This window comes from Triticum aestivum, chromosome 2B, assembly GCF_018294505.1.
Source record: "Triticum aestivum cultivar Chinese Spring chromosome 2B, IWGSC CS RefSeq v2.1, whole genome shotgun sequence".
Taxonomy (NCBI): Eukaryota; Viridiplantae; Streptophyta; class Magnoliopsida; order Poales; family Poaceae; genus Triticum; species Triticum aestivum.
The window spans coordinates 250,925,767-251,069,945 of NC_057798.1; the positions used below are offsets into that span (position 1 = coordinate 250,925,767).

At 44.0% G+C, this 144,179-nt stretch overlaps 1 protein-coding gene, 1 long non-coding RNA gene and 1 pseudogene across 12 annotated transcripts; 1 reads left to right on the forward strand and 2 right to left on the reverse strand.

Annotated features, from left to right (window-relative positions):
• Positions 1-11,492: 11,492 nt before the first annotated feature.
• LOC123044606 (L-type lectin-domain containing receptor kinase SIT2-like) lies at positions 11,493-92,860 on the reverse strand (annotated as a pseudogene).
• LOC123044607 (uncharacterized) lies at positions 12,284-17,878 on the forward strand. Of its 11 annotated transcripts, none has more exons than XR_006420194.1 (4): positions 12,284-12,416; positions 13,294-13,397; positions 13,642-13,762; positions 13,930-17,878. It is a non-coding gene; the product is annotated as an uncharacterized lncRNA (long non-coding RNA). The 11 variants fall into 11 exon arrangements; XR_006420192.1 differs by having other exon boundaries at positions 12,289-12,416; positions 13,503-13,762; XR_006420190.1 differs by having other exon boundaries at positions 12,292-12,975; positions 13,272-13,397.
• A 4,972-nt stretch (positions 92,861-97,832) lies between the features above and the next one.
• Positions 97,833-102,419, reverse strand: LOC123044608 (isopentenyl-diphosphate Delta-isomerase I). Its single transcript, XM_044467401.1, has 7 exons — positions 102,195-102,419; positions 100,372-100,427; positions 100,178-100,269; positions 99,094-99,196; positions 98,866-99,003; positions 98,449-98,698; positions 97,833-98,217 (listed from the first exon to the last, which is right to left on the reverse strand). Exons 1-7 carry the CDS (start codon positions 102,257-102,259, stop codon positions 98,055-98,057), a joined length of 867 nt encoding a protein of 288 aa, XP_044323336.1. The 5' UTR covers positions 102,260-102,419; the 3' UTR covers positions 97,833-98,054.
• Between the last annotated feature and the right edge of the window lie 41,760 nt (positions 102,420-144,179).

Below are 144,179 nucleotides of genomic sequence, written 5' to 3' on the forward strand. Positions count from 1 at the left end.
AGAATTCAGATGCGTACTTTCTTGTGCAACAGCAAGCGCTGGAGGATTTAAGCGCCAAACAAGAGAAAGTTAATAAGCTTGCTAAGCATCTTGCCAGCATTATGGGTACCCAGGATATTGTTTCTTGAACTCTTCTGAAGTGGTTTCAGTTCTGGACTTGTTTTGCTGCGGCGTTTATATGCTGTTGTGTTCCCTATATTTGCACTGGTGGTGAACTTTGATGCCCAGTGGATGTAATATGTGTAATAGCCGTGATAGCCTAGCATAAGTTGCTTGCTTATTTATTTCCTTGTTGTCTTGTTTATTTGTTTGCTTGTAGTCAGTGCAGTTCTTTTTCCGCGGTTTGCTAGTGGCTGCAATAACCTATTTTTTAAAACTAGGCCACAATAACCATGGGCTAATATTTACTGTAGTGACACTGGGCCTCCTACGGGCCGTAGAAACAGTGGGCCTTCTACGGGCCGTAGAAACAGTAGAAACATTGGGCCTTCTACGGGCCGTAGAAACAATGGGCCTTCTACGGGCCGTATCATCAATGGGCCTTATACGGGCCGTATGATCGATTGGCCAAACATGGGCCAATAACAGGCCGCATTATGGCCGTAAACGGGCTAGAGTTGGAATCGTCCGTTCATGGGCCGACCATAACGGGCCATCGTTAATAGGCTGTATTTGATGACGCTATGAAAACGGCCCAATGTATTAACGGACCACAAACGGGCCGACTGTAACCACGGGCTGAATTTGGCCCACAAGCAGAAAATGACAGTAACGGGCCGTAAGTAAACGAATGCTCGAAATGAGCCCAAGAATAAATGGGCTCTGAGAAGGCCGAAAGATAACATGGGCTGGAAACGGCCCAACTGAATAACGGGCCCTTAATGGGTATAAAGTGATACACTGTTCATTACGGGCCAGTTTCACCACGGGCCGTTAATGGGTCTAAAGTGATACACTGTTCATTGCGGGCCAGTTTCACCACGGGCCGTTAATAGGCCAAGTGTTACATAGGGCCTCATATGGGCCGAAAGACGTCATGGGCCATACATGGGCCAGAAGTGAAAACGGGCTGGAATCATATTGGATGGCCCAGATGACGCTACTGGCCCTAATTCGGATAGGGCGTAACGGGCCTTGGGTTAGCGGGCTGTAAATGGGCTATATGCGAACAGGCCGTTAACAGGCTTTCCATGGGCCGGCCCGTCACCTTTTGACCAAGTCAAACGGGCCGGCCTTTTCACAGGAATGGGCCTCTGTTGGGCCGTGCCACGTGTCGATGTATCATAGGCGCCTTTTGTCCAATGAGTGGATGACATCTGTCCCAACAATGAGCCGACACGTGTTTCTTCTAGCCAATGATGATTTTACACGTGGAAAATCCCCATTGGTCGGGGCTGTTAACGGGTTATCGGATCCAAAACCCGACCCAATAGCTTAACGGCATTCCGTTACGGTGGATGCCACGTGTCGGTCACCCTTGACGAAAGCACTTCTGTGACGCGCGATTTATCGTCATGGAAGTGGACACTTCCGTGATGATAATTTTGGTAATGTCATGGAACACTTCTACGACAGCACAGGTATGACTATCTTGATTCTGTCATAAATTTGTCATGGATGTACATGCATGACAAAAAACGCGACCTACTGTGACAAACATGTATCATCACGGAAGTGTATTTTTTTTGTAGTGCAAGTCTGCAACCATTACAATGTAAGGAGACATCTCCAGATACAGACCCTAAGAGGCCCTGACGAACTAAGGAAGATAAGTGAGAGCCACAGATGTGACCAAGTCGATGATGCCACTGCTGGAAGGACGTAGACGAAGAGGCAACAAGAGCATGAGAGCTGACAGAAGTGGTGGCAGCGGAAGGAACACAAAGCCAGTCAACCTCCCAAAGGCCCTCTGACTCACGGCGCCGGGGGCCAGCACCAACCAAAGCCTTGGTGCGACAATCCTGAATGGAGCAAGAGTCGGTATCAAGAATGACACAACAACCAGAATCAGTGAGTTGGGCAGCGGAAAAAAGATTCATGGTAAGGTGAGGAACATGTGAAACACTCGGAACAGAAAAAGATGGAGTGGAAAGAATACCACGACTAGCAACAGGAAGATATGTGCCCCATCGGCAGTAAGAACATTAACATGCGAATCAAGAGGTCGAAGAGAAGACAACGCGGAAGAATCAGAAGACATATGAAAGGAGGCTCCACAATCCAGAACCCACGAAGATGTACCTGACTGTGTAGATGCATGTGATGGTGAGGAGGAGGATGCAGTCGCAACAGCAGCAGAGCCAGTCGACAAGGAGCCTAAGGAAGCAAGAATACGCTTGAGGCAAACAATGTCCTGGTCAGTGAGTGACGGAGTCGAGGAAGACACAGGAGGCCCGCTGGAGGAGGAGCGCCTCTAGTCTCGCTTCTTCTGGCGACAATCAGACTCTGGGTGACCTGGCCGGGAGCAGTAACCATACACGGTGTCACGGCGCGACGTGCCCTTCTCAGCATAAGGATGACGGCTCACTCCCCCTGGAGGAGTAGGAAGGAGCGGCGGAATAGTAAGGCGAGCAGATGACAGAGGAGCCCGAGAAGCCAGCACAAATGGGACCACCAGCAAACCAGCAGAGCGAAGCCGAGTCTCCTCAACACAAAGCTCGGCAAGCACCTCCGAGATAGGAACACGACCACGAGCAAGCAAGTGAGCACGTCTGGGTTCAAACTCAGAGCGAAGACGAGATAAGAACTCATGAACCCTCTGAAACTCCAAGTCAGACCGCGTAGTCTAACAGCAACGGCAAGTTCCACAAACAACTATCCTCAGTGAGTCAAACTGACGCCAGATGGCAGAGCACTGTGAAAAGAACTCATCAACAGACGAGTCACCCTGCTGAAGAGCATGCTCCTGACGCACCACAGAGAGGCAGAGAGCATCGCCAGAGGGCTGATAGCGCTGACAAAGATAGGACCACATTGCTGCAATAGTGCTGAGACCCATGAACTCCGAAGCAAACTGAGGGAGAACACTCTCTGTGAGAACAGCAGCAGCTCGAGCATCATCACTGCACCACTGAGTGTAATCAGGCAGATCATCCCGGTAGATAGAGAGAGCATCAGAATATGCAGATACCTGCTGATCATAAGCATCAACAGCAGCATCATCAAGAGCCTTGGCTGCATCCCGATCAGCCCGAGAAGCATCATCAGCAAGCACCGGCGGTACCGGCGGCACAGGAGCAACCAGAGCAACAGGGCAGGGCGGGCAGGATACCTCACCAGAGAGAACGCCCCACGGTAGAAGGCCGCGCATATGGATACGCATGAAACCCACAAACTCAGCATAGTTGGTGCCATCAAAGATCACCGAGCAGCGAGGAACAGCCACATAGCCCGAAGATGACATACTGAGATATCCCTCTTCTTTTTCTTCCTTTTTTTCCTTTTTTTTCTTTTTCTTTTTCAAGTCAACGGGCATAGGACGACCCAATCTGGATCGAGAGGAAAACGAGCCTCCGCTCGCGCGCCCGTACACACGCTCGCTCAGATCCGGCCAGGAAAAGAGAGAGCCGGCCGGCCGGACAGCAGCTGGGGGCGCAGGAGGCGGACGGAGGCGGACGGGGGCGGCCGGACGGACCTGAGGAGGCCGGGGCGGCCGGACAGACCATAGGAGGCCGGGGCAGAACTGGGGCAGCAGTGAGGGCGACGGCCGGATCCGAGCCAGGCTGCGACGGCGACCGAGCGGGCCGAAGGAGGCGGCGGCCGGATGAGCCTGGCCGCGGCGACGGCGACCGAGCGGGCCGACGAGGAAGGAGAGCAGCGGGATGGGCTGCTGGTGGCTGCAGCCAGAGACGGAGATGGCCGGAGAGAGCGGCGACCGGAGACGGGCAGGCTAGGTTCGGAATGCATGGAGTTGCATCGTGCGGGAGAAAGGGACTAGCCTGGCATCTGATACCATGTTGTATGAATAGCAACTGCATTGACAGGAGGGCCAAAGGCCAATACATATACATGTGTAGGGTAAAGTGCAAGAGACCCCTTATACAATGGGGATAAACCGAAAAGGGCTATACACATCTAACAATGACGAGGCTCACGCGGCGTCTCGATCCTGAAGCCAAGTGTCTTTTGTTTCCCTCTCAGTCTGGATCAACCAATAGCTAGAGATCTAAATGAGAATATGTTCATTTATGTGAATAAGGTCTTAAAATCATATTTAGGAACGAAGGGAGTAGTTCAGTAGAGGAAAATACCACGTCACTTGTAATGGGATTTCACGTGTCAAACATATACGTGTGTTGACTACATGCCCCTGCAAGTGTGTTGATTCTAATGTCAGTTTAGTAATTGTAGTTATATCCCAGGTTCATTTACATCCGCAGACTACATGTAGTTGCTTGTTCATAAATTATGCTTAGGCGTTTGTTTGTTTTCCTCCAGTTGTGCACTAAATTAATACTATCCCTGAGTGAAGGTAACGTTTCCAGTAAGAGAATTGAAAATGCTGATAGTGACGTGATATTTCATAGCGTTGTCAATGTCAGGTATGTCGCAAATTGCTCTCTTTTTACTTAGCCAACTTATTTTACTACCTGGGGTGTTATGAAATTTTGTTTCTAAAACAAATTGTGTGGTGTTTTGTTCTGGAGTGTTTGTATTGAAATGGCATGGTATTATAGTATTTCGGCGGCGTGGCTACTTCGTCGTCAAAGAACTGTCCGACACAATTTTCCGCTGGCATGTTCCATTGAATGTCATTGCTTTTATCATGGCATCCAACACTTGCAGATGTGACTCAAAAGGGGGTTCTGAAGCTGATGAACTTGGATGGCCTGACAGTCTACCATACCAACAACCATCCCCAAGTACACGAAGTTTAAAACTTTCTAAGATTCGTACACACCTACAGGTACAGATACTTGTTTTTTTTCTCTAGAATTTCTATACATTTTAAGCAGATGAGCCGCCCATATGTTCATTAGAAAATGATGGAGGTGACCCTATTTAAAATGAGTTTTCAGATTTGTTTTCCAAGTAAAGATCAGAAAGCCGACAGCATTTCTATTATGTTTCAGGAGAAGTTTGGATCTTTTTAGACAATTATTGCAACCATCTGTCTGAATGAGCATAAAAACAACGCTATGAGGTAATGCAAGTATGAGGGTGCCTCTTTCCACAGTATGCGAACATATGGATACTCGAGGCTTTTTGTTGTTTTTCAATCTAAGGCACGTGAAACTTTACTGTCGTTATTTTACATACCAATATCATTGCTTCCTCTAATTTCAATTGATTTTCATTTCTTGATTCATGTGTGTATAGTACAAAGAGGAGATAAAAGGAGTATTGGAAAGCTTAAGACCATCCCCCCAAAACCACTCTGCCCGGAGAAAGAAGACAATATTTGGCATGATCTGTTTCATCTACTATAGGTCATGTGGTATTTTATTGTGCACACACTATATTTTCATGTAAGAATAATCTAGAGGCTTGTTCTCTGAGGCATATATCAAGCAAGCTTCTGATGGAGAAGAAAGAAGCAATTCTTCTCTTCAATTCAACCAATTGATTTGTGAAGTTGTTTTCAGTTTGAGGTGTCAAAATGAGAACTTGGAGGATCAAGACCTTTGAACTGAAACCAAAATTAAGATATACCACGACACCGGGACACATAGAGTAGCTAACTAGATGTATGGTATTTCCAGAAAAGAACAATAGAATAAAATAGGACACCAGAAAAATCCAGTAGGGAACCTGATGGGCTACCCTCTTCGGTAAAAACTTGCTTCATGCCATTGTATAACCTATTGGGAAGTCACAGAGTCAAAAATCGTTGTCCCGTTCTCTTCGGTAATGATTTTTTTTAGCTACGCCTCAACTTAACGTGTCGGTGACTCCGTTAGGACACCAGGAACATGATTGCAGTCCAAGATGCCATCTGCAACCTCAGTCCATTGAATGTAATTCAGTGAAATATATATGTTCTCATTTACCAGACTTAGTGTTCAATTCAATTAAATTTTCAGTTTACTGATTGCTGCATAGCTACCATTTCTCAAATTTACGATGTGGTTTCTGCCTTTGATTTCAAGTTGGCCAGATATAATTAAACTTAGGTTATTGTCATTTTAGCGGGGAAAATCTTGATTCCTAATGCAGTAGGCTAACTGTCAATAAATCTTTTTTGTATAATACATAGCCTGGAATGTTTCTCTAAATAATTATTCTGTAAAATCAGGATATTTGTTATTGGTTTTTCTCTTTTTAGATAAAACAGATATGATGCATGTACAACTGTAAATGCCAAGTTCTGAAGCTCATATGTTCCGTACTTAGTTTTAGTTATGAAGCAAATAGCTCAATGTATTTCACATTGGAAGAACTTAGTCTGCGACGTATGATGTTTTCTAATGGCACTGAACACTGTATAATTTAAGATATAAATCATTAAAATTTCTTTTACTCATACATCTGACAACCAGAATGTGTTATGATAATGTAAGCATGCAACATTGTACTGCCATATAATCTGTCGTTACATTTTTTTGGAACCATAACCATGCAACATTATACTGCCAAAATAATAATTTGACTATACATTTGATTATTGCTTGCATTCATATATTTTTTCACTTTCGCTTTTGTTTTATGTCCAGTAAACAGCATCAATCATAGGGTAGGAAATGTTGTCCGTCTATTTTTATTAGACTCTTCAGAATTACATTTTTCAAGTTATTTGTGACTGTTTACGATGAGTAGATTTCCATTCCATGTAGTCAGTCTAACGAGTAAGAGAGAAGACTATATTTTCACTTCAGTTAGTCACAGCTCATTTGATTTTTCCATGCCTCCCGATGCTGACCGACACAACTGCTTTCTCTGCCTATGCTGCATGGCTATAAGGCACTGTGTGATTGATGTCGAGGCCAAGGCTGTGTGCCTCGTGTGCGATCTTGATGAGATCTACTCAGCCACCTTCTTAAAAGTGAAAATACTAACTAACTATAGTTGCACGCGAGAATTGATTTTAAATTTGAAAGTTATTAGTATCTTTTAGTAGGGAGATGAACTTACTTCAGGTTACAGGATGTCGTGATCTTTTTTTGTTTTTCCCTGATTTCATTCCGAATAGCTTGCATCTGTGTTTTGGTGTTGTACAAGCTGCAGTGTGGTACTTGCAACTGTTGCCATTATCACTTGAAATTTTCTACGGATTGCTCATCGACAATTGAATTAAGATCAAGGTTCCACAATTGTTCATCTAACTTTCAACTTCATAATTTTGCAGCTCGTAGTGGATAGGAGATGATGCAACTGAAGGCACACTTCAATACTCTTTTATTTTAGTCTTCCCTTTTTCCTGTGTGTCCAAGAGATTGTTACCAGCATTTTTTCCAAACATGTATTACCAAGTAAATACTAGTTTTTATTTCAGTCCTTCCCTTACCCCTCCACCGGATTTGATTTTTTTACGTTAGTTACAAAGGCAGATGTTGACTTCCTTTGCAATGGTGCCGAGGAGATCAATGTTTGTTTTTGATCTGATTAACTTCAGATATTTAAACAATAATTATTGCTTCCAAATAAAATTGATCATGGCGTGATATACATCTATCAACTTGCATTTTTTCCTTTATGTTCCAGTATCCATGGAAAAGGTCACAGTACATCACTTTCATTTATATCGGACGTGCGCAATGAAACAGCTGGTTACAATTCTGTAGATTTTCCTGCTACCCTTTGGTTTGTAGTTAGTACCGAGTATTATAGTCCCTTTAGGCCTTGGAGTTGCATATGATATGGGAGCAATAGGTTCAGCGAAAAGGTCTTAAAGCCTAGGATGGATTTTTTTGTAGGCTTGTGTAGTGCACATTCTGATGTACGAGCTATGACTTCCTTTGTTTTTGTGATAAATAGTGTGTCCAGTATGTATAGTTTTGAATCATGGCACTCTATCAGTTATGCATCAGATGTTTTAGTAAGTTGGTTCACACTCCCTCCGCCCCGAATGACTTGTTGACTAAATGGATGTATCTAAATGTATTTTTAGTTTTATATACATCCATTCATGTCCATTTCCGCGACAAGTAATTTGGGATGGAGGGTGTACTTGATATAGTAGTGAGAGAGGCTCTTTTGATCCGATCAATCAGTGAAATACGATGGCCCTAGTGGCTTCTTGGGGAGCACTGTGCCTCCACACCACTCCAACGGAGACGTACTTCCCCTCAAATGGAAAGAACCTCGGTAACACATCCTCATCTCACCGGCTCCACTTGCGGTTGTGAGGCATCTTCTCCGGTGCCACCCGTTCGTTCCTCTCCCGCCCGCCATTGCTATATAAATCGCTGCCCCGTTCATAGCCGCAGTCATCCCGCCTCCGATCCATCTCCGCACCACTCCCGCCATGGATTCCTCCCCCACCAAAGCTCTCTGGGGCAGGCTGACACTAGACTAGAAGAAGGAAATGGTCGTCATTGTTCTCGGCTGGCAGCCGGAGGGTGGCGACGTCCCAATGGAGGGCGCTGTCGATGACGAGCCGGCACCAGCCTCCTCCTCCGCGCCACCCTCTCGAGTGCATTGCACCCTGACCACCGGCGAGGCCCGTGCCCATTACATGGACATGGTGCGGGAGGAGTGGGAGGAGCAGTTCCGGGAGGCGCAGGCCAACGCCACCAACAACCACTAACTCCTCTAGGAGCATCAGTAGGCGGAGGAGGAGCTCGCCGCCGGCAGGGTAGTCATGCCGGACGTGGACATGGAGGAGCAGGAGGCACTACTCGAGTACTACCGCTCCGCCTGCGAGAAAGCCACGCCCGTTGGCTGTACCGCCGGTGGGTGGCAGAGGTGGCGGCCGTTGGCAAGGAGTGCGACGATGAGGCGGTGTTCGGCGAGACCGATGAGGAGGAGGAGGACAACGCCGAGGCAATGCCCCGCCGCTACCACGAAGAAGCCGACACATCCGCGGGTGTCCCCGATAGCGAGGAAGAGTATGCACGGTAGGTTGCCGCCGCTCTGGTCCCAGGAAGCCCATCGCTCCTCCCCTCCCGTCGATGCCAAGCTTGGTGGGCTGAGATCGTCGGCCGATTATTCGCTTGGCGGCGATGTCGACCCGGACAGCTTCATTTCCCGGGGCTCTAGAGACGGAGTTGGAGAGCGTCGAGGCGGAACTGGAGATGGTGAAGCTGCAGTTCTCGGGGCTGATGGACGAACACGAGGACTGGACATCGGCGATCATTTAGATTATGTATTAATTATACCTCCAGAGCTATACTGGCACCTCTTTGATGTAATTGTAATGAAATTCGTTATGTTTATATGAAATCGTTTATGTTCATATGAAATCTATTTTGTTTATGTGAAATCTGGCCGTGTTTATATGAAATCCGGACTTGTTTGAACGAATTTGGTCCATTAGTTCGAGTGATGGTAAAAATGTATGCAACTGGCATTCGATGGCTGCCTCTCGCGTCCGTGTCCGCGGACGGATACGGGAGAAAATTTACGGGTCGCCGTTGGAGATGCCCTTAAGCAAGATTTGGTCGAGCCTCACTTTGTTTCCTCGCATGCCCTATTCGAGTGGTTGGCAATGGTCCAATCGACACAAGGGATGAAACTATTTTGTTGGAATCTAAGTCAAAGTCGTGTTTTCTCGGTTGACTATGTACTGGACACTCACACATTTGGACATTCCCGTGGATAGAAAAATGGTAATCAATGGTACCTCTAAAATCAAAATGTTTTGTGGTATCATCGCCGATGCGTGATTCTAAGAAAGGATAACCTTACAACGTGATTGTTCTGGGGAGATGATAAAAACCTTTTCTTACAGAGCAATTTTGGGTGCACAACACCACCAGTCATCCAAGTCACGTCCAACTTGTGTCCACCACACAATGTTGCCAACTTATTTGGTCACTAGCTTGAGCATATAAACTTTTAATGGTAAAACTTCCTCTCCACTGCAGGTTATTTTCTAGTGTACGCATTAGTTTCGTTTATGGTTTACTCTATAGCAACAGGAACACCGACAACTATTTATGAAGGTTTATACGCGTTTGGAGCATGTGATCGAGGATGTTTTCTACCCGACATGGGTGGTGGAAAATCTACAGATTATCTCTCCTCCCACTCCGCCTCAGGCATCGTTTATATCATATTTGCTTTACTATGGCTAGCTTGATACTATGTGTGGATGTGTTGGTATTGGTCGTGTGCATCCTAGCCATGCAAAGCCTAGATGTGTTCATGATCTTTGAAGTCGCTTGATGCGACATTGAGAGTTAATAAGAAGCGTCCTTTATAAACACAATCAGTTAATTTGTGGCAGTTGAATTCTTAGTCTTTCTTTTTTTCACCCAATAATGTTGTATGTTTGTTCATTATCACAATGATAGTGAAACCCGATATTTCTTTTGTCATATGAATGAAAAACACCGACCTACATAGATTTGAAGTGGGGCATGTGAGGGCGAATGCGACGGTGGTCAAAACAGCAAGCCAATTATTCACAAACATATCAACAAGCATCTTAGGTACATGTAAGGAAAAATATCTATATAATGAAATCCACGAGTACTGCAATGTTAAATCTCCACCACAAAATATACTTGCAAGAACTTACTACAACATCAATATCCTAATATAATCATCAACATATGAAAGAATATCATACCTCCAATATCAACACGACCAAACTATACCAAACTTGAACAACAAATACAAATAGCAATCATTAACTTGATCAACAATAAATATGAGAAGATGAACACCAAATCAAGGGGAGACACAAGTATTTACATCAAAACACAGTGCGGGGGAAAAAACCATGGGCCGACAAGCATGTCTTCCACTATAGAGATGAAAGGTACAAGGTGGAAGCAAACAAGTAAGGTAGGCTCAAAATCCCCATTTTATTATTCAAATTTGGCACATTTTTTTATGAAATGTCCCACTTCTCTCTCCCACACCAGAACTCTCTTAAGAATACAAAAGTTCAACTCTCTGTTATTCTTAAGTTTGGAGAGAAGTTTATTTGAGTTTTCTGTTGGTACACCCCCTAAGAACACTTTGCAGATTATATGGGAAGATTATAAGATACTCCTTCAATAAAAAATATTAGATCATTCTAATCTCATGTTTGATGCACTGGAAGAATAGGGATTAGAATTAGTTGACCATGAATGTCCAAAACTACTCGTTTTAAGTATCTTTAAGATTCATGCAAACTTTTAAGAGGGGTGGGGGGATCGAAGAAAATTCAGTCTATTTTAACAACTCTACATAAAGCCTTTCTCATCTTGCTAACTATCTCAAATAGCCAAGTTTATTTTGCGGTAACTTAATACACATGCTTCTGAACAGTGAAGTAAGTGATGCACTTTATCACATGACGTATTCACATACCTCAATAGCAGCCATATAATTTCGTGCATTTGCTCGAGCATAGAAAAACAGATTAGTACACATGGAAAATCACAAAATCACAACCGATGTCATGTTTCCTCTACAAGGTTGGACAAGGTGGTCACACTTTCCATCGATGAAGGGTAAGACATAACATACGAGTCAAACCCTCCGTTCTGCATCAGCGCAAGAATCTAGAAGCTCTCATTCGTCAACATAAGCTCCGGTAGTTGCACGTCTCCGTTAAGGTACATCACGAGTCCTGGCCTTGAATTGCAGAGAGGATGGGAGCATAACAATCCTAGCTTCAATGCTAGGAAATCTCACGGGCATCGTAGCTATGAAGCTTGGTATCTACGGTTTCAGCTAGTGATCCTGTGAATTTTGCCTAATGGGTTGTTGTCCACATGTAACCTTAAAAAGGAATATGCCGAAGGCGAACACGTCGGTCAAGGGGGTTGCCTTGCTAGTGCGACCAAGCTCTGGAGATAGGTATCCTATGGTCCCAACCATGTGTGTGGTTTGTGGGTTGGCACCACGATCGTACGTACAACCTTGCCATTCCAAAGTCACCAAGTCGACCATTCATCTCACTGTGGAGGAGTACATTAGGGCATGTACAATGGTTGATAAGATAGTCTTATCTTAAATCTTGCATGTAATTTAGAGACGATCGAAAAAATTCCTACAATGGGTCGTCTCTTAGCCTTATCTTCAATAACTAGTCATACATAAAAATATGGTGAGACATATCTCTACTCCTAATGGAGTAGTTGGCAGGATTGCGTTTAGGTTTTTTTTTCGTCCCACTACTCTCGTCTGGTTTTTTCGACTGGTTTTTTTCGTCTCCCCTTCCACCTCTTGCACGCAAGAAAAAAAACCGTATCACCACCCACGAAAGAAAACATACACAACGCCGCTGCCCTTGATCCCCTCGACCGCGCTCTCCTCGATCCCCTCGGACGTACAATCTCGTCGTCGCCGACCTATGGGATCGCCGCCGCCGAGCCGAGGTACGGGATCGTCTCCATCACGTTCCTTCCCTGACCGCCCCTCCCTGGATCCACCCCTCGTGATGCGGCTGCTCTCTCCCTCTTACCGCGATGTGGCGTCGCCCCCATCTGTCGCTCCGCCGCCGCCGCCTCCCTCCCCTTGCTTCCCTATCTCCCTCTTAGCCACCTCCACCCCCACCCTTCCTCTCCATTGTCGGATCCGGTTACAGATCGCCATGGTTAGGCGATGGAGCTCCATGTCCATGGCGCACGCGTGCTCATCAAGAAAGCGGCTCCCGGATCTTGATCGCGCGGCCGTGACAGAGGGGATCGAGGTGGCTGCCGCCTCTGCTGAAGACCAAGCCCCCACCTTGTCCAGAATCACTTCCTCCGCCGTGTTCCACCAAGGAAGGAGGGGGCGGCTCAAAGTCTCCCTCGCTGCCGGCTCCAGATGCAGCCGTCACCATGGGTGAGCGCCTCATACACGACCAGTTTTGATGGATTCGTGGCCACATGCACGTCTAGTGACAAAGCAGTCGGACATGACGAGGCTCACGCAGCGTCTCGATCCTGAAGCCAAGTATGTTTTGTTGCCCTCTCAGACTGGATCAACCAATAGCTAGAGATCTAAATGAGAATAGGTTCATTTATGTTAATAAGGTCTTAAAATCATATTTAGGAACGGAGGGAGTAGTTCAGTAGAAGAAAATACCACGTCACTTGTAATGGAATTTCATGTGTCAAACATATACGTGTGCTGACTACATGCCCCTGCAAGTGTGTTGATTCTAACGTCAGTTTAGTAACTGTAGTTATATCCCAGGTTCATTTACATCTGCAGACTACATGCAATTGCTTGTTCATAAACTATTTTAGGCGTTTGTTTGTTTTCCTCCAGGTGTGCACTAAATTAATACTATCCCCGAGTGAAGGTGACGTTTCCAGTAAGAGAATTGACAATGCTGATAGTGACGTGATATTTCATAGCGTTGTCGATGTCAGGTATGTCGCAAATTTCTCTCTTTTTACTTAGCCAACTTATTTTACTACCTGGGGTGTTATGAAATTTTGTTTCTAAAACATATTGTGTGGTGTTTTGTTCTGGAGTGTTTGTACGGAAATGGCATGGTATTATAGTATTTTGGCGGCGTGGCTACTTCGTCGTCAAAGAACACTCCGACACCATTTTCCGCTGGCATGTTCCATTGAATGTCATTGCTTTTATCATGGCATCCAACACTTGCAGATGTGACTCAAAAGGGGGTTCTGAAGCTGATGAACTTGGATGGCCTGACAGTCTACCATACCACCAACCATCTCCAAGTACACGAACTTGAAAACTTTCTAAGATTCGTACACACCTTCAGGTACAGACACTTGGTTTTTTTTCTCTAGAATTTCTATACATTTTAAGTGGATGAGCCGCCCATATATTCATTAGAAAATGATGGAGGTGACCCTATTTAATATGAGTTTTTAGATTTGTTTTCCAAGTAAAGATCAGAAAGCCGACAACGTTTCTATTATGTTTCAGGAGAAGTTTGGATCTTTTTAGATAATTATTGCAACCATCTGTCTGAATGAGCATAAAAACAACGCTATGAGGTAATGCAAGCATGAGGGTGCCTCTTTCCACAATATGCGAACATATGGGATACTCGAGGCTTTTTGTTGTTTTTCAATCTAAGGCACGTGAAACTTTACTGTCGTTATTTTACATACCAATATCATTGCTTCCTCCAATTTCAATTGATTTTCATTTCTTGATTCATGTGTGTATAGTACAAAGAGGAGATAAAAGGAGTATTGGAAAGCTTAAAACCATCCCCCCAAAACCACTCTGCCTGGAGAAAGAAGACAATATTTGGCATGATCTGTTTCATCTACTATAGGTCATTTGGTATTTTATTGTGCACACACTATATTTTCATGTAAGAATAATCTAGAGGGAAGGGGAGCCTTGGCGCAGTGGTAAAGCTGCTGCCTTGTGACCATGAGGTCACGGGTTCAAGTCCTGGACCCTGCGCAAGCGGGAGCTACATGCACCGGGCTGCCCTTTTTTAAGAATAATCTAGAGGCTTGTTCTCTTAGGCATATATCAAGCAAGCTTCTGATGGAGAAGAAAGAAGCAATTCTTCTCTTCAATTCAAACAATTGATTTGTTAAGTTGTTTTCAGTTTGAGGTGTCAAAATGAGAACTTCGAGGATCAAGACCTTTGAACTGAAACCAAAATTAAGATATAACACGACACCGGGACACATAGAGTAGCTAACTAGATGTATGGTATTTCCAGAAAAGAACAATAGAATAAAATAGGACACCAGAAAAATCCAGTAGGGAACCTGATGGGCTACCCTCTTCGGTAAAAACTTGCTTCATGCCATTGTATAATCTATTGGGAAGTCACAGAGTCAAAAATCGTTGTCCCGTTCTCTTCGGTAATGATTTTTTTTAGCTACGCCTCAACTTAACGTGTCGGTGACTCCGTTAGGACACCAGGAACATGATTGCAGTCCAAGATGCCATCTGCAACCTCAATCCATTGAATGTAATTCAGTGAAATATATATGTTCTCATTTACCAGACTTAGCGTTCAGTTCAATTAAATTTGTCAGTTTACTGATTGCTGCATAGCTACCATTTCTCAAATTTACGATGTGGTTTCTGCTGTTGATTTCAAGTTGGCCAGATATAATTAAACTTAGGTTATTGTCATTTTAGCAGGGGGAAATCTTGATTCCTAAATGCAGTAGGTTAACTGTCAATAAATCTTTTATGTATAATACACTGCCTGGAATGTTGCTCTAAATAATTATTATGTAAAATCAAGATATTTGTTATTGGTTTTTCTCTTTTTAGATAAAACAGATATGATGCATGTACAACTATACATGCCAAGTTCTGAAGCTCATATGTTCCGTACATAGTTTTAGTTATGAAGCAAATAGCTCAAGGTATTTCACATTGGAAGAACTTAGTCTGTGACGTACGATGTTTTCTAATGGCACTGAATACTGTATAATTTAAGATATAAATCATTAAAATTTCTTTTACTCATACATCTGACAACCAGAATGTGTCATGATAATGTAAGCATGCAATATTGTACTGCCATATAATCTGTCATTACATTTTTTTTGGAACCATAACCATGCAACATTATACTGCCAAAATAATAATCTGACTATACATTTGATTATTGCTTGCATTCATATATTTTTTCACTTCCGCTTTTGTTTTATGTCCAGTAAACAACATCAATCATAGGGTAGGAAACGTTGTTGTCCGTCTGCTTTTATTAGATTCTTCAGAATTACATTTTCCAAGTTATTTGTGACTGTTTACGATGAGTAGATTTCCATTACATGTAGTCAGTCTAACGAGTAAGATAGAAGACTATATTTTCACTTTAGTTAGTCACTGCTCATTTGATTTTCCATGCCTCCCAATGCTAACCGACACAACTGCTTTCTCTGCCTATGCTGCATGGCTATAAGGCACCGTGTCATTGACGTTGAGGCCAAGGCTATGTGCCTCGGGTGCGATCTTGATGAGATCTACTCAGCCACCTTCTTAAAAGTGAAAATACTAACGAACTATAGTTGCACGCGAGAATTGATTTTAAATTTGAAAGTTATTAGTATCTTTTAGTAGGGAGATGAACTTACTTCAGGTTACAGGATGTCGTGATCTTTTTTCGTTTTTCCCTGATTTCATTCCGAATAGCTTGCGTCTGTTTTGGTGTTGTACATGCTGCAGTGTGGTACTTGCAACTGTTGCCATTATCACTTGAAATTTTCTACGAATTGCTCATCGACAGTTGAATTCAGATCAAGGTTCCACAATTGTTCATCTAACTTTCAACTTCATAATTTTGCAGCTCGTAGTGGATAGGAGATGATGCAACCGAAGGCACACTTCAATACTCTTTTATTTAGTCTTCCCTTTTTCCTGTGTGTCCAAGAGATTGTTACCAGCATTTTTTCCAAGCATGTATTACCGAGTAAATACTAGTTTTTATTTCAGTCCTTCCCTTACCCCTCCACCGGATTTGATTTTTTTTTACATTTGTGACAATGGCAGATGTTGACTTCCTTTACAATGGTGCCGAGGAGATCAATGTTTGTTTTTGATCTGATTAACTTCAGATATTTAAACAATAATTATTGCTTCCAAATAAAATTGATCATGGCGTGATATACATCTATCAACTTGCATTTTTTTCCTTTATGTTCCAGTATCCATAGAAAAGGTCACAATACATCACTTTCATTTATATCGGACGTGCGCAACAAAACAGCTGGTTACAATTCTGTAGATTTTCCTGCTACCCTTTGGTTTGTAGTTAGTACCGAGTATTATAGTCCCTTTAGGCCTTGGAGTTGCATATGATATGGGAGCAATAGGTTCAGTGAAAAAGTCTTAAAGCCTGGGATGGGTTTTTTTGTAGGCTTGTGTAGTGCACATTCTGATGTACGAGCTATGACTTCCTTTGTTTTTGTGATGAAATAGTGTGTCCAATATGTATAGTTTTGAATCATGGCAATTAATCAGTTATGGATCAGATGTCTTAGTAAGCTGGTTCACACTCCCTCCGTCCCGAATGACGTGTTGAATAAATGGATGTATCTAGATGTATTTTTAGTTTTATATACATCTATTCATGTCCATTTCTGCGACAAGTAATTCGGGATGGAGGGAGTACTTGATAGGGTAGTGAGAGAGGCTCTTTTGATTAGATCAAATAGCTTATTTCGCATTGGCATACACAATGCGGTATAGTTAGGACAATCAGTGTTTACTTTATCCCTTTCTCAGTTATATTTATTTTAGAATTAATTTTGGCATTGCTTGATAGGACTATGATTTCTTATATTTTTGTTTATGATGCATATTTCTAATTGCAGCGCAGAGGCTCCGCAATGAGCACGCATGCCAGCTTTTCCTTTGAGCCCGAGTCCATTATCTTGCCCTGTGGCACAGAAATATATTTCAAGTTTCTTGGGTGCATCTGTTAGCTGCTAAGGTGGATTTAATCAGGCAGCTTATTGATCTCAAGAACTCTTCAATCTCATATGGCCGTCTCCCTTTCCAGCCAACATAAAAAGAAAAACTCCATGCTGGTCACAACATCTAGAGCCACTTCTAATCTATGGAGCTCAATTCTATTTTTATAACAAGCATGCGAGTTTGGATGCAATCTTCAGATGAATCAAGCCTGAGATCCATAGGTGTCGTGGGCTAATTAGTTGTTGAGTTGCAAAGATGCAAAGTATTTTGTACCTTCCATCTGGAAATACTTGTTGAGGAAATGGACAAAGATGGATGTATCTAGAACTAAAATATGTCTAGATACATCCATTTCTCCGACAATAATTCCGGACGGAGGGAGTATGTTTCATGAAAGAATATTGACGCAAACAACTAATTTATGATAATTATTGTATCATTTGGATCCTATAAATGGCATGTATATCATCTTCCTCTGGTCTCTATCAATAGGAAAGCTACGCTTTATAATGCGCTCCATATTGGCTTAACGAGTGAATGCTTCGTTGTTGTCTCGTGAGGACTATGTGATGCGTGATGAGGAAGAAGCAAAAGGAGCAATGGGATGGTGACAGGCACATCGCCCTTGGGTATAAGGCAGAGGTGCTTACTATAAAGACTGCAAAAGAGTGAGGGAGAGAGAGAGAGATGAGATCGAGGTAGGGAGGAAGGGGGAGAGAGATCTTGCATGTACACGTCGACAGGATAACTACGTTCTGAAATATTAATGAGATTTGGTGGTAAGTCACCATAAGTTTGTTTCCTATTTATCAGGCACTATAACTTTCATGTTGAATATGTTGCAGAAATATTCTTTGATAAATATGTTTTTATCTCTTGATATTTTTATTATGATTGTAATTTTTTTTCATTCACGTGTCGTTCCAAGAAACATTTTTATTTGGGGGAAGGATGAAGGGAAGAAAAGGAGAGAACTTAACGATAAAAAAGAAGTCATCAAGACAGGTCGTTGCAACGCACGGGCGTTCTACTAGTTGTGCTAAGAGATCATCTCTTGTCTTTTCTTAAATAAGAAAAGACAAGTCTTTTCTTAAGAGTTCTCTCTCCTCCACCTCATCACTTATCCAACGTGGCACTCCTAAGATAGCACCATTGTACACTAGTAGAAAAAGGGTCTAATGAGTAGCTCATTAGTCCCAGTTTGAAATTGAGCCGACACTAATGTGACCATTAGTGCCGGTTCCAACGGCTAGGCGGGCCGCTCCCATTAGTACCGGTTCATGAAGAACCTTTAGCACCGGTTCGTGCCACGAACCGGTACTAAAGGGCGTGGTGGCAGGATGTTGTCAGACTGGGGCACGTCCAGGACCTTTAGTACTGGTTCTTGTCACGAACTTGTACTATAGGTCGTCCTGCATATAAACCATTCGTCCAGCTCGCTCTGTTCTCCCCCCTTTCCCCTCTTCTCTCCTCTCTGTTCTTCCTCTTCTCCCCTTGAGCTCATCACACATTTTGCCCAAATTTTGTCAAGATTTGAAGGCCCCCATCCATTCAAGTGATCACAAAGGTTAACAACTTTGTCCTTTCATCTCTCATTGCTAGATTAACTCTTGCAATGCTTTATATAGTGATTAATTTGTGGGGTTTTAGTAATTTGGGAGGAATTATATGTGGTAGTATATTTGATTTATATGCAATTTGAGCTTAAAATAACTCTTAATTTGCATATGTAGGTGTGGTTTACTTGGTGCCGTCCCGTCTCCGTCGTAACCACCGTCGATCGTCCACACCGACCCGTCGTCGGCACCACCTTGTGGTGAGCCTCTTGTTCTTATCTTTTTTATATATAAAAAATCATGTTTGTGTGATTTAGATATATAGTTACTTGTATAATTATCTTACCCGTTCGTTGTTTGTTATACATAGTGCGATGGTTTTGATATTCGTCCCCATCGGCCCTCGTCTGTGTTATGATTCGGATGTGGTATATTCTCTTTTAAAACTATTTGTTGCATTTCGTGTTTATGACAAATTGTGCCCATGAAGTTGACATAGATAATTTTTATCTAGGAGGTATGTGAACCGGAAATTCCAACCGACCCTATTGTCGAGAGGTTAAATTTAGTTGAAAGAGAAAACAAGTATTTGAAAGAAAAATTGAAAAGAATTGAGGGGGAGAAGATGGAATTGGAGTTGCATGTTGCCGATGTCGTCGATGATCACAAGATCAAGATGGAGAAAATGCGGTTGAAGATTAGAAAGATTATAAAATATGCCATTGATAGTGTGGCTTGGTATCATTATGCATTTGTTGTTGCATTTAAATTCTTTAGCTAGAGAGTTATTTGTATGTTGCATTTAAGTGTTGTATATGAACTTTATTTATGAACTTGTATTAATTTGGTCTATTCGGTGGTGTGTAATGAAGATGCGCCGGCAATGGATGTACGATGACCGATGCTCTCCCTAGTTCATTGATGGCGTGCATAGTTTTCTGATTGCGGCTCAGGAAAACAAGCGGGCGGATGGTTTTATGCCTTGTCCATGTGCTGGCTGTAAGAATGGTCACAATTACTCTAACTCAAGAACCATTCACATCCACCTATTTGAGTCCAGTTTAATGCCCCACTATAATGTTTGGACCAAGCACGGAGAAAGAGGGGTTATGATGGAAGACAATGAAGAAGAAGAGGATGACGATAGCTATCCTGGCTATGAGCGCCAAATTAGGAAGGCACATCGAGCAAAACAACAGGGGTCGAGCTCGAGCTCGAGCCAAGCAGTTGGCCAAAAATGCGGGAAAACCGTTCCCCAGCTAGGAGAACAGGCGGCGCAATTGATCCCCCCGCTTGTTGTACCAACACATGAGAGTACCGGCGCCGGTCAGCTGGTAATAACCGAGGAGCATAGACGGAACGCTAAAATGCTCGGCATCAGTGTTGGACAATTCCTCGAGATTGAGCCCATGCCTAAGCTTAAAGAGGAGGAGATAAAATGGAAATATGCCCGCGGCCAACCTTTGGTAAGGCCTGAGGAGGTCAAGAACCTCCCAACGAGAATGTATCAATTGCATGATTGGTACATGAAAATTACCAAGAGTAGCAATCGAGAGGGCCTCATGGTGAAAGTCAAGGAAGAGTAGAGTATTACTTCCATAAGCTAGCTCTGTCCACTGAGTATTCAGAACTATTTCAGTTATTCCATCAAGACGCACTCGACAAATCCATCATCAGTTTGTATTGTCTGTAAGTGATTTCTTTCTGTAATTCAAGTCTCAAGCTAGCTGTAGTGCTCATTGATCGATCATTACATGTAATTATCCTCACTATATTCTTTTCTATGGTATATTATGCACGATGAAGATGTATGAAATGAAAAAAGCTGGACACTATGGCATTGGGTTCATTGACCCAAATACCATTAATGAAGAAACATGGAGATATGCATGGTATCAAACAGAGGTAGAGAAAAACATGCTGGAGTTCTTGAAGCGCTTCAATACCAATTAAAATATACTACTTCCTTACAACTACACGTGAGTCACACTCTCTTGTACTTCAAATTCCGTTTTTACTAACTAGATAGCTAGATATTAATAATTAAGTGTATAGGGTTTAGGATAGTTGATGAGTGTTATGCACATGCCCGCTTAATTAAGACATGCAAACGTGTGTGCATGCAGTTACCATTGGATCTTGTAAATCAGTAAAGTTGACGAAGGAACAGCTGAAGTACTGGACTCACTACTTAAAGAGAAGAGAGAGTACACAACCGTGAAGGGGATAGTCGACAGGTAATTTCAATCACTATTAACTATATGTCGGCCTCTTTAGTTCATCATTTCCTGATATCAACTATTTAATAACTCATTTATTCATTTTCTTTGTCGGCGGGCAGGGCTTGAGCAAAGTTCAGGAATTCGAAAGAGGTTCCAGGCGAATGGAGAGAAAGGCTACATTGGTTTCGGCCCAAGGTATAATTAATTAAGTACTACTACCTTACCATGCATCTCTTTAATTCTAGTTTCAATACCATTAATTATCATGCTTGATTAATTATTATATGATTAAATTCTATTCTCGTAAAGGCCCTGAAGCAGGCGCAGGGGAGAGATCATTGTGCATATTGTGTTTTCGAGAACATTCACATGATGACGTCTGAAAGGACCAAAACTGAGAAACAACTATGGGTATGCGCGTTTGACAGAACACTATTGACAATTTTTATGTCATTATCGATATCTAGTCACATAACTAATACACATGCATATTGATCTCCTTATTAACAGTTCGAATCGGTACGGGAGACACTCCTACCAGTGGAGCGCATACAAGCACTTCAAGAGGAAATAGCGGGATTTTTGCTCGATGAGGTCATAGATCCCAAAGGGGAATTCTACTACCCGCTACCGCCCCAATGAACTACTTCCAATTGTCATCGTGCTCCTAAGGCACCAAGTCAAATGCCACTGGCTCTGAAAGGCTACATGTAGAAAAAACTGTATATAATATATATATATATATGTATATATATATATGTATATATATATATATATAATCGGTTCTACGAGAAATTCTATTTATATATATGCATAACGTGTACAATATGTAGTATCGTAAAATACCAGCAAACGAAAAAGAATTAAATGATAAACACAAAATTAAAGGAAAAATAAATAATAAAACCTAAACCCCCCAAACTTTTAGTACCAGTTTGTAACACCAACCGGTACTAAAGCTCTCCCCACACCCGACTCTGGCTCGTGCCATGTGGTGGCCCTTTAGCTGCGGTTCGAGACGAACCGGTACTAAAGGGGGGACCTTTAGTCCCAACCCTTTAGTGCCGGTTACAGAACCGGCACTAAAGCCCCTTACGAACTGGGGCTATAGCCCGGTTCTGCACTAGTGGTACATGCCTTTACTAGCTTTGATGTCCTGGTGGATGATTACTTTCTCACACTCCTCGTGGAGGTAGAGCAACCCCGAAGCAAAAACCTTTTGTCCCAATCTAGAACCGGCTTCTCATCATCACCATACAAGTGCCTATCAAGGCTCCCATTTGGCATGTACTCGTATATCAAATTATCAAGAGCAATTCATCTTTACACCTGCAATAAACATGTAACTGAGCGAGATTGCGATGTTGTAGTCGCCCAATGCTCACAACCTCGGCGATGAACTCTTTCATGCCTTGTTTTGAGTCATGTGACACCTTCACTGCGATCTCCAGTTTGGGCAGTGGTAGCACCCCTTTGTATACCCTCCCGAAACCTCCCACACACAACAGATTCTTCTCCTTGAACCCGCCGGTGGCGATGAATAGATCCTTGTAGGAGAACTGGTGTGGCCCGAACTCGATCTCCCAATCTTCTCGGAGCTACTTGTACTTGAGCCGCCGTCGTATTAGGAGGACGACGAGGGTGCCCGCGGCAAAGGTGAACATTGTCGTCGCTACGGGTGGGATGATCTCTGCGAGCTTGGGATGGCGCTCTAGGCCTAAGCAAGGGAGCTTTGTTAGCTCGGCGATGTCGATGGCCGGAGCAGGTCCGTCCATCGCGTAACACCAGCCAAGAATGCAGTGTTGCGAGTTGAAAGAACCCGTGGCCGACGAGAAGCCCACGTACACCGTGTCCGTGAGCACCGTTGAGAGGTCGTAGGTCTTGGAGAGCAGCGGCTTGCACTACAAAAAAATACACTTCCGTGATGATACGTGTTTGTCACAGTAGGTCACGTTTTTTGTCATGCATGTACATCCATGACGATTTTATGACAGAATCAAGATAGTCATACATGTGCTGTCGTAGAAGTGTTCCATGACATTACCAAAATTATCATCACGAAAGTGTCCACTTCCATGACGATAAATCGCGCGTCACAGAAGTGCTTTCGTCAAGGGTGACCGACACGTGGCATCCACCGTAACAGGACGCCGTTAAGCTATCGGGTTGGGTTTTGGATCCGATAACCCGTTAACAGCCCCGACCAATGGGGATTTTCCATGTGTAAAATCATCATTGGCTGGAGGAAACATGTGTCGGCTCATCGTCGGGACATATGTCATCCACTCATTGGAAAGAAGGTGCCTATGATACGTCGGCACGTGGCACGGCCCAGCAGAGGCCCATTCCTGTGAAAAGGCCGGCCCATTTGACTTGGTCAAAAGGTGGCTGGCCGGCCCATGGAAAGCCTGTTAACGACCTGTTCGCATATAGCCCATTTACAGCCCGCTAACCCAAGGCCCGTTACGCCCTATCCGAATTAGGCCCAGTAGCGTCATCTGGGCCATCCAATATGATTCCAGCCCGTTTTTACTTCTGGCCCATGTATGGCCCATGACGTCTTTCGGCCCATATGAGGCTCTTTGTAACTCTTGGCCCATTAACGGCCCGCGGTGAAATTGGCCCATAATGAACAGTGTATCACTTTACACCCATTAACTGCCCCGTGGTGAAACTGGCCCGTAATGAACAGTGTATCACTTTATACCCATTAACAGCCCGTTATTCCATGGGTCGTTTCCAGCCCATGTTATCTTTCGGCCTTCTAAGAGCCCTTTATTCTTGTGCTCATTTCCAGCATCCGTTTACTTACGGGTCGTTACTGTCATTTTTTGCTTGTGGGCCAAATTTAGCCCGTGGTTACAGTCGGCCCGTTTGTGGTCCGTTAATACGTTGGGCCGTTTTCATAGCGTCATCAAATACGGCCTATTAACGATGGCCCGTTATGGTCGGCCCATGAACGGACGATTCCAACTCTAGCCCGTTTACGACCATAATGCAGCCTGTTATTGGCCCATGTTTGGCCAATCGATCATACGGCCCATATAAGGCCCATTGATGATACGGCCCATAGAAGGCCCATTGTTTCTACGACCCGTAGAAGGCCCATTGTTTCTACGGCCCTTAGAAGGCCCACTGTTTCTACGCCCGTAGAAGGCCCACTGTTTCTACGGCCCGTAGGAGGCCCAGTGTCACTACAGTAAATATTAGCCCATGGTTATTGTGGCCTAGTTTTAAAAAATAGGTTATTGCAGCCACTAGCAAACCGCGGAAAAAGAACTGCACTGACTACAAGCAAACAAATAAACAAGACAACAAGGAAATAAATAAGCAAGCAACTTACGCTAGGCTATCACGGCTATCACACATATTACATCCACTGGGCATCAAAGTTCGCCACCAGTGCAAATAAACACGCCGACAAAAGAATATACAAAACTGAGAGCACTTCAGAAGGCACTAGGCCTGGCCAGGTCGGGCCCCCCAAACAGCCGAAGAAGCTGAGTAGACCTCAGTTGTGTCAACGATAGATGCATCAACACTAGATTTATGGCATGATGGTGTGCACGGCAGTCCTCTGACATCTTCATTGCATCTTTGACTTCAAGTCGGAGCTGAGCTGAAGCAAGCCTTTCCGCTTTAAGTTGAGACTGAAGAAGTCGAACTGATTGAGGCAGCGACTGCACAGAGGTTGTCTCACACCTGCTGGTGAGTAGCTTCAACTCACTGTCTTCATCAAGACAGGACCTTGGGGTCATCTCGCTGTCCTCAACATGGTTTGGCTCACTATCTTCCCTAAAGTTCTGCCTGGCGTAAGAGATACGACTCTGAAAGAGAAACAAGGAGACACGTAACAGGTTTCACAATTATATAAGCAAATAAATGGATCTGTTCTGCATAAGGAACATGTTTTTACAACTACAATTTGAAACTGGTAGTTGTTGCAAACATCCAATCAGATGTAAACAGCAAAGCAAACAGCAGTGGAGGAAATGATGCCTATCCAAATCTATACTAGAACAAAGTTTGAAGGCTTGAGAAGGATGAACTTACATTACATGTTAACACGGGCTGGACAAAGCCCTTCTCCATGTTGATGGAAGGATAATTCAATAAATTCCCCAAAGAAAATTCTTTATAAGCGTTGCCATTATTCTACATTTTGCAAAGAGTAAATATAGATCAAATAATATTGGAAGAAACAGAGGATAATGAAGCTCAGGTGCAGACTGATGATACATAATCAAATAGCAATTAATTAAGTACAGCGTTACAAGGCAAAAGGGAGAGAGGTACTGACAAGAGCAATGCAGAGCCCAATATTGTTTTGAGATCGTATGATCCTTTGAGCAAGGAGATTCATCTGAAATTAGTTTTCATACAAGAGAGAAGGTAAGGCACAAGCAGAAATTTAGGAGTTCAAATTTTGAATTGATATCATAGACAGTACCTGACGCTGGGCTCCAGCAGTTCTAATAGGGGTTTGGCCACTGGAGTAGGGGTAAAGTGTGGTACAGTTGGGCCTGTGTTTTCTGTGGCTGCTGATCTATCTGATTTAACAGGTATCACTACCTTTTCCAAATACCTAGTTTGTACTCCTTGAGGATCTGCACTCACCCTCTTCCTTTTGGACATCTATTACGAAAGAACAACATTTGACTGGAAAAACATAGTGTGACGACACATGGAATAGGTACAGAAAATGGATAGGTATGGCATATACTCATATATGATGCTTAAACTAAGCAGATGGTGTAACAAAGTAGAAGTAATGCAAGAGGTCAGATGCAAAATATGTGCGACCAATACAACTTTGCAAAGTTAGAGCAAGCACCTTGATGGGTGAATAAGATAGGCCATCCTCCACCATGCCAAGTTTGTTAGCCAGTGGATTGTTCCGCAATATTCCTCTCGTGCGCCCATTCTCATATTCATTTTGATAATGTTCAATATCTGACATGCATGAAAACATAAAAACAAGTGAGATTTTCTTTGTAATGCAGAAGTGATTCTAATCCAATACTGCCTCCCTGTAAACCCCTTTGTGCTATCTCTGCAATTCTTTTAAGAGATGCCATGCATGCTGTAATTTGTTGTGTGCATTAATATAATGTGGCCTACTACTCAAAATATGAGAGCTCCAGAAGTGATGACACTTCGCAGATGACAGCTTCAACATATAGTAAAGAAGAACAAGTCGACCTGACCTGACAGATTCAAAATATACTAAGGGAGAACAACTCGACCTGACCAGTCGACCGCAAGAGAAGAGTATCATCTTAAAGAAGAGCAGAAGAGCAAGCAGATTGAAGATATTACAAGTCTTTCAATACAATGTCGGTTGGCCACCCATGATGAACCAGAGCGCACAGAGAAATACTATTCTTTCCGGTCTCTCCATATGTGGCTCACATGCATTTCGAAACTAAAGTAGGAACATTTAGCTAACCAATTAAACATCTCTCAGTTTTACTAATATCAGCAATAATATCAGATATGAATTTGTACAACTAAGCTTGTTTAGCTCGATGGGTGGAGCAGTGCTATTACGACACGAACCACGTAGGCTGATTGTGGTCATCATAAAATGGGGAAACCATAAGCATGATGAGTACAGTGTTGACCGTGGCAGTGGGATGGCAGATCTGAAGCTGCAAACCGCGCAAAGGGTAGTTAGCAACCGATGTTTGCTTTGAAATAACAACTAAGATTTGGTATGGACAAGAAAGTACGGTCAACAAGTGACAAAGAAATGCAATTATGCTGTCTCTCTATATGTCGCGACATGCATTTGGAAACTCAAGTGGGACCTTTAGCTAACCAATTAAATGTGTCGGTTAACTAATATCAGTATCATATCACAATCATATTTGAACAACTAAGCTTTCGAATTCTGAGTGTTGTGTTGTTTAGCTTGAAGGGTGGAGTAATGCTAGTACGACAGAAAGCACCTACGCAGATCATAGTAGAGTAGATAAAAGGGGAAAACCCTAAGCATCAAGAGAAAAATCAGGAAAGTGGAACTAGCTGGACCAGTGGGTGGCGCACATGCTTTTCGAAACGAATATAGGAACATTAGGTGACCAATTAAACGTTCTCTGTTTTAGTGATATGAGCATCATATCAGATTCGTATTTCAACACGTAAGCTTTGGGTTGAGGTCTTGAGGAGCAGTGCTAGCACGACACGAAGCACCTACGATGATGGTAGTGAATATAAAGGGGGGAAACCATAAGCTTTACGAGTATAGTGCCCGTGCCATGGCGGATCTGAAGGTGCAAACCGGACAAAGCTATTTCGCAACCAATGTTTGCTTTCAACTAGCCACTACGATTTGGTACGGACAAGAAAAGTACAGTAAACAAATTACGATCTATTTTCCGGGTGAGATCAATAACTTAAGCACATATGGAAGAGTACCACCTCTCTTGCGACGCCGTGTAGGCCTATGCTGATACGTTGAGGGTGCTGCGGGTGCGATGGCTGTCGGCGGCGGGGAAGAAGACTTTAGACGGCAGACGGCCGGGTCGGGGGATATATCCTGTTGCCGTGGACGAGGCGGTCGTAGGAGCGGCAACGGCAAGGTGGACGACGGCGCCGATGAAGCGAGAGGAGGCGATGAAAGGATCCTGGTCCAGCGCCGTGGATGAGAGACGTCCATCTCTTGCAGTGGACGACGGGGTAGGGGTAGCGGCTCTGGCAAGGTGGAGGATGGGGTGGCGGACGGAGGAGGCTGGCCGCAGTGCGGAGGTTGTCGTGCCGCCGACGGTGTATGAATGGGGAAATGGAGGGGAGGGGGGGATCTCAAACTTTGGGACGCGCTTCTCTGAAATGTGGAAAGTTACGAACTTATCCCCCGTTTAAAATTTCGACATCGCGTCGGTTGGGGATAGGACGGTAATCTCGCATCTCCCAAATATTTGCCGGTAACTATTTCGGGCGAGGAGAGGGTGTTTTGCCGCCCACGGTTGGCGCCCATGGTGTATGAACAGGGCTGACAGGTAGGGCGGTTGTGTCACGTCTGAGGGAAGTTACACATCTGCCCCTATTTAAAATATTAGCCTACATCGATTTCGGACGAGGAGAGTTTGTTTTGCCGCCCACCGTGTATGAATGGGGAAATGGAGGAAGAGACACATGTCTTTCGGACGAGCTTGAATCAAATGTGTTTTGCCGCCCATGTTTGGCGCCCACCGTGTCTGAATGGGCTCAGAGGCCGTCGTGTCACGTCTGATTGAAGTTACTAGTCTACCCCTATCGACAGCAGTGTAAATCCGGTCGATAAGGATGTCAAGTGTCAGGGGTAGACAGTAATTTCCATATCACAAACACTTTCTTCGGGCAGCCCACAAATTATAGTGGGTGTTTAGCCGCTTCGTTCAAAACTTGGGAGAATTAGCATTCACGTTTGCCCTGGGCCCTGGCAAACTAAATTCAAATCCAATTTGTATTCGATTACGAATATCCACAGATAATTCTACGTTTTGTTATTTATTTCTTCAAAACCACAACAAAGATTTATTCCACCTTTATATATGATTATGATTTAGAAATGTCGTGATCTTCGAATTCAGTAGGTTGGATACACTCTGAGTCAAACAGTTATTTCATCCAATACAATATGCTCACACGAAAAACAGTTCACCTTATGTCAATCATACAAGTACTGAGGATTACCTCGCCTAAAAAATTCGGATCATTACAACACATGGACAACATAGGGGGTCTTGCAACATAATCCATTCAGAGACATGACACAACATGCAAGTACAATAATCTAATGACAATTTCAACTGGTATCTAAAGAAGAACCGGGATTACCTTGGGCTTCAGATAGCAGAAACAGCAGGACCTCCTCCGTCTTCAAATGCAACATTCTTACTTCCTCCAATTCTTGGGTTGCTTGCATAATGCGTGCCGCTAATTCCGTAATTTCCAGCCTCAAGATAAAGATTACCTCATTCATGGCAGCCACACCATCTCTTTCTGCCTCTAGTAGAGCCTCAAGCACTATAATATCTGTGCTCAGACTGCTCTCCGGCGGTGTTGCCTCTGAACTGCTACCATCTGGTAACATGGATGGCGCACTGCTTCCACAAATAGATTCTGGGGTTGTACATTGTGTCCTAGTGTGAACGGCATCCTGAAAGGTTTCCGCTGGACATAAGTAAGAGATAGTTATCGTATGATCCAGGCAGTAAGCTTACATGGTAAACGACGGACGAATTATTGCCGAGCATGGCAAACTATATTTAAATGGTTCGAAGCAGCATCAGCCGAAAAGAAATTAAAATGGTAAGATGAAACTAGGGATGTAAGTGGCAAATAAACGACATCCGCCAGTCCCATCTAGTTAGTTTTTGCTACCTCCCTAGTTCATTTTCCTCAAAAAACAAAAACTCTTTTGAACTATCATACCACTAGTGGACTTTAATCGGGATTAAACGGGACCCAGTTGACATCCCTAGTTGAAAGGGAGTGTACCACCGCTATATTTAAGTTGCCAAGGCATCTAAGCAGTTGAAATAATCTGAGAAAGCACTTAACAGTGTGGCCTCATATAAACTACGAAGACAGTCTTGTGATGAAGTTGAGAGGAAAAGTTAAGGACTCAAATGAAATAGGCATGCATTTCTTTACGATAGTACAGCAGGCACTGCTGACATATTGGCCAACTCAGGTATAGCGTAACAACAAACAAGCATTCGAATCAAGCAATACAGCAAAGCAGACAACTGAACTATTTGTAATTCGGTAGGATTACAGGTTGAGGGCACAAGCCAAGAAAGCAGCCCACTCGCATTACATTTCACATGTACTAAAACACACTGGCTTACCATATGTTGCTGTGAAGCCTCGCTGCTGTTGCAATGTTCTTTGAAGATATCGTCAGCATCCCGTGGTTGCAAATCTAGTTGTTGTAGTTTATTCTGCACCCTCTATTTAGGTAAAATTAATTTTAATCGCATGCACTGGTCCGAATTGATCATCAATGGTTCATCTAAACTAATGAAAGAAGGGTGTGTGCATACACGACAATATATCTGCTTCCCTCTATTTTTATGCTTGTTCGAGGTGCCAGCCCCAAAAGAACAAATATTTTGCTTGATGGGGTTGGCAGCTCCATAATTAATAGAAGCATCAAATTAGTCATGCAACTTGGGAAGATCAAGAACACACAAACAAGTAATGAACAGAGGCTCGGAGCAGTGATGTAATAGCTAGCATCAGAAAATGTAGGGTAAAACGAACAAAAAGCAGCGGAACCACATGCTAGTTTGCTGATGTGTAATTAAGCATAGAGAACATTAAGCAGTCTGATGGAACCAACAGGTGGCATCAGAACAACACCATTATCATAAATATAGCATTCAAGAAGTAAAATAGTAGGCAGTGATATCTAGGAAGTACAGTAATACTCCCTCCGTTCCAAAATAGATGACTCAACTTTGTACTAACTTCAGTACAAAGTTAGTACAAAGTTGGGTCATCTATTTTGGAACGGAGGGAGTACTTAGGATAAAACTAAAGCATATTAACTATATGTGCACTGGTATGTAATTTAGCACATGTAACATGTTCACTGCCAGAAGTATGGCCCTACAGGTGCAAGCAGAATAACGCGTCTCATGAAAAACTGAATGATGCCCTGAAGAAATTCAAAGGTGCGGTGCTTATGCTAGGAAAGTGAACGTAGGCGCCGGCCGTTGGATAATAGTACCTGATTCTCGGCGGCGTATGGGTATCGTTGTCATACTTGATAGCTAAGGATCGTCGATGGTGCTCGTGTTGCGGTTGAGTTTGGGCCGGCTGTCGCCGTCGCTGAAGCGGCTCCGGTGCTACGGTTGCGGCGCCTGTCGACATACAAGAAAGCTCATCTGTGGTAAGTGAACAGTTGCACGATAAAGAGAAAAACCGAAGGAGTACAAATCGAAATAACCTGATGAGGCTGCGGCGTCGGTAAAGCAGGGCCGGTGGAGTTGAATATGGCGTCCGTGGAGCGGGTCCGGTGCAGTGGACGAAGGCTTCGGCGGGCGCGTTGTACAGTGCTTTCGGTGAGGCGGATCTGTTGCGGCGGACGAGGGCTTGTATGAAGGGCCAGCGAAGGGGCGGACGAGGGAGTCAGTGAAGGGCCTACACTGTGGTGGACGAGGGCGCCGGTTAAGCAGATCCGGTGCGGTGGACCATGATGGCGGTCAAGGAGATCTGGAGCGGTGGACAAGCCAGTCGCTGAAGCGGCTCCGGTGAAGTGGTGAGTTGGCAGTTGGGGGTTCCAAGGTGCGGAAGGTAGATCCGGCGGGGTGTGAGGTCCACCGCTGCGGCGGAGGACTAGATTCGGCGGCTTGCCGTGGTTGGGGGGGTCGGGGAGGGGAAGGGGAGGGGCTCTGGGGAAGAATGTTGGGGGCAAAGAGGGGAAAACAATGGAGTTACCAAAGCAGCCCTTTTCCGTTCATGTGGCAGGGGTAAAACAGGAATATCGCAGGGCTAAACTTTCGGGCGCGTGATATTTCGATGTGAGCGGGAAGTTTGAAAGCTTTTGGCGCCTAAAATTATAAGTATTCTGCTCTCGTACGGCCGACTATGATATCATGGCCGACAATTTGTTTGTTTTGCACGCAAAAAAATGTGCAAGTTTTGAAAATCAATGTCTCCAACTCGAAACTTAGATTGTCCATTCAATTCAAATATGGATCATTGAGCTACTACAAGCAAATACCATCATACGGTCCAATTCAAATGAAATTCCAAATGTGTTTATCCTAAATATGATGACAAAAGCAAAAATGTGTATGTGTATGAATAAAGTGGATGATTATAAAGTTTGAACATGCCCGTATGTGTATATCTCTAGGTTTGATATATGAATTTGAAATCACGAAATCCCGGCTTAAAAAATGTACCTCCGTTTAAATGAATTACAAAAGCTAATGATGGAGTCGAATTCCAAAATTCCAATCTTAGGTTTGTAATTCTGGTACATCAAGGTATATCACGCATGTTCAAAAGTATCGTTATCTCATAGTCCAAACTGTGAAACAAATTGATCAACCATGAGTGCACAATATCTCAATTACGCTAAAGTCCCTCAAATATAGACACCTCACTCTTTATCTGAAGCCAACCCCCCCCCTCGCCCCCACCACCACACACACACATAGAGAAGTCGTTCTCTCCCCCAAACACCAACACACGAGCACATTAACACCCCTCTCTCTTGTAAAGTCCGGACCCCAATATAGGTCTCTATCACTTTGTCTCTCGGGCATGCACACATCTCTTCCCTCACTCTCTAGGTCTCCCGCTATCTCTCTTACCCAAGCACACGCACTATGTAGAGTGTATATTTCCCATACACACAAAACATCACCCCAAACGTCTATCTCCCTAGTTATGTGGTTCTCGCGCACTCACCCCACACACCACCCCCACTGCAAACAAGCACACTTTGTCTCCTTGTGCACCACTCTCCTCTTTCTATCTCTCCCACATGCGGACCTGCCCCAGCTCCTTCCCTGTATACATATATGTCATGACTCTTTCCATAGCTCCCTAATGTATCATCATTCTCGATTTCGCACATTGTTCTCTACACCGTCTATTCTAGATCTCTCATGAAGTCCCTATCACACACACGATGACTCACTTCCCTTGTGTCTCCGTACATAGGCCAATTTCGGACAACATCAACATTGTCTCCCTATCTATATGCCATTTATGGACACAAACGACCCCTCTCGCCCCCTCTCTTCCTCTCTCTCTCTCTCTCTCTATCTATCTATCTATCTATGTCTCCATCACTATCTCTCTCTCTCTCACACACACCCCTCTCCCACACACACACTCGATGTCTCTTCCAAATAGTCTACTCCCCCTGCCCGCACCCGTGCTATCCCGCTACTACACATGTCACACCATTTCCGCTTCCCTTATACTATGTTTACATCATCAGTGGTCTCTCTACTCCACATACACACACTCCCTCTCACACACAAATGCGTGCACAAACACACACAGACACGCACAAACACCCATTTATATGGATCCTCATCTCTCCCCATGTCCGCATGTGTATCTCACTCACTCACTCTCTAATTATGTATATGTGTCTCCACGTTACACAACACAAAGCCCCATGTACATGTCTCTCTCTATCCTCAACACACATAGACACAAAGAATCTGTTATCATTGCCTCAGTCTCTAACATATCACACACACACACTGTCTCTCTCTCTCTCTCTCGAAAACACGCTCAACAAGGGTTTCCCCATGAATAACTAACCGTCTATTCATCAGCAGTCGTGGCAGTACGGCGAACACGAGACGTGAAAAAGAAAAAATCTCCACGTGCTTAGACCACATAGTATGACTACTAGGACTAGAGCAAGCCAAAAAGCGCGCCGCCGTCACCCCCTCCTTATCGGCGACGGGAAAATCTTTGTTTTACACAGTCGAGAAGTCATTGTGCTAAGGCCCCACATGCCGAGGCGTTGAATAGAATGTAGATGCTAGTTTACGGAAGCAAGTATCGATAATACGTTTGTATCTCCATACTTATATTTCTTCTCTTATAAAAAACCGAGTTGGTGATGATGGTACGTGTGCCATCTTGCAATATAGACCGTACGATCTATATCTGACAGATGGAAATTAAACTAAAATATACCTGCACCCCTCTCCACATTTGCAGACAAGGCCTTCCCTCGTTCATCCTTATCTCCAACAAACCTCATTGTTGAGCAATTAAGAAAGGAAGCCTCTGGAACAAACTGGCCTGGTGGCCGCTGCCGGCGTCGTCAATCCCCATGCCTCCGCTCAGTCCGACCACCAATCACCACCACACCCCACTCCTCTTCACCTTATCTCATATTTCTCGAGATATCATTAGTTTTTACACATGGGATTACTCCCGCAAGGGTCAATCACAACAAGTGTTTTATAAAAAAATGCATCTTGATGTTCCGTGCAATGCACGGATCTTGCTAGTACTCCTACACAAGACTAAGTTGGTGATGATGGTGTGTCTGCCATCCGTCGTTTCTGACCATTAGATCTACATCTAACGACTGTGAGGTAAGTTGTTGCCTTTTCTCACCAACATCCCACTTGTCTACCAATTTGCAGAAAAACCCATAATTAGTATCTTAAAACCAACCACATCCCTCCCTGACCTCACCAAAACAGCCCAAGGAATATATTCTAATTGAAACATAATATATCTCTAGTGACATATGTATATCAAAATTAGAGTGTTTTGTATCAAGTTTGTGAATAAGTATTATTCTAATTATGATTCGTTGCAACGCACATGAACATTGCTAGTATTTCCAACCATGCATTTTTTCCTAGTATTCCATAGTTTCGAGTTTTCCATCAAGATATTAGTCACTCATGGTTGATATTTACTTTCAATCATGTACACATATGCACTATGTAACTAGCCTTGCTTATTGGCTTCCAAAGCTTAACTTTCACTCCTACTTACAATATGTAGAGTATTTAACAAAAAACTACCACTTTCAACCAGCCCTAGGAAGAATCTATTGTACAAAAAATAGCAAAAACATACCCAAAATTTCTTAATCCACGCCAAAAACTACTACCTAGTACTCCTACCGATTAGGTTCGTTTAAACCCATTTATGACAGGGTTGGCCCACACGTCCGTGCTGACGAGGCAGCTTAAACCAACACATTTTGTTTGACCGTTGACACGAGGGACCCACATCTGACCTTCTATCCTGTTATTCCCCCTCAAATCATTATTTTTCCTGAACATTACTTCAAACAGTACTGATGCGTGTTCGTCGGTGGCGCCGGTGATGAGCGAGTTGGCCGCCGCTCTGCCGGACGGGCCAGACGCCGCGCTGGCCTCCGCACGGATTGGCAGGCTGGCTCGAGCGTGACTCACGAGCGAGCAAGCCGCCGCGCTGGCCTTCGCTCGAGCCAGATGGCTGGCCTTAGCGCGGCGCGCGCGAGCAAGCCGCCGCGCTGCCGTGCCAATCTAGCTAGAAAACCTTGCAGACAAGCAGCTGGACGGAGCTATCTTGGCTAGCTAGCGGCCGCGAGCGCCGGACGGAGCTGGCATCCGGGCTGCCGCAACATGGGCTCCGCACCGTCGGCGGTTTTGACCTTGCCTTCTACCGGCGGCGGTAGCTGCGTCCCATGGCCGAGGATGACTAGGTGGACGGGCCGGTGGTAGGAGGTCACTCGGGGATTTTTGTGCAGACTGACATGTAGGTTCCACAAGTCATAACGCCCGGTCGAATAGAAGGTGTTGACTTAACAGGCGACATGAGCCCTGTCAGAGGTTAGAGTTAGATTCTAACCCTGAACTAACTCTAACCAAAGTGGTGTTTGGATGCCAGGGTTAGATTGACAACAAATGTATCCAAACAGGGCCATGGGTTGAAACGTGCCTATAACGGCACTTTGTAGAGTAGTCGTTTCTTGGTAGGGCTGGTTGGTAAGAGCATGTACAATGGTTGATAAGGTAGTCTTATCTTAAGTCTGCCACGTATGCAAGTGGTAGTAGTTTCTTGGCATTTTAGTGATTTCTTGCATTATTAGGGGTCTCTTGCAATGTACGTACTATTAGCGACAAAAGGCAATTCTAGGTTGCGTTGTACTCCAACGAGTACTACTAGTGGTCGCGGGAGTGTATACCTCGTTTTGTGGGTTCGATCCCGGCTGAACGCACGGCGGCCTTTTTTTAAATAGTACTACTACACTTCACAGCGAGCCAATATTTTACACGGGTAGTTTGAGTTTTGAAGTCAAACAGACGTGCGGCCCCAGAATCTGGGTGCACTGGATAGCCTAGCCACGTGAACGGGTTTTCCTTCCCAGCATCCCGTGGCTCGCGTGCTCTCCCTAGCCGCACCTCGCTTGCAGCTTCCTCATCAGCTAGTAGCATATTTAAATTTAAACTAGCGCCTCCCATTTAAGCCCGTGGAGCCGGAAAAGCCTGGCGGGGCATTGGGAACTATGCAATATGGCTCTGTATGTAAAGTGCTCTACTACTACTCTGTAGTTTGTGGCGTTGCACGCATGGACTTCACTCCATTATCGGCTCTACTATAAAAGAAACTCCTCTTGACGTGTTTTTTTAAACGGAGGCAAAAGCTTTGCTTCATCTCATTCATAAAGAAGAAACTACTAACAAAGTTTGACGAGATCCATTATACCTCCACAAATGGAAGCGAAAAGCCTAGACTCGCTGTATCAAATAACTCAAATGTTCTGCCCCTGCAGTAACCTTCGCTGATAAACAGGCTGCTAGTGTGTGCGTGAGAGGAGCGGCTGAGTAGGCCAGCTACGTGAGAGGAGCGGCTGAATAGAGCACCGAGAGTACCCACTAGGCCATTACGCAGGTGTACTTTCCCTGCATTGATAGTACAACGATGTTTCTAGAGAACAGTAGTACCCTCCACTTCCAACTGTAGCTCCTTGGCCCTGAGATTCAAGAGTTCAAAACTGGTGCACTATACTAGACTAGACTAGAAGTACAGTACATCGCACTACTAGTTGAGAAAAAGTAGTACTAATACTGCTACGGTACGAGTACGTACTCCTCCGTCACATAATGTAAGATGTTTTTTGACACTAGTTGGCGTGTACAAAAAATGGCAAAAACATACCCAAAATTTCTTAATCCACGCCAAAAACTGCTACCTAGTGCCAAAAATTTCTTAGTAGTGCTATTATTTACAGTATAATGCAATCCCATAACATTCCATAATACTAGCACTAGTAGTAAATAATAGCCTCACCCCTTCGCTGAGGAACGATCTACAGTTGGAAGGGACGAGGCCCTGCGGTTACTACGCTCTTATCTCCTCCTCGCCAGTTCCCCTCCCCCCGAAGAGAAGGCAGTTTGTTGCTGCTCCCATGGATTCACCAGGCGGTTCTCCTCCTCGTCGGGGCTGGGAGACCTTGGACGATGATCCTCTGGGAGAAATCGCACGCCGCTCCGACGTCCTCACCGCCGCAAGACTCGGTGCTTCCTGCACCAACTTTTTCAAGACGCTGCTTAAACAGGCTTGGGAAAAGGCCATGCTTGTTGGTCTTCCACGCATCCTCGAGGATAAGGTTCTTCTATGGGACAATCCTTTGAACAGTCCACCGCTCCCTGGCCATGGTTGCACGTTGACTCCGCTAGAGTTGCCGACGCTGAGAGGTAGTCGGATTTTGTCCGATGAGCAGGTCGGTGATACGTCCATTTTGCATCATGCTTTTATGTCAATATTTATTGCATTATGGGCTGTTATTTCACGTTATGTCACAATACTTATGGCTATTCTCTCTTATTTTACAAGGTTTACATGAAGAGGGAGAATCCCGGCAGCTGGAATTCTGGGCTGGAAAAGGAGCAAATATTGAAGGACTATTCTGCGCAACTCCAAAAGTCCTGAAACTCCATGGAATACCTTAGAATAAATAAATAAAAATCCTTGCAAAAGATGAAGACCAGGGGGCCCACACCCTGCTCACGAGGGTGGGGGGCGCCCCCCTGGGCGTGCCCCCCTACCTCGTGGGCCCCTGGTGGCTCTCCATGTACATCTTCTCCCATATGAAGTCTTTCGATGAGAAAACAATAGCAGAGAACCTTTCGGGATGAGACTCCGCCGCCACGAGGCAGAACCTTGGCGGAACCAATCTAGGGCTCCGGCAGAGCTGTTCTGCCGGGGACACTTCCCTCCGAGAGGGGGAAATCATCACCATCGTCATCACCAACACTCCTCTCATCGGGAGAGGGCAATCTCCATCAACATCTACACCAGCACCATCTCATCTCCAAACCCTAGTTCATCTCTTGTATCCAATTCTTGTCTCCAAGTCCGGGATTGGTGCTAGTAGGTTGCTAGTAGTGTTGATTACTCCTTGTAGTTAATGCTAGTTGGTTTATTTGGTGGAAGATCATATGTTCAGATCCTTTATGCACAATATTACCCCTCTAATTATGAACATGAATATGCTTTGTGAGTAGTTACGTTTGTTCCTGAGGACAAGGGAGAAGTCTTGCTATTAGTAGTCATGTGAATTTGGTATTCGTTCGATATGTTGATAAGATGTATGTTGTCTAACCTCTAGTGGTGTTATGTGAACGTCGACTACATAACACTTCACCATTATTTGGGCCTAGAGGAAGGCATTGGGAAGTAATAAGTAGATGATGGGTTGCTAGAGTGACAGAAGCTTAAACCCTAGTTTATGCGTTGCTTCGTAAGGGGCTGATTTGGATCCATATGTTTCATGCTATGGTTAGGTTTACCTTAATACTTTTGTTGTAGTTGCTAATGCTTGCAATAGAGGTTAATCATAAGTGGGATGCTTGTCCAAGTAAGGGCAGTACCCAAGCACCAGTCCACCCACATATCAAATTATCAAAGTACCGAACGCGAATCATATGAGCGTGATGAAAACTAGCTTGACGATATTCCCATGTGTCCTCGGGAACGATTTTCCTATTATAAGAGTTTGTCCAGGCTTGTCCTTTGCTACAAAAAGGATTGGGCCACCTTGCTGCACTTTATTTACTTTTGTTACTTGTTGCTCGTTACCATTTATCTTATCACAAAACTATCTATTACCACTTATTTCAGTACTTGCAGAGAATACCTTGCTGAAAACCGCTTATCATTTCCTTCTGCTCCTCATTGGGTTCGACACTCTTACTTATCGAAAGGACTACGATAGATCCCCTATACTTGTGGGTCATCAAGACTCTTTTCTGGCGCCGTTGCCGGGGAGTGAAGCGCCTTTGGTAGGTGGAATTTGGTAAGGAAAAATTTATTTAGTGTGCTGAAATTTTCTGTCACTTGTTACCATGGAAAGTAATTGCTTGAGGGGCTTGTTCGGGGTATCTTCACCCCGTCCAGTTGAGCAAAGAGTTGCTCCTCAACCTACTGAACCTACTGAATCTATTGAAGATGAAACTGCTTTTCAGATTCCTTCGGGTAGGATGGAAAAACTGCTAGCTAACACTTTCGCAGGAGATGGAACAAAGCATCCTGACGAACATCTACGCTTTGTGGATGATATTTGTGGACTATTTAAGCTTGCAGGTATACCCGATGATGCCGTTAAGAGGAAGGCTTTCCCTTTATCTTTGGAGGGAGACGCATTGACATGGTATAGGCTATGTGATGATACGAGATCATGGAACTATAAAAGATAAAAATTGGAATTTCATCAAAAGTATTACCCTATGCATCGTGTTCATCGTGATCGCAATTATATATGTAATTTTTGGCCTCGCGAAGGAGAAAGCATCGCTCAAGCTTGGGGGAGGCTTAAATCAATGTTATATTCATGCCACAATCATGAGCTCTCAAAATTGATAATTCTCCAGAATTTTTATGCTCGGCTTTCTGATAATAATCACACCATGCTCGATACTTCTTGTGCTGGCTCTTTTATGATGAACTCTATTGAATTTGATGGAATTTATTGGATAGAATTAAACACAACTCTGAAGATTGGGACCTCGACGAAGGTAAGGAGTCAGGTATGACACCTAAGTTTGATTGTGTTAAATCTTTTATGGATACTGATATTTTCCGTAAGTTTAGCACTAAATATGGACTTGACTCTGAGATAGTAGCTTCTTTTTGTGAATATTTTGCTACTTATGTTGATCTCCCCGAGAAGTGGTTTAAATACCATCCTCCCATAGAAGTAAAAGTAGCCGCACCTATAAAAGTTGAGGAAAAGATTGTCACTTATAATGATCTTATTGTTCCTACTTCTTATGTTGAGAAACCTCCTTTCCCTGTTAGAATGAAGGATCATGCTAAAGCTTCAACTGTTGTTCGTAAAAGCAATACTAGGACTTATACACCTCCTGAGCAAGTCAAAGTAGAACCCAATATTGCTATTGTTAAAGATCTCTTGTCTGATAATATTGATGGGCATGTTATTCAATTCACTGGTGAAACTGCTAGAATTGCTAAACCCTGTGATAGAGATAAACATAGACCTGTGGTAGGCGTGCCTGTTATTTCTGTTAAAATAGGAGATCATTGTTATCATGGCTTGTGTGATATGGGTGCTAGTGCTAGTGTTATACCCATTGACTTATACAAACAAATTATGCATGATATTGCACCTGCTGAGTTAGAAGATATTGATGTTACAATTAAACTTGCCAATAGAGATACTATATCTCCAATGGGAATTGTTAGAGATGTTGAAGTCTTGTGTGGGAAAACCAAATATCCCACTGATTTTCTTGTTCTTGGTTCTCCACAAGATAGCTTTTGTCCCATTATTTTTGGTAGACCCTTCTTGCGTACCGTTAATGTTAAGATAGATTGCAAAAAGAATGTTGTTACTGTTGGCTTGGATGATATGGTTCATGAGTTTAATTTCTCTAAATTTAGTAAACAACATCGTGAGGAAGAATTGCCTAGTAAGGATGAAATTATTGGTCTTGCTTCTATAGTTGTACCTCCTAGTGATCCTTTAGAACACTATTTGCTAGACCATGAAAATGATATGTTCACAAATGAAATAAGGGAAATAGATGAATTATTCTTTAAACAGGAACCTATTCTGCAACACAATTTGCTTGTTGAAATCCTAGGGGATCCTCCTCCACCCAAGGGTGATCCCGTGTTTGAGCTTAAACCGTTGCCTGATAATCTTAAATATGCTTATCTTGATGAAAAGAAAATATATCCTGTTATTATTGGCGCTAACCTTTCAGAGCATGAAGAAGAAAGATTATTGAAAACTCTGAAGAAGCATCGTGCCGCTATTGGATATACTCTGGATGATCTTAAGGGCATCAGTCCCACTCTATGTCAACATAAAATAAATTTGGAAGCTGATGCCAAACCAGTTTGTGATCCTCAACGATGTTTGAATCCTAAAATGAAAGAAGTGGTAAGAAAAGAAATACTCAAGCTTCTGGAGGCAGGTATAATTTATCCTGTTGCTGATAGTCAGTGGGTAAGTCATGTCCATTGTGTCCCTAAGAAGGGAGGTATTACTGTTGTCCCTAATGATAAAGATGAATTGATTCCGCAAAGAATTATCACAGGTTATAGGATGGTAATTGATTTCCGCAAATTAAATAAGGCTACTAAGAAAGATCATTACCCCTTACCTTTTATTGATCAAATGCTAGAAAGACTATGCAAACATACACATTATTGCTTTTTAGATGGTTACTCTGGTTTTTCTCAAATACCTGTGTCGGCTAAAGATCAATCAAAGACTACTTTTACTTGCCCTTTTGGTACTTTTGCTTATAGACGTATGCCTTTTGGTTTATGTAATTCACCTGCTACCTTTCAAAGATGCATGATGGCTATATTCCCTGACTTTTGTGAGAAGATTTGTGAGGTCTTCATGGATGACTTTTCCGTCTATGGTTCCTCTTTTGATGATTGCTTGAGCAATCTCACTCGAGTTTTGCAGAGATGTGAAGAAACTAATCTTGTCTTGAATTGGGAAAAGTGTCACTTTATGGTTAATGAAGGTATTGTCTTGGGGCACAAAGTTTATGAAAGAGGTATTGAAGTTGATAAAGCCAAGGTTGATGCTATTGAAAAGATGCCATGTCCCAAGGACATCAAAGGTATAAGAAGTTTCCTTGGTCATGCCGGATTTTATAGGACGTTCATTAAGGACTTCTCAAAAATCTCTCGGCCTCTGACTAATTTATTACAAAAAGATGTGCCATTTGTCTTTGATGATGATTGTGTAGAAGCATTTAAAATACTTAAGAAAGCATTAGTCTCTACACCTGTAGTTCAGCCACCTGATTGGAATTTACCCTTCAAAATTATGTGTGATGCTAGTGATTATGTTGTAGTTGTTGTTCTGGGGCAAAGAGTTGATAAGAAATTCAATGTTATCCACTATGCTAGTAAGACTCTAGACAATGCTCAAAGAAATTATGCTACTACTGAAAAGGAAATTTTAGCGGTTGTATTTGCTTGTGATAAATTCATGCCCTATATTGTTGATTCTAGAGTAACTATTCATACAAATCATGCTGCTATTAAATATCTTATGGAAAAGAAAGATGCAAAACCTAGACTCATTAGATGGGTTCTCCTGCTTCAAGAATTTGATTTACATATTGTTGATAGAAAAGGAGCTAAGAACCCCGTTGCAGACAACTTGTCTAGGCTAGAGAATGTTCTTGATGACCCACTACCTATTGATGATAGCTTTCCTGATGAGCAATTGAATGTCATAAGTACTTCTCATAGCACTCCATGGTATGCTGATTATGCTAATTATATTGTTGCTAAATTTATACCGCCTAGCTTCACATACCAACAAAAGAAAAAGTTTTTCTATGACTTGCGACATTACTTTTGGGATGACCCACATCTTTATAAATAAGGAGTAGATTGTGTTATTAGACGTTGTGTACCTGAGCATGAACAGGAACAGATCCTACACAAGTGTCACTCCGAGGCTTATGGAGGACACCACGCTGGAGATAGAGCTGCACATAAGGTATGCAATCCGGGTTTTATTGGCCTACTCTCTTCAAGGATGCCCATAAGTTTGTTTTGTCTTGTGATGAATGTCAAAGAATTGGTAATATCAGTAGACATCAAGAAATGCCTATGAATTATTCACTTGTTATTGAGCCATTTGATGTTTGGGGCTTTGATTATATGGGAACTTTTCCTGCCTCTAATGGTTACACTCATATTCTAGTTGCTGTTGATTACGTTACTAAGTGGGTAGAAGCTATTCCAACTAGTAGTGCTGATCATAACAGTTCTATTAAAATGCTCAAGGAAGTTATTTTTCCAAGGTTTGGAGTCCCTAGATACTTAATGACTGATGGTGGTTCACACTTTATTCATGGTGCTTTCCGTAAGATGCTTGCTAAATACGACGTTAATCATAGAATTGCATATCCATATCACCCGCAGTCTAGTGGTCAGGTAGAATTGAGCAATAGAGAGCTCAAATTAATTTTGCAAAAGACTGTCAATAGGTCTAGAGAGAATTGGTCCAAAAAACTGGATGATGCATTATGGGCCTATAGAACTGCATTTAAAAATCCTATGGGTATGTCTCCGTATAAGATGGTTTATGGAAAAGCATGTCATTTACCTCTCGAACTAGAACACAAGGCATATTGGGCTATTAAGGAGCTCAACTATGATTTCAAACTTGCCGGTGAGAAGAGGTTATTTGATATTAGCTCACTTGATGAATGGAGAACCCAAGCTTATGAAAATGCCAAGCTGTTTAAAGAAAAAGTTAAAAGGTGGCATGACAAAAGGATACAAAAGCGTGAGTTTAATGTAGGTGATTATGTATTGCTATACAACTCTCGTTTAAGATTTTTTGCAGGAAAACTTCTCTCCAAATGGGAAGGTCCTTATGTTATCGAGGAGGTCTATCGTTCCGGTGCCATAAAAATCAACAACTTCGCAGGCACAAATCCGAAGGTGGTAAACAGTCAAAGGATCAAACACTATATCTCAAGTAATCCTATAAATGTTGAAACTGAGGAATACATAAGGGACACTTTCCAGAATGTTCCAGACTCCAAAAAGGAATAGGTATGTGGTACGGTAAGTAAACCGACTCCAAAACAATTTTTAAGGCAATATTTCTCCGTTTTGGAATATTTAGAAAAATAGAAAAATAAATAGCAGTCCGGGGAGGACACGAGGCCTCCACGAGGGTGGAGGGCGCGCCCTACCCCCCTGGGCGCGCCCCCCTACCTCGTGAGCACCTCGTGTGCCCTCCGGACACCGTTTCCTTACACGATACGTATTTTGGTCGGTAAAAATTCATTATATATACTCCCGAAGGTTTTGACTCTCGTATCACGCAAATCTCCCCTGTTCTTGTTTCGAGCTGTTTTTCTGACAGGTCTAGATCATCATGACGACCCCAAGTGCTTCCAAGGACAAGTTTTTCGAGAAGGTTATCAACCCTTACCTCGCGGAGGTCCTGCGACACCCTCAAACCATTGAGATGCGTGATGGGTTGCTGCACATCCGCGATGTTGAGGGACCAAAGGGAACCGGAAGCGTGGAGTTGAGGCTCGAAGCAATGGAGCAACAAGTTTTCAAGTGCCAGGGGATGGTGGAGCGTGGAATCAACGCTACCCACAAGATGCTCGCGGAGTTCACCAACAACTATGAGCCGGATGCCAAGAAGACCGAGGAAGCCATATATAAGCTACATGAGAAGATCCAGCACCTCCAAGCCCAAATTTATGATCTGCAAAACCAAAACTATGAGTATGAATATAGATTCAAAAGGATGAGTTTGGCTGCAGATTTGAGGATTCCGGAGACTCGATCATCCTTCTATGATGGTGATCCTATGCCGTGGAAGATGGACGACAAGCTTGCATCATCATCAACACCTCCACCGCCAACAAGGAAGGAGACATAATCACATGGGTATGGGCACTCGCCTTGGCAACTGCCAAGCTTGGGGGAGGTGCCCTGGTATCGTATCACCATCACAACTTTTATCTTTACCGTTTTCTTAGTTCGATCCTATTAGTAGTATCTTGATTTAGTAGAATAAAGTCATGGCATGATCTAGTTTTGAGTTTTGCTTTATGATCCTTCTTTGTAATCGAGTCCATGAGCTATATAATAAAGATTAGTGTTGAGTCAAGGGCTTGAGTATTTTGCCATGATCTTGGGTGATTAGAAGAAAAAGAATAAAAAGAATCAAGAGTTCATATTGATCTTATTGAAAGTAATGACTTCACATAGAAAGAGTATGATGATTTAAAGTTGTTGGGAGTTGGAAAATATAGCTTTGGTCATCGTTGCAATTAATAGGAAGTAATAAGGAAAGATAGGTTTCACATATAGATATATTATCATTGACATCTTTTATGATTGGGAGCACTCATTAAAATATGACATGCTAAAGAGTTGATGTTGGACAAGGAAGACAACATAATGAATTATGTTCTCTTACATCTGAGATAAAGTATGTTGTCATGGTTCCTCTACCGTGTTGAGTTTGCCTTTCCCCCTCATGCTAGCCAATCTTCAGCACTAAGTAGAAATACTACTTGTGCTTCCAAATACCCTTAATCCAGTTTTGCCATGAGAGTCCACCATATCTACCTATGGATTGAGTAAGATCCTTCAAGTAAGTTGTCATCGGTGCAAGCAATAAAAATTGCTCTCTAAATATGCATGACTTATTAGTGTAGAGAAATAAGATTTGTATGAACTTGTTGTGGACGCAATAAAAGCGACGGACTGCATAATAAAGGTTCACATGCAAGGGGCAATATAAAGTGATGTTCTTTTGCATTAAGATTTTGTGCATCAAACCTAAACGCGCATGACAACCTCTCCTTCCCTCTGCGAAGGGCCTATCTTTTATTATTATCCTCTACCCTATGCAAGAGTCACGGTGATATTCACCCTTCCTTTTTCATTTTATCCTTTGGCAAGCTCAGCATGCTGGAAAGAACATGATATATATATCTAATTGGATGTGGGGGAGCGTGAATTATTATTGTTGACATTACCCTTGAGGTAAAAGGTTGTGGGGCAAAAACTATAAGCCCCTATCGTTCTCTGTGTCCGATTAAAACTCTATAACCACAAGTATCGCGTGAGTGTTAGCAATTATGAAGGACTAAGTGATAGTTGAGTATGTGGACTTGCTTTTAAGCTCTGACATAGAATCTTTCCGATGTTATGATAAATTGCAATTGCTTCAATGACTGAGATTATAATTGTTGGTGCCCAATAAAGTTTCTGATTCATGCTTTGGCTTTGTGAAAAGATCATCACTTGAACATAAGTAATCATATGACAAAATTTATATATGTTGCTGTTATGAAGTAATCATGACGCCTTCATGTCTGTCTTTTATTTTTATCGACGCCTCTACCTCTAAACATGAGGACATATTTATTGTTATCGGCTTTTCGCTTGAGGAAAAGCGAGGTCTAAGCTTGGGGGAGTTGATACGTCCATTTTGCATCATGCTTTTATGTCAATATTTATTGCATTATGGGCTGTTATTTCACGTTATGTCACAATACTTATGGCTATTCTCTCTTATTTTACAAGGTTTACATGAAGAGGGAGAATGCCGGCAGGTGGAATTCTAGGCTGGAAAAGGAGCAAATATTGAAGGACTATTCTGCGCAACTCCAAAAGTCCTGAAACTCCACGGAATACCTTAGAATAAATAAAGAAAAATCCTTGCAAAAGATGAAGACCAGGGGCCCCACACCCTGCTCACGAGGGTGGGAGCGCCCCCCTGGGCGCCCCCCCCTACCTTGTGGGCCCCCTGGTGGCTCTCCGACGTCCATTTTCTCCCATATGAAGTCTTTCGATGAGAAAAAAATAGCAGAGAACCTTTTGGGACGAGACTCTACTGCCATGAGGCGGAACCTTGGCGGAACCAATCTAGGGCTCCGGCAGAGCTGTTCTGCCGGGGACACTTCCCTCCGGGAGGGGGAAATCATCACCATCGTCATCACCAACGCTCCGCTCATCGGGAGAGGGCAATCTCCATCAACATCTTCACCAGCACCATCTCATCTCCAAACCCTAGTTCATCTCTTGTATCCAATTCTTGTCTCCAAGTCCGGGATTGGTGCTAGTAGGTTGCTAGTAGTGTTGATTACTCCTTGTAGTTAATGCTAGTTGGTTTATTTGGTGGAAGATCATATGTTCAGATCCTTTATGCACAATATTACCCCTCTGATTATGAACATGAATATGCTTTGTGAGTAGTTACGTTTGTTCCTGAGGACAAGGGAGAAGTCTTGCTATTAGTAGTCATGTGAGTTTGGTATTTGTTCGATATTTTGATAAGATGTATGTTGTCTAACCTCTAGTGGTGTTATGTGAACATCGACTACATAACACTTCACCATTATTTGGGCCTAGAGGAAGGCATTGGGAAGTAATAAGTAGATGATGGGTTGCTAGAGTGACAGAAGCTTAAACCCTAGTTTATGCGTTGCTTCGTAAGGGGCTGATTTGGATCCATATGTTTCATGCTATGGTTAGGTTTACCTTAATACTTTTGTTGTAGTTGTGGATGCTTGCAATAGAGGTTAATCATAAGTGGGATGCTTGTCCAAGTAAGGGCAGTACCCAAGCACCGGTCCACCCACATATCAAATTATCAAAGTACCGAACGCGAATCATATGAGCGTGATGAAAACTAGCTTGACGATATTCCCATGTGTCCTCGGGAGCGCTTTTCCTATTATAAGAGTTTGTCCAGGCTTGTCCTTTGCTACAAAAAGGATTGGGCCACCTTGCTGCACTTTATTTACTTTTGTTACTTGTTGCTCGTTACCATTTATCTTATCACAAGACTATCTGTTACCACTTATTTCAGTACTTGCAGAGAATACCTTGTTGAAAACCGCTTATCATTTCCTTCTGCTCCTTGTTGGGTTCGACACTCTTACTTATCAAAAGGACTATGATAGATCCCCTATAATTGTGGGTCATCAGTCAGTAATGGAGTTTGATCATGTAGTACTTAGTTATTCCATTTCCATCCTGTATTTTCTCCGCTGCCCAGCGTCTTATATATAGGTCTGGGTCAGTGCCAACGAAGATTGGCTTGCATACCTCCGGCCGGATACCACCATCATTTTGCACAACATCCACAGCAGTGCGGCCGTTTCGGTAGACCCCTTCTCCACCATTGGGATCGGCCTTCCGACTGGCTGGGCTTGAATACGTATGATGATGCCTACATGAGATTGAAGAAGATAGCAATTGCGGACCCGCCGACAAAGCGACGCGGCTACAGCGATTACTATCTCATCGCGGTGTTCGACATAAGGATTGCCATCAATGCAAGAGGCAGTAACGGCAGAGGCTGGCGCATGTTGGCGGCGGTAGGTTTGTACCCCTACACGTTCGAAGATGCCGTGCGCCATCTAGGCCGCATCTTCGCGGTGACAAGCCAGGGGACTTGTTTCATCTGGTTGCCATCCTACGGTATGGGAGATTACAAACGGAATGCACAAACCATAATTTGCATCCCTAACAGTACTCCATTATTTTGCAGGGATTAGCCATCCCCCGATCAAAATAAGATCGCTGATCCTGGATGTGCATTTGCATCCGCAATTCGGTCTAACCTGGAACCTTGTAGCTGACTTTGGCATATTGGGATCAACTATCTTAGCAGTCGTTACCCATGGTACCATTGATGTGCAACATGGTCACACAATCTACCACGATCGGACCATCACCATCTACCAAGGTATTCCATGTTTTAACCCTCTCGCCTTCTCTTTCATTGTTGTACTAGTAGTATACTTAGTAGTACTAGTAGGAGTACTTTTTACCTTGGAGGACGCTTATAGCTAGCTAGGCCCTTGAAGACTTGAACCCACTAGTTGCCACCATTTTTGTTTTTCCATGTCTTACTATCTCATCCATGTAGCCAAGAGTGGCTATATATAATAAGCCGATTATTTTACTTCCTCTATATCGGAGTAGTACTATTTGCTGCACAGTATTACTCACCGCCATATTTGAGCACAACATTATTATGCATGGACCTTGACTATGCACGTCACCATGTGTCCAGATCTGGGATGCCGCGTGTACCAGATGAACGGCGCTGAGTTCGACCCCCCTAATGTTACGTGGGTGTCGAGGAACACTCTTGGAGAGTACTCGCTTTTCATCGGGGACAGCTACCCCATTGTGAAGCAGATGCCACCTTCCGTGCACGACACGGAAGGCCTGTCGTTCATGAAGCATGGTTGTGTCTTCAGTGCGCACCGCCGGATGAACGACATGCTGGGACACGCTATCCCTGATTTATGCCGCTTTAGCTTGGATGAGTCTCCATCATGTGGAACCGGACTAGAAAGCTATGACAATGATTCCTGTTGCCACCGCTATGGATCGTGCCATCCATGAAAAACACCTGGGACTGGAACCTGGAGGAGGACATGTAGCCCATCTATAATGTGTAAGTGGAGTACGGTAATTGTGAACGGTAGCACTGTTAATATATGTAGACTAGTCGTGCACAAATTTATCACATGAATTGGAGATGAACTTGTGTGGCATACTGGCATTTGTCCTTTAGAATTTATTACTAGTAAATGTGTTGTGTGTACGTGCAACTTGTGTGGTTGTTGCATGGGCTCCAACATGCTCTTTGAGAAAAAAAAGTGGCACAGCTTTGGATATACATGACGTGGCGACATCATACAGTAGCATTGTTCGCTATAGTTGTAGTACACTCCTACTAGGACGACAACTCCTATAAAACCTTGCGCTTGGATCTTTGCCTCTTCAGGAGGTTCAACAGTTCGTACTCGTGTGAACCTTGCACTTGGCTCTTCGCCTCTTCGGAAGGTCCAACAATGATGATACTACAGTACAATATGCTTCTGGCAATCTGACACCGATTGAACTGCTGCACGTCCACCGCGAGGGCGAGGGCGAGGGAGAGGGAGAGGGAGAGGGCGTTGTAGTCAAAACCCTCTCCTCGTCCTGCGAACCACCGCGCGCGTGGGCGAGGGAGAGGCGTAGTAAGCAAGCTTCTCCTCGTTCAGAGAGTTGACGGGACACATCAAAGTAGTACTAGTACTAGTAGTCCATACTGCGTTCTTTCCGATTAATATGGCTTAATTTGAAACGAGAAAAATACACTGGCGGTCAAGGTATGTAACAATACGCTCTTTACAGTCACTATATATAGTTTTGCGGTGATTATACGATCACTAGCTCATCGTAGAGCACCATATTGCACCCTACTGACCTGCCACATAGTCGACGTGGCACTTTGTTGACTGGTTAGATTGTCACCTGGTTTCTGGGTCCCACCTATCAGTTGGCAGAGCAAAGAAATCAGTTAAACAAAACTTTACGCAGGTGCGACACGAGTCCAACCCTTGCGCGCGAACCACCCTGGCTGTGTATGTGAGTGCATGCACGTGTACTCCCTCGGTCTTCCAACAAAGAGTGTACATCGGCTAAAAAACAAAGAGCGTAGTACATGATGTACATTTGCACTTCCAATGAATTTAGCCTTTAATCTAAATCGATATTGATTGACTAATGCACCAACTTGTGCTGTAGGTATAGGCTACATGTCTATCCTTAATTACAGCATGCAACGGCCTTCATTTAATCTTCTTCTCTCAATGGTCGCATGCACACATAAGTCTGCTACTTTTGGGCGTTAATTATGCCCTAGTCAATGTGTAAATCTCTAAATGTACAGTCTTTCACGGACGTAGGGAGTAGGTTGAGCACTTGAGCTTGAGCGTGTGTATTGTATCATGTGCTGTGTGCCGCATGGGTGCGTGAGTGTTGCGTGCGTCCATGTGTATGTGTGAGTGTTGCATGTTGCATGCATGCATGCATGCATGGGGCTTACTCCCTCCCATTGACATGTTCATATTTCAAGCTTCCTTTGTTCCCTCCATATGGTGATACTCCCTCTGTTCCCAAATATGGAGTAAAAGCCTCCCTCTGTTCCCAAATACGGAGTATTTGTCTTTCTACAGATTTCAACAAGTGACTTGGTACGGAGCAAAATGAGTGAAGTGAACGTAGAGGCATAGGGATACTATAGAAAGGAAGTCCTTGCGATCCATTATTCCCCATCTTGGTCAGAGAGAACTATTCAACCAGTCTTCGCAGTGAAGTGACAATACACGTTGTAGCAGATGGGACATGTAATTAATAAGCTGAACTAGTGTGTTGGTGTTACTAAATCAGCCTTACCCAGTACTGCCATCATGTTTGCCAGTAGAGCATGCTTCCGCAAATACGCCTAGGCACCTCTGTCCTCCATTAACTGACATATGGGCCCTCTTGTGGTAGACCCACATGTCATCGGTGTAACTATTTACACTCCAAAGGACGGTATATCCTGGTAGTAGTACTAGTAGAATTGAGATTTAATGCACTTTCTTCCCCGTCTTCCACTCTTGTTCCTCCTCTCTTCTTCTTCCTCCTCTCTTCCCCATCGTCGGGCGCACACCATTTACCCCCGCTCACTGCTTGCCTGCCCGCGCCATCTTCCTTGGTAGCTCGCTCGTACCATATCCCCCCGCTCACTGCTCGGCCACACGAGGAGAAGCTTCTTCGCTCGCCCGCCCGAATCCACTTCCCCGCAGGCTCGTAGGCACCGAAAACCCCAATGGCAGAACTGACTGGCACACAGAGCCGCGATTGGAATTCCCTCCCCGATGTTCTCTTGGAGCAGATCTGTAATCGTATGGACCTACTCAACACCGTCCATCTGGCCGCATGCTCGGTGTCTTTGTACCGTCTACTCATCTGCAACCGGCCGACTCTTTTCAAGACACCTTGCTTGCTGATGCCCGATCCTCGTAGGTGGCCCAGACACTAACTTGACGATCCTACGGAGGTTGCCGTGGTGCCCCTCGACATGCTACCACTACCCGTCCACATGTCCTTCATGCGCGGCCACTACTGGGCGGGCATGAAGGACAACTAGATCATCCTCATCCACCAATCCGGTAGTCCATGGCGTCTCGTGGATATCTACACCCAGCGAGAGATCACCCTTCCATCATTGGATACCGCCACCATTGAGCCTCGCAGCCCGCCGGACACTCCTGCCTACTATGCACGAGACGCGTCAAGCTTTTGGCTTGACCTCTGTTTGCTGAAAGTTGTAATCTGCGAAGTGCTGATATGTCTCCAACGTATCTACTTTTCCAAACACTTTTGCCCTTGTTTTGGACTCTAACTTTTATGATTTGAATGAAACTAACCCGGACAGACGCTGTTTTCAGCAGAACTGCCATGGTGTTGTTTATTGTACAGAAAACAAAATTCTCAGAATGACCTGAAAATCCACGGAGATAACTTTTGGAAAATATAAAAAATACTGGCGAAAGAATCAAGGCCAGGGGGCCACACGCTGTCCACGAGGGTGGGGGCGCGCCCTCCCCCCTGGGTGCGCCCCCCTGTCTCGTGGGCCCCCTGATGCTCCACCGACCTCAACTCCAACTCTATATATTCCGTTTGGCAGAGAAAAAAATCAGAGAGAAAGTTTCATTGCGTTTTACGATATGGAGCCACCGCCAAGCCCTAATCTCTCTCAGGAGGACTGATCTGGAGTCCATTCGGGGCTCCGGAGAGGGGGATTCGTCACCGTCGTCATCATCAACCATCCTCCATCACCAATTTCATGATGATCACCGCCGTGCGTGAGTAATTCCATCGTAGGCTTGCTGGACGGTGATGGGTTGGATGAGATTTACCATGTAATCAAGTTAGTTTTGTTAGGGTTTGATCCCTAGTATCCACTATGTTCTGAGATTGATGTTGCTATGACTTTGTTATGCTTAATGCTTGTCACTAGGGCCCAAGTGCCATGATTTCAGATCTGAACCTATTATGTTTTCATGAATATATGTGAGTTCTTGATCCTATCTTGCAAGTCTATAGTCACCTATTATGTGTTATGATCCGACAACCCCGAAGTGACAATAATCAGGATACTTCTCGGTGATGACCGTAGTTTGAGGAGTTCATGTATTCACTATGTGCTAATGCTTTGTTCCAGTTCTCTATTAAAAGGAGGCCTTAATATCCCTTAGTTTCCACTAGGACCCCGCTGCCATGGGAGGGTAGGACAAAAGATGTCATGCAAGTTCTTTTCCATAAGCACGTATGACTATATTTGGAATACATGCCTACATTACATTGATGAACTGGAGCTAGTTCTGTGTCACCCTATGTTATAGCTATTACGTGAGGAATCGCATCCGACATAATTATCCATCACCGATCCAATGCCTACGAGCTTTTCACATATTGTGCTTTACTTATTTACTTTTCCGTTGCTACTGTTACAACTACTACAAAACTGCTATCTTTACTTTTGCCACTGTTACCATTACTATCATACTACTTTGCTACTAAATACTTTGCTGCAGATACTAAGTTATCCAGGTGTGGTTGAATTGACAACTCAACTGCTAATACTTAAGAATATTCTTTGGCTCCCCTTGTGTCGAATCAATAAATTTGGGTTGAATACTCTACCCTCGAAAGCTGTTGCGATCCCCTACACTTGTGGGTTATCAAGACTAATTTCTGGTGCTGTTGTCGGGGAGCATAGCTCTATTCTTTGAGTCACTTGGGATTTATATCTGCTGATCACTATGAGGAACTTGAAAGACGAAAGAACTAAGACTTTTCCCTCAACTACGAGGGGAGGTAAGGAACTGCCATCTATCTCTGCCCTAGATTCTCCTTCTGTTATGAGTAAGCTTGCGACACCTAAACCTGCTACTGCTATGAATTTTGATATGTCGCATGTTATTGATGATGCCACTTCTACTCTGCATGATACTTATGATGAAACTACTTCTGTGCGTGATACTACTTTGCCATTAGGTGAATTTCTTGATGAACAACTTGCTAGGGTTAGAGAGAATGAAATTATTAATGATGATATTATTGATGATAGTGATGATGAAAGTTCTCCCCCTGATTATGAAATGCCTGTTGTTCCTGAGGGTTATGTTATGGATGAAGAAGCTACTAGAGCTATTTTTGCTTGCAAAGATAGATATGATCTTAAGAAGTTATTAGCTAAATGGAAGCAGCAATCTCTTAATGCTAAAATGAAACATGACCCCGCTTTTGCTACTTCACCTATCCGTGTTACTGATAGGGATTATGAATTCTCTTTTGATCCTGAGATTATTACTTTAGTTGAATCTGATCCTTTTTATGGCAATGAATCTGAAACTGTTGTGGCACATCTTACCAAGTTAAATGATATAGCCACCATGTTTACTAACGATGAGAAGTCTCGCAATTATTATATCCTTAAGATATTTCCGTTCTCATTAAAGGGTGATGCTAAAACTTGGTTTAATTATCTTGATCCTGGTTGTGTGCGTAGTTCCCAGGATATGATTTATTACTTCTCTGCTAAATATTTCCCTGCTCATAAGAAACAAGCTGCCTTGCGAGAAATATATAATTTTGTGCAAATCAAAGAAGAGAGTCTCCCACAAGATTGGGGGAGGCTTCTCCGATTACTTAATGCTTTGCCTGATCATCCTCTTAAGAAAAACTAAATACTTGATATCTTTTATAATGGACTAACCGATGCTTCCAAGGACTACTTGGATAGTTGTGCTGGTTGTGTTTTCAGGGAAAGAACAGTCGACCAAGCTGAATTACTATTGAATAATATGTTGACTAATGAAAATAATTGAACTCTTCCTGAGCCAATTCTTGAGGCAATGGAGCCAACTCCTGAGCCTATTCCTAAACCAACTCCAAAGAAGAGGGGTGTTCTATTTCTCAGTCCTGAAGATATGCAAGAGGCAAAGAAATCAATGAAAGAAAAAGGTATAAAAGCTGAAGATGTTAAGAATTTACCTCCTATTGAAGAAATACATGGTCTTAATTTACCGCCTGTCGAAGAAACACATTGTATTGATAACCCGACACAGGTAGTAAAGGTAAATTCTCTCTATAGACATGATAAAGTTGAAATCCCGTCTACTAAATTTCATAGCCCATGCTTAGATGAATTTGATGACTTTATGGCTAGACAAGAAAGTTTTAATGCTTATGTTGGTAGAGAATTAAAGAATAATGCTTTCAAGATAGGACGCTTGAGTGATTATATGGCTAGAGTTAAATGTGAACTTAAACTCATTAGCAAATATGCTTCTATGGTTACCACTCAAGCTGAGCAAGTACTTAAAGCTCAAAGTGATTTGCTTGATGAATTAAATAATAAACATGACTTTGCTGTTAGAGTGGCTACTAGAATTGGTAGAATGACTCAGGAACCTTTGTATCTTGAAGGCCACCCTAAGAGAATTGAGCAAGATTCTCAGAGAAATAATTTAGAGGCACCTAGTCCTTCTAAAAAGAAGAAAAAGAAAAACGATAGGACTTTGCATGCTTCTAGTGAACCTGTTGTAGACACACCTAAGAATCCCAATGATAATTCTATTTCTGACGCTGAAACACAATCAGGTGATGAACATGAACCTGGTGATAATGTTAAAGATAATGTTCATGTTGATGCTCAACCTAGAAATAATAATGAGGTAGGAATTGAACCTGCTGTTGATCTTGATAACCCACAATCAAAGAATCAACGTTATGATAAAAGAGATTTTGTTGCTAGGAAGCACGGTAGAGAAAGAGAACCATGGGTTCATAAACGCATGCCCTTTCCTCCTAAACCATCCAAGACAAAGGATGATGAGGATTTTGAGCGCTTTGCTGAAATGAATAGACCCATCTTCTTACATATGCGCTTAACTGATATGCTTAAATTAAATCCATATGCTAAGTACATGAAGGATATCATTACAAATAAAAGAAAGATACCGGAAGCTGAAATTTCCACCATGTTTGCTAATTATACTTTTAAGGGTGGAATACCAAAGAAACTTGGAGACCCAGGGGTACCAACTATACCATGCTCCATTAAAAGAAATTATGTTAAAACTGCTTTATGTGATCTTGGAGCCGATGTTAGTGTTATGCCTCTTTCTTTATATCATAGACTTGAATTGAATAAGTTGACACCTATTGAAATTATTTGCAAATGGCCGATAAATAAACTGCTATACCTGTCGGTATTTGTGAGGATGTGCCTGTTGTGGTTGCAAATGTCAATATCTTAACAGACTTTGTTATTCTTGATATTCCCGAGGACGATAGTATGTAAATTATCCTTGGTAGACCCTTTTTAAATACTGCAGGGATTGTTATTGATTGCAAAAAAGGCAATGTCACTTTTCATGTTGATGGTAATGAGCATACGGTACACTTTCCGAGGAAACAACCTCAAGTTCTATAACGCCCCGGATTCGATGCGCCAGGTGTCTGCCAGTTATTCACCGTTGTTGCCATGTCATTTGCTTGCATGTTGTATTTTGCCATGTCATCATTTGCATTGTGTCATCATGTGCATTGCATTGCATTGCATACGTGTTCGTCTCATGCATCCGAACCTTTTCCCCGTTGCCCGTTTTGCAATCCGGCACTCCTATGCCCTCCAGCGTTCCCCCTTTTGTCTCTCATTATGAGCGGGTGTTAAACGTTCTCGGAATGGACCGAGTCTTGCCAAGCGGCCTTGATATAGCACCGGTAGAGCACCTGTCAAGTTTCGTGCCATTTGGAGTCCATTTGATACTCCAACGGTTAACCGGGTAACTGTAAAAGCCCCATTTGTCTTGCAGCCCAACACCCTTCCAAACTTGCCCAAAACCCATCCTAACCCCCTCCATGCTCTCGGCCATTCGATCACGATCACGTGGCTGAAAACCGCTCCTCATTTGGACTCTCCTAGCTCCCAGAATCTATAAGTAAGTCCCCCCTCCGAAAATCCGCGGTGCAACCCTAGCCTCCATCCTCCTCGCGCCGCCGGACACGTCCGCCCGTGCCGGACATGTCCGCCGGACAACTCGCTCCGGCCAATCCAGTGCTGCCACATCATCACCGCCGCCTACCCAACCAACTACACGCCGCCACCTCAGCCCGCCGGCTCCCCTCCGCCGCGCGGCCCTTCCAGGCCCATCCGGGGCCCGCCCGGGCCCATCGGGGCCCGAGCGCCGCTGCCGCCCCCACCCGTCATCTCCGCCGCCGCGCCCTCGCAGGCGTGCACCGCCGCAGCCCCGATGGCCCGCGCCTGCCCCGCCGCCGCCTGCCGCCTCGCGACCCCGTCGCCGGAGCTCTCTGCCGCCCGCACTCCCGCTCGCCTCGCACCGCCAGGAGGGCCAGCGCCTGCGTCCCCGCCGCCTGGCTTCGCCGCCCGCCGCTTACGGCGACCGGACCTCGCAGGAGCCCGGATCTGCCGCGCCAGCCTTCCTCTGGCCAGATCCGGCCAGGAGACGGCCGGATCCGACCTCCCCGCGCCCCGCCGGTCCTCCCTCGACCTCCGATGATCCCCGGCGCCCCGCAGCTCGCCGGAGCCGCCGCCCCGCTCGCCGGAGTTCGTCTTCGGCAGGATCGGGACGAGATCCACCCAGCCCCCGAACCAAACGGCGCGCCCGTCCCGTACCACTCCGTCCCGGAACCCCTCCGTCCATTTTTCCCGCGAGGTGAATTTTGCCTGTCCCTTAAATTTTTGCATTTCCATTCCCTGTTCAATGCGTCATAACTTGCTGCATATAGCTCCGTTTTGTGCGTGTAATATGTCGAAATGTTCGTTGTGAGATGCTCTACATTTCTTTCCATTACATCATGTTCATTTGAGTCCATCTTGATGCCTGAATCATTGTTGCAAGAGTGCTATATAATGTTGTCTGCTGTCTGTTAACATAACATGCTCATTTGTCATTTTTGCCATGTTTGATGTGTGCATCCTATGAGGTTGATGTCTACATGTGTTTTGTGATACATCATGCCATCTTTACAGGGGTGTATGCCATGTATTTTTTGTGATCAATGTGGTGACTAGAACAAGCATGCAAACTAGGCTTCGTGATGTTGCTGATTTCAGTCCCTGTTCTGCTGTTATTTTTATGCCATGTAAACTTGATGCTATAGAGAGATCCATGCATATTTTGAGATACTTAAGTAAGGATGTTTTGATCATATGGTTATGATCTATCCATTAATGCCCCTTTTTCAATTATGGAGTAGTGTAGCATGTCATTTTCTTGCTCTACTTTTGCTATAAAATGTTTCCTGGCAGATTGTTTACATGTTATTCAATTTTGCCAAGGTTGTTGTAGTTGGTCCTTGCATGATATGAACTTGTTCTTGCCTTGGTTAGTTTCATAAACATGTCTTCTTGCTGATGCTATGCTTATCTTGTCATGCAATGACTTATGGTGAGTGAATCGAGCTCGTGAAGTAGTGTACTTGCTGTTAATGTTTTGCTAAGCTGAATCTGTTATTTGGCGATGCTATGTAAACCTGCTGCTACAAGTCATTCCATGCATAATATGGAGATGTTCACTAAGGATGTTTTGTTATACATGTCATGCTCTATCCATCCATGCCCCTGGTTGCATTTATAGTTTGATGTAGCTTGTTGTAATCTTGCTCCAAAGTTGCTAAATAATGTTATTGTCAGCCTATTAACATTAAGTTCAGTTTTGCCATGTGTTTTGTTAGTGATCCATGCACACTATGGACTTGCTCTTGCCATGCTTAGCTTCATAAACATGTACTCTTACTGTTGGTTGCCTTGTCATGCCATTTATTGCTCTGTGGTGAGTGGTACAAGCTCACCAACATGCCTACTTATTGTTGTTCCTTCCATGTATGAATCTGTCATATAACTTGCCATGTTTACATGGGTGCCATCATATCTTCTGATCCTTTCTGGCTCATGGTCAGTAAGGGACTTTTGTTCTATGCATTTAGTTGTATCATGCCAAGCCTTTATTTGCCATGATAAGTTCCTGTAACATGTTGTTTGATAGCTCTAAACATTGCAACCTGATGTTATTTCTGCAAAGTCTGAAACTGTTATTATTTGCAATCTTGCCATGTCTTTTGAGCTTGTTCTAGTGATTTCTAAAGATAGCTCAGTGTTCATGTTTTGTTATGCTTTACCTGTACATCATGTCCATGCCTTATGTTCTCATTTTGGGGTGCTATAGCATGTTGTTTTGATGCTTGCAATATGCCTAGTTGCTGTTTTGGACAGATTGTTGCTATAACTCGTATAGAGTGTATGTGTTGAACCGTTGCTCCGTTTTGAGTGTGCTTTATATGAAACTTGCTTAGAATTGCATATAGTTTCATATTATCATGTTGTATCCATGTTTTGAGGTGTTTTCTTGATGTTTGTATGCATTTTTACATCAATGCCATGTTTAACTTGTTTTGCTCATATCTTCTAGGCCGTAGCTCCGAATTAAATGAACTTTATATGTAACTTGACTAGAATCTCGTGTAGATCATCTTGGTGCATCTGAACTTGCTGTTTAACAACTTGAACATAAGGTTTATTCAGATCTGGACTAACTTCGAAATTTGCATGTGAGGACTTACCGGAATTGTTCTATGTTGTTTCCGGCCTTATTTAAACTTGCTTTGATGTGTTGCTCGTGTATGCATCATTTCTTGCCATGAGTAGCTTCATGTAGTTTTGTCATGCATCATGCTTGATTGTATATCATGCCTTGTTCATGTGTGGTGTGTTTACCATGTTGTGTGCTTCTCTTGATAGTTCCCGTTTCGTTGCGATCGTGAGGATTCGTTCGTCTACACTTGGTTCGTCTTCGTGGCTTCATTTTCTTCATGGACTCGTTCTTCTTCCTAGCGGGATTTCAGGCAAGATGACCGCTACCCTGGATCTCACTACTATCATTGCTATGCTACTTGCTTCGTTCTATCGCTTTGTTGCGCTACCTATCACTTGTTCTTCAAGCCTCCCCAATTGCCATGTCAGCCTCTAACCTTTTCACCCTTCCTAGCGAACCATTGTTTGGCTATGTTACCGCTTTTGCTTAGCCCCTCTTATAGCGTTGTTAGTTGCAGGTGAAGTTGAAGATTGCTCCATGGTGGACAGGATTATGTTGGGATATCACAATATCTCTTATTTAATTAACGCATCTATATACTTGGTAAAGGGTGGAAGACTCGGCCTTATGCCTGGTGTTTTGTTCCACTCTTTCCGCCCTAGTTTCCGTCATACCGGTGTTATGTTCCCGGATTTTGTGTTCCTTACGCGGTTGGGTGATTTATGGGACCCCCTTGACAGTTCACTTTGAATAAAACTCCTCCAGCAAGGCCCAACCTTGGTTTTACCATTTGCCTCACCTAGCCCTTTTTTCCCTTGGGTTTCCGGAGCCCGAGGGTCATCTTTATTTACCCCCCCCCCCGGGCCAGTGCTCCTCCGAGTGTTGGTCCAAACTAGAGCACCGTGCGGGACCATTCCTTGGCAACTTGGATTAGGTCGGTACATGTACGCTTAGCTTATCCGGTGTGCCCTGAGAACGAGATATGTGCAGCTCCTATCGGGATTTGTCGGCACATCAGGCGGTCTTGCTGGTCTTGTTTTACCATTGTCGAAATGTCTTGTAAACCGGGATTCCGAGTCTGATCGGGTCTTCCTGGGAGAAGGAATATCCTTCGTTGATCGCGAGAGCTTATGGGCTAAGTTGGGACACCCCTGCAGGGTATAAACTTTCGAAAGCCGTGCCTGCGGTTATAGGCAGATGGGAATTTGTTAATGTCCGGTTGTAGATAACTTGACACCAGGTCCGAATTAAAATGCATCAACCGTGTGTGTAGCCGTGATGGTCTATTTTCGGCGGAGTCCGGGAAGTGAACACGGTTTTTGGGTTATGTTTGACGTAAGTAGGAGTTCAGGATCACTTCTTGATCATTGCTAGCTTCACGACCATTCCTTTTGTTCTCTTCTCGCTCTTATTTGCATATGTTAGCCACCATATATGCTTAGCCGCTGCTGCAACCTCACCACTTTACCCCTTCCTTTTCCATTAAGCTTTGCTAGTCTTGATACCCATGGTAATGGGCTTGCTGAGTCCTTGTGGCTCACAGATTACTACAACAACAGTTGCTGGTACAGGTTATGCGATGATCATGACACGAGAGCGATGTTTGCTTGTTTTTGGAGTTCTTCTTCTGCTTCTGCTTCGATCAGGGGATAGGTTCCAGGTCGACAGCCTGGGCTAGCAGGGTGGATGTCGTTTGAGTTTCTGTTTGTGTTTCGTTCGTAGTCGGATGATGCTCTTATGTATTGTGATGTTGTATTCATGTGGCATTGTATGCCTCTTGTATGTATCCCCATCTATTATGTAATGTTGATGTAATGATATCCACCTTGCAAAAGCGTTTCAATATGTGGTTCTATCCTTGGTGGGACCTTCGAGTCTCTTTAGGATAGTATCGCATATTGGGCCTGACAAGTTGGTATCAGAGCCTCGACCGACCCTAGGAGCCCCCTTGATTGATCGTGTAGTTTGGCTGTTGTTGAATCTAGAAGAAAACTGTTTTCGGAGTCTAGTTATATCAGAGAGTAGGAATTCTTTTTACTCCTCAGCCCCTTCGTCGCTCTGGTGAGGAATCTTGACGTAGGTGTTTTGAATTACTCCTCTTCCCCTTCAAATTTTTCTTTAGGTTCATGCAGTTGGTTTTCCGTTCGTTGGTTCTCAACTCTTTTCATCCGGTGCATTTCTCGTCAAGACGATTCGACCCTCTCCGTTTTTGCAAGGTCAATCCTCAGTTGTTTTCTTTTTCCCACCTGCCCACCCCTTTTCTTCTCGGAGTCGGAGTCCGTAATCGAGTATCCATCCTACTCGTGCGAAGTCTTTGCTTTCTTTCCTCAATGATTTCAACCGGTGTTTTCTCTTCAAGATATTCGTCGATTTCCCCTTCCAAGTTGCCTTTGTTTTTCCCGCCCTCCCACCCTCTTCTTCCCGGAGTCTGAGTCTGTTTCGACCATCAATTTCATTCGTGTGGAGCCTCTTCAGTCTTTTGTCAATTATTTCAACCGGTGAATTCTCGTCCTGATGGACATTCTTCAGCTCTTTTTCTTCTCCGGTGGACTCAATTCAAGTTTTTCGGGTTGATCATATTCTTTTCCTCGGCTCAAGTGTTTTCCCTGCTCGTTCGCCTCTCGCCAGCTTATCCTTCCGGAGTGTTCAAGACATCTCAAGAGATTAGTCTGTGTTCCAATTAATTCGAGGTTGTCACTTCATTCAAATATTTCAATTGTTTCGGTGCTTCATCTATCTGTTCAACAATCCTTTCCAACGGTGTTTTTCTCTTTAGTGGGCCCTAACCCACAGGTATTTTTCCTAGGATCTTACCTGACTCTTCTAATTCCCCCGGAGTTATTCTCAATTCTTTTCAAAGTGTGACGTAAGAATGGATTTCATCAGTCACATGCCTTCTCCAAGATCGTTTTCAAATCATTTTCATTGTTGAATCTACCTCTTCGCTTTTCATTCTACCGGAGTACCTCAATAATTTTGGTGGTGTTTCTCGTCGTCATTTGAAGACCGAAGAAGAGTTTTTTCTCTAAATCTTGTCCGTTCTCCCGGAGATTCGCGGTGCTAGCTCGATATCATCCTATCAAATTGTTTCAATTGTGAAAATTCTTTTCAATCATTCATGCATTTCAGGAGTTGCTTTCTCTCTCGACCATCCGGAGGTCATCATTTCCGAAGATTTCTTCGTTCGCAGTTTTCAGCTTCATTCTCTAAATTCTTGCCACTTCGTTTGTCTCCATATTCTTCCTGGTGATTCAGTCTCTTTCATCAGTCATTTCCAAATTCTTATGGTGGTTCGCTCAAGATTCTTTTTCCTTGTTTATCATGTTAATCCATTCGTTCTTTTCAATCCTACCGGCGGTTCATGAAGATCTTCTCAAGTTTGCGATATGTCACTTCTAAATCCTTTTCAAGAAGAATAAGTAGTATGTAAAACCCATTGCTTGTCATCAATTTAATTTGATGAAGGATAAGCATACAATAAATCTTATTCTTATTTCATCCAAGTAATCCCTTCCTTCGTAGTTTGTTCTCGGTGAATAAATTCTAGTTCCAAGTGTTTTCATCTTTTCTTCTCCGGAGTTCAAATTTCCTCGATCATTTCGTCGGAACCTCCATCTAAATCATCGCAAGATTCATCTTATTCTTTCGTCCTTCATTCTTTCTCATCACCCTTTTGTCACCGGAGTTCTTCATGGTGGTTCTTCATGATTTAATCCATTCTTCAAGAGTTCATCAAGATTCTTGTTTAGGAGTTGAAGTATCTTTCTTCTCGTATCTCGAAGTGCAATAAATTCTCCGTATTCTTTGAAGTGGAGTTTTGCATTTCTTCGTTCTTCTTAGCTATCCAGTCATTTCTGTTTGTGGCCGGTTATCACCTTATGATCTTGAAATGTAACCTATAAGACCACAACAAGCTCATTCTTTTAGTTGTTGATTTTCTCAACAACTCCATTCAATCCTTCCTTCTAAGTTCATTTCATTCCATTCTTTTAATTCTTCCGGAGGCTTTGCGTTGTTCATCTCACCAAGTGCCATCCCATCTTGTGAAGCTCGTGTTCTACTCATCCATGTTTTAGCCGGAGTGCTGCCTAAATCATTTCAGTCTTATTCGTTTCTTATATCGTTCAAACCGGAGTGGGTTCAGAGTCTATCTTGTTTCCATGAGCTTTTGATTCTCATCATATTCGCCTTTTCTCTTTCTACTCGAGTGCTCTCGTCTTTGTTCATCTTCTCTCTTACGTTTCTCGTTTCACCTCATCCCTTTTTCCCTTTCGTCTCGGTCCTAAGATCTCAAGACGACATCTCTTGTTAGTGGAGGAGTGTTGTAACGCCCCGGATTCGATGCGCCAAGTGTCTGCCAGTTATTCACCGTCGTTGCCATGTCATTTGCTTGCATGTTGTATTTTGCCATGTCATCATTTGCATTGTGTCATCATGTGCATTGCATTGCATTGCATACGTGTTCGTCTCATGCATCCGAACATTTTCCCCGTTGTCCGTTTTGCAATCCGGCACTCCTATGCCCTCCGGCGTTCCCCCTTTTGTCTCTCGTTGTGAGCGGGTGTTAAACGTTCTCGGAATGGACCGAGTCTTGCCAAGCGGCCTTGGTATAGCACCGGTACACCACCTGTCAAGTTTCGTGCCATTTGGAGTCCATTTGATACTCCAACGGTTAACCGGGTAACCGTAAAAGCCTCTTTTGTCTTGCAGCCCAACACCCTTCCAAACTGGCCCAAAACCCATCCTAACCCCCTCCATACTCTCGGTCGTTCGATCACGATTGCGTGGACGAAAACCGCTCCTCATTTGGACTCTCCTAGCTCCCAGAATCTATAAATAAGTCCCCCCTCCGAAAATTCGCGGTGCAACCCTAGCCTCCATCCTCCTCGCGCCGCCAGACACATCCGCCCGTGCCGGACATGTCCGCCGGACACCTCGCTCCGGCCAATCCAGTGTTGCCACATCATCACCGCCGCCTCCCCAACCAACTGCACGCCGCCACCTCAGCCCGCCGGCTCCCCTCCGCCGCGCGGCCGTTCCAGGCCCATCTGGGGCCCGCCCGAGCCCATCGGGGCCCGAGCGCCGCTGCCGCCCCCGCCCGTCGTCTCCGCCGCCGCGCCCTCGCTGGCGTGCACCGCCACAGCCCCGCTGGCCCACGCCTGCCCTGCCGCCGCCTGCCGCCTCGTGATCCCGTCGCCAGAGCTCTCTGCCGCCCGCACTCCCGCTCGCCTCGCACCACCAGGAGGGCGAGCGCCTGCGTCCCCGCCGCCCGGCTTCACCGCCCGCCGCTGCCGGTGACCGGACCTCGCAGGAGCCCGGATCTGCCGCGCCAGCCTTCCTCTGGCCAGATCCGGCCAGGAGACGGCCGGATCCGACCTCCCCGCGCCCCGCCGGTCCTCCCTCGACCTCCGGTGATCCCCGACGCCCCGCAGCTCGCCGGAGCCGCCGCCCCGCTCACCGGAGTTCATCTTCGACAGGATCGGGACGAGATCCACCCAGCCCCCAAACCAAACGGCGCGCCCGTCCCGTACCACTCCGTCCCGGAACCCCTCCGTCCATTTTTCCCGCGAGGTGAATTTTGCCTGTCCCTTAAATTTTTGCATTTCCATTCCCTGTTCAACGCGTCATAACTTGCTGCATACAGCTCCATTTTGTGTGTGTAATATGTCGAAATGTTCGTTGTGAGATGCTCTACATTTCTTTCCATTGCATCATGTTCATTTGAGTCCATCTTGATGCCTAAATCATCGTTGCAAGAGTGCTATATAATGTTGTCTGCTATCTGTTAACATAACATGCTCATTTGTCATTTTTTTCCATGTTTGATGTGTGCATACTATGAGGTAGATGTCTACATGTGTTTTGTGATACATCATGCCATCTTTACAGGGGTGTATGCCATGTATTTTTTGTGATCAATATGGTGACTAGAACAAGCATGCAAACTAGGCTTCGTGATGTTGCTGATTTCAGTCCCTGTTCTGTTGTTATTTTTATGCCATGTAAACTTGATGCTACAGAGAGATCCATGCATATTTTGAGATACTTCAGTAAGGATGTTTTGATCATATGGTTAGGATCTATCCATTAATGCCCCTTTTTTCAATTATGGAGTAGTGTAGCATGTCATTTTCTTGCTCTACTTTTGCTATAAAATGTTTCCTGGCAGATTGTTTACATGTTATTCAATTTTGCCAAGGTTGTTGTAGTTGGTCCTTGCATGATATGAACTTGTTCTTGCCTTGGTTAGTTTCATAAACATGTTTTCTTGCTGATGCTATGCTTATCTTGTCATGCAATGACTTATGGTGAGTGAATCGAGCTCGTGAAGTAGTGTACTTGCTGTTAATGTTTTGCTAAGCTGAATCTGTTATTTGGTGATGCTATGTAAACCTGCTGCTACAAGTCATTCCATGCATAATATGGAGATGTTCACTAAGGATGTTTTGTTATACATGTCATGCTCTATCCATCCATGCCCCTGGTTGCATTTATAGTCTGATGTAGCTTGTTGTAATCTTGCTCCAAAGTTGCTAAATAATGTTGTTGTCGGCCTGTTAACATTAAGTTCAGTTTTGCCATGTGTTTTGTTAGTGATGCATGCACCCTATGAACTTGCTCTTGCCATGCTTAGCTTCATAAACATGTATTCTTACTGTTGGTTGCCTTGTCATGCCATTTATTGCTCTGTGGTGAGTGGTATAAGCTCACCAACATGCCTACTTATTGTTGTTCCTGCCATGTATGAATCTGTTATATAACTTACCATGTTTACATGGGTGCCATCATATCTTCTGATCCTTTTTGGCTCATGGTCAGTAAGGGACTTTTGTTCTATGCATTTAGTAGTATCATGCCATGCCTTTGTTTGCCATGATAAGTTCCTGTAACATGTTGTTTGATAGCTCTAAACATTGCAACCTGATGTTATTTCTGCAAAGTCTGAAACTGTTATTATTTGCAATCTTGCCATGTCTTTTGAGCATGTTCTAGTGATTTCTGGAGATAGCTCAGTGTCCATGTTTTGTTATGCTTTACCTGTACATCATGTCCATGCCTTTTGTTCTCATTTTGGGGTGCTGTAGCATGTTGTTTTGATGCTTGCAATATGCCTAGTTGTTGTTTTGGACAGATTGTTGCTATAACTTGTATAGTGTATGTGTTGAACCGTTGCTCCGTTTTGAGTGTGCTTTATATGGAACTTGCTTAGAATTGCATATAGTTTCATATTATCATGTTGCATCCATGTTTTGAGGTGTTTGCTTGATGTTTGTATGCATTTTTACATCAATGCCATGTTTAACTTGTTTTGCTCATATCTTCTAGGCCGTAGCTCCGAATTAAATGAACTTTATATGTAACTTACTAGAATCTCGTGTAGATCATCTTGGTGCATCTTAACTTGATGTTTAACAACTTGAACATAAGTTTTATTCAGATCTGGACCAACTTCGAAATTTGCATATGAGGACTTACCGGAATTGTTCTATGTTGTTTCCGACCTCATTTAAACTTGCTTTGATGTGTTGCTCGTGTATGCATCATTTCTTGCCATGAGTAGCTTCATGTAGCTTTGTCATGCATCATGCTTGGTTGTGCATCATGCCTTGTTCATGTGTGGTGTGTTTACCATGTTGTGTGCTTCTCTCTATAGTTCCCGTTTCGTTGCGATCGTGAGGATTCGTTCGTCTACACTTGGTTCGTCTTCGTGGCTTCATCTTCTTCATGGACTCGTTCTTCTTCCTAGCGGGATTTCAGGCAAGATGACCGCTACCCTGGATCTCACTACTATCATTGCTATGCTAGTTGCTTCGTTCTATCGCTTTGTTGCGCTACCTATCACTTGTTCTTCAGGCCTCCCCAATTGCCATGTCTGCCTCTAACCTTTCCACCCTTCCTAGCGAACCATTGTTTGGCTATGTTACCGCTTTTGCTCAGCCCCTCTTATAGCGTTGTTAGTTGCAGGTGAAGTTGAAGATTGCTCCATGGTGGACAGGATTATGTTGGGATATCACAATATCTCTTATTTAATTAACGCATCTATATACTTGGTAAAGGGTGGAAGACTCGGCCTTATGCCTGGTGTTTTGTTCCACTCTTGCCGCCCTAGTTTCCATCATACTAGTGTTATGTTCCCGGATTTTGCGCTCCTTAGCTGGTTGGGTGATTTATGGGACCCCCTTGATAGCTCGCTTTGAATGAAACTCCTCCAGCAAGGCCCAACCTTGGTTTTACCATTTGCCTCACCTAGCCCTTTTTTCCCTTGGGTTTCCGGAGCCCGAGGGTCATCTTTATTTACCCCCCCCCCCGGGGCCAGTGCTCCTCTGAGTGTTGGTCCAAACTAGAGCACCGTGCGGGACCATTCCTTGGCAACTTGGATTACGCCGGTACATGTACGCTTAGCTTATCCAGTGTGCCCTGAGAACGAGATATGTGCAGCTCCTATCGGGATTTTTCGGCACATTGGGCGGTCTTGCTGGTCTTGTTTTACCATTGTCGAAATGTCTTGTAAACCAGGATTCCGAGTCTGATCGGGTCTTCCTGGGAGAAGGAATATCCTTCGTTGATCGCGAGAGCTTATCATGGGCTAAGTTGGGACACCCCTGCAGGGTATAAACTTTCGAAAGCCGTGCCTGGGGTTATAGGCGGATGGGAATTTGTTAATGTCCGGTTGTAGATAACTTGACACCAGGTCCGAATTAAAATGCATCAACCATGTGTGTAGCCGTGATGGTCTCTTTTCGACGGAGTCCGGGAAGTGAACACGGTTTTTGGGTTATGTTTGACGTAAGTAGGAGTTCAGGATAACTTCTTGATCATTGCTAGCTTCACGACCGTTCCTTTTGTTCTCTTCTCGCTCTTATTTGCGTATGTTAGCCACCATATATGCTTAGTCGCTGCTGCAACCTCACCACTTTACCCCTTCCTTTTCCATTAAGCTTTGCTAGTCTTGATACCCATGGTAATGGGATTGCTGAGTCCTTGTGGCTCACAGATTACTACAACAACAGTTGCAGGTACAGGTTATGCGATGATCATGACGCGAGAGCGATGTTTGCTTGTTTTTGGAGTTCTTCTTCTGCTTCTACTTCGATCAAGGGATAGGTTCCAGGTCGGCAGCCTGGGCTAGCAGGGTGGATGTCGTTTGAGTTTCTGTTTGTGTTTCGTCCATAGTCGGATGATGCTCTTATGTATTGTGATGTTGTATTCATGTGGCATTGTATGCCTCTTGTATGTATCCCCATCTATTATGTAATGTTGATGTAATGATATCCACCTTGCAAAAGCGTTTCAATATGCGGTTCTATCCTTGGTGGGACCTTCGAGTCTCTTTAGGATACTATCGCATATTGGGCCTGACAAGTTCATAGCATCAATTCTATTGGAAAAAGTCCAACTATCATTATTGGAGGTTTTGAATTTCCTCTTCCTACTGTCAAGAAAAAGTATGATATTCTTATTGTTCGGGATGTTCATATCCCCTTTGAGGTAACCTAGTGTTATTCGAAATTTCTCCGGTTTCGTGTTATTCGGAATGAGTTTGTTAACAAGACTTGGTCAACCATGTTAGTGGATTCATTTTGATGATCTTGAGATGGATGAAACTAGAAGGCACAACCTTTTGTACCCTCTTTTTACTTTCTGTTATTTAGAATAAATAAAGCAAAAATAGTATTATCTGTCTGTTTTCTGAATTATCCGTTCAATAAAAAAATATTCCAAAAATAAAAGTGCTCCAAATGCCCTGCAAATTTAGTATGATTTTTATGGAATATTTGAGGATTTTAGGCACTGAGAACACTGCAGGGGGGCAAGCACTTGACCACGAGGGTGGAGGGCGTGCCCACACCCACTGGGCGCGCCCCCTATCTCGTGGGCCCACGGTGGCCCCCCTCCACTTATTCCTGCACCCACACACTCCATCTTCCTCCCAAAAAAATCCCCATCCAGCTCAAGCACGAGTTCTAGCTCATTTTGCTTCGATTTTCGATCTCCTTGCTCAAAGCTCCATTCACCAAACTGCTTTGGGAGATTGTTGCTTGGTATGTGACTCCTCCATTGATCCAATTAGTTTTTGTTCTAGTGTTTTATTCATAGCAAATTTTTGCTGCATAGGTGACCCTGTTCTTGAGCTTGCATGTCAAATTTATGAGGTCCCAAGTAATTCTAATGCATGATATAGGCCCTACGCACTTGTAGGAGTAGTTGCTACCAATCTAGTTTAGTTTTTTTCACTTTTATTTTGAAGTTACTAAAATTTCAAAAAAAATTCAAAAAAAAAATATGTCTAGGAGAATGTACCAAGGTGGTTCCTCAACAAAGAGAGGACAGGCATCCTCTCCAGAGCCTGAGCCGGAACCTACACTGGACCCTTATCGTCCATCATCTTATCAGTGGGATCCGGAGGAGATCGCTAGTCAGTGGTATCCTGATGACACTCATCAGTACACCGGGGAGAGTAACCGCGGTCCTTGACAATAGACCAACTTAGGCCAAAAGCCTAAGCTTGGGGGAGTACGTATTTCTCACCGACTTTACATTCATGTTCACACACTACTCTAGTTGTCGGTGCTCATACTCTTTCATTGTATTATCCATGCTAGTTTAATTTCTTTTTCTAGCTTTCTTCTTGTATGTTTGATAAACCTTAAGAAAAACCAAAAAAAATAGTTAATTTAATTTCCATACTTGTAGTAACTAAAATGAAACCCCAAAAAGATTTCCCATTCTTCTTTTACTTGTTGGGAGCTTTCCCGTGTAAATACTTTTATTTCTTTTCTTTCCTTTGGGGGTCGAGAGTAGAAGACCATATTGAAAATGTTTAGTGGCTCTCATATGCATGATTGTTGATTTAACTTAGAGCCTATATTACTTTGTCTTCTCTCTTGAATTGAATGCTTGCAGATTCCAGCTTAGTCCAATGCACGTGCACTATTATTATTATACACACCGTTCGGTCGTGCAAGTGAAAGGCAATAATGACGATATATGATGGACTGATTGAGATGAGAAAAGCTGGTATGAACTCAACCTCTTTTGTTTTTTGTAAATATGATGAGTTCATCGTTCCTGATTCAGCCTATTATGAAGTAAACATGTTTGCAATGACATTTAGAGATTATAGTTGCTTGTGCCATGCTTAATTAGCTATGAGTTATAATGGTTTACCTTGCGTGCCAACATGCTATTAAAATGATTATGATGTGGTATGATGGGATGGTATCCTCCTTTGAATGAATTGAGTGACTCGACTTGGCACATGTTCACACATGTAGTTGAAACAAATCAACATAGCCTTCACGATATTTATGTTCATGGTGGATTATATCCTACTCATGCTTGTACTTGGTGTAAATTAATTTTAATGCATGTTCATGACTGTTGTCGCTCTCTTAGTTGGTCGCTTCCCAGTCTTTTTCTAGCCTTCACCTGTACTAAGCGGGAATACTACTTGTGCATCCAAACTCCATAAACCCCAAAGTTGTTCCATATGAGTCCACCATACCTTCCTATATGCGGTATCTACCTGCCGTTCCAAGTAAATTTGTATGTGCCAAACTCCAAACCTTCAAATGAAATTTTGTTTTGTATGCTCGAGCAGCTCATGTTTCAACTAGGGTTGTCTATATCTTCCATGCTAGGTGGGTTATTCTCAAGAGGAGTGGACTCCGCTCCTCATTCACGAGAAAATGGCTGGTAACCGGGATGCCCAGTCCCATGATCAAAAAGATCAAAGCAAATCAAAATAATTAAACAAAACTCCCCCAGGGCTGTTACCAGTTGGAGGCACTCGTTGTTTCGAGCAAGCCATGGATTGATGCTTGTTGGTGGTGGGGGAGTATAAACTTTTACAATTCTGTTTGGGAACCTCCTATAATGTATGTAGCATGGAAGATATCGCCATCTCATAGTTGTTGTGTTGACAGTGAAAGTATGCCGCTCAAAATGTTATTCATCTCTATTTTAAAATCAAGCTCTGGCACCTCTACAAATCCCTGTTCCCTCTGCGAAGGGCCTATCTATTTACTTTTATGTTGAGTCATCATCCCTCTTATTAAAAAGCACCCACTGGAGAGCACACTGTCATTTGCATGTATTACTATTAGTTTATATTGTGTATGACTTGACCGGATCTGTTTTACCATGAATTACAATGTTTAGTCAGTCCTTGATCTTTAAAGGTGCTCTGCATTTATGTTTTGCGGTCTCAGAAAGGGCTAGCGAGATACCATCTTGTTATATCATATTATGATTGTTTTGAGAAAGTGTTGTCATCCGAGTACTATTATTATCGCTCGCTAGCTGATTATGCCATTGATATGAGTAAATGTGAGACCTAAGTGTTATCGTAAATATGGTTAGTTCATGATCTTTGCTGAAAACTTGAATGCTGGCTTTACATATTTACAACAACAAGAGCAAATAGAGTTTGTAAAAGTTTTACTTTATCACTTTCAGTTTATCAACTAAATTGCTTGAGGACAAGCAAAGGTTTAAGCTTGGGGGAGTTGATACGTCTCCAACATATCTACTTTTCCAAACACTTTTGCCCTTGTTTTGGACTCTAACTTGCATGATTTGAATGAAACAAACCCGGACTGACGCTGTTTTCAGCAGAACTGCCATGGTGTTGTTTATTGTGCAGAAAACACAAGTTCTCGGAATGACCTGAAAATCCACGAAGATAACTTTTGGAAAATATAAAAAATATTGGCGAAAGAATCAAGGCCAGGGGGCCCACACCCTGTCCACAAGGGTGGGGGCGCACCCCCTGTCTCGTGGGCCCCCTGATGCTCCAGCGACCTCAACTCCAACTCTATATATTCCATTTCACAGAGAAAAAAATCAGAGAGAAAGTTTCATCGCGTTTTATGATACGGAGCCACCGCCAAGCCCTAATCTCTCTCGGGAGGGCTGATCTGGAGTCCGTTCGGGGCTCCGAAGAGGGGGATTCATCGCCGCCATCATCATCAACCATCCTCCATCACCAATTTCATGATGCTCACCGCCGTGCGTGAGTAATTCCATCGTAGGCTTGCTGGACGGTGATGGGTTGGATGAGATTTACCATGTAATCAAATTAGTTTTGTTAGGGTTTGATCCCTAGTATCCACTATGTTCTGAGATTGATGTTGCTATGACTTTGCTATGCTTAATGCTTGTCACTAGGGCCCGAGTGCCATGATTTAAGATCTGAACCTATTATGTTTTCATGAATATATGTGAGTTCTTGATCCTATCTTGCAAGTCTATAGTCACCTATTATGTGTTATGATCCGACAACCCCGAAGTGACAATAATTGGGATACTTCTCGGTGATGACCGTAGTTTGAGGAGTTCATGTATTCACTATGTGCTAATGCTTTGTTTCGGTTCTCTATTAAAAGGAGGCCTTACTAGGACCCCGCTGCCACGGGAGGGTAGGACAAAAGATGTCATGCAAGTTCTTTTCCATAAGCACGTATGACTATATTCGTAATACATGCCTACATTACATTGGTGAACTGGAGCTAGTTCTATGTCACCCTATGTTATAGCTATTACATGAGGAATCGCATCCGACATAATTATCCATCACTGATCCAATGCCTACGAGCTTTTCACATATTGTGCTTTGCTTATTTACTTTTTCGTTGCTACTGTTACAACTACTACAAAATTGATATCTTTACTTTTGCCACTGTTACCATTACTATCATACTACTTTGCTACTAAATACTTTGCTGCAGATACTAAGTTATCCAGGTGTGGTTGAATTGACAACTCAACTGCTAATACTTAAGAATATTCTTTGGCTCCCCTTGTGTCGAATCAATAAATTTGGGTTGAACACTCTACCCTCGAAAGCTGTTGCGATCCCCTACACTTGTGGGTTATCAAGTGCCCACACCATCAGAAGACTACATGGATTACAAGCTCATTGCCTTGTTCAACATGGGATTAGTCTATCTGGAATCTGGTTGCCATACATGGTTATGGCTCATCATCAATCCTGTTGAGGCAACATTTCTGTCTGATGCTATAGTGCATGATGGCATCGTTTACGCGGTCGACGCACATACATCATGTAATTGTTCTATCTCATCTCATCTATACCTTATGAATACGACTGCCTATTCATTGTTACAAATTTAGAATACATAGTATGTCTATAACCACATCATTGATATATGTTTCTCTCATTTCCTAGATTTTTATGACCACACATGTTATTCTTAGAGTTTATATGAGAACAATTGGCATCTAATGATTGTTAGAATACATATTATGAGCATAACATCATGATTGCTATATGTTACTCTCGTTTACAGGATTTTTATAACAACGCATGTTATTGCTTAGAGTTGATATGAGAACAGTAGTAGTAAGTGTTATGGTAGAATATGAGTAGGCTCTTTCATACTCCCTCCGTTCCAAAATAGATGACCCAACTTTATACTAAAGTTAGTATAAAGTTGGGTCATCTATTTTGGAAAGGAGGGAGTAGTTGTTTTCCTCTCATTGTTACATGATGTTTGAACCATGACATATTGCTAGAATATGAAAGCCATTGGCTTATTTTTTAACTTGGGATATGATTATGACCACGACATTGCAATTCTCTCTCTATGATATGTGTCACTGTTATAATAATCTTAATTCCACACATACTCTGAACATGATTGTTTATTTTTGTCCTTTTGGTCTCCAATTTGAATTGTTGCAGCAGACGCAAATGCGCTGGCCTTCATGATTCCAGGACCTGGAATCATACCAGCCGATGGGTGGTGGTTTATCGCTCGTTCAGCTCACGGCGGTCATTTGATGCTCATTCGCACGTACCAAATTGACCAAACCATTACATCAAACCACATGTAGTACAATGTGTGGGGCATTCGTGACATTGATGGCTATGGCTACTTCGTGTTCGAGAAAGATCCCAGCTCCATTGGGCCAGGCGTATTCAACTGGAGGCGGGTTTATAGCCTCAGCAACCACTCCTTGTTCCTCGGGCTCAATTATCCGATCATCCAACCAATCATCAATCATATCACCGGCGATGATTACCGTGCTATGCAACTTCCATTCGCGAGGGGGGGACTGTGTTTACACATCATACCATGGGTTTCATGAATCACCATATCCAGAGATTCATTCATACAGCTTGTTGCCAGATAATCTTCAGTGTGTGAAAGGCATCAAGCTTCCATGCGATGGATGGCTTTTGCAAACCCGACATGCGGCAATGTGGTTCATGCCAACAGCAAATATGCACAACTTGATTCGTGCTGATATCTAGACTGAGCCATGTATTCTGCTGCTGTAGCACGACCCTCTTTTGTTGGATATTATGTACTCTTGTTAGTTTGAAGCACTCCTCTGGTTTGAAGGATAGATACCTTCCTGGGATCAAGTGCATCCTAACTCACCTGCGTAGGATGTATTGATAATGATGATGGAGATGATGTGCAGAAGCCATACATATATCAGTTAGGCTTCAAGTGTGTACTTGTTAGTTAAACCTATGTATAAATTGTGACACTAAATACGACTAGTAAGTAGTACCGTAGCAGTACTAGTATACGTCGGTCAAATTATTCATCATGTCCACACATTGAATTGACGTGACAACACGCTGTGTGTGAGGTGACACAAGAATCCCGGCGGCGTGTTCGGGTATTCTGGACTTCGGATTTGGAGTACCACTTATCAGTCGAAATCTTTCATCATTCACTTAAAACAGTCGATTGATCATACATTGAGTACCATATAACTGGAATTACCGATGCAAGTCGAAGAAGGATTGGCCGGTGCTGCCGGCTGGCGTCAAGTTTGATCCCACAGATCAGGAGCTGATCGAGCACCTTGAGGCCAAAGTGAGTGCTGACAGCGTGAGATTTCATTCTCTCATCGATTTGTTCATACCAACCATCGATAGCGAGCACGGCATATGCTACACCCAACCTAAGAAACTTCTAGGTAAGACACCGATCGGCCGTCTACTTGCACAAACATATTCCTTTGTTTATAGCTCTATTTTTCTTTTTAGATGCAAACCTGGTGAATACAATTCGACAGTTAATAAAAAGTGAAACAAGTGACTGCAACATGCCAAAGATGTTATGAAAATGCCAACTACGTACACTAAAACCTGTATTCCACAATACTGTAGGTATCACACTGAGTGGCCTAAGGAAGCATTTCTTCTAGCGCAATTCCAGGGCGTTCAAAAGGGGCACGTGGACGCGTCGCAAGATACAGTCGGAGTGCGGCATGCACGCGATGTGGCACAAGACCGGCAATACCTTGCCGGTGATGGTCAACGGCCGGCAGACGGGCAGCAAAAAAGGTTCTGGTGCTGCACACCAACAAGAACTTTGACTAGCAGAGGACCAACTGGGTGATGCACCAGTACCACCTCGGGCACTTGGAGCAAGAGAAGGAGCGGGAGGTGGTCCTCTGCAAGATTTTCTACTAGACGAACACTAGGGCCAGGAGTAAAAAGATTATAAGTTAGTTTGGTATTGGTAGTTGTACTACCTTGTCGTCCGCAAGTTGGTATTGTCGTTAACGATCTTTTGGTATGAACTTGCATTTGCTTCCAACCATCATGCCGAGGGTCGACGTGGATATAAAGCTGAATCATTTGTTTCGAAACGAATTTTCAGGCACCTGATTTTTATTTGATGGGTAGCATAAGCATCTGCCGTTCGAATTCCCAATTCTCCAAATTTTTTTGAAACAAGTGCATGCACTTATTATCACGATGAAAAAACAATATCCCTGTTGCATCCCATTTATCAGTCTGTACTTGTAGAATTATCACATTTATTGAGCACGTATATTGTTTTTTCAGGTCGAGCAAGTTTCAACTGGGCTGTAGACTGCCCAGGGTTGGTTTTGTTTTTAACAGGCCCAGCCCATGACGACAATGGGGCAAAAAGATCCAGCAGGTATCTACTGGCCTCTGGCCCGCCAGCGTTAGTTATATTTTGTCTTACCAACATCCGCATGCAGTTTTTTTTACTGAATCAAACACACGGCCCAGTTCTATTTTCCTCTTGAAACGCATGTCCTACATCCGTTTTCTAATCTCTACCTATAGTTTTACTAGTTCATATACACGTATCATTATATTGAAAACACATAAAATTCCCTTTTCATACTTACATCCTTATTTTTGTTGTTTTTTCCCACCCAGCGCTGATTTTTTTACCACTGGTTTTCCCTTAAACCAACTCAATTGTCCCACGTCTTATTTGCTTACAAAAACAAAACAATTTTTTTTGGCAAATCAATAAGTTCTTCAAAAAATGTTTATCATTTCGGGATTACAACAGTTCAGACTCCACTGAAATATGCAAAATAAGGTTGAACTTTTTGATTGTGGTCCTGGGCAGAAAATGGGATGTAATAAATTACTTAAGAATTAGCAAATGGGCTGCAAATTATAAAAAATAGCAAATGGGCTTTATGTTGTCTGCCACAGATTTGGAGGCTGACTTGTGGGCCTACTAAGTTCATGCGTACACAAGGTTTCTTAAAAAAGAAACTTAGTCAACAATCGACTCTACCAGTGTTAGACCGTTAGATGTCAATCTAACGGCAATCATGCTTCTTCATTCTCTGATCTTCCTGCCCCAGCCGCCCAAACCAGCGCAGTTGGAACCGCCTGCTCCCGCCTCACATGGTCGGCTGTGCTGTCGGGCAGGCCTCACGGCCCCATCATACTCGCATCCCTGGCCTGTCTATCCCTCTACTCACCCACAACTCCTGTTATTTTCCGGCGACGGCAGCCGAATCAGTCAACCCTCGTACTCTCCATCATGTGGGCAGCCACTGCCGTGTCTTCCCCGGCTCCGTGTCGTTCCCTTCATAGGCCTCGCCGTCGTCCATCGCCCTGGTGCTCTTGGCGCGGCATTGTCAACGATGTCCATCCAACGGCCGTAGTGCTTCTTCAACCTCTGGTCTTCTTGCTCCAGCCGCCCAAAGCAGCGCCGGTCGTGCCGCATGATCCTGCCTCCCGTGGCCGGTTGTGCTGCCGTGGAGGCCTCACCGCCCTCATACTACTCCCACCGCTGGCCAGGCCATCCCTCCACTCACCCACTCCCCCTGTCATTCTGCGGCGAAGGCAGCCTCACACCGCAGCCGAACCAGTGAAACCTCGTACTCCTCTCCTCGTGGGCATCCACCGTCGCGTCTTCCCCGGCTCCGCATCATCCCCTTCCTAGGCCTCGCCGTCGTCCACCGCCGCGGTGTTCTCGGTGCGGCGTGATCAATGTGGTCAACGGTCGACTTCCATCGGAAGAGTACTATACATGGAGAGGCTGACAGATGGGTCCACGACAGCCGCAAGGAAGTGCCTCCTTATTACATGCAAAATAATTATTCCTCCACCTGACAGCAGGGACCCACTGGACGGGCCACCAGTATTTCGCGAAAAAAACGTTTCCCCCCTGACTGCTGGGACCCATCGGACGGACCACCGTATTTCGCGAAAAAAACGTTTCCCCTGACTACTGGGACCCACCGGACGGACCGCCGTATTTCACGAAAAAGACGGTCCCCCCGCTGTCAGCTCGGACCCACTGGAAGTGCCTCCTTATTACGCACAAAAAAATGAATACTCCCCCCGCTAGCTAGGACCCACCATGGTGGTAGGCTGACTTGTGGGTCTACTAAGTTGACGGGGACGGAGGGCTTTGTCAACTTAGTCAATATGAACGATTCTAGCTCCAGTGACCGTATGATGTCCATCCAACGGCCGTCGTGCTTCTTCAATCTCTGCTCTTCCTGCTGCAACCGCTCAAACAAGCGACGGCGGGACTGCCTGCTCCCTCCTCCCCGCGGCCGGCTGTGCTGCCGCGCAGGCCTCACCGCCCCACCGTACTCCCATCGCTGGCCTAGCCATCCCTCTACTCACCCACACCTGTTGTTATTCTCCGGCGACGGCAGACGAACCAGTAAACCCTCATACAGTCGTACTCCCCTCCGCATGGGAAACAACTGCAGAGTCTTCCCTGCCTCCGTGTCATTCCCTTCCTAGGCCTCGCCATCGTCCACCGCCCTGGTGCTCTCGGCGCGACCTGGTCAACGTGGTCAACGACCGACATGCATCTGAAGTGGACTGTACGTGGAGAGGCCGACAGCTGGGTCCACGACCGCACGCAAGGAAATGCCTCCTTATTACGCGCAAAATAATGATTCCTCCACCAGACATCAGGGACCCATCGAAAGGGCCTCTGTATTTCGCGAAAAAAACGTTACCGCCGCTGACAGCTCAGACCCACCAGCTATATCTTCGCATGCAAGGAAGTGCCTCCTTATTACGCACAAAAAAATGAATACTCCCCCTGTTAGCTGGGACCCAGTATAGTGGCAGGCTGACTTGTGGGCCTACTAAGTTGACTGAGACGGAGGGCTTTGTCAACTTAGTCAATATGCACGATTCTAACTCTAGTGACTGTACGATGTCCATCCAACAGCCTTAGTGCTTCTTCAACCTCTGGTCTTCTTGCTCCAGCCGCCCAAACCAGCGCCGGTCGTGCCTCATGCTCTTGCCTCCCATGGCCGGCTGCGATGCGGCGGAGGACTCACCGCCCCCTACTACTTCGACCGCTAGCCAGGCCATCCCTCTACTCACCCACACCCCTGTTATTCTACGGCGACGGCAGCCTCACACCGCAGCGAACCAGTGAACCCTCGTACTCCGCTACGCGTGGGCATCCACTGTCGTGTCTTCCCCGGCTCCGCGTCGTCCCCTTCCTAGGCCTCGTCGTCGTCCACCGCCCTGGTGCTCTCAGCGCGGTGTGGTCAATGTGGTCAAGGAATGGCTTCCATCGGATGTGGACTGTGCGTGGAGAGGCTGACAGCTGGGTCCACGGCCACAGCAAGGAAGTGCCTCCTTATTACACGCAAAATAATTATTCCTCCACCTAACAGCGGGGACCCACCGGACGGGCCACCGTATTTCATAAAAAAACATTTCCCCCTGACTGCTGGGACCCACCAGCTACATCTTCACACGCAAGGAAGTGCGTCCGGGCAAAAAAACAATTCGCCCCCCTAACTATTGGGACCCACCAGCTACATCTTCACAGGCAAGGAAGTGCCTGACAGTCGGGACCTACCTGGTCGAAGCGTGCGTAGCATTGTCATTCTGATCGCGAACGTGTACATACATACTAGTGGATGTAGAGGCGCGCACGTGTCATAGTACAGGCGCACGTGTGGTAGTAGAGGCGCGTACGTGTCGTAGTAGAGGCGCACACGTAGCATGTACACGTACGTGAAGGAAATATGCCCTAGAGGCAATAATAAAGTTATTATTTATTTCCTCATATCATGATAAATGTTTATTATTCATGCTAGAATTGTATTACCCGGAAACATAATACATGTGTGAATACATAGACAAATAGAGTGTCACTAGTATGCCTCTACTTGACTAGCTCATGAATCAAAGATGGTTAAGTTTCCTAACCATAGACATGAGTTGTCATTTGATTAACGGGATCACATCATTAGGAGAATGATGTGGTTGACTTGACCCATTCCGTTAGCTTAGCACTTGATCGTTTAGTATGTTATTATTGCTTTCTTCATGACTTATACATGTTCCTATGACTATGAGATTATGTAACTCCCGTTTACCGGAGGAACACTTTGTGTGCTACCAAACGTCACGATGTAACTGGGTGATTATAAAGGTGCTCTACAGGTGTCTCCAAAGGTACTTGTTGAGTTGACATATTTCGAGATTAGGATTTGTCACTCTGATTGTCGGAGAGGTATCTCTGGGCCCTCTCGGTAATGCACATCACTATAAGCCTTGCAAGCAATGTAGCTAATGAGTTAGTTACGGGATGATGCATTATGTAACGAGTAAAGAGACTTGCCAGTAATGAGATTGAACTAGGTATTGAGATACTGATGATCGAATCTCGGGCAAGTAACATACCGATGACAAAGGGAACAACGTATGTTGTTATGTGGTTTGACCGATAAAGATCTTCATAGAATATGTAGGAGCCAATATGAGATCCAGGTTCCGCTATTAGTTATTGACCGGAAACGTGTCTCGGTCATGTCTACATAGTTCTCGAACCCGTAGGGTCCGCGCGCTTAAAGTTAGATGACGGTTATATTATGAGTTTATGTATTTTGATGTACCGAAGGTAGTTTGGAGTCCCGGATGTGATCACGGACATGACGAGGAATCTCGAAATGGTCGAGACATGAAGATTGATATATTGGGCGACAATATTCGGACATCGGAATGGTTCCGGGGGTTCTCGGATATATACCGGAGTACCGGGGGGTTACCGGAACCCCCCCCCCTCGAGGTTAATGGGCCTCATGGGCCCAAGTGGTGGAAGAGGAGAGGCGGTCAAGCCGCGCGCCCCTCCCCCCCCCCCCCAAGTCCGAATTGGACAAGGACCCCCCTTCCTTTCCCCCTCTCTCTCCTTCCCTCTCCTCTCCTACTCCAACAAGGAAGGGGGGAGTCCTACTCCCGATGGGAGTAGGACTCCTCATGGGGCGCGCCAAGGGTAGCCGGCCCCCTCCCCCTCCTCCACTCCTTTATATACGGGGAGGGAGGCACCCCCTTGAGACACAACAATTGATCCTTGAGATCTCTTAGCCATGTGCGGTGCCCCCTTCCACCATAATCCACCTCGATAATATCGTAGCAGTGCTTAGGCGAAGCCCTGCATCGGTAGAACATCATCATCGTCACCATGCTGTCGTGCTGATGGAACTCTCCCTCAAAGCTCGGCTGGATCGGAGTTCGAGGGACGTCATCGAGCTGAACGTGTGCTGAACTCGGAGGTGCCGTGCGTTTGGTACTTGATCGGTTGGATCGTGAAGACGTACGACTACATCAACCGTGTTGTGCTAAAGCTTCCGCTTTCGGTCTACGAGGGTACATGGACACTCTCCCCTCTCGTTGCTATGCATCACCATGATCTTGCGTGTGCGTAGGAATTTTTTTGAAATTACTACGTTCCCCAACAGTGGCATCAGAGCCTGGTTTTATGCGTTGATGTTATATGCACGAGTAGAAAACAAGTGAGTTGTGGGCGATACAAGTCATACTGCTTACCAGCATGTCATACTTTGGTTCGGCGGTATTGTTGGATGAAGCGGCCCGGACCAACATTACGCGTATGCTTACGTGAGACTGGTTCTACCGACGTGCTTTGCACACAGGTGGCTGGCGGGTGTCAGTTTCTCCAACTTTAGTTGAAGCAAGTGTGGCTATGCCCGGTCCTTGAGAAGGTTAAAACAGCATTAACTTGACGAACTATCGTTGTGGTTTTGATGCGTAGGTAAGAACGGTTCTTTCTAAGCATGTAGCAGCCACGTAAAACTTGCAACAACAAAGTAGAGGACGTCTAACTTGTTTTTGCAGGGCATGTTGTGATGTGATATGGTCAAGACGTGATGCTATATTTTATTGTATGAGATGATCATGTTTTGTAACTGAGTTATCGTCAACTGGCAGGATCCATATGGTTGTCGCTTTATTGTATGCAATGTAATCGCCCTGTAATTGCTTTACTTTATCACTAAGTGGTAGCAATAGTCGTAGAAGCAATATTTGGCGAGACGGCAACGATGCTATGATGGAGATCAAGGTGTCGCACCGGTGACGATGGTGATCATGACGGTGCTTCGGAGATGGAGATCACAAGCACAAGATGATGATGGCCATATCATATCATTTATATTGATTGCATGTGATGTTTACCTTTTATGCATCTTATCTTGCTTTGATTGACGGTAGCATTATAAGATGATCTCTCACTAAATTTCAAGATAAAAGTGTTCTCCCTGAGTATGCACCATTACCAAAGTTCGTCGTGCCCAGACACCACGTGATGATCGGGTGTGATAAGCTCTACGTCCATCTACAACGGGTGCAAGCCAGTTTTGCACACGCAGAATACTCAAGTTAAACTTGACGAGCCTAGCATATGCAGATATGGCCTCGGAACACTGAGACCGAAAGGTCGAGCGTGAATCATATAGTAGATATGATCAACATAGTGATGTTCACCATTGATAACTACATTTCACATGATGATCGGTTATGGTTTAGTTGATTTGGATCACGTGATCACTTAGATGATTAGAGGGATGTCTATCTAAGTGGGAGTTCTTAAGTAATATGATTAATTGAACTTAAATTTATCATGAACTCAGTACCTGATAGTATTTTGCTTGTCTATGTTTGTTGTAGATAGATGGCCCGTGCTGTTGTTCTGTTAAATTTAATGTGTTCCTTGAGAAAGCAAAGTTGAAAGATGATGGTAGCAATTACACGGACTAGGTCCGTAACTTGAGGATTATCTTCATTGCTGCACACAAAAGTTACATCCTGGAAGCACCGCTAGGTGTACCACCTACGCCAGCAACTGCAGACATTGTGAATGCCTGGCAGTCGTGTGTTGATGACTACTCGATAGTTCAGTGTGCCATGCTTTACGACTTAGAACCAGGACTTCAACGACGTTTTGAACATCATGGAGCATATGAGATGTTCCAGGAGTTGAAGTTAATATTTCAAGCAAATGCCCGGATTGAGAGATATGAAGTCTCCAATAAGTTGTACAGCTGCAAGATGGAGGAGAATAGTTCTGTCAGTGAACATATACTCAAAATGTCTAGGTATTGCAATTACTTGATTCAACTGGGAGTTAATCTTCCAGATGATAGTATCATTGACAGAATTCTTCAATCACTGCCACCAAGCTACAAGAGCTTCGTGATGAACTATAATATGCAAGGGATGAACAAGACAATTCCCAATCTCTTCGCAATGCTAAAGGCTGCGGAGGTAGAAATCAAGAAGGAGCATCAAGTGTTCATGGTAAATAAGACCACCAGTTTCAAGAAAAAGGGCAAAGGGAAGAAGAAGGGGAACTTTAAGAAGAACAGCAAACAAGTTGCTGCTCAAGAGAAGAAACCCAAGTCTGGACCTAAGCCTGAGACTGAGTACTTCTACTGCAAGCAGACTGGTCACTGGAAGCGGAACTGCCCCAAGTATTTGGCGGACAAGAAGGATGGCAAGGTGAACAAAGGTATATGTGATATACATGTTATTGATGTGTACCTTACCAGAGCTCGCAGTAGCACCTGTGTATTTGATACTGGTTCTGTTGCTAATATTTGCAACTCGAAACAGGGACTACGGATTAAGCGAACACTGGCTAAGGACGAGGTGACGATGCGCGTGGGATATGGTTCCAAAGTCGATGTGATCGCCGTCGGCATGCTACCTCTACATCTACCTTCGAGATTAGTTTTAGACCTAAATAATTGTTATTTGGTGCCAGCGTTGAGCATGAACATTATATCTGGATCTTGTTTGATGCGAGACGGTTATTCATTTAAATCTGAGAATAATGGTTGTTCTATTTATATGAGTAATATCTTTTATGGTCACGCACCCTTAAAGAGTGGTCTATTTTTGATGAATCTCGATAGTAGTGATACACATATTCATAATGTTGAAGCCAAAAGATGCAGAGTTGATAATGATAGTGCAACTTATTTGTGGCACTACCGTTTGGGTCATATTGGTGTAAAGTGCATGAAGAAACTCCATACTGATGGACTTTTGGAATCACTTGATTATGAATCACTTGGTACTTGCGAACCATGCCTCATGGGCAAGATGACTAAAACGCCGTTCTCCGGAACTACGGAGCGAGCAACTGATTTGTTGGAGATCATACATACTGATGTATGTGGTCCAATGAATGTTGTGGATCCGGCGGGTATCGTTATTTTCTCACCTTCACAAATGATTTGAGTAGATATGGGTATATCTACTTAATGAAACATAAGTCTGAAACATTTGAAAAGTTCAAAGAATTTCAGAGTGAAGTTGAAAATCATCGTAACAAGAAAATGAAGTTTCTACGATCTGGTCATGGAGGAGAATATTTGAGTTACGAGTTTGGTCTACATTTGAAACAATGCGAAATAGTTTTGCTACTCACGCCACCCAGAACACCACAGCGTAATGGTGTGTCCGAACGTTGTAATCATACTTTACTAGATATGGTGCAATCTATGATGTCTCTTACTGATTTACTGCTATCATTTTGGGGTTATGCTTTAGAGACGGATGCATTCACGTTAAATAGGGCACCATCAAAATCCATTGAGACGACGCCTTATGAATTGTGGTTTGGCAAGAAACCAAAGTTGTCGTTTCTTAAAGTTTGGGGCTGCGATGCTTATGTGAAAAATCTTCAACCTAATAAGCTCGGACCCAAATCGTAGAAATGTGTCTTCATAGGATACCCAAAGGAAACTGTTGGGTACACCTTCTATCACAGATCCGAAGGTAAGACATTCATTGCCAAGAATGGATCCTTTCTAGAGAAGGAGTTTCTCTCGAAAGAAGAGAGTGGGAGGAAAGTAGAACTTGATGAGGTAACTGTACCTGCTCCTTTATTGGAAAATAGATTATCACAGAAACCGGTTCCTATGACGACTACACCAATTAGTGAGGAAGCTAATGATGTTGATCATGAAACTTCAGATCAAGTTACTACCGAACCTCGTAGGTCAACCAGAGTAAGATCCGCACCAGAGTGGTACGGTAATCCTATTCTGGAGGTCATGTTACTTGACCATGGCGAACCTATGAACTATGAGGAAGCGATGATGAGCCCAGATTCCGCAAAATGGCTTGAGGCCATGAAATCTGAGATGGGATCCATGTATGAGAACAAAGTATGGACTTTGGTTGACTTGCCCGATGATCGGCAAGCCGTCGAGAATAAATGGATCTTCAAGAATAAGACTGACGCTGATGGAAATGTTAGTGTCTACAAAGCTTGACTTGTTGCAAAATGTTTTCGACAAGTTCAAGGGGTTGACTATGATGAGACTTTCTCACCCGTAGCGATGCTTAAGTCTGTCCGAATCATGTTAGCAATTGCCACATTTTATGATTATGAAATTTGGCAAATGGATGTCAAAGCTGCATTCCTGAATGGATTTCTGGAAGAAGAGTTGTATATGATGCAACCAGAAGGTTTTGTTGATCCGAAGGGTGCTAACAAAGTGTGCAAGCTCCAGCGATCCATTTATGGACTGGTGCAAGCCTCTTGGAGTTGGAATAAACGCTTTGATAGTGTGATCAAAGCATATGGTTTTATACAGACTTTTGGAGAAGCCTGTATTTACAAGAAAGTGAGTGGGAGCTCTGTAGCATTTCTAATATTATATGTGGACGACATATTATTGATTGGAAATGATATAGAATTTCTGGATAGCATAAAAGGATACTTGAATAAAAGTTTTTCAATGAAAGACCTTGGTGAAGCTGCTTATATATTGGGCATCAGGATCTATAGAGATAGATGAAGATGCTTAATTGGACTTTCACAAAGCACATACCTCGATAAAGTTTTGAAAAAATTCAAAATGGATCAAGCAAAGAAAGGGTTCTTGCCTGTAATACAAGGTGTGCAATTGAGTCAGACTCAATGCTCGACCACTGCAGAAGATAGAGAGAAAATGAAAGAAGTTCCCAATGCTTCAGCCATAGGCTCCATCATGTATGCAATGTTGTGTACTAGACCTGATGTGTGCCTTGCTATTAGTTTAGCAGGGAGGTACCAAAGTAATCCAGGAGTGGATCACTGGACAGCGGTCAAGAACATCCTGAAATACCTGAAAAGACCTAAGGATATGTTTCTCATTTATGGAGGTGACAAAGAGCTAGTCGTAAATGGTTACGTCGATGCAAACTTTGACACTGATCCGGACGATTCTAAATCGCAAACCGGATACGTGTTTATATTGAACGATGGAGTTGTCAGTTGGTGCAGTTCTAAACAAAGCGTCGTGGCGGGATCTACATGTGAAGCGGAGTACATAGCTGCTTCGGAAGTAACAAATGAAGGAGTCTGGATGAAGGAGTTCATATCCGATCTAGGTGTCATACCTAGTGCATCGGGTCCAATGAAAATCTTTTGTGACTATACTGGTGCAATTGCCTTGGCAAAGGAATCCAGATTTCACAAGAAAACCAAGCACATCAAGAGAAGCTTCAATTCCATCCGGGACCAAGTCTAGTTGGGAGACATAGAGATTTGCAAAATACATACAGATCTGAATGTTGCAGACCCGTTAACTAAGCCTCTTCCACGAGCAAAACATGATCAGCACCAAGGCACCATGGGTGTTAGAATCATTAGTGTGTAATCTAGATTATTGACTCTAGTGCAAGTGGGAGACTGAAGGAAATATGCCCTAGAGGCAATAATAAAGTTATTATTTATTTCCTCATATCATGATAAATGTTTATTATTCATGCTAGAATTGTATTACCCGGAAACATAATACATGTGTGAATACATAGACAAACAGAGTGTCACTAGTATGCCTCTACTTGACTAGCTCGTGAATCAAAGATGGTTAAGTTTCCTAACCATAGACATGAGTTGTCATTTGATTAACGGGATCACATCATTAGGAGAATGATGTGATTGACTTGACCCATTCCGTTAGCTTAGCACTTGATCCTTTAGTATGTTGCTATTGCTTTCTTCATGACTTATACATGTTCCTATGACTATGAGATTATGTAACTCCCGTTTATCGGAGGAACACTTTGTGTGCTACCAAATGTCACAACGTAACTGGGTGATTATAAAGGTGCTCTACAGGTGTCTCCAAAGGTACTTGTTGAGTTGACGTATTTCGAGATTAGGATTTGTCACTCCGATTGTCAGAGAGGTATCTTTGGGCCCTCTCGGTAATGCACATCACTATAAGCCTTGCAAGCAATGTAGCTAATGAGTTAGTTACGGGATGATGCATTACGTAACGAGTAAAGAGACTTGCCGGTAATGAGATTGAACTAGGTATTGAGATACCGACGATCGAATCTCGGGCAAGTAACCTGCCGATGATAAAGGGAACAACGTATGTTGTTATGCGGTTTGACCGATAAAGATCTTCATAGAATATGTAGGACCCAATATGAGCATCCAGGTTCCGCTATTGGTTATTGACCGGAAATGTGTCTCGGTCATGTCTACATAGTTCTCGAACCCGTAGGGTCCGCATGCTTAAAGTTAGATGACGATTATATTATGAGTTTATGTATTTTGATGTACCAAAGGTAGTTCGGAGTCCCGGATGTGATCACGGACATGACGAGGAATCTCGAAATGGTCGATACATGAAGATTGATATATTGGACGACTATATTCGGACACCAGAATGGTTCCGGGGGTTACCGGATATATACCGGAGTACCGGGGGGTTACCGGAACCCCCCTCCCCCGGAGTTTAATGGGCCTCATGGGCCCAAGTGGTGGAAGATGAGAGGCGGCCAAGGGGCAGCCGCGCGCCCCTCCCCCCCCCCCCCCAAGTCCAAATTGGACAAGGAGGGGGCGCCCCCCCCCCTTTCCTTCCCCCTCTCTCTCCTTCCCTCTCCTCTCCTACTCCAACAAGGAAGGGGGAGTCCTACTCCCGGTGGGAGTAGGACTCCTCATGGGGCGCACCAAGGATAGCCGGTCCCCTCCCCCTCCTCCACTCCTTTATATACGGGGTGGGAGGCACCCCCTTGAGACACAATAATTGATCCTTGAGATCTCTTAGCCGTGTGCGGTGCCCCCTTCCACCATAATCCACCTCGATAATATCATAGCGGTGCTTAGGCGAAGCCCTGCGTCGGTAGAACATCATCATCGTCACCACGCCGTCATGCTGACGGAACTCTCCCTCAAAGCTCGGCTGGTTCGGAGTTCGAGGGACGTCATTGAGCTGAACGTGTGCTGAACTCGGAGGTGCCGTGCGTTCGGTACTTGATCGGTCGGATCATGAAGACGTACGACTACATCAACCGCATTGTGCTAACGCTTCCGCTTTCGGTCTTCGAGGGTACGTGGACACACTCTCCCCTCTCGTTGCTATGCATCACCATGATCTTGCGTGTGCGCAGGAAATTTTTGAAATTACTACGTTCCCCAACAGTACGTACAGCGGCCAGTGTGCAAGAAAGAAAATACATCCACGTATGTGTACATACGGGCGGGGTATCGAACGCCTACTCGCGTATACGTACGGCCAAGACTCGTGTACATGGCTGGGTCGGAACGGAGAAACGGCGTCATCGTCGTGTTCATGAGGAGCCAACCGGCTGGGTCAGAATGGAATGCGTCGTCGTATTCATCGGGAGGGCTTGGACGGAACAGGCGATGGAAACGAGGCCTGGCGTACCGCAGAACGGAGGAAACGGCCTTGTGTTTGACCAGCCATGTTTCAAACGGGATCCTGTTCATCGGGAGGGGTCTGGCGTACCGAAAAACAGAGGAAACGGACCTCCTACGGTCGAAACAGGGGTCCTGTTGATCGGGAGGGGTGTGGCGTACCGCAAAACGGACAAAACGGACTTGTGTTGAAGCGCTACGGTCGAAACGGGGGTCTTGTTCATCAGGAGGGGTGTGGCGTACTGCAAAACGGGACTCCACGGGATACTGTTCATCTCCACCGTCGACCTCCTCCAGCCTCCACGGGCTACCATCGACCTCCTCCAGCCTCCACGGGCACTTGTTCATCCATCCTCCACCGTGCGCTACTCCACCGGCTACTATTCAACCACCCCTCCACGGGCACCCCTCCACCGTCTACTATTCATCCAGCCCTCCACGGGGTCGTCCTGTTCATCCAGCCCTCCACTCCACGGGGTCATGTTCATCCAGCCCCAACCGGCTCGATCGATCGGGGTCCTGTTCATCCAGAGGCAACGCCGCCGCTCACCGTTCATCCAACCCCCCCTCTCCCCCCCCCGCAACGCTCACTGTTCATCCCAGAGGCAGTATCGATCGACTTCAGTTAGCCGCAGTAGCGAAGGAATCGCTCGATCGGGTTCAGTTAACAGCCATCGATCGATCGCTCGGGTTCAGTAATGCGTAGCCTGCAGTGCAATCGCTCGGGTTCAGTTAGAGCCCAACGCCTCGCTCGGGTTCAGTTAGAGCCAACGCCTCGCACACACGCGCGTACGTGTACGAGAGAAACGTGCATCGCTCGGCCCCCGACCGCCCACCGTAACCGGGAACTCCCTGAAATTTTCCTCGCCCTCGCTTCTACCACGGTTTTTTCCGTCATGGATGGCCAAAGAATGTCATGCAGATGCGTCTCCGGCCCGCCCAGGACGAAAAGCTCATTTTCTTTCATGATTTTTTGTCATATAAGTAGGAGCCCACCACATCTATGATGATACCGAGTTTTGTCACAATTATCGTCATAGAAGTGTGTATGACAGAAAAAAAATCGTTCAACCCAAAATGTCATGGATGTGTCTTTTGTTTGTAGTGTTGACCGGTTTGGCCGTTCCCAGGGCAGCCATGGCCACGGTGATCAGTTTCTCTTCGCCGCCGTAGTCCACCCACACCTGCTGTTAGAGTTGTGTCGAATATTATTGTACAAGATAGGTTACAGTTGGACTTGATTTTGGACTGTGTGTAGACAGGGTAGGAGCCGTGTCTGAATAGGACACTTGTACCCTAGGTCTCTCATATATAGTAAGGGTAGACACACAATGTAAGTGATGCCAACATAATAGCACAAGCACGTGGGGGAGCCGGCGGCGTGTGTCGACGCCCAGGCGGCTGGGGTGCAGTATTGTAGCGGTGTCATGGGGAGGAGCGCCTGTAGTCAGGCCCCGGGGATGTAGCCATATCGGTGAACCTCGTTAAGAAATCTTGGTGACGTGCTTGGGTGATTGCTTGGTCCTCGATAGATTGACATTGGCCTCGAATTAATTCTAACAAGTGGTATCAGAGCAAGGTTCGATTTGAGATTGAAAGTGTTGATCTAGAGGAGGAACGGATCGACAGACTTGTGTAAAGCGATTGCAGCCGTGAGAGCGGAGTTAGTCGGCGAGTCGTCGCTGGCGAGTTGCAAGTGCAACTGGGAGGCAGCGCTCAAGTATACACGAATGTGGTAGTTCTTTGAGAAGCAATCGGAAGCGGCGTCAGCATGGAACTCGGCAGGATTTTGATCGCACTCGGCGGCGGCGACAGAGGAAGTGTAGTGTGCAGCGTGTTCGAGGCTGTCTCCGTGAGATGCGGTGGTTGGCAGATCAATTCGATCGGGCGTGTTACCCTAGTGCACGTGAGTCCAGGCTCGTGGATTTGAGCAGGCAGTGCCAGTTGGGCCGCTGGGCTAGGCAACCAACCGGTGTGGCCCAAGGTGCACGGAAATCTCAGGAGCAGACTCATTCAGTGGTTGCACGGGCGTACAGACGGCTGGAGCAGCTGCATTACAAGTGTACGGAGGCTCGACCAGGCTAGCACGCAATGGACAAGACATGAGAGATTGTTGCTGAAAAAAAGGCTTGTATATACGTGGAGAAGCTAATAGCATGATAAGACAAGAAGAAGAAATTGTGTAAAGGAATCCAGCGTGGTCAAGGTTTGCACAAATATTTTTTCTTTGGGTCCAATTTTCTTGCAGAGGGGCTTCGTGTGCGCACAACAAGGATGATGACGTGTGTATAAGGCTCGGAGGAGTTTGGAGCTCGTCGTGGCAGGATCATGCATGCACCGGGCGTCAAGCAATGCACAGAGATATGCGAGGCGGAGATGATGTAGGGTGGGGCATGGTTGCAGCCGGACAAGGTCGGCTGGGCTAGATTAGACAGTTTGATGGATTGACATGGATGTTGGTCAAAGTAGAAGAGGCGGTGATTTCAGCAACGACGACATAGGAGTGTGATGTTGATGGTGGCCGACTTCCGGGGCGTGAAAACAAGTGGTGCAGGGTTGAGGGCTTGTGTGGCTTCGACAAGACTATGGCGCGGGGTTGATTCAAGGTAGTGTACACATGAGAGAGCTTGAAGTCGACGAGGCGTGAGGTGGACTGATCATCTACCATGGAGTCATGTTGAAGGTGGAGCTAGAGTCTGGCGGAAGACTTCACTCTGCGCCGATGGAGGGGTTATGGCGTAAATGCATGGAGAGTCGAAGCCTATTTCAGTGGGATAGCGAGAGACACGTGGATCGGACTGGGTACCAGTGGTCTGATGGAGACGTGATACTCGGTATTGGTCGGTGATGATCGATGGTTCTCTACAGTGGGGGTTGAGGTGATGTGGGCTAGTTACCCGGGAGACTCGACCAAGACAGTAGAGGCTCGACGCGGTGTTAGCGACGAGGCGTGCGGTAAGCACGGACACAGCGACAAGCCAATGCACTGATCATCAGACATGAGGTCAAATAAATTGTGCAGGGGTGCTGAAGCAGTGTTGACGAGTACCAAATTTAAGTTGGTGACTCGGTTTATCGGTGATGGTTGATGGACATGAGTTAACCATGGAGAATATGAGAAAGTGAAAAAACGTGAGACAACTATGAATTTGACTCAGGGTGATACAGGGCGACGGTGAAATTCCTTCAAGTTTCAGACAGACGGTCAAGAAAGAGCGGTGGTGTTGAGTTCAGGTAACTCTTATATGTGGCGTCCAATATGTGAGTTGTTCACTTTCACGCAGACAGTGGTAGGTGTGTGATGGCATTGAACGGATACTTCGGATGTTGGGAGCACAAAGTAGAGTATTTAGGAACTTAATTTTTGCTTGAGTGTCGACTGTGAAGAAGGCGAGAAGGGACTACAGTTGCAGGTAGAGTCTGGGAGTAGCAGCGGTGCTCAATAGCGTATCTCAAGTCCAATGTACATGGAGGTTCGACATACGGATGAACCCAAGGTGATGAAGAATATTCGTCAAGGTGAAGTTTGTTAGAGTTGCGTAGAATACTATTATATAAGATATGTTACAGTTGGACTTGGTTTTGGATTGTGTATAGACGGGATAGGAGTCATGTCCAAATAGGACATTTGTATCCTAGGCCTCATGTATAGTGAGGGTAGACACACGATGTAACCGATGCCAACATAATAGCACGGGCACACGGGGAGCAGGCGGCGTGTGCCGGCATCCGAACGGCTGGAGTGCGGTATTGTAGCGGTTTCATGGAAGAAGCGCCTGTAGTCAGATCTTAAGATGTAGCCATATCGATAAACCTCGATAATAAATTTTGATGTCATGTTTGGATGATTATTTGGTCCTCGGTACATCTGACGTGGCCTCGGATTAATTATAACACCTGCATCGCCGTGCCGCTTGCGGGCGTCCGGTTGTGGAGGATGCCGTCGTCGCCGAAGTAGCCGGCGCTGCTGGACGCGAGGGACGTGAGCCCGTTGACGTCGATGCCGACGTGGTTGCCGTCGATGTCGCGGAACCCGTTGTTCTGGTTGGTGTCGAGTTCGACGCCGAAGATGTGGTTCGCGGCGGCGCCGTTGGTGCTGCTACAAGGCCGAGATATTGGCTCGGGAACACGGCGGAGAAGTTGTAGGCCCCCGGGGCGACGAAAAGGACGATGCCATGGCTGCAGTTATTGGCGTCGGGGCAGAGGATGCCGAACACGAAGGAGGCCGAGAACGACCGCACAGTCCGGTTCCGCGCGGCCGGCTCGCGGAAGCGGAACTGCGCCGGGTGGATGGCGTCGGCCTTCTGGCGGAGCGTGCCGTTGGTGAGCTCGACAAGACCGGTTGTGGTGACCGCGGCCGCGCCGCCGAGGGTGATGTTGGCGCCGGCGAAGCTGGAGTAGACGAACTGCTGGCCGACGCTGCAGATAGTAAGGCTAACAGCGACGAGAAGGAGGAGGAGGAAGCAGCTGAGCTTCTTGTGAGCCTGAGGCATAGCCGGTATTGCTCTGCTCGTACGCGGAGGAGAAAGGCGAAGCCTGCGAATGAATTGACTGCTGACTTGCTGAGCGCTGCTCAGCTGCTCGACCAATTACGCAGGAAAATCATGCGGGGGCAGGGGTGGTTCGTCACCGTTTCCTCCACCGCCGTGAGTCGATCAAATTGTAACTTTTTGACCCATCAGCCATACAAGATGAACGCGAATCAACCTGTGGTTGAGTTGGTTAGGTGGGCAGTGGTATTTCCAACTCACCAGGGTTCAAATCTTGGTGCTCGCATTATTTCTGGATTTATTTCAGGATTTCCGGCGATGCGCTTTCAGTGGAAGGAGACGTTCCCGTGGCTCAGTCTTTTGTAGGTGCTCATAGGGGTATGGTGTGCGTGTGTGCGTTCATAGGGATGAGTGTATGCGCGTGTATATGAGCGCTTGTGTCTGTACTGATGCTAAAAAAAAAGCCATACAAGATGAAAATTAGTGATTGCGAAATTAATTGGGATAACTGTACTACTTGTGGGCTTGAAGTATTCCTTAGCACTTGCTCCAATTTTTTTTCTTTCGCTTTAATATTTGATGAAATGAACAGTAAGCGGTGAGCAAATTTCGGTGCACTTTTTTTTTCCTCAAACAGTATGTCCATATAGTCATTTTTGTCGCCAATGTTGGTGCTATCAAATTTTGTGAGGGACGAAAACATGACTAGGCAGCACAAGCCTTTGTTACCGAGATTGTTGCAGTGAGGCACGTACACTCATATCCTCCTCAAATGTTCGGAGGGATAATCCTATCATTGCCCAGACAGAAGAGAGTAGAAAAAAAAAATCATCCAACCGGAGCCCTCACTTTGTCCTCATATGTTCAGGTTGTCCGCAAATCCCCACACCGAGGCCATATATAGGATGATATGGGGATTTTCGAGGGACCTCCGAGTCGGCGCTCATAGCGCCCACGAACGGAACCAGCGCTCAAGCACACCCTTATGTGGGCCGGTCCAATGACGGGAGCAACATCATTCGTTCGAGCAGTAAAAATTTGTGGTTCGATCGGTCGCTCGGTCAAATTGGTCGACTAGTCCACCCTTGACTGGTTGACCGTTAACGAGGGCTCATTGATCGTTGACTCCTCAGAAACAAGGTCACAAAATTCAAAACAAATCATGGGAATAAAAAGATCAAAGACCACAGTTCATGCAATTAAAAAATACAATTAGAAAAATAAATTTAAAAAAAGGTGAATTTGAAAAAATCACAAATTTTAAAACAGTTATTTAACATTTGAAAAAACTTCACCAACAAAAGTGCACGGATTTAAAAATTTCCTTAAATTTTGAAAGAGATAATGAATTTTATAAAAAATCACTAAACCATTAGCAACTGAGAACAATTCATGAAAATTTGAAAAAAACATTAATAAAAGTTTGCGGATTTAAAAATGTATGTGAACATTTAGAAAAGTTAATGAATATGAAAGAATTTCACTAAAAAAATTTCATGAAAAATTGAAAAATCGAGAACTTGAAAGAAGTTCACTAAAAATAGTTGGCAAAACTGGAAAAGTTCTAGAAAGTTTGAAGAAAGTTAGCAAAAACTGACAAAATTTCATGGATTTTAAAAGAGTTAATAAAATTTGAAAAAAAAGTTTGCGAAGTTGGAAAAAAGTTCACAAAATCTAGGAATGTTCACAAATTTGGAAAGTATTTGGATTTTAAAGAAATTCATGCATTTGAATAAAAAAGGTAAAAATAAAAGGAAAAGAAAATGGAAAAACCAAATACTCCCTCCATTCCTAAATATTTGTTCTTTTAGAGATTTAAAATAGACTACTACATGCGGATGTATATAGACATATTTTAGAGTGTAAATTCACTCATTTTGCTTCGTATGTAGTCACTTGTTGAAATCTCTAGAAAGACAAATATTTAGGAACGGAGGGAGTAGAACATAACAAATACTGTTCAGGAAAAAACTAGAAACAAATAGATAAAAACATTCTAGAAGGTTCCCGAAGCTTCCCAAGACTGCCCCGGAAGTTCTTGAAGGTTCCCGAAAATGGTGAAGAATTCACGTTATTGCGCTCTTAAATGGGCCAACCCAGTTCATGTGATGTCACTTGGAGGGGGTGTGCGCCATTTTTGTGATTAAACCAATAATTGGCACTAAGGGCGTCAAATAGGGATCAAGATATTCGGACGTGTCCAGACAGTCCTCCGTGTAGAATGCGGCCCGTTCCATACCACGTATTCTATTGTTTCTCTCTGCACATCCCCAGCATTCACATGCATGTGACAATTTGAGGACAAAGTACATGACATGATTGCATGGGCTTAAAATGGACACGTCCGGGCATTGTCCGGATGGGTCCATAGATGATTAAGGGGCCAAATTTGCCCACTATGGTTGTAGATGCCCTAAAACCTAGACATATGCAGAGTGAGGACAACTTTAATAAAATGTATTTTAAACATATTTTAAATATCCAAAAGAAAATCTGAAACAAGATTTCACGTGTACATCTCTTCAAAAGCATACACACGGCATTAAGTTTTGCAAAAAAAAAATTTTTTGCCTCCACAAGAAAGAAAATTCAGTGTTGAAAATTAGCGTTTCACAAGATTTTTTGATACTTTTTGCACGGGCCAAAAAAAGTGGTTTTTCCGTCAAACTTTGTGCGCATATATATAACATGGAGATGTGCGTGTGAAACTTTTTTTGAAAAGTATGGCATTTAAAAATATGTTTTCCGAAGTGGGTGTAGTCGTGAAAATGTACCCGGATTCATCCAGCCATTTTTCGCAACAGGCAAACCATTTAAACCCGATCCACGCATCACCGACTCACCACTGGCAAGGGATGGCACGCGCTAAGTTTGGGTACGAGTGGAGCCACACATACCATTACCTGTTCCTCCCTGAGCTTATGCATCACCCATACCCATACCTGCCAATGGGTACAAATTTTTTCATACCCGCCACTCGACGGGTTAAAGGGGTACCAATAGGCAAAATATCCACATCTGCTATACATCAACATGAGCATCACATATTCACAAAAAAACAATATATAATCATAATTTATAAATAACAATGCATCATAACAACATTGCATACTTATAAAGAGCAACATATCATAAAAAGATACCACATTCTCATAACAACATCATTTACTCGTAAAAAACAACATATATTTATCCATTTGGAGTTAAAGAACTTAAAATAAAGTTTGACATATTTTTGTCTCATGTCCTTATCTTAATAGGATGTTTAACCGTCGGATACACGGGTAATAGGTATCCACTGCCATCCCTTCTCGCGCTGGCTCTGCGTGCCCATGCCGTGGCATGCGACCTATATGAATCGGTCCATTGACGGACTTTACTATGTTTTCTAAACCATTTTGTCTTCTTTTTTTCTTTCTTGTTTTTTTTTCAGTTTTACCTATTTTTCATATTTTTATCTTCGGGTATTTATCTTACAATTCTTTTGATATGTTTTTGCAGTTTGGGAACATATTCTTAGAATCCCTTAACATTTTTGTAATAGTGAGATATTTCTAATCCCAACGTTAGTTGAAATTCAAGGACAATTTTAGAATTCATGAATATTTTCTAAAACACATGACTATTTTAAAAATTCGAAAAGATTTTGTAAATTCATCGTCGATTTTTATATTCATAGTTTTTTTAGTTCCTGGTCATATTTTGAAATCTGAGAATATTTCTTGGATTCGTAATTTTGAACTCAGGATTTGTTTTTGTAAAATTGGCAACATTCTTTCATTTTATGTTTTTTTATTAAATTAATGGACAGTGTTTTACAGCTTTAGGAAGTATTTTAACAAGAAATTTGGAACATTTTCTAAATCATGATCATTTTTAAGTTCATGTTTCTTTAATAAACTGACATTTTTGAATTCCTGACCATTTTTTAAATCCGATAAGATTTTTGTATTCCAAATATTTTTAAACTCGGTAACACTTTTTAAATTTGATAACATTTTTAAGATTTCGTGTGTTTTAATTCATAAACAATTTTTAGAATCTTAGAAATTATTTTAATAAGAAATCTTCCTGAAAAAAAAAGGCGACTGAAAAACCCATCAAAAAAAGCATATAGAATACTTATGTCTGCTAGCCTCGTTGATGTGAGAAGCCATACTGAATTAGGGTTTACATCCATGCTTGCAGGAATGTTGGGCCATTGTTGGTGCTAGAGTAGTAGGTTGCTTGCTTAGTTGGTTCCTTGGGGTATAGAGGTATGCCTTGAGAAGTATTAATAATGTGTGTTTACTTTCTTACAGAGAAGTAGTAAAGTAAACACACAATGGCATTTGATCGGTCTGATACATTGCTTCTGATCAGACTACAGATTGCAAGTGTTTCCCTTTGTGTGTTTACTTTCTTACAATTAATAATGTGTAGGTTATGATCACCTGGGAGATAAAGGAAGAAAGGTTAATGAAGAATGTGGTTAAAAGCATGATAGTTTAGTACTCCCTCCGTTCCTAAATATTTGTCTGTATGTGGTAGTCATTTGAAATCCCTAAAAAGACAAATATTTAGGAACGGAGAGAGTAGTACTCTAATGTGATGAATCTATACAGTGTAGGTCATATTGCACAATTTTTCTTTATCTTCAGTACAACATAGCAGAAAAGGTGCCCCCGGTACATATTTTCTGCCACGTGACATGGATCATAGAAAAGCTGCCTATGTTCATCTGTTGCGCATCTGACTGAAGGAATTTCTGCATTTTTGTTACTTGCACTTCCCTGGACCCTATTGTATTTTCTTGCTCCTGTTGCAATTGCTGTTTGATAGTTGTACTGTATGTGTTATACGGTGAACATAACAGCACAATCAGTTACCACTGCAAATCAGCAAACGATTGTCCGCGGGCGCGGCATGCCTCCTGCACTAGTCTTTGAAGAAAAGGTGGGTTGCGAATACGCCCAGGTGGAGATCAGAATTCTCATGATCGTCTTACCAACGGAGCAAGCTAAAAAAAAAAATCGATCAAAGGGGAGCACCCCCGGCTCCATTTTCATAGAAAACGAAACCAAACACGCATACAGGTCTTCTGGCAACGACACCAGGTTTCAAACAGTGATAAAGTATGGCAACAGCTGCCACTAGCAAAGATATTCTACCCCCTACTAGTAGTCTACTGGAGTATCAAAGATAAAAGATAGGATAAAACTAGATCTCATCTAGAACTGGGTAAATCAGCTCATTGGGAAGAAGACCACATGAATTTCTTCCGCCAGCCTTGGGTTCTCCTTTCCTTGCTCCAGGGTAGCACGCCCTCCATGTGACAGCCCGTGGATGTTTTTGGACCAGGAAAGCGGAGCAAGCTAAATGCCACAGACATCTCCCGTTGGCACAACAAAAGCCTAGTGGGAAAATCAAAGCATATGAATTATGCCACCATTATCATTTTATCATCATCGTCGTTATGGTACAGGTGAATATGTGAGGTAATAACCAATACAAAGTGGCCATCATCGGGCCAGGTAACAACTGTTCTTTTATTATCCAGATGAGATGCGACGGTTTATCTAGCTGCCTGTGGATAAGTTCTTTTTCAGCACACAACAACAACTATCAAGAGATGGCGTCCTCACTTGAGCTTGTGGATGGTTTCCATGTCCACCGCCTCCGCGAGCGTGCCTTTCTCCAAGTGCTCCCACCAGCCCATGAGGAAGTTGTCCACCACCAGCCTGAACCAGGGGGACAGCTTCACGCCGCCCTCGCCGGTGTCCGCCTGCTGGATGAGCTCCCGCAGTTGCTCCCGGCTCACGTACTTCACGTCAGCCACTTCGTCCGGGTTCGGGACCAGCTTCACGTCGCGCACGATGAACAGCAGGTAGTCCACTGAGGACACGAGAAAACACACAAGTTAGCAACTCTTGCATTTCGGGCTACAGCGACAATGTTCAGATCACGAATCACTGTTAGAATGTACTCCCTCTGACATAAATGTAAGAACAGAGGGAGTAGCAGATACATAAGCGATGCACGACACCCCGATGACGACTTACGCTCATGTTCGCCCCATTTCCCATCAGATGGTGCCTTGTAAAGCATCCGACCGAGAGGGGTGAACTGGTCAACAGGCACATCTTCAGCCGGGATGCCCAGCTCATCGAGGAGCTTCCTCTGAGCAGCATTTCTGACACCTAGAGAATTACAAGTTGCTAATCGTAAGTGAAACCCAGTAAAAAATGGAAGCAACATTGACTATATATCCTAGTAACCGTGGCACATACCAAGAAAGTTTTCCTGAATAAGCTCAGATTCACGGTACAGAGGATGGCTGCAGCAGGTGTTGGTCCATACTAAAGGAAACGTAACCTTCGTTGCAGATCTTTGCTGCAAGAATACAAAAATAATACGACAATGAATAAATGCATAATGGAAAGCAAGTTCAACCAAAAGACCGATCACAAAAGATATTTCAAAAACTGACTGAAAAATAGATAGAAGATAAGATGAGGTAAAGGGAGGATGCTAAACAGATTTTGATCCGTACTATGTACAATCATAAGTGCTTCATAGGTCGTACCAACTCCAGTTACGCGAAGGAAATTGTGATATCATGCTAAGCAGCATGACTAGGTTAAGTTATGGCTAGGCAGAGATGGATACATGTTTCAGTCTCTTCATGCTATTAATGTGAAGCAATATAAGTCAGATATTTTGACTATCATACAAGTCAAGCTGACAAAACTATAGCAGCTACTGATCATGTATGAAAGTGGAGCGCAAATACACTTCATCCATGTTTTGTTTTATTTCCAACTAACCATATTTTTTCGTCTAACTTTTGCCATGTTAAAATCAGATGTCAAGAGCTTTGTTAGCTCGGAAGCTTCTACCGAAGACACTTAAAGCGGACCATGGTAGGTTGGATCTTAAATCAAGGACCAGACAGTAAACTGACACCACTCAGTTTTTCTACTCAGCAGGTAGCAATTCTGTTTATGACTATAATATTATAATTAATTATATATAATCTACAGCCTACAGGGAGTTACAGAAACTAATGCAACTTCAGAGCTAAACATCATATTCATACCAAGAGAGAATTAACATCCAAATGTTTCAAAACGGTGTGCCTACGTGACCTAAACACTATCCACCGAAACAACGTTAGCTAGTTCTATGACGACTCAAGGCAAGAACGTAACTTTCAGGTGGAGACATTCTGTTATTATCTATCAGAGCTACTTGGTACTTCAGAAAAAGAAGTGTTCAGCCCAATCACTGAAAGCCTACAACCTTTGACAGATAGAATACGACACGACAAAAAGGAAAAAAACAGTAAGTTCCAAATGAAAGACTTCTCCAAACCTGAAGTAGCAGCTCATGTTTTGAGTTGAAAAGGAATACGCTGAAAGCCCTGTGGAGCAGGTTCAGAGACTCAATCTTCTCCATCAGATGGCCTACACACCGTACAATGACAAGTCATATTTTGCCAAGTGATCCTAATCAACATCAACAACAGAGAATTTGACAATATATTCAAATGACAGAAACGAACTTACAGGTATATTTTGATTCATGGCCAACAACGTTGTCCTGTTCATCTACCAAAATGCATCTGTGAAATATAAGCCAAGCACAGCAAACAAAAATATTAGTGAATGCCTATCTCCAGATGGCATAGATTAAGAGGAAGTCATGTTTACAGTTAAGCAATTCAAGTAATTAAAGGACTACACATGTACATATAACCAATGGCAAGCAACTAGACTTGAGGCTTATCATGCTTACATGGAACAACTACAGTCAAACTTGTCACGTTGCAGACAAAATCTGAACAAATTTGTCATGTAAGGAGTACTTGAAGGAAAAGGCTCATTTTTAGAACCACGGATGTTACTTTATCTTCTGAATTCCAGCATAAATGACTGCAGCCTTTGTGCTAACTTCACCCAAGCGCTCTACCCTCAGGAAGAAAAAAAATATTCACCCAAGTGCTTAAAAATAAAAACTTGCAAATTCGGTCCTTCATATAATTATCAGTTTCATATAATACAATATGAAAGGGGGAATATGAGCTCCTTATTGAAAAAAAAGAGTGAGGCTTTTATAAGCATGGGTATACCTACACCTGTTAACTCTTTGGATATTTATGGCGCACAAAAAAAATCCAATTTTTTTCCTGAACATGTGGTACTGAATCGATGGTTCACATATAAAATTTTAGGGCCACATTCTTGAGCGTTTGGAGAAACAAAAAGAGTGAAGTTCGAGAAAAGAAAAATTGCGGCACATGTTCTTTTTATGTGTCCCACATACCATTGATTTTCATTCCGATTATTGGTGTGTAACATTGTATACTGCAGCCACGATTTTTTGAGATTTATAGTATAGAAATACTCCCTCCGTTCCAAAATAGATGACCTCTAAGTCATCTATTTTGGAACGGAGGGAGTACAACACAACCTCACTAATTCGTAAGGAAATTTATCTTTGATGCACGCTCGCCTTCACGCAATCTCCGGCTTCCAGTTAAATTTGTACTGCTCGTAATCTGAGCGTTTTTGTATGGCCTCCAGGCTATGGAACTTGTAAACCACCACCTCAGATCACGTTTAGCACATTTATAACATGGACGATTTTTGCAAAGAACTAGGTGCCTGCTTGTCGTCTAAAACAAACAGGCAGTCCTAAGAGGGGTCAAACCTCTGCTTTGATAGTACTCCCTCCGTTCCAAAATACTTGACCCCCACTTGTCTACATATGGATGTATCTATACTTGTTTAGTGTCTAAATACATCCATCTCTAGACAAATGAAAGTCATCTAATTTGGAACGGAGGGAGTAGTACACTAGCTGTTTCTTCCTGTTACGATGCTATGATATATACTCCCTCCGTCCCATAATATAACGTTTTCTGCCACTAGTACGGAGGGAGTACTTTGTAGCCAAACGCAGAGGCTGCACTAGAGTGCCCTCGTCGCATGGCAATGGCATGTCCGGATTTTCTGGGGCAGCGGTCTCCCGCACCGTATATATAGGACGAGATCGATGCCTCGTACCTCCCCGACACACAAGCCAACCGCACCCTCCCGTGATGATCCAAGTCATCACACCAAGACGGCAAGACGAGTACAGGACCCAATGTTCAGAATTCAAATCCCGCACCCTCCCGTCCTGATCCCCGACGAGATCCAACGAAGCAGCCAAACAATAGAGACCGAAAGCTCAAACCCCATACGTGAAACCAGGCCGACAAATCCAGATGCGCGCATCTCGGCACAACCCGGCGAGATATTCGAACTTAAAAAGCAACGAGAGTCGGAGGAGAGAGAGAGAGAGAGAGAGAGAAAAGGCAGGACAGGGATAGGATGCGGGCGCTCACTCATCGTCGAACATGAGGCGCCTCTGGACCTCGTCCATCCCGGCGTCGTCGCCCGTGCCGGCCATGTCTCGCGGCGGAGGAGTCCGGGCGGGCGGCGACCCGAGAGGTCTGCGGCCGTGCGCAGTGTGTATGCGCTGCGCAGGGGTGGGGCGAGGACAGGTGAGGACTGAGGCGGGGGGCTGATAAATAACGGGGAGGGGGGCCGGCGGCGCGGCGTTGTGGGCCCGGTGTGTCAGCGAATATATCCACGCGAGCAAGCGGGGATTCCCTGCGGTCCGAACTGCTGCGAGGCTCCGGCGCTCGCGAGGGGGGCGTTTACGTATCCGCTTCGGTCGCTGAGCGATGGGCCCCGGGCTGCGTTTCCTATGTATGGGTCTTTTTTTTTTGCGGGGTACCTATGTATGGGTCTGTTCTTTGACTGCTCTGGGTCAGAAACGTGGTGTCGAGTTGGACTTGGATCGGATCGGTTTAAATCGAGAGGCGAGACATGCCATACGAGGGACCATACCAAATAAGTTCAAAAATTACCTCAAAAAAAAAGGCAGCTTTTTAAAAATGACATTATTTTATGGTAATCGTACTGCGTGCACGTTCAGGGCAAAGTCTTGCCACGCGACGGGCTTGCAGCTTGCAGCCTGCAGCCATGGCCCTTGAGGGCATGCGATGGGTGCATGCGATGATGATGTGATGTAAGGGCATGTACAATGGTATTATTTTAAAAATAAACTAATATTTTCTTTGGTAAGTCAACAAAATCTTACCAAATAAGTGCTTAATAGTAATATGACAGTTAGATCATGATGATTACATACAAAAATCTCTAAGATTTTAATGATGATTACAGGCAGTCACATAGACTAATATATTAGAATGATTATACTCTGTTGCAAAGCACAAACATTTATCCAATATAAGATGAAACAAGCGTGTGGACATATGTCTTCTCTTGTTTGTAGGAATATATTCTTCCGGGGTAAAATTCATGTTTTCTTTAGTTGCCATGTTTTCTTGTTTGCCTGGAATTGAATGGCGGAAAAATGACCATCTAACATCTTTGTTGGACCGCGCGGGAGGCATGGTGAGCAATATTCAAATTATTCAAATTAAAAAAGAACATCTTTGTTTGATAGTCAGACTATTGTTGGCACACAAATTGCATCTCCTCCGTTTCAATGGGAAAAAAGGATTATCCCTAACTTTGTGTTGGCATAGCAATATGTAGCGTACAACCACACATACATGCGATTATCCCTAACAAACATATATGAAATCAAAACCCACACACAACGAAGGCCACTATTTTTTATCACTCATGAGATCGATTTTTCCAAGGATGGTTGAGTGTCAGTCTTTCGCTAGTCTTTATGTCACGAGTCATCAATTGTGCTTGTCCATTTACTCCACCTCACTTGCCTCACGATGAGTTGTCGGGTAGTGCCGCCTCCGCGGCACATCATCCCTGCTCGCAGTGTCACGTTACCTCCACTAGCACCCCTACCCCCACCCCCTCACGCGTGCCCTCACCTCTCTGTCATCACACTAACCCCAACATTTGGTGACGAACAACTCTCCTTCATCCCCATATCTATTTTTGATGTCTTTGAATATGTAGGCCTAGGTTTTTGTTTGCAAGAAATATCTTTATGTCACGAGTCATCTCTCATGGTTGTCCCTTTCATCCACCTCACTTGCCTCACATGAGTTGTTGGGTAGTGCCGCCTTAGGCGCACATCATCCCCGCTCGTACTGTCACGTTACCTCCACCAGCCCCCCCCCCCCCCCCCCCGCGGGCTCCCCTCATCTCTTCGCCATCACGCTAACTTTAGCATTTTGTGATGTACAACCCTCCGTCATTCTCATGTCTGTTTTGAACCCCTGGTCTTTGAATATGTAGGCCTAGGTTTTTGTTTGCAAGGAAATATAGGGCAGAAATACAAAAAGTACAAGATCATTGTAGACAAATAGAGTATATTTATAAACAAGCCGCATATCTTCCCATATTGTTCTTGTCATTAATCGTCATTACTCGCATCTCTTAGTGTAGTGACATGTTATTTGTAACTGCATGGACACATGGCTAGTCTCTAACAAGGATACACACTGGTGATCAAATCCTAGGTGCGAATATCAAAGTGTGCCATAGGTAATGCAACTTCTAGTGACTCGCACAATGTAATTCTAGCTGTGGAGGTAGATGCTCTTTATTATAGTGTAGCATCCTTTCTTAGCTCTTTATGGCATGTACCATTTCTCACTTATGTCCCTCTTCCACCTCCCTCTTCTACACAAGTTACCTTGTGTCGCTATAATGCCCCTTCATCCTAGTCCATCTCGTCTGTCATCACTACTGAAGTGTTCTTCCCTCATGTCTTCAGCAAGTATGAACTTATCTCCAACACCATTCATCGATTTGTATCCTCTTCCCACCTCCACTTTAAATCCAACATTCAGGTGAGATACACTATCCCCTCTCACCCATCCACTCTAAACCTTAACCTTAGAATATCTAGCACTAGGTTATATACTCATGCACATCTCATTACAGATAATGATTTTTATATAGTGGGATGAACATGCGTCGATATCCTATTATAATAAAACGTTGAAAATTTCATTTGCGGAATTGAGGTTGTATTACCCATTGAAATGACCTAGATGTCTCCTAAAGGTGAATGAATAGGCATTTTAAAACAAGTATGTGATATAGGCAAAGGTGTCCCGTCTTTTGATGAGATGGTGATTGTCGTTTTGGAGGAGTAGACTTTGACGATCTGACTACGTACATGTGAGGACGTCGTGCCTTAGTAATCGCTAAACCAACTCTGAGAGGTTATTGACTACGCCGGAGCACGATCAACCTAACCACGAGGGTCTATTTCCTGCGAGCAAATGAAGAACAAGCAAGAAACTGAGATTGCAATCTGGATATTACGAATATAAGATGAAAGATTTATTGATCAAGATGGGGTTCTGTGATGTCTTGGTCTGGTCATTGAACACAAATGAAGTACGCAAAGTTGCAGCTATGGTAAACTTTTAATCTAAACAAAACCCAAAGTCTAAACGGTGCCCTAAGGGTTGTATATATGGAGGAAGAGGGGGGAATTTCGTGGCCCTTGGTGGAGGGGTCTGAAACCAACCCTATCTCTTGTTTCCCACACATACGGACTCTAAAAATAGCCTTACTTATGTATTTCGAAATCACATGGGCCTGGCCCAATAAAAAGGTGACGCGGCACCTAGAATAGCCTCTGGACGAAATTTATGAAGTTGCATCTTGTATATTTCGTCCAAGGCTTCATGCACTCGTTATGGTGGCTTCAAAGTCTTGAAATCATCACTTGTAAATTCGTTCTTGTTCCCCTTGCGCATGCCATCATCTCCATGCTTGGTCTTGCTCCAGTGTTTACCCCTCTTATCCATGCCAGGCCCTTCATTTGTAAGCAAAACAAATGTATCCAATTTAGGCAGCATCATATTCTCATGAACATTAGAATCATTACCAAGAAACGAAAGTACCTGATAATTTAATTGGCGTGCGTGAGCTCTAATTGGTCCAGTATATGTAGCAGTAGGGGTTGTGGGTGTAACAACGGTATTGATGTCCTCATCATCCTCCCCTTCTTGAAATGAAGTCGTCCTCGGTGGAAGCTCATCTTCCTCACCCGAATAAGGCTTCAAATCTGCAATATTAAAAGTGGGACTAACCCCAAAATCTGCAGGCAGCTCAAGTTTATATGCATTATCATTTATTTTCTCTAACACCTTAAAAGGACCATCAGCACATGGCATTAGCTTTGATTTGCGCAAATTAGGAAACCTATCCTTATGCAAATGTAACCAAACAAGATCTCCAGGTGCAAAGACGACATGTTTTCTACCCTTATCTCCAACAAGTTTATATTTAGCATTCATACGCTCTATGTTTTCCTTAGTTAACTCATGCATTTTTAAGATCAATTCAACACGTTGTTTAGCATCAAAATTAACCTTCTCCGAAGATGGAAGAGGCAACAAATCAATAGGTGCACGAGGTAGAAAACCATACACAATTTCAAAAGGGCACATCTTAGTAGTAGAATGCAATGAACGATTATAAGCAAATTCAATATGAGGAAAGCATTCTTCCCACATTTTCTTATTATTCTTCAAAACAGCCCTAAGCATAGTGGATAATGTTCTATTGACTACGTCAGTTTGTCCATCAGTTTGGGGGTGACAAGTAGTACTAAAAAGCAGTTTAGTTCCCAACTTAGCCCATAAATATCTCCAAAAGTGGAAAAGAAATTTAGTATCACGATCTGAAACAATAGTATTTGGCACAACATGCAAGCGAATAATTTCACGAAAGAACAAATCAGCAACATTAACAACATCATTGCTTTTATGACATGGTATAAAGTGTGCCATTTTCGAGAATCTATCCACGACAACAAATATGTTATCCCTCTCCTTCTTTGTTCGAGGTAAACCTAAAACAAAGTCCATAGATATATCCTCCCAATGAATACTAGGTACAGGCAAAGGCATAAATAAACCATGAGGATTGAGTCATGACTTAGCTTTTTGACATGTAGTGCAGCGAGTAACAAAACGCTCAACATCCCATCTCATCTTTGGCCAAAAGAAATGTGTAGCAAGTATATCCTCCGTCTTCTTCACGCCAAAGTGTCCCATTAATCCTCCTCCATGTGCCTCCTGCAACAACAAAAGACGAATGGAGCTAGCTGGAATGCATAGCTTGTTAGCACGAAACACAAATCCATCGTTAACGACGAACTTGTTCCATGTTCTCCCTTCTTTACAATTCTGCAATAAATCTTTAAAATCAGCATCATGCACATATTGATCTTTGATGGTCTCCAAACCAAATATCTTGAAGTCAAGTTGTGAAAGCATAGTATAACAACGAGACAATGCATCAGCAATAACATTTTCTTTACCCTTCTTGTGTTTAATGACATAAGGGAAAGTCTCAACGAATTCAACCCATTTAGCATGTCTACGATTCAGTTTAGCTTGACTTTTAATATGTTTCAAAGATTCATGATCAGAATTTATAACAAATTATTTGGGCCATAAATAATGTTGCCATGTTTCTAAAGTCCGAACAAGAGCATATAATTCTTTATCATAAGTAGAATAATTTAGACTAGGCCCACTCAATTTTTCAGAAAAGTATGCAACAGGTTTTGCCATCTTGTAATAACACACCTCCTAATCCAATTCCATTCGCACCACATTCAAGCTCAAAAGTCTTATTAAAATCAGGAAGTTGAGTAAAGGAGCATGTGTCAACTTATCTTTCAATACCGTGAAGGCTTCTTCCTATGCAGTACCCCAAACAAAAGGCACATCTTTCTTTGTAAGCTCATTGAGAGGTGCAACAATGGTGTTAAAATCTCTCACAAAACGCCTATAGAACCCACCGAGGCCAAGAAAACTCCTCACTTGTGTGACCGTTTTGGGCTGTGGCCAACTCTCAATAGCTTCAATCTTGGCTTTATCAACTTCAATCCCTGTGGAGTAACAACATAGCGAAGAAAAGATACTCGGTTGATGCAAAAGGTGCACTTCCCAAGGTTACCAAACAAACGTGCATCACATAGAGCAATAAAAACAACACGTAAATGTTCCAAATGTTCCTCCAAAGATCTGGTATAAATCAGTATATCATCAAAATAGACTACCACAAATCGTCCAATGAAAGCACGTAAAACTTCGTCCATTAATCTCATGAAAGTACTAGGTGCACTAGTTAACCCAAAAGGCATGACTAACCACTCATATAATCCAAACTTAGTTTTAAATATTTTCCATTCATCCCCCAATTTCATACGAATTTGATGGTATCCACTATGCAAATCAACTTTGGAGAATATTGTAGAGCCACTCAATTCATCAAGCATATCATCTAGCCTAGGAATAGGATGACGATAATGAATAGTAATATTACTAATGCCTCTACAATCAACACACATACGCGACCATCCTTTTTCGGCACTAGAATAATAGGAACAGCACAAGGACTAAGGGATTCGCGTATATGACCTTTGTCGAGAAGCTCTTGTACTTGATGCATAATCTCCTTCATCTCCTCTAGATTGGTACTGTATGGCGCACGGTTTGGCAGTGAAGCACCGGGAATTAAGTCAATCTGATGCTCAATCCCTCGAATAGGCGGTAATCCCGGTGGCACGTCTTGTGTAAAGATGTCAGCAAACTCCTGCAAAATGTTAGTGAGAACAGGAGGCAAAGAGGAAGGCACGTCCTCGAATGAAAATAATGCCTCTTTGCACACAAAAGCATAGCAAACAGACTTGCTGAAATCTAGCTCATCAGTATCAGATTTGGTAGCAAGTAAACATGCACTTTTCAATTTAATTTCAGAAGCAACACTACATGGTTTATTATTAGGCTTCATTTGTTGCTCAAATTCTTTTGCCACAATCTGATTTTCACTTTTATTCTTCTCCTATTTTGCTTTATTAGCTCTATTAATATCATCTTTCAAAATGGAATCGGGAGTCATAGGAAGCAAAGTGATATTTTTATCCTTATGAACAAGAGTATACTGATTGTTTCTACCATGGTGTACAGAATTTTTATCAAATTGGCATGGTCGACCAAGTAATAAGGAACATGCTTGCATAGGTACCACATCACAATCAACATAATCAGCATATGTAGAGATGATACTAAAATGCACACGAACAGTACGTCTTACCTTAACCTTGCCGCTGTTGTTGAACCATTGGATGTAGTAAGGATGTGGATGTGGTCTTGTGGTGAGAGATAGCTTCTCCACCATCTCCATGCTAGCCAAGTTGTTGCAGCTCCCTCCGTCTATGATGACGCGCATAGAACGTTCCTTCACAACTCCCTTTGTATGGAATAAATTATGCCTATGATTTTGCTCAGCTTGTGTGACCTGCACACTCAAAACATGTTGAGCAACTAAACATTCATACCTGTCAGCGTCTTCAGGAGCCATGTATTGCGTCTCCTGATCAGAATCATCTCCACCGTGTTCTTCACTTGTAATAAGAGCCAAAGTCTCCTCATCATAGTCACTAGCGGACTCATACCCACCATCCTCAGTAGCAATCATCACACGCTGAGATTTGCATTCTCGCGCATAATGTCCTCTTCCCTTACAACAACGACAAATAATATCACTTGTGTGCCCTGTTGATGCCATGGAAGAAGAAGAGCTCTGTGCAGGCCCGGCAGGTGCGCTCTTGGCAGATAGTGGTGGTTGTGCCTGCTTTCTTGTATCACGACTGGAGGTGGAACCTGATGGAGGTGCTGGTGCAGTGGAAGTAGAAGATGTACGCGGTGTCCATGATGAAGGTCGACCTGCAGAAAAGTTAGTTCGCGCCAATGATTGTTGATCCTGCACTTCACGTTCAGCTTTACAAGCAAGATGGAATAAACGAGTAATATTAGTATACTCCTTATACTCTAGAATGGTCTGAATCTCTCTATTTAAACCACCCATAAAACATGGAAGCATAGCTTCATTCTCCTCAACAATACCACATCTAATCATGCCAATTTGTAATTCCTGATAATATTCTTCTACAGAATTTTTCCCTTGTCTCAGAAGCTGCAGTTTTTGAAGTAATTTGCGTTGATAATATGGTGGAACCCAACGAGTACGCATAGCAGTTCTCAAAGCAGCCCAAGTAGCTGGAATAGGATATAATCTACAATGTTCAGACCACCATACACATGCAAAACTAGTGAAAGCACAAACAACAGCAACAACCCGTCTCTCCTTGGGATATTGTAAACATGTAAAACGTTGTTCAGTTTCTAACTCCCAAGTAAGATATACATCAGGAATGTATCTACCCTCAAACGGTGGAATATTCAATTTCAGTTTAGGAATATGGTCATAATCTCGTACCTGAGGTGGTGGTGCAGGCCTACCGTTGCGAATATGTACCTGAGGTCGACGTGCTGGTGGTGGTGCTGGTGGCTGCACATAGTTCTGATTTTGATCAACCTCATCCTCGTAATAGTCCTCCACCTCTGCAGTAGCAACAGGAGCTACAGAAACACCAACAGCAGTAGCAGTGGCACCGGAATTTTGTCATGGCTCAATAGGAACACGCTGTGCTCGCCTACTGTATCGCGGCGTAGAGCCGGTTGTGGGAGACCTTTGAGTAATTCATCGAACTTGGCGTCCAACTTGGTGTCAATTGTCTTCTCAATGTCATCCATCTTCTCCATTGCCTTTCCAAATCTGGCCATCACGTCTTCCACCTGTTGACCCAACAATTGATGAAACTTATCATGAAGCTCCTTGTTCGTCATGTTCTCCCGGTCAATCTCGTCGGCTTGTGGTCCTGCCATAGTTAGCAGCAATAGAAACAGACAAGAATATGATCCTACAGACTACTGGAAAGTGGTGGTGGTGGGGTGTCACAAATCCGTCAAGCGAATCTCAAATTATTACCAGTTCTTACCCAGCAGCAGGTGGTGATCGTCAACCGTTGTAGTCAAAACCCTCAAAGCTTGGATAGAGCGATTACCAGGGAGAGTCAAATGCACGACGTAGATGTATGTGGAGCTAGGAAGGCTTATAATATGGTAGCAAAAAGGGTCAGCAATAATCAATTCAGAGATGCAAAGTTGAATAAACGCTCAACGACGGTACTGTGCTGGTCCTAGGCTAGACCGTGCTAGAGACGCGAGCCTAGAACACTAAAAAAATCACGGCGTGACACATAATCAAGGGAGGAGCACACTCTGAATTTTTTTCTCTTTTTTTTCACTTTTTTTGCACTTTTTTTCCTCTTTCTTTTTGCTCCGCAACATTTTTTTTAAATTGGAACTATTTTTCTACTACAGGTGGCACAGAAGTTGGGGAGTTCGACTTGGTCACGACTCGTAGTATCACATGATCTGGAAATCAAAACGAAAGGAACAAATACTGGACTCGGACTAGGACTGGTGGCGGAGATGAATCTGGTGGAAACTCGGACTTGTGGCGGATATATGTAGGGCGGTGGAACACGGACTGGTGGCGAACTGATGGAGGTGGACTCGGATTATCGTGATGGCGGTGAATATGTGGTATATGGCAGCGGTAATGACGATGGTGGTATATGGCAGCGGTGATGATGGTGGTGGTATATGGCAGCGGTGATGATGATGGTGGTATAGCAGTGGTGATGACGGTGATGCGGCGGTGGTGTGACAACTTGTGAACAGAACTCAAAACTCGAGAGGACTAGACACTAAGACCAGCAACTAGACACGACGATGCAACCGCAAATTCAACAATGCAAAACACTAAAAATATTATGCAAAGGCTCAGATTGGTTTGGATATGAGGAACTAACCCTATTTTTTGGCTTTTTTGTGGACTGTAGGTATGAAGAACGGACTCGATCTAAACTATGAAAAACTGCAAAATCTCACCGAGCAACTTGGAAATCTGATACCACTTGATATAGGCAAAGGTGTCCCGTCTTTCGATGAGATGGTGATTGTCATTTTGGAGGAGTATACTTTGATGATCCGACTACGTACGTGCGAGGACGTCGCACCTTAGCAATCGCTAAAACAACTCCGAGAGGTTATTGACCACGCCGGAGCACGATCAACCTGACCACGAGGGTCTATTTCCTGCGAGCAAACGAAGAACAAGCAAGAAACTAAGATTGCAATCTGGATATTGCGAATATAAGATGAAAGCTTTATTGATCAAGATGGGGTTCTATGACGTCTTGGTCTGGTCGTTGAACACAAACGAAGTATGCGAAGTTGCAGCTATGACGAACTTTTAATCTAAACAAAACCCAAAGTCTAAGCGGTTCCCTAAGGGTTGTATATATGGAGGAAGAGGGGGGAATTTCGTGGCCCTTGGTGGAGGGGTCCGAAACCAACCCTATCTCTTGTTTCCCCACACATACGGATTCTAAAAATAGCCTATACTTATGTATTTCAAAATTACATGGGCCTGGCCCAATAAAAAGGTGACACAACACCTAGAATAGCCTCTGGACGAAATTTATGAAGTGGCATCTTGTATAATTCGTCCAAGGCTTCATGCACTCATTATGGTGGCTTCAAAGTCTTGAAATCATCACTTGTAAATCCGTTCTTGTTCCCCTTGCACATGCCATCATCTCCATGCTTGGTCTTGCTCCAGTGTTCATCCCTCTTATCCATGTCAGGTCCTTCATTTGTAAGCAAAATAAATGTATCCAATTGAGGCAGCATCATATTTTCATGAACATTAGAATCATTACCAAGAAATGAAAGTAGTTGATAATTTAATTGGCGTGCGCGAGCTCTAGTAATTGGTCCAGTATATGTAGCTGTAGGGGCTGTGGGTGTAACAATGGTATTGATGTCCTCATCAGTATGAATTCAGCTTAATCCCGATGCAGAGTTTATACTAGTGGGGCCCTTTTCAAGCATAAATTATAAGTGTGATAGGCTCAACTAAGCAGAGCAACGGCCTATGCCTAAATAATATTTGAAAATAATGAAAACATGCAAGAAATTTGAAATCTCACAAGATATATCGATAGTAGCAAATGCAAATAGCAGTATGTAAATACAACAAGAGAGAACTAAGTATTTCTAGGAGTTCAAATATGCATTGATACTTCGTTGAGGTTCTCATAGTTAGGTTCCCACTTAAGTCGCGTTTCTCTAAGAGGGATTTCCCCTTGGTTCATTATGGATAATTTTTTCCTCCATTTCAGAGACAACAATCTTTACAACTACTTCACAAAAAACTCAACCCTATTCACAAGCTTCCTGAAGAGATCATCGAGTCAAAGATCACCAAGCCATCTAGGAAATGGTGACTACTAGAGTAAAAATATCCCAATTTCTTACTATGAACCAATCAATGGGGAGGGGAGGCGAGTTCAAACTACTACAAACAACACAACTCTCAAATTCTCACACTATGCAACTCGTGGCTTGGAGTGGAGGAGAGTAGTTGAGGAGTTCAAAAAATTACTCGAAGATCTATGGGTTATTTACTCTCACTTATATGGTAGATTGGGGTCCTGGGGAGAAGGTTAGAGCTCAAAAAAATTGACAAAACATTCTTGGGGGAGAAGGTTAGAGTTCAGTAAAGAAGGTAAGGTATATAAATAGAACCCCCATAATAATTCTTTATGGTGGCTTAGCAACCTGCTCGGACGCTCTCCAGGAGGTTTGGAGTTCTAGGACGATTCTGAGGAAATATCCGGGCTAGTATGGTGGCCTCTAAAATCGCCTAGGAGTCCATCTAGAATCCATCCAGATATTTTCCTGGAAGTCATGGACCACTAAAACACCCAACACGAAAAATAGCTTAGCTTTATCTTTAGAACTCCCCTTCTAATGATCTTGGCTCATTGGGAAGCTAACAACAAGCTCTAGGTCCTCACATAGGGGAACCACGCAAGATCGATAGAAATGAAGGATCCAACACATGTGTCACATCCAAGATTTTACCCAAACCTGGTATGTTAAAAAATTCATAGGGAATTAAAAAAATTCTAGAAAAGACCCAGGAATGCCTAGGATTGCTTGTGATTGGCCCTATTTTGCTTGATAGATGTTTGAATACGCTTAGGAAGGGATAGAAATCCTAATGCCTAGTTAAACCCCAACTAGCTTCTAGTAGAAACCAAATCATTTTGTAGTATTATTGCGCATAAGGCTGTCCCTAATAAGTCCCAAAAAATATTCAAGCCAAAGTAATCTTCCCAAAATTTGAATTGGATCAATTTTGAAATCAATTCAGAAGTCAAAGGGAATTATTTAAGAAAGGCTCTGCATTTATTTGGCAGGAAAATGAATTTCATAAGTCCAAATAATGACCTCGACCTTGTGTCAGTTTTTCAAAATGGATTTGAAACACATTTGGTTTTGAAACCAAATTCAAATTCAAAAGTGAAAACACAAGTGCAGAAAATATTTGTCCAAAAAGCCCAAACAAAAAGTTGGCATAGTCACAAATATTCCATTCGGAATTTAGAGCAAGTTCAGTGTCGAAAGAAAATTTAAGTAAAAACTAGTTTTGGATTTACAAAGGAAAACAGAAAAGAAAAAGCAAAAAACAGAAACAGAAATGAAACGAAAAGAAAAAGGCCCAGCGAGCCAGCCAACTAGGCTGAAGCCCAGCTAGCCACCCTAGCCGACCCCGCATCCACTCTCTCTCTCCCCGATCCACTTCTAGGCAGGACCCACCTGGCAGGGCCGTCTCCCTCCTTTCATCGCATGCACGCGCCCACAACCTAACGTGCATGAAGCCCACGATCTCCACCCCGCGCGCTCTCCGGCCACGCTAGCTCCCATGGCCATGCCCCTATAAATTCCCTTCTCCTGCTTGTCATTTTTCCCCACACCACGACGCCCCTTGCCACCAGGCTGCTTTGTCGTGAGCTCACCGTTGCCGTTCTGACCTAGCAACTCCAGCAATGATTCCGACCACCGCAAGCCACCCAAGCCCCGGTGCTGCCCACTGCTGCAATAACCGCACGCCGGATAACTCCGTAGACATCCTCTCCGTGCCCAAAGCCCTCTGTCACACCACGGTCAAGTTCGACGATGTAAGGCTGCGTTTGAGCCATGCATCATGTCCGTCGTGATCCCCGTGATCTCGTGCATCCCCTGACCCCACTTGTTCATCTCTAGGTGCTTGTTTTCTTTGCGTGCGTCCACACTCGAGAAGCTCCACTACTGCAGCAACTCTAGCGAGCTCCTCCCGCTCGTCTCCATCGTCCCCAACCACACTCGAGGACATCGTCGACCTCCTCGGTGCCTGGCCCACCCGTACATGCCCTCAGCGCAGCCCAGAACCCCCTGCATTGCCAAAACCTACCGCAACCGATCATAGCGTCGCCGTCCCCGCGTTTTTCGGTGACCTCTCTAGCGAGGAACTCCGGTGAGCCCAAAACCCTAGCCCTCCGATCTATTTCCAGCCGTTGGATTCAGATCGGAATCGGTACTAGCCAGCTAGAAGCTGCCATGTGTCCCAGCCTTATCCAAAACATTATCCATTCAATTTTGTATTAATTCCATTAAATGGAAAATTTGCAAAAAACCCATAAACTTAAAACACTCACAATTTTTAATCGATAAGTCCAAACTGAGTGAAACTTTTTGCAAAATGACCTTCATGAAATGCACTACCACATAGACTAATAAAATTTAGAATTTTAATAATTTAAAATTCAAATTCAAATAGGGCGTAACTTGCAAATTATAAATCCAAATTAATTGATTCTTTTTGCATTTTGAACCTAGTGAAATATAGCTTCAACTTAGCTACTATGATATAATTTTGAAATAATTTAAATTTGAATTTTGATATATTTAAATAGTAACTATAATTCAAATAATATCTAAACCTAATTTGTCTAACGTTGAATTAAAAATATTAATGGAATAATAAGTTGCAACTAGTTCAGAAACTTAGAATGAACTTTAGTAAATATTTTTGGATTATTACTTTACTTTAGGAACTTAATTAGTTTGAATTAAGTTCAAACTGGATAGTTATAACCTTGAAACCCTAGGTGTAGTTTGAATACAACTAATGCAATATGGTTTAGTGAATTGAAATAAACCTAGTAATTATTTTGGAGTTAATAATTGAGCACTTTGGCCCATTCCCTACAACATCTTTGATTAGAGCCCGCTTGCTCTTGATACATCTTGGTATCATGAGCCATGTTGACATGGATTTTGAGCCTCCCCTTCATTTTCTAGCCAAGTTTTGTTTGTTTTCCTCCCAATCTGAAAATCCCCACCAAAAATAGCCCTCCCAATTTATTTTTTACATTTTGTTAGTTCTTTTGAGATTTTGTGGTGTTTGATCCATGATTTTGTTGTTTTGCAAGTGGATCTTGGCATTCCCCACCTCCCCACCACGAAATCCATACCAAAACTTCTTTTTCTCCATCAATTTTGACCCCCGAAATCAAAAAAAATCGCCCAAATCACGATATGGAATTGTCGGGCCGAACATCCGAGCCATCGGTCCAGATATCTGGGCTATGGGCTGGACATTCGACACCTGGAGCATCAAAATAGATGAGTTTCTGGACACTGGGCCTCAGAAATCCTTCTTCCCCCGGATGTCCGACCCCTGGAGATTTCAGCCAATAGCGTTTCACCGTTTTGACCATAACTTTCACATTTGAAGTCCGATTTTGGTGTTCTTTAGCTCATTGGCTAGCTATTGACATTGAACATACATCTAGCACTACTAGAATTAGGATCTTTTCCGTCAGCCAGCTCTTTGTCATCTCCTAACTGACGGCAAAGAAGATCTTCGCCATCAGCTTACAGAAAGCTGACAGCAAAGAAAAAGCGGACGACAAAGAAGGTGTTTGTCGTCAGCCTGTTCGGCATAGAGGGTGGGTGGCTGACTAACGAGAACGACCTAACGGCCACTTTCTTTGTCGGCTGCTAGCTCACTCTGTGCATTTTAAAACCGAACCGAAAAACCATACCGAAAATAAACCGAACCGAACCCATTTTTTTGTTTTTATGGTTTCTGGTTTCGGTATGGTATGAACTTTTCATACCGATTTGAACTTTGGTTTTTATGGTATATACCGAAAAACCGAATGGTTAACCGAATAAACCGAAGTAAAAGATAAATTTATATTTCTTGAGATGAACAACCGTACAAGTTGTCATTTTTCTTGTACATGAGTCAAATTCACTACTAAGCACCTACATTTTTCTTGTAACATTGTCATTTTTCTCTTTTTAAAATGCTAAGCACGTCCATAACCATCAACAGATGAATCAATGCATGCATATATACTTATATATATAGTCATATACTATTTGTGTAAAATAGAATGTGTTTTGAGTCATAAATTTGCAAATTATTATTACGTCATTTTCAAATTCGCGTCAACTTTGGTTTTTATGGTATATACCGAAACCATACCGAAATAATTTGGTATATACCAAAACCGAATCGTATTTTAATTTCATACCGTATTTACCGAAGTATTAATACCGTACATATCGAAAAACCGTATAAACCGAATCATGTAAAACGAATAAACCGAACACACAGGGCTACTGCTAGCAGACGGCAAAGCGCCCGAAAGCAGACAGCAAAGAAAATAACCTACCCCCTGCCCCCGGCAGACGACAAAGAAGAAACGCATGCCACAGATCGATCCCATGGATCGATGACTTGGCACGCACCCACCCATGACGCACACAGCCCCACGCCCAACCCACGCACACACACACCCATGTTGGATCCCATATCTCTCGTCTTCCTCGATCCCCTTTCTCCACCCCACGCAGCCACCAGATTCCGGTGATCCCCGACGTTCACAATCGCCCAGCTCTCCTCCCTGAGGTCACCTCTCCCCGCTCACCATCTCCACTGACCAGTTTCTCTCCTTGTCCAGGAGAGCGACACCCAGGCACTGGTGGTGGTGCACCGCGAGGAGGCCCCAGTGGCGTCGAGCTGCTGTTGCTGTGGGCACAGCGAGGTGCTAGGGAGGAGCTACGTCGGGATGCTGCTCGGATGGGACACCGGAGGCGGATGGAGACCGAGGCGGTTGGAGCGGAGTCGGCGGCGGTCACGGGTGGCGTCGATGATTTCCCACTGGATCCGGTCTGCAGGTGCCCCCCTCCCCCGCCCCTGCCCTTGCCCCCTCGATTCCCCTCCGGCAGTAACCTCTATAATCTCAAATCTTCGCCCAGCTTGCCGATATTCCAGTTGTCGGGCGCCACCGTCATGACGATACGATCGAGATGGCATGAAGGATGGGTGTTAGTGCGAGAGATTCATAGGTGGCTGCACATGACAGCTGTGGTGGCCACGGGGGCGAGGAAGCAGAGACAGCGGCCCTGCAGAGTCCGGCGAGTCGGTGGTCAAGCCCGATCCAAAGACTCCATGCTGGATAAGGAGGTATGGTCCCGGCAATACCCCAGCGGAGGATATATATTGTTTTTTGATTTGTGTGTGGGAGCAAAATTTGTGCGTTAGTGGACCTGTGTATATTGCATGAATGCTGACAAACCTCATATTCCATCACATTCATGTTAATTTTCTGGCAATCCCAAGAGATGAAAATACAAAACTCCTCAATATACTCATGAGAAACACAATCGATTTGACCTAAGGTAAGAATGTAAGATACAGGCTTTGGATTCTCGGTAAGAAATTTTGTAAGGCAACTCCAGGACCAACAGAACTGATGGTATATATAGGGAAATACATCTACTAATCAAAACTACCTATCATATGTCTCGATTCATCCATGCTAACCACCAGCACGCTAGAAGAGTAACCTGTTTCCTAATTTCCTGATCACTAGCTTAGCCTTGGTTGCTGTTGGCAATTGGTTATCTTGTCAGTACTTCACAATTAGGATTATGCATTCCCATACTTATCTTAGCTTGATGCCCATTCCCATACTATTTTATTCAACTGGACGGATGTGTTTCTTAACCCGTTCTGAATCTCTCCAATTGTTGGGTGTAAGCGGGCATGTGTATGTTTTATTATTTTATATCTGTTAAATATTATGACACATACTTACAAATTTAGTGAAGTTATATTTTTCCAAGTTTTTTAATAGAAGTGTTCGTATCCTCATATATCAGTTTTTAGGCTGCAAAAATTGAAATTTATGAGGTAGTTGTGGTGCAGCCAACCAAAGGCATGGATGTTTATGCAAAATTTATATATTTTATGCATTCATATATTTATTGTTCAAATAGATGGGTGCAGCACGTGCGCCGTCAATGATCTAGTAGACAGAAAAGCTGCGCAAGTTTGATTTTGGTAGTACCGTTGAATTTGGTTGCTGCTATTCATTTATGTATGTGAAGGAATTGGATAATGTGCTCTTTTTTGTTTGCAAAATGAAGGACGCTGCATCCAGGTAGTGGGAATAGTTAGTCCTTGCTATCAATAGTAGTAGCATTATTCACTGTTGAGTGTGAGGGAATTTGATGATCATCTACTTTTGCCTATCATCTACTTCTGATGTTTTCTCTGAAAGTGACACATGATCTTCCTTTGTTTTTCTTTAGCTGATAGTATGATAACTGCTTGCTTGGCAGAAGTTATGGTTGTGTTGTTTCTTAGGTAAATAAAGAAACTAAGATTTAGTTCGATTTGGAGCGCTTCTTGTTGTACCACGGTTCCTTCTCTTGGAGCTATACTTGTACTGCAGGTTTTGGATTGGGAGGGGGAAATGCTCTTCTTTCAGTCTCTGTTGAAGTCAAACCCATCCATGCAAAATCTGTACTGTAGTAGAATTAATGTAGATGAATATATATGCATTGCAGTTTTATCGTGCATGCCATTCAACTAACTTGCTCTTGTCCATGCAGATGGAGTAGGAGGACGAGCAGCAGCAGCAAATTAGCCCGATGATGATGGGGTGCGGGAGGCAATGGTGCTCATGCTGATGGCATGAAGAAGGCTGATGACCACAACCTGGACATGTTGGCATTTAGAGATGGCAAACATAGGCGGCGTGGAGACAACGACCTGGACCACCCACCTCCCTTGCCTTTTTAATTTTGGTTGTGGTGGTTGCATCACCGGCGCGGTCGCAAATCAGTATGTAGTGTGCTTGTGGAGTTGTGTCTGGACTGCAGTGTCCATCCAGTAGGTTAGGTGTTGTTGCTTCTAGATTCCATGATGCTCACCTGAGTTTTGTGTTATGTAGAGGCCAACCTTTGTGATCTTATTTGTCGACACTTGTGTGATCTGGTCTTACTTTGTGATACAGGTCGTATGATATATATATGCTTTTATGGATGATCTTGTGATGTTCTTATTTTCCTGTGGTCTGTGTTGATATTTGTGATATATGCATGGGCTATACATATGAATATGAATTGCTGAACATACTGTAAATCAATGACAAAGATGGAAAAGAAGGAGATTTGTCGTCTGTGCATCTGGACACTTTGCCGTCTGCCAGCAGACGGCAATGACCTTTGCTTCTTTGCCGTCTACCAGTAGACAACAAAGCACGCCGTTAACCCCTTAACGGACGTAAGCTGCCACGTGTGCCATCCAGGCTCTTTGCCGTCTGCTAGCGGACGGCAAAGACCTTTGCATCTTTGCCATCCGTCAGTAGACGGCAAAGAGGCCTTTGCCGTAGCCTATTCAGCCGGACGTTTTGCCGTCTGCTAGCTGACGGCAAAGGTCTTTGCCGTCTGCCAGGCATGCCTTTGTCGTCAGCCATGGCGGACGACAAAGTTTCTGATTCCTGTAGTGTAGATAGGTTCCAACACCATTTGACTCCATAATTGTTTTTCCATTTGGAATCTTTGTGTAGCCCTCCACCATAACTTCCACATAACCTTGCCCACCATACTCTTCCGCCAACTTAACCCAATTTTTGCCCATTTTTCTTGTGATTTTGAGTTGTGGTTTCTGTTTCCTGAGTTGTTTCGGCTAATTAGGAATAGTTCAACATCAACAACATTGCCGCTCATCATTGGCACAGCCTCGACATCAATAACAACCACTTCACCTTTTGACATCGCAACCGTAAGCAAGGATAGTAACCTCGATGACATCGTTGTACATTTACTTGCCATTGCTTTGGTCACCCTGAGCCTATTGTGTCACTTACCTATCGAGACTAGCTAGGTGATAATTGTCGGGCCATGCTCATTATGCACCCCAGTGATACTCTTACTTCGCATAGCTACATTTAGCGTGCAATCATATTGCTATCATCATTGTGCCATTAAGTCTCTCTCGTGCATATCTTACATACTTGCCTCATATCTGGGCTGGAGCATCAAGCATAGTGGAAAAGCAAAAAAGAAAAAGGAAAATAGGATATACGAAAGAGCTTGCAAGCAATAGAAATAGCATTGAGCATTTTTCATAGTAGATACTCTTGGAGCATACATACATAGCATACTTGGGATTGAATACAGACACATTTACTCTCATAGGTTGGTGCACAAGTGTATCTAGTCTATATATTCGAGCAATCAAGCTATTGTTAACGGAGCAGATTTCGGCCAGATTCCTTGATAGGGGTCCAAGCACAACTGGAAGTCATGGATCGGAGGTCACACGAGGGGTTTATCCAGGTTAGGGCCTCCGGAGAGTAATACCCTATGTCCTGCTGGTTTCGGTTATTCATAATGGAGGGATACCTCGTGCGCGGGGTAACAATGGTGTATGATGTTACTACCAAGAGTTCTCCTATCTAAGGATAGGTGATCAAGAGGAACCCTAGACCTCCATTTATATGGAAAGGAGATGCCTAGGGCTTACATGCTCGAAGCGATCTGGGGCGTCACCATCCTCTAGTATCTAGCGTCAAGAAGGTCATATGGCCTCTTAGGGTTAGCGCCACGTCGTGGGCTGTTGGGATCCCCTTATAGTTTATGAGGTCGGGTTCCTTAGTGTTAGCCACCCCCGAGCATGGCGAAGGTCGCAGTGAGGTTTACGAGACCTCCGACGGGCTCCTTTGTCGTCTTGTCTCTTGAGAGCCCAGATAGCCTTCGAGTTTGGCTCGCCCAAAGGACCAGGCGCCTTTTAGCTTGGATGCCGATTCGGTGTGGTCGATAATCCTATCGCGAATCTTTAAAAAGAGGACCCAACCATGATTGTCGCCTCTATTTTCTACAAAAAGGAGGGGGCAAAGAAAAACTCTCCCAAGGCAATGGAGAAAGTGGTTCATTCCACCATGGGTGGATGGCGCCTCGAGTCCAAGCTTTTAATAAGGACAGGGAAACCGAGGGTTTCAAAAGCCTACCTCATTCTGGCTTTCACTCCCTTGCTCGTCTTGAACCCTTTGTTGCGCTGCCGCTTTGCTTCCATTGCCCCCCGTTTTCTCACCATCGGTGTCCAAGACGAGGAGTGAGAGGGGGAGGTAGACCTCTGGCTTGGAGATGCCCTCCAGATCTGTCGGCGGAAAGAGGAAGCGGGCCTCTCCCAAAAGGGGAGCGAAACAAGGGCATGCTACGCCCAAATCCACAGGAAAGTGGTTCCCATCTATGGCAATGAAGGGCAATATTAGGGGACAAAAGGACGACCTATCCATGCCCGTGGATCTGAAGGTGCGCATCCTGAACACGGAGGTTCCACCAGAGCCCCGGGTCAACGAGCACGTTGATACGTCTCCAATGTATCTATATTTTTTTATTGTTCCATGCTATTATATTATCCGTCTTGGATGTTTATATGCATTATTATACTATTTTATATCATTTTTGGGGGCTAACCTATTAAACTAGTGCCAAGTGCAACCTGCTATTTTTTCCTTGTTTTTGTCTTTTACGGAAAATCAATACCAAACGGAGTCCAAAAAGAACAAAACTTTTTGAGGATTTTTCTTGGACTAGAAGACACCCATGAACCTTCGGGAGGAGGTTAGAGGGGCCACCAATTGGCGACAAGCTCGGAGGGCGCGTCCTGGGGGGGGGGACACCCATGCTTGTTGGCCCCCTAATGCTCCTCTAACCCTAATCTTTGCTCTATAAATACCCAAATATTCCCCGTATACCAGAGAGCACACCAAAACTACTTTTCCACCACAGCAAGTTTCTGTCCTCATGGGATCCCATCTGGAGACCTGTTCTGGTACTCCACCACAGGGGGATTTGATCATGGAGGGCCTCTACCATCAACCTTGTTGTCCTTCCGATGATGTCTGAGTAGTTTACCACAAACCTACATGTCCATAACTAGTATCTAGATGGCTTCTTCTCTCTCTCTCTCTTTGATCTTCACTACAATGTTCTCCCTCAATGTTCTTGGAGATCTATTCGATGTAATCTTCTTTTGCGGTGCGTTTGTTGAGATCCGATGAACTGTGGATTTATGATCAGATTATCTATGGATATTATTTGAGTCTTCTCTGAACTTTTATGCATGATTATAATAGCTTCGTATTTCTCTTCGATCTATTGATTTGGTTTGGCCAACTAGATTGATTTTTCTTTCCATGGGAGAGGTGCTTTGTAATGAGTTCAATCTTGCCGTGCTCATACCCAGTGACAGAAGGGGACATGTCATGTATTTGTATTGTTGCCATTAAGGATAAAAAGGTGGGGTTATTCATATTGATTGGATCTATCCCTCTACATCATGTCATCTTGCTTAAGGCTTTACTCTGCTCTTGTTAACTTAATACACTAGATGCATGCTGGATAGCAGTCGATGTGTGGAGTAATAGTAGTAGATGCAGACAGGAGTCAGTCTACTTGTCATGGACGTGATGCCTATATTCATGATCATTGCCTTAGATATCATCATAACTTTGTGCTTTTCTATCAATTGCTCAATAGTAAATTTTTTACCCACCGTATGCATTCTTTCAAGAGAGACGCCTCTAGTGAAAACTATGGCCCCCGGGTCTATCTTTTATCATATTATTTTCAGATCTACAAAACCAAAAATCCAACAATACCTTGCTGCAATTTATTTACTTTTACTTTATTTTGCACTTGTACTTATCTTTTATACCTATCTCTATAAGATCTCATCCTTGCAAGTAATCGTGAAGGGATTGACAACCCCTTTACCGCGTTGGGTGCAAGTATTTGTTCTTTTGTGTAGGTGCAACTATTGGTGACTTGTGTGTTCCTCCTACTGGATTGATACCTTGGTTCTCAAACTGAGGGAAATACTTATCTCTACTTTGCTGTGTCACCCTTTCCTACTCAAAGGAAAAACCAATGCAAGCTCAAGAAGTAGCAGGAAGAAGTTCTGGCGTCATCACCGGGAAGGATCTACATCAAGCCTACCAAGTACCCATCATAAACTCTCATCTATTGCATTTACATTATTCGCCATGTGCCTCTCGTTTTCTTCTCCCCCACTTCTGAAATGTTTTTAGAAAAACACATTCTTTTTGCCTTTTTCTTTGCCTTCTTTCCGTTCGTCTTTTTGTTTGCTTGTGTCATGGAATAGTCATGGTAGATGTGCTAGTGTAAGGACTTAGTCGTGGAGCCATCGCAACTAGGTTAGCTTAAAGAGGTTAAACGGGACAAAGGACACATGAGTTTATACTGGTTCGGCCCCTTGCGGTGAAGGTAAAGGCCTAATCCAGTTTGAGGTGGTATTGCTTATGTCTTGATTACCAGGGAGCGAATACGCTTGACCTAGCTTTCGATCTGTTCTATCTTTCCCTGAACCGCCGCCTGGTTGTCCCTTTATATAGACAGGTTGAGGCTCAGTGGCAACGTGTCTGGCTCGGTGACTAACTATACATGCCTTACAATACAAGTCTTACACATATGGCGGTTGACTCCTACGGGCGTTAAGTCGCCCTAGGCCTTGGGCCCTTGCCTATGAACTGCCATCTTCAATATCCTCACGGGCTTCGTTCCTATGAACCACCATAGGTATAACCCGGCCCCTCCTGGGTGGGTCATACCTAATAGTTATATCCCCAACATTAGGCCCCGAATTGATTTGAATTCATTCATGTCAATCTTCAACACTTAGAAAAAATCCTTCCTTCTTCATTTGTACGAAATCTCATAACCCGCCATGACGTCATCTTCTGGAATCGTGGTAACCCGCCATGACGTCACCTATCATTAATTTACACAATATCCAATATATCTTAATGGATCCTTATCTTTAATAGTCGTCCCGAGAATCGAGGCGCCCGAGCAGCTGGATAATCATTCTTTGGTCTCCTCGTTTTTCGTGGCCACTTGTTAACTTTCTCCTTATAAATAGGGTCGAACATCCCTTATTTCATTCTCCCCCTTCTCATTCTTGTCTTCCTCCTCATCTCACGACTTATATGCCACTTCGAGCTCCGCCGCCGCCGCAAAACTCACCGTCCTCCTCGCCCTTGGCCTCTGCATCAACCTGAACGGGACCAAAGAACATCGGCGGTCCACCGCAGTTCATTTGCATCTGTAAGCATTCCCCCTCCTATCCTCCAGATCCGCATTAGGGTCATTCCTATTCTTCGAGTTCTTCGTAGTTCTTCATCGTTCTTCTAGACAGCCCTTTTCAGATCCGAATATGTCCCTTAAGACGCGAGGAACCTTCTTCCATTCCTTTTGCCATTTCAAAGCTTGCTTCACAGATGTATAAATCTTGCCCTTGTGCTAGTTCCTCTGCTGCTGCAATGTTTTAGGTTTTGATTTATTTTCTTTTCTCACACAGGGCTAGATCCAAATCACCTGCTACCATCTGTAAAAACTTGTTTTTTCAACACTTAGCAGATTTTGCCCCTGACACATATCAATCTGGTCATGGCGGCTTACACCACTAGTTGTAGCTAGATTCAACACTTAGCAAACTTCACTCTTGATAGATATCGATCTGTTCATGGCAGCTTATATGACCGGCTGTAGCTATTCATGTATCATTAGGCCCCTTTTAAGCTGCCATTTTGAATATGTACTGTAGCGCTTTTCCTCCGGCTTAATGAATCAACTTAAACCGATAAAATTGTTCTTTTTCTTTTTAGGATTCTTTCTTCACAATGGCCCTGAAGACAGCCACCTCCTATAACTGGGTTCCCTCCATTGTCACTGAGGACACACTCAAGGACTTTGTGAAAACCGGCTATTTGCTAGAAAAGACTGTCATGCATTATCGCGCCCCAATCCGGAAGAGGAGAAACCTCAGCCAAAGGATGATGAAGTCATTGTCTTTACTAATCACATGAACTGAGGCTTTTCACCGCCCGGCTCTAAATTTTCTGAGACGTTCTGCACTTTTTTGACCTTCATCCTCAAGACATCGGACCCCATTCCGTGTCAAACATATGCAATTTTCAAGTTTTCTGTGAGGTGTACCTTCAAGAGGAGCCCAGTGTGGAACTGTTTAGGGAATACTTTTATTTGAACCACCAGAACGAGTATTCGAACGGACCCAGCTTGGAACTTGGCGGGATCTTAATTCAGCGAAGAACAGATGTTATCTTCCCCTACGCTTGCCTGCCGAGTCATCCCAAAGATTGGAACCAGACATGGTTCTATTGCAAGGATACCTCTCCGGCTGGCGAGAACCCACTGCCAGGATATCGTGCCCTGTGTCTTGACTCAAAACATCCTCTTCCTGATAAGCTGACCACTGCTGAATGTAAGAAACTCGCCCCCACCATTGCCAAGGTTAAGGCTCTGCTGGGAAACAGTTTAACTAGCATTGACTTGGTTCGATGCTGGGCCGCTTGGCGGATCATACCCTTGAGTCGCCGAACCGGCTTAATGTGTACTTACACAGGCGGTAAAAAGGATCCACTGCGCCACAGCTCCATCCGTCTAACTGACGATGCCATCAATGAAATGACGAAGTCCCTTCTGAACAAAGACCCAACAGACTACAACAAAGTGGGCCTAGACCCTTTCTGCACATCTAACCCGCCACCAAAAGTGAGTCTTTTAAATTACTTACCTCTGCCTTCGTCCTTAAATACTCTGTTAACTCAACTTTGATGACTTTCACAGGCTGACGATGATTTTTGAAGAAGAAATACGACCATGAAGCCGCCAAGAGGGCTGGGGCTGCCAAGAGAACCGCCAAGAAAACTGCCAAGAAGAAGGGGAAGAAATCTAGTACTTTTGAGCTGTTTGAACTGAATGACAGCTCTGAGTCGAAGGTAGCCCTTGATTCCCTTGGCTCCTTTTCAACTTTCTTATTGACACTGATTATCATCAAGATGACACGGGGGCCAGTCAAGCTGGCGATGACAAGGTAACTATCATTCCCTCCGACTCCGAGCCCTTGCCAAGACAGAGAATTCGAAGAGTAACCCGGAAAGTAAGCTTTTCACACCCCTTAGCTCATCTAGATCCTCACTTTCTTTTGAAGCAACAACATCATGAGAGCCGGCGAAAAACTCGGACTAGCGGAGGTGAAGAATTATCTTCCGGCTTACCGAACACTCCAAGGAAGCGTCGAAACGAGGTCATCCTAGATTTAAACTCTTTTTATCCTCTGGCGGGTCTCATCCGCCAACCACTTAATTCTTCCGACTCAAATTATCAGGAGACGTCTCGTTCCTGTTCTGGTGATTCATCTCAGTCTCATCTGCCGGCTTTCAAGACTGCTCCCGGGTAATAACAATTACATATTATTTGCTCCTTATGCTTCTTTATGTTTATACTGACCTCTCATGACCCATGTAGTGGAAAGGCTAAGCCTAGCAAGAAGGCAAGGGTGACTAAGCTGGCTGAAGACCCCAAAGTTGTTGAATTGGAGCAGCAAATTCCTGCATCTGACACCTCCGTACCTCAACAAGAAGAACCTGTTCTTGACGCTCCACCAGAAATCCCTAGCTCTTCCATTGACCAGGTGAATGACAACCCTTTGAACACTGGATCATCAAACCCAACTAAAACGGCTGAGACCCATGATGATGACATGGTGTACCAACACCGGCTTTATAGAGCCGGGAAGGCCTACTGTCTTGGCCAAGCATTCCGCCAAGGAAGAATACATTGAACGACGAAAAGTGAGGTTTGATGTTGCCAACTACTCTCAACTAAGGATTAGTGAAGTATACTCTGGCTACCTCAGTCAAGTACACACCAGCCATGATCTTGAAGTTGACATGGTGAAGCAGATGCATAAAAAATTTGAGGTATGAACTCCCTTTTTATTGAGTTATGCACATCCCGTCAGTCCCCAAGTCTATTGTTTATGATGGAACTGAATATGCTGTAGACTTAGATTAACCATGAGCATAAATAATACCCTTTGATAGGATCCTTCAAAATCCGACTTGAAGCATCCATGTTAAAGCAGATTTGTAATGATTAACACTGAATCCGTAGCCCCCAAGGTCCGGCTTAATCAACATGAATGAGCCGGTCCTTTGCATCATTGTTTTATAAATCAGAGCTTTACTTGTGTAGCCCCCATGAGCCGGTTGTGTTTGTTTTCAGCCAATGCTGGGGATATCGCTTATCGGGAACTTATCGGTCGACCCATGATAAGGGGTAAATCGGTCAGTTTATCGGCATATCAGCCAATTTATCGGCATATCAGCTGATTTATCGACCCGTTGATCTTATCGGTCAGACACTGGTAAGTGATAAATCGGCTGATTTATCGGAATATCGGAAGATATCTTGAACAGTGTTTTCAACACATCCGGTCATCATAAGATAACCGTGAAATACAAGTAATATGCATTAGCCCCCAAGTGCCAAGTACTCTTTCTTGCAAAGTGCTTAGGACTTAATCACATGAGCCGTTTGTATGAGTAACTTTTCGATAGGCATTAGCCCCCAAGTGCCAAGTGTTGTTGCTTGCAAAAGGCTTGGGACTTCATTTCTGTAATCTCAATCTGAGCATGGTTTTGAACCATTGTATGTATAGGCCACCACTGCTCAACTTCAATTAGAATTGACTAACATAAAGACTCGGCTGGAGCAGCAAGAATCTGAGACCCGGAAGGCCGACTCAAAATTCCAGTTTAGCGTAGCTGAAATGGAAAAACTGAAGACCAGCTTTGAGGTTGAAAGAAACACCTGGGCTGAAGAGAAAACTGCTTTGATAAAGCGGGCTGAAAAGGCGGAGGCGACTCTTGAGGAGGTGACCGCTGACCTTACCGGCTTAAAAATGCCATGTGCCTCAGATGGTTTCTGCTATTTTTGGTGAGTCACCTTACTAGTATCAATTTTGAATTTCTTCCTTCATGATATAGACCGCCTCTAACCAATCCATGATTTTTATTCAGGTCCCAGGAGCACCAATCTTAGCCAAGAGATGCTTGTGAAGCTGAAGGCTATTTATACGCTTGTGGAACAGATCTATACTGGGACTCAACACGCACTGGCCACAATTTCTCTGGCTAATCAAGCACCTACTCTCTTGGTTGAGGTCTTGAGAAAGCTTTCTGTCTGCCTGAGAGGTTCAATGAGATGAAGCGATCATCCGCAAGAGCTGGTGCTGTGACAGCCTTGAGCCGGGCCAAAGCATGGCTACCAGAGTTAGACCCGGCCGATATATCGACCAGGTATCCAAGCTTGAAAGAAGATGGCACTCCTTTTGATAAGAAAGACTTTGTCGCCTCCGTGAAGGAGATACGTCCCCTTGCCAGCTTTATTGCCAATGAAACAGATCTTTCAAGATATCAACTGGCTTATGACATGGAAAACCAGAAGCTGCCAACGCCGGCTTATAAAGTGAAGGATCTCATTCCCCAATCCGTAAGCACACCTTTGCTCTTGAAGTTAACCTGTCCGAGCTTATTGATGATGAAGCTGAATTCCAAGCCCTTGAATGGCATTGACTGGTCATCACCAACCTTACAGGCAGCAGAGGAGGACAAAGAAGCGAAGAAGGATGATCCAGAAGCTTCCAGTCATCAGAGCTAAGAAGATTGATCCGCTGGGCGGTTCATCTATGTGATCTTCTAAAAACACTTAATCATTGCGGCTACTTGAGTCATGTAATAGGCTAGCCAGAAACTGTGCTCTGTCATGTCATCGTGCATGTTTATCTTTTGCCTAACAGTGGTGAGCCGCCACTTGATAATTATCCTGTTTAAACTTATCATGACGTTGATTTGTGCAGATGAAACTTAGAATTATCCTGCACACAGGTAGATCACAAGAGCCCTTGGCGATTTACCACAGGGCGGGTCATAATACCTCATATACAACCACTGATGTTTAAAACAGTTTATGGACAGGGTTGGTTTAGTCAGAAATAGAAATAATCATAACAACAATATCATACCTGCGATATTGAATCGTACTGCCAACTTATGATATCTGTGTAGTAAGGGTGATAACCCAAAACTTAGAAGCCAATACTTCCAAGTACTTAATATCATCATATACGGGCGACTGATCACTCCATACCAGGCCGGGTTAACTGAAACCACGAGTATGCTTCAAATATGAGCTGTGAAAATTGAGGCTACATGGCCTGAATTGCTTTAAACCATATGGCAAGATGGTATCAAGAAGAACCAAAAAATGTTCAAAACAATCAAGCAAAATAAGAAAACGAGGCTATGCTTCAAATACGAGCAAGAAGCCGGACCAAAAGGGTTATGTCATAGCTATGCTTCGAATACGAGCAGGAAGCCCCCAAGTGGTTTGTGGCCTTGGGCCGATCAAGAGGGTAACGACAGCTCGAATATGGTTAGGAAGCCCCCTAGTGACCATGAGGTTTTGGCATTGCACCGATCAAGAGGGTAACGACAACTATGATTTGAATACGATCAGGAAGCCCCCTAGTGACCATGAGGTTTTGGCATTGCGCCGATCAAGAGGGTAACGATAACTATGATTCGAATACAATCAGGAAGCCCCCAAGTGACCTTTGAAATTATGATGAAAAACACTCATTACTCATGGAAATGAAATGACAGATGCCCTGCTTTATCAGGGATGCCGACTTTATTATAATCATCATAATATATACATTAATAAAATATGTACATCATAAGATCCGGTGGCTCAAGTGTAGTAAGGCCGAAGATGAGCAATATTCCACGGCCGACGGGTCTCCTCCTCCGACTGACGTGAGTCCTTGTAGTCTCGAACATCGATGAGATAATATGACCCATTGTTCAAATTCTTGCTGACCACAAAGGGTCCTTCCCAAGGTGGGGATAACTTGTGCATGTTAGTTTGATCCTGGATGAGCCCGAGCACCAAGTCACCTTCTTGAAAGGTTCTGGTCTTAACCCGGCGGCTATGATAACGGCGCAGATCCTGCTGGTAAATCGCCGAGTGAGCCGCCGCAAGGTCACGCTCCTCATCTAACAGGTCAAGTGCATCCTGACGTGCTTTTTCATTATCAGCTTCAACATAAGCCGCCACGCGGGGCGAGTCATGAAGGATGTCACTAGGAAGAACCGCCTCTGCTCCATAAACCATGAAGAAAGGCATGTAACCCGTAGATCTTTTGGGGGTAGTGTTGATACTCCATAGCACTGAAGGTAACTCCTCCACCCAACAACCCGGCATCCTCTATAAAGTAACCATAAGCCGGGGCTTGATGCCTTGAAAGTGCAACTATCCCTAGGTGGTTTTGGTAATTCATAACAACATATAGCTCATTGAGCTAATGCTATTCCAAGACTATTATTTTAGGAAAGCTCAATGAATGGCATGGCATGGATGATGAAAGTGGATCCCTCAAAATACTAAGGACAAAGGATTGGCTCAAGCTCAATTTCTCAAGACTCTTCATTTTATATTTTAGTGATCCAAGATCACATTGAGTCTATAGGAAAAGCCAATACTATCAAGGAGGGATGAGGTGTTGCTTAATGAGCCTCTTGCTTCATGTGCTTAGTGATATGCTCCAAAAACCCTCAGCTACTTTCTCACATCCACAAATGACCTAAACCCAAAGCCAAAATCGGTCACACCGATTCTTCCTATCCGGCGCCACCGATTTCAAATGTCATAGCCACTTCCACAAACCCTAGGCAAATCGGTTCTACCGATAGGGATCTCGGTCTCACCGAGATGGGATTGTAATCTCTCTGTTTCCCTTCATAACGTTTCGGTCAAACTGAAGTGAGCGATCAGTCCCACCGAGATTGCAATGTAAACTCTCTGTTTCCCTTTTGTAACATTTCGGTCTCACCGAAAATAGCAAATCGGTCCCACTGAGTTTACCTGACCAACTCTCTAGAAAGCTTATTACCAAAATCGGTCTCACCGAGTTTGTGTAATTGGTCTTACCGAGATTACGTTATGCCCTAACCCTAACCGAATCGGTCTCACCGAGTTGCATGTCAGTCCCACCGAAAATCACTAACGGTTACTAGGTTTACTAAATCGGTCCGACCGAGTCTGTTGAATCGGTCCCATCGAGTTTGGTAAATTGTGTTAACGGTTAGATTTTGTGTGGAGGCTATATATACCCCTCCACCTCCTCTTCATTCGTGGAGAGAGCCATCAGACTAAACCTACACTTCCAACTTACCATTTCTGAGAAAGAACCACCTACTCATGTGTTGAGGCCAAGATATTCCATTCCTACCATATGAATCTTGATCTCTAGCCTTCCCCAAGTTGCTTTCCACTCAAATCTTCTTTCCACCAGATCCAAATCCTATGAGAGAGAGTTGAGTGTTGGGGAGACTATCATTTGAAGCACAAGAGCAAGGAGTTCATCATCAACACACCATTTGTTACTTCTTGGAGAGTGGTGTCTCCTAGATTGGCTAGGTGTCACTTGGGAGCCTCCGACAAGATTGTGGAGTTGAACCAAGGAGTTTGTAAGGGCAAGGAGATTGCCTACTTCATGAAGATCTACCGCTAGTGAGGCAAGTCCTTCGTGGGCGACGACCATGGTGGGATAGACAAGGTTGCTTCTTCGTGGACCCTTCTTGGGTGGAGCCCTCCGTGGACTCGCGCAACCGTTACCCTTCGTGGGTTGAAGTCTCCATCAACGTGGATGTACGATAGCACCACCTATCGGAACCACGCCAAAAACATCCGTGTCTCCAACTGCGTTTGAATCCTCCAAACCCTTCCCTTTACTTTCTTGCAAGTTGCATGCTTTAATTTCCGCTGCCTATATACTCTTTGCATGCTTGCTTGAATAGTGTGATGATTGCTTGATTTGTCCTAAGATAACTAAAATCTGCCAAACTCTAAAATTGGGAAAAGGTTAAGTTTTTAATTGGTCAAGTAGTCTAATCACCCCCCTCTAGACATACTTCAAGGTCCTACAAGTGGTATCAAAGCTTTGGTCTCCATTTGCTTTGATTTCCATAGCTTTTGGTGGTCATAGCCTTGGTTTCACAACCTAGGAGAGTATGGCGTCTAGCGAGGGAAATTATCACCGTAGAGGTCCTTACTTTGATGGTACTAATTTTGCTAGTTGGAAGCATAAGATGAAAATGCATATTCTTGGACATAACCCCGCCGTTTGGGCTATTATTTGTATTGGCTTGCAAGGTGAATTCTTTGATGGGAGAGAGCCGAACCGTGAAGCTAATGCAGAAGAATTGAAGATGCTGCAATACAGTGCTCAAGCTTGTGATATCATCTTCAACAGATTGTGCCCTGAAGAATTCAACAAAATCAGCCGTCTTGAGAATGCAAAAGAAATTTGGGACACTTTGATTGATATGCACGAAGGTACCGAATCCGTCAAGGAATCCAAGTTGGATGTGCTCCAAAGTCAGCTTGACAAGTTCAAAATGAAGGATGGTGAAGGTGTCGCTGAAATGTACTCTAGGCTTGCTCTTATTACAAATGAGATTGCCGGCTTAGGGAGTGAAGAGATGACCGACAAATTGATCATCAAGAAGATCCTAAGATCATTGGATGGAAAGTATGATACCGTGTGCACATTGATCCAAATGATGCCAAACTACAAAGATCTCAAGCCAACGGAAGTCATTGGAAGGATTGTTGCTCATGAGATGTCACTCAGGGATAAGGAGGAACTTCACAACAAGTCAAGTGGTGCTTACAAAGCCTCAAGTGAAGCCCCCACATCATCAAGTGAGAAACAAACCTTCAATGAAGAATTGAGCTTAATGGTGAAGAACTTCAACAAATTCTACAAGAGTACAAGCAAAGAGAGAAGCTCCAAGTCAAGGTCTTACCATGACAAAAGATCTTCTAGTCGAGAGCGCAATTGCTACAATTGTGGGAGGCCTGGACACTATTCCAATGAGTGTACGACACCCTACAAAACAAGAGAAGACTCTCCAAAAAGAAGAAGCAAAAGAGAAGAATCACCACCAAGAGAGAGGAGGAGTAGAGATGATCGTTATGAACGAAGAATCTCACGGAGAAGCAAAGATTCGAAAAGGAAGGACAAGTCATCAAGGAGCTACAGAAAACGAAGACATCAAGCTCATGTTGGTGAATGGGTTTCCGGCTCCGACTCCAACAAACACTCCGAGAGAAGCTATCACTCCGACTCCAAATATACTCAAGATGAAGGTGTTGCCGGTCTAGCACTTGTGTCAACCAACTCCTACGACATATTTGATTCACCAAATGAAGGAATTGGAAGATGCTTCATGGCCAAAGGTCCAAAGGTAACACATCCTGAGTATGTTGATTTCAATAGTGATGAAGATGACTTGCTTGTGGATGATGATTTACTTGTTGACAACTCTAGTGATGGATACTATGATGAAACATCAATTAATCATGCTAAACAAGATAAAACGAATGATAATGATAAGGAGAAGATTGAGCTTCTAACTAAAGAACTAAACACTCTTAAGTTAGCTCGAAACTATCTTCGAAAATCATCGAGAACTTTTAAGGGCTCATGAGAAGTTACGCTTTGAAAAGCTCAATCTTGAGCAAGAGCATGAGTTCTTAAAAGCAATCAATGATGATCTCCGTAAGAAAAGTTCTTCTTACATTGCCAAGCATTTACTCCTATCTACTTACATGCCTCAAGTCAAGTCTAGTAACAAGTACAAGAAAGATACTTCCTCTAGTAGTAACAATAATAATGTCAAATGTAATATTGTTGCTTCTAGTAGTTATCTTGATTCCACTAATGATTCTCTTAGCCAAGTTACACTTGAGCAAGAAAATAGATTATTGAAGGGAATTAAAGAGAAAGGTGTTTACAAGAGCCTTGCCGGGAGTAAGCAATTCGAGGAAATTGTACGCAAGCAAGGAAGGCACCGGAAGAATCAAGGTGTTGGTTTTGAACGAAAGTTCAATGCCAATGGAGTTGAGTGGGAAGAAGATCAATACCCCAAGACGAAGTTTGTTCCTCAACAAGAGAAGTATGATCCTACTTCCTTCAAGGGAACACAAGCTCAAGATGATCTTCCACCACAAGACCACAAGAACAAAGGCAAGGACAAGCTTCAAGAAGAGATTGATGCATTTAAAGAAGCACCCAAGGTCTCGGTCAAGTGGATTCCCAAGACTACGTCAAGTTCTACTTCATCAAGTACAACTACAACTCCGAGGATTCCCATCAAGATGATGTGGATCCCAAAGAAGAAGAACTAGAGAGTTCTTGAGGGTGACTCCGCCAACATTCTTCACTCATATTATTATGGCAAGGACAAGTGCAATCAACTTCCACATCTTGCACTAGTTCAAGGAGTCACAAACCCTCATGTTGGTAAGGCAAGGAACAAGGGGTAACCTAATGTTTTCATGGACATCATCTTGTGTGTGCATCACTCTATGTCTATGGATATTCTTGTTTGTTCCTTGTGGGACTAACCCATGGAGGTATGTTGAAAGTGCAACTCACTCCAACGGATTGCTCCAAATGATCTACATCAACATTGAGCATCCACATCTTCAACACCTACATGAACTCATCATCGACAAAACCCAAGGTTAGTTCATCCCTCTAAAAGGGGATCTCACATCTAGGGGGAGCTTAACTCTAAGACTTGAGTCAAGGCAACTCTAATGGTGTGAACACATCAATGCATTATGTAAAAGTGGTAACCCCACTTGGGCTTAAACGATGAGTATGACCTATGATCAAATGTTTATCATTTGACTCCTAAGTCAATATACTCATATATAGATGACCTAGTCATAGCCAAATTGTTTGATAGATGCTAGAATTAGTTGTGTATGATTTGCCACATATTTCATTTGTTACCTTATTGTGTGAGCATGTTGGTGCATATTTTACTCATTCAAGGACATCCACTTGTTGTTTTGATTGTTTGGTTCTTCCTTCTTTTGGCCAAGTGGATCGACAAGAATGCCTAAGAACTTTCTCTAGCTATCTATGCTCTTCTCGTCTCAAACTCTATTCATGCTACATCACAAAATTTGATCAAGTCAGATTCGAACCACTCTGTGTGAGGAGCACTCGGAGTCCCCGATTCGTCACAGACTTAAACTTCCAAAACTTCTTTGTGATTCTCGGTCTGACCGATTCCTCCATTTCAGTCCTACCGAGATCACTAAGTCGATCTAGGTTTTCAATCTCTGTGCAACTGATTTGAACTTTTCGGTCACACCGAGTTGCTGTAACTGAACACAGTTATGCATCTCGGTGCCACCGAGTTGTTCCACTCGGTCACACCGACAGGGTCGGGCTATATATAGTCACGGGCAAAAATTTGGAAACTTCTCCGAACCCCTTCGCCCGCGCAATAGCTCGCTCTGCCTCCAAGGTCTCCGGATCGTCTCCTCGTCGCCAGCCGCCTCCTGTCGCTGGTCTCCACCGCCGTCAACAGAATTCAACCTCGCATTTGCCGCCGTAGCGAGTTCATCGCCAAGCTAGGGTATGGACTCGATCACTGTGCTACCCTCGTCCGATTCCTAGCACATTGTGTTCTTATTGATTCTTGCCACGATTGAAACACACCTATGCAGTCAATGCAATTCGTAGATTAGATGAGATTTGAAAATTTAGGGTTAGGTTTCCGCCGAAACCATCTCGGACCCACCGAGTTGAAAAACTCGGTCCCACCGATTTGGCTTATGCCATTGCACTAGTAACTCTCGGTTTGACTGAGAATTGCTAATCGGTGCGACCGATTTTAGGACTTTGTGAAACGATAGCAGTCTCGGTGCCACCAAACTGTGACTCGGTCCAACCGAGTTCATCAGTTTAGGTTCCAAAACTGCTTCGGTATCACCGAGTTTGAAAATCGGTTGACCCGAAATGCTTTCTGTGGAAAACTAAAACTGAATTTTTGAATCATTCTTTTGCAAAAATCTCTGCATTTTGTGATGCTCATCCACTCCATCTCATCTATAACTCTTCACAGGGTCAGCAGTAAGAGTTTGCAGCATGTCAGACCAGAGTGACAGTCACAACATGATCAGAGGGCATGCAATCAACATGTTGCATTTGTTTGATGTGCCTCAGAAATTCAAGGTCATGAGCCTTATAATAGAAACCATTAAGAGGACAGCAGCAGATCAAAAGAGAAGCTGTGGATATGCCCGTCAGATTCAGGAGTTGATTAACTCAAAGATGGGCACATGAAAATATCTATTGGATAAGGAACATTTTCCTCTTTATCCAGATTTTGAGGATAATCAGGTTGTCATGACTGAGAATGAACCATCATCAGTACAAGCTCAAGAGAAGAAGGAGAAGGCAAGGAAAGAGAAGGCTGCCAAGATGCCAACTCAAGAGGAGGCATCTGAGTACTTTCGGAAGAACAAGCAGGAGCAGCTTGGTTACTTGATAGCATCAACACTGAGGATTGAGAAAGGGTTGGCCACCCTAACTCAAAACCAGGAGAGCTTGGAAAGAATCATGGAACAAAAATTCTATGATCTAGATGTCAAAGTAACTGAGATTCAGTCAGTTGTGGAGCAGCTACAGGATGACATGCAGGAGAGGAAGGGCAAGACTACCACTAATGTATTTGCCAGAGTGCCTAGAGCTCAGAGGTCAGCTGCAGTGCCTGTGCCAGACACCAGAGCCACATCATCTGCACCAGCTACAGCTCCTACAGCTCTAGTGCAACCAGCTCCATCACCAACTCCTCCAGCTCCCTCTACATCAACTGAAGCCTTCGTCCAAGGAGCCATCTCTACACCACCACCAGAAGATCAAGCCTGAGAGTCGATCTAGCACTATGCATTTTCTATGAACTTTTTGGTAACTTGTTGCCAAAGGGGGAGAAAATGTATAGATCATAGGCTTCGAGAGAGAGAGTGTGTTGCTTTTGTTCTCTCTTGCTTTGGTGGTTTAAAACTTGTTTGCTTTTGATTGCTTGAGATACTATGCTATTCTTGTGAGACATTGATGATCATGTGTTTGATCATAAGCTACACTTATGCATGTTTGATGATATTATCTTATCTATCCTATGTGATCATTCACTTTGCTTGGTGATGAGTGCATGTATTCAATCTTTATCATTTTGAGCGCTCCACCAAGATGTATGTGACATGGAAGAGTAACCATGAGCCTAATTCCTTGTGCATTTGCAGTCCAAAGCAAATCTTAAACTATGCACAAATTTAGGGGGAGCTCTTGCTTATCACATACTTCTTAAAGCGATGATGTTTTTCAATCTTATTATCATTTGTTGAAGCTTTGATCTATATGTTGTCATCAATTACCAAAAAGGGGGAGATTGAAAGTGCAACTATCCCTAGGTGGTTTTGGTAATTCATAACAACATATAGCTCATTGAGCTAATGCTATTCCAAGACTATTATTTCAGGAAAGCTCAATGAATGGCATGGCATGGATGATGAAAGTGGATCCCTCAAAATACTAAGGACAAAGGATTGGCTCAAGCTCAATTGCTCAAGACTCTTCATTTTATATTTTAGTGATCCAAGATCACATTGAGTCTATAGGAAAAGCCAATACTATCAAGGAGGGATGAGGTGTTGCTTAATGAGCCTCTTGCTTCATGTGCTTAGTGATATGCTCCAAAAACCCTCAGCTACTTTCTCACATCCACAAATGACCTAAATCCAAAGCCAAAATGGATTCTTCCTATCCAGCGCCACCGATTTCAAATGTCATAGCCACTGCCACAAACCCTAGGCAAATCGATTCTACCGATAGGGATCTCGGTCTCACCGAGATGGGATTGTAATCTCTCTGTTTCCCTTCTAACATTTCGGTCAAACCGAAGTGAGCGATCAGTCCCACCGAGATTGCAATGTAAACTCTCTGTTTCCCTTTTGTAACATTTCGGTCTCACCGAAAAGAGCAAATCGGTCCCACCGAGTTTACCTGACCAACTCTCTGGAAAGCTTATTACCAATCACCGAGTTTGTGTAATCGGTCTTACCAAGATTACGTTATGCCCTAACCCTAACCGAATCGGTCTCACCGAGTTGCATGTCAGTCCCACCGAAAATCACTAACGGTCACTAGGTTTACTAAATCGGTCCGACCGAGTCTGTTGAATCGGTCCCACCGAGTTTGGTAAATTGTGTGTAACGGTTAGATTTTGTGTGGAGGCTATATATACCCCTCCACCTCCTCTTCATTCACGGAGAGAGCCATCAGGCTAAACCTACACTTCCAACTTACCATTTCTGAGAAAGAACCACCTACTCATGTGTTGAGGCCAAGATATTCCATTCCTACCATATGAATCTTGGCCATTTGACCTACAAGACATATTTTGCAAAGGTTTTAGACTAAGTTCATGATAATTTAGTTCATCTAATCAAATTATTTAATGAACTCCCACTCAGATTGACATCCCTCTAGTCATCTAAGTGTTACACGATCCGAGTCGACTAGGCCGTGTCCGATCATCACGTGAGACGGACTAGTCATCGTCGGTGAACATCTCCATGTTGATCGTATCTTCCATACGACTCATGTTCGACCTTTCGGTCTCTTGTGTTCCAAGGCCATGTCTGTACATGCTAGGCTTGTCAAGTTAACCCTAAGTGTTTCTGCATGTGTAAAACTGTCTTACACCCGTTGTATGTGAACGTAAGGATCTATCACACCCGATCATCACGTGGTGCTTTGAAATGACGAACTTTAGCAACGGCGCACAGTTAGGGGGAACACTTTCTTGAAATTATTATAAGGGATCATCTTATTTACTACCGTCGTTCTAACTAAACAAGATGCATAAACATAATAAACATCACATGCAATTATATAAAGTAGTGACATGATATGGCCAATATCATATAGCTCCTTCGGTCTCCATCTTCGGGGCTCCATGATCATCTTCGTCACCGGCATGACACCATGATCTCCATCATCATGATCTCCATCATCGTGTCTTCATGAAGTTGTCACGCCAACGACTACTTCTACTTCTATGGCTAACGCGTTTAGCAATGAAGTAAAGTAATTTACATGGCGTTCTTCAATGACACGCAGGTCATACAAAAAATAAAGACAACTCCTATGGCTCCTGCCGGTTGTCATACTCATCGACATGCAAGTCGTGATTCCTATTACAAGAACATGATCTCATACATCAAAATATATCATTCATCATTCATCACAACTTCTGGCCATATCACATCACATGACAATTGCTGCAAAAACAAGTTAGATGTCCTCTAATTGTTGTTGCATCTTTTACGTGGCTGCAATTGGGTTCTAGCAAGAATGTTTTCTTACCTATGAATAACCACAACATGATTTTGTCAACTTATATTTACCCTTCATAAGGACCCTTTTCATCTAATCCGCTCCAACTAAAGTAGGAGAGACAGACACCCACTAGCCACCTTATGCAACTAGTGCATGTCAGTCGGTGGAACCTGTCTCACGTAAGCGTACGTGTAAGGTCGGTCCGGGCCGCTTCATCCCACAATACCGCTGACGCAAGAAAAGACTAGTAGCGGCAAGCAAGTTGACAAGATCTACGCCGACAACAAAATTGTGTTCTACTCGTGCAATAGAGAACTACGCATAAACCTGGCTCTGATACCACTGTTGGGGAACGTTGCAGAAAATTAAAATTTTTCCTACGGTTTCACCAAGATCCATCTATGAGTTCATCTAAGCAACGAGTCATGGGACAGAGATTGCATCTACATACCACTTTGTAGATCGCGTGCGGAAGCGTTCAAGAGAACGGTGATGATGGAGTCGTACTCGCCGTGATCCAAATCACCGATGACCAAGTGCCGAACGGCAGCACCTTCGCACATACGGAGCAACACACATACGGAGCGGATGACGTCTCCTCCTTCTTGATCCAGCAAGGGGGAAGGAGAGGTTGATGATGATCCAGCAGCACAACGGCGTGGTGGTGGATGCAGCAGAACTCCAGCAGGGCTTCGCCAAGCTGCTGCGGGAGGAGGACGAGGTGTAGCAGGGGAAGGGAGGCGCCAAGACACAGGGTGTGGCTGCCCTCCCCCTTGCCCTCCTTTATATAGGCCCCCAGGGGGCGCCGGCCCTGGGAGATCCAATCTCCCAAGGGGGCGGCGGCCAGGGGGGGTTGGAGTGCCCCCCAAGGCAAGTGGGGCGCCCCCCCACCTAGGGTTTCCAACCCTAGGCGCAGGGGGGCCCAGGAGGGGGGGGGGGGCGCACCAGCCCACTAGGGGCTGGTTCCCCTCCCACTTCAGCCCACGGGGCCCTCCGGGATAGGTGGCCCCACCCGGTGGACCCCCGGGACCCTTCCGGTGGTCCCGGTACAATACCGGGTGACCCCGAAACTTTCCCGATGGCCGAAACAACACTTCCTATATATAATTATTTACCTCCGGACCATTCCGGAACTCCTCGTGACGTCCGGGATCTCATTCGGGACTCCGACAACATTCGGTTTGCTGCATACTCATATTCATACAACCCTAGCATCACCGAACCTTAAGTGTGTAGACCCTACGGGTTCGGGAGACATGTAGACATGACCGAGATGGCTCTCCGGTCAATAACCAACAGCGGGATCTGGATACCCATGTTGGCTCCTACATACTCCTCGATGATCTCATCGGATGAACCACGATGTCGAGGATTCAAGCAACCCCGTATACTATTCCCTTTGTCAGACGGTATGTTACTTGCCCGAGATTCGATCATCGGTATCCCAATACCTCGTTCAATCTCGTTACCGGCAAGTCACTTTACTCGTACCGTAATGCATGATCCCGTGACCAGACACTTGGTCACTTTGAGCTCATTATGATGATGCACTACCGAGTGGGCCCAGTGATACCTCTCCGTTATACGGAGTGACAAATCCCAATCTTGATCCGTGTCAACCCAACAGACACTTTCGGAGATACCTGTAGTGCACCTTTATAGTCACCCAGTTACGTTGTGACGTTTGGTACACCCAAAGCACTCCTATGATATCCGAGAGTTACACGATCTCATGGTCTAAGGAAGAGATAATTGACATAGAAAAAGCTCTAGCAAAACGAACTACACGATCTTGTGCTATGCTTAGGATTGGGTCTTGTCCATCACATCATTCTCCTAATGATGTGATCCCGTTATCAATGACATCCAATGTCCATAGTCAGGAAACCATGACTATCCATTGATCAACGAGCTGGTCAACTAGAGGCTCACTAGGGACGTATTGTGGTCTATGTATTCACACGTGTATTACGATTTCCGGATAATACAATTATAGCATGAATAAAAGACAATTATCATAAACAAGGAAATATAATAATAATCCTTTTATTATTGCCTCTAGGGCATATTTCCAACAATTGCTTGACCGACTTAAACTTCAGATCAATATTAAGAGTATGCTCAATGAGTTCTCTCGGTACACCCGACATGTCAGAAGGTTTCCACGTAAAGATGTCCTGGTTCTCATGGATGAACTCGATGAGCGCGCTTTCCTATTTAGGATCCAGGTTAGCACTGATACTAAACTTCTTGGATGAATCGCCAGGAACAATGTCAACTAGCTTAGTGTCATCGGCCGACTTGAACTTCAACATCGGATCATGCTCTGTGGTTGGCTTTTTCAATGATGTCATATTGGCCGGATCAACGTTGTCTTTATAGAACTTAAACTCCTCTATTACACGGACAGATTCAGCATAATCAGCGTCACCTTCTTCACACTCCAAAGCTATTTTCTGACTTCCATGCACTGTGATGGTCCCCTTGTAACCCGACATCTTAAGCTGGAGATAAACATAGCAAGGCCGTGTCATGAACTTGGCATAAGCCGACTGTCCAAACAGAGCGTGGTACGGGCTTCTAATCTTGACCACTTCAAAGGTTAACTTCTTGGCCCTGGAATCGTGCTCATCCCCGAAGGCTACTTCCAGCTCAATCTTGCCTACAGGGTACGCCGACTTACCAGGCACCACTCCATGGAAAACAGTATTGGACGGCTTAAGGTTTTTATCAGTCAATCCCATGAGACGGAAAGTATCATAACAAAGGATATTAATGCTGCTACCCCCATCCATGAGTACCTTAGTGAATTTGTATCCACCAACTTGAGGCGCCACCACCAAAACCAAGTGACCCGGATTATCAACCCGGGGCGGGTGATCCTATCGACTCCACATAATGGGTTTATCAGACCATCGCAAGTAATGGGGAACTGCCGGTTCAACAGCGTTCACAGCCCTCTTGTGGAGCTTCTGGTCCCGCTTGCTGAAACTTGTGGTGAAGACGTGGTACTGCCCACTATTCAACTGCTTCGGATGACTTTGATATCCAGACTGCTATTGCTACTGACCCCCTTGACCGGATTGTTGATTGTAACCACCCTGATTACCTTGATTGTAACCACCTTGATTACCTTGATGGTGTTGGTGACCCTGGAAGCCGGAATTAGAACTGCCACCCCCGTAACCCGGGCCATGAGAACCGCCACCACCAGAACCTGAGCCGCCGCCCGACCCATGATTGTTCTAAAAAAATCAGAATTTTTGAGCTCCCTCATAATTTGACAATCTTTCCAAAGGTGAGTGGATGGCCTTTCCTTCGTGCCATGTTTTGGGCAGGGCTGATTCAGTAAGTGCTCAAGATTGACACTTCTTCCACCTGTCCAAGGAGGTGGCTCCCCCTTACGAGCTGACCATTATTCTGCATATTGGTATTGGCCACAAAATCTGAATTACTATCAGCCTTGTGCTTACCGTTGCCCCCCTGACTCGCAGAGTTATGCTGATGGCCCTTGGTGTTGCCACTCTTCTTTCCCTTTCTCGGCTATTAGAGTCGGCATATTTAACTAGAGCCGCCATCAGCTGCCCCATATCATTGCAATCACGCTTGAGCCGCCCTAGCTTCTGCTTGAGAGGCAAAAAACGACAATTCTTCTCAAACATTAAAACTGCCGAGCCGACATTGATGTTATATGATGAGTGCAGGATAGCCTTGACCCGGCGCACCCAATGGGTCATTGACTCGCCCTGTTCTTGGGCGCAAGCATCCAAATCCACAATCGACATGGGTTGTTTGCACGTGTCTTTGAAGTTCTGAATAAACCGGGTTTTTAGCTCATCCCATGACCCGATGGAATTGGCGGGCAACCCTTTTAACCAAGTACGGGCCGTCCCATCCAGCATCATGGTGAAGTATTTGGCACACGCATCATCGCTGACTTCCAACAACTCCATGGCCATCTCATAACTCTCAATCCACGCCTCAGGGGGTAAGCCGGCTGTGTAGTTGGGCACCTTGCGAGGTCCTTTGAAATCCTTGGGCAGACGCTCATTACGCAGAGCCGGCACTAAACAAGGTATACCTGTGGT

Bases quoted from the DNA above. Each gene is read 5' to 3' on its own strand.
- LOC123044608 (XM_044467401.1), bottom strand. From the start codon at position 102,259: ATGGCCGGCACGGGCGACGACGCCGGGATGGACGAGGTCCAGAGGCGC. The intron at 100,428-102,194 runs GTGAGCGCCCGC...TATATTTCACAG, and splicing joins CGCCTCATGTTCGACGATGA to ATGCATTTTGGTAGATGAAC. The intron at 100,270-100,371 runs GTAAGTTCGTTT...TACGGTGTGTAG, and splicing joins CCATGAATCAAAATATACCT to GCCATCTGATGGAGAAGATT.